Source organism: Helianthus annuus, chromosome 3 (genome assembly GCF_002127325.2).
Source record: "Helianthus annuus cultivar XRQ/B chromosome 3, HanXRQr2.0-SUNRISE, whole genome shotgun sequence".
Taxonomy (NCBI): Eukaryota; Viridiplantae; Streptophyta; class Magnoliopsida; order Asterales; family Asteraceae; genus Helianthus; species Helianthus annuus.
The window spans coordinates 99311141-99455319 of record NC_035435.2 but is presented as its reverse complement, the minus strand read 5'-3'; the positions used below and the strand labels follow the sequence as shown (position 1 = coordinate 99455319).

General features: G+C 38.3%; 4 protein-coding genes and 2 long non-coding RNA genes across 15 annotated transcripts; 3 read left to right on the top strand and 3 right to left on the bottom strand.

Annotated features, from left to right (window-relative positions):
- The first annotated feature begins 10737 nt into the window (after nt 1-10737).
- Nucleotides 10738-15693, top strand: LOC110929210 (probable polyamine transporter At3g19553). Its single transcript, XM_022172342.2, has 2 exons — nt 10738-11915; nt 14921-15693. Exons 1-2 carry the CDS (start codon nt 10933-10935, stop codon nt 15426-15428), a joined length of 1491 nt encoding a protein of 496 aa, XP_022028034.1. The 5' UTR covers nt 10738-10932; the 3' UTR covers nt 15429-15693.
- A 29851-nt stretch (nt 15694-45544) lies between these two features.
- On the top strand, nt 45545-48258 carry LOC110929211. Its single transcript, XM_022172343.2, has 2 exons — nt 45545-45719; nt 47050-48258. The coding sequence occupies exon 2, from the start codon at nt 47064-47066 to the stop codon at nt 48048-48050; it is 987 nt and encodes a 328-aa protein (XP_022028035.1). The 5' UTR covers nt 45545-45719; nt 47050-47063; the 3' UTR covers nt 48051-48258.
- Nucleotides 48259-48876: 618 nt separating this feature from the next.
- LOC110929212 (PXMP2/4 family protein 4) lies at nt 48877-51394 on the bottom strand. Its single transcript, XM_022172344.2, has 4 exons — nt 50980-51394; nt 49495-49723; nt 49258-49382; nt 48877-49185 (listed from the first exon to the last, which is right to left on the bottom strand). Exons 1-4 carry the CDS (start codon nt 51262-51264, stop codon nt 49099-49101), a joined length of 726 nt encoding a protein of 241 aa, XP_022028036.1. The 5' UTR covers nt 51265-51394; the 3' UTR covers nt 48877-49098.
- A 23386-nt stretch (nt 51395-74780) lies between these two features.
- Nucleotides 74781-84143, bottom strand: LOC110929213. Of its 3 annotated transcripts, XR_004888481.1 has the most exons (6): nt 83800-84143; nt 81455-82481; nt 77598-80101; nt 76195-76279; nt 75184-75339; nt 74781-75030 (listed from the first exon to the last, which is right to left on the bottom strand). It is a non-coding gene; the product is annotated as an uncharacterized LOC110929213 (long non-coding RNA). The 3 variants fall into 3 exon arrangements; XR_004888480.1 differs by having other exon boundaries at nt 75184-75344; nt 77598-82481; XR_004888479.1 differs by having other exon boundaries at nt 77598-82481.
- A 10897-nt stretch (nt 84144-95040) lies between these two features.
- LOC110931660 (leucine-rich repeat extensin-like protein 5) lies at nt 95041-95838 on the top strand. The gene has a single exon (XM_022175046.1). It carries the CDS (start codon nt 95041-95043, stop codon nt 95836-95838), a length of 798 nt encoding a protein of 265 aa, XP_022030738.1.
- A 38791-nt stretch (nt 95839-134629) lies between these two features.
- LOC110929214 lies at nt 134630-142860 on the bottom strand. Of its 8 annotated transcripts, none has more exons than XR_002586916.2 (11): nt 142051-142860; nt 141582-141763; nt 140950-141300; nt 140745-140875; nt 139719-139908; nt 139540-139636; nt 139298-139422; nt 139120-139213; nt 138421-138583; nt 138004-138089; nt 134630-134832 (listed from the first exon to the last, which is right to left on the bottom strand). It is a non-coding gene; the product is annotated as an uncharacterized LOC110929214 (long non-coding RNA). The 8 variants fall into 8 exon arrangements; XR_002586919.2 differs by lacking the exon at nt 134630-134832 and having other exon boundaries at nt 136404-138089; nt 140950-141004; nt 141165-141300; XR_002586915.2 differs by lacking the exon at nt 134630-134832 and adding an exon at nt 136405-137909.
- Between the last annotated feature and the right edge of the window lie 1319 nt (nt 142861-144179).

Genomic DNA, 144179 nt, shown 5'->3' with positions numbered 1-144179 from the left:
TTGGCGAAACACAGTCCTGTTTCGTCAATTACCCTTGGCGAAACACCCCTTCTGTTTCGCCGTAAATTCCGTTTCGTGAACCAGTATCAGTTACGTCAATTAATCAGTTACAGATTACTGGAAACCCTAATCAACCGTCGCAACAGGTAGCAATCATACAGGAAACGTTCAGTGTATAATCATCAACTAGTCAATACATGATTTGCAAGTTACCAAAACATAAGTAGATTCATGACAATTAACACGTATTTGATCCGTATTACATCAACCAGATTAACAAACATTAAACCGACATGAGCATCACCAAATCTAGTTCCACCCATCACATAATCATATCATTCTGATCAGTTTATTAGGATCCCCAAGTCAATCATCATGTTTCACATAAAATCACGTAACCTATCATGCCTAACGAATCAAGATTATTCTACCCATGTACACACATCCGTTCAGAAATCAAGCATACACAAACATGTATAAAGAAACCAAAGAATCAAGTAATCGCTTAAACAAGCACACAACTAACCGAGGTGGATGATACGAAGGTTTGATCATTCACAAGAGCTTGGAGGGGGGGGGGTACACAGGGCTGACGTCAAATGCAGGAGAGTTCTAGGGTTTTGTGTTTGCAAAGATTGTAACAAATAACCCGTGACATGATATAAATACTCGATATAACGTGTTGGGCCGTTATTGGGCCACGACGAATCGGGCTCGGCGAAACCCTCCCCTTTCGTCGAGATTGGGTTGACGAAACAGGTCTTGTTTCGCCGTGACGTTCTTTGGCGAATCAATTTTCTGTTTCGTCGGGGTTCGTTCACGAGTTGGTAGTTTAAGTGTTTTATAATAATTCTCATGTTATATCAACCATCACATATATGTAACAATCACAATACGTTTCATCATAATACAATATGTACAGTTACAAGTCAAACAAGTCAAACAAGTCAAACAACCAAACAGTCAAAGTCAACGTGCAATAAATGCGAAAGTGAAAGTCGGAAACTCGAGTTGTCACAAATGGCCTCTCAATCAAACATGAGCTCTTTTTCGATGCCTACTTCGACCTCTGCCACAACTGGTTTGGTGCTTCCTCCACCTCCACAAGTTCAAGCTCCTCCAAGGAGAAGTGAAAGCCAAATACCCCGAGACGCTCCTGCTGCTCAGAATGTCTACAGATCTGGTGTTCCAGGGAGAACTCCTATTATGGCTTCTAATGATGAAATTTTGTCTTTGTTTGGTAATATATAGGATCAAATGAAGAAACAACAGGAAACTAACCAGCTCATAATGAAGGAAATACAACTCTTGAAGTCTAACTCTAAGAGACCCGCTGAGGATATTGTTACCCCTTTGCAGCCCAGGATGCTGAACTTTAGTTCAGCAATATATACTGAGGATAATCAGGGCAATATCATACCAAGCGGTTCCCAGAGCAATGCTCCGGAGATCGCTCAAGGGCCAGGATGTCGACTGTAAGGGATCCAGGATATGGCCAGAATCGCCAAATCTGTAACTTGTCCATTAACACTAATTTTTCTTACTACTAATAACTTTGAATCTTCGCAGGATAAACGCCTATAGAAGCCCACATGGCCAAGGAAGCTACGGATCGACTTAAAACTCATGGGTTGGGGTAGCCTACTAATGGTATCTATTTTGGCTCGATCCACATCTATGCCATCTCGTGAGATCTTGTGGCCTAAAACTATCCCTTCCGTCACCATGAAGTGACACTTCTCCCAATTTAACATTAACTTCGTCTTCGTGCACCGCCTCACATCTCCTCTAGATTTAACAGACACTGATCAAAGGAGCATCCATAAACCAAGAAGTCATCTATGAAAACTTCCATAGAAGTCTCAGTCATGTCTTGGAATATAGCGACCATGCAACGCTGAAAGGTAGCCGGAGCGTTACACAACCCAAACGACATGCGATGGCACACACAAGTGCCATAGGGGCATGTAAATATTGTTTTATCATGATACTCCGGGGCGATGGGGATCTGGAAGTTACCCAAAAATCCGTCGAGAAAACAGTAAAATTGTTGACCCGCTAGACGCTCCAACATCTGATCGATGAACGATAGAGGAAAATGGTCTTTCTGGGTGGAGGGCATCGATGAATGGGAGGTTTATTTTAAACTGTTTGAACATATCTAGAAATTGCCCATATTCCTTAGCATATATTTGTTTCTTAAGGCGGGCGGGGTACGGGACGCATAAAAAATCTGTGATTGGTGAAGGCCTAACATCTATCGGTTTCTTTTCTACGCTCCTCTCTACTTGGGGCTCATCGGTTTGTGCGGTAATTATTGGGTCTAGCCTAGTTTTCATTTTATCGGGAGCCTCCATTTCGATCTTCTCATCAACTAACTCTTCCTCCTCTTCCTCAACTCCCTCTCTAACTACTTCTTCCCTTAAACTCCTACCACTACGGGTGGTGATGGCTTTCAATTGGGCCACCGGGTTGATTTGGGTATTGCCCGAAAATTGACTCGGTGGTTGTTCTTGTAATTGGCTGGCTATATCACCGACAAACCTTTGAAGATCTAGGAACCCGGATTGGTGATTTTTTAAAAGAACAACATGTTCCTCTAAGGTTTTCTAGGTAGTTTGATCCTTAACAACTATTTGAGACAACATGGCCCCAATCCTTTCTATACCACCACCCAAGTCTTGGTTATTTGAACCCTGACTGTTTGAACCCCCACTAGCAAACTTCCTATTTGACCCCCCACTAGTGAACTGACCATTCGAATCCCCCTTAGAAAACTGGAGCACATAGTCGGAAGTGTAGGCCCCACTCCTCCCCCAACGTTGTTTCCCTACCCTCGATCATCTGCCGGAAACCACCACTGTCTGTCTACCTGTAACTGCAAACATGTTATCTTCTTCATTATTGAGCAAACACTGATCAACAGAGTTGCTGGACTAATTGCCTACAAAGGGTTTACCAAACATCCTTGCTTGTTGACTTTTGTACTTGGCTAACAAACCAACAAATTCTTGAGCCCAATTTGTGCCACCAAACATGAACATTTGTGATGGATCAGGAACCCAAACACCATTATTCAAAAGCTCAAATTGTGTCGTCCCAGATGACTGTTTATCAAGTCTTAAAAGTAACTAATTTATGACATTTTAGATTTTTGTCAAACATTTAATTCTTGAAATTCTTGCAACTGTTTAAACATGATTTCATGATGAAAATCTAAAGAACACACAGAAACACTATAATCAAGCAAAACATTAATAATCAAACAACAAGTTCAGAATAAAGAGCACAAATTCATCGATTTGCTGGTGACAGTAGTGGCTCCGATAACAAGCGTCGTCTTCTCCATCTACGACCATTATTGTTGTCTCCACACATGCACCAACCTACTCCAGATCTGAAAGTCGAAGAGAAAGGGGGAGATGCGGCTCGAAAACGATGTACATGCAAGACTTAATGCGAGCTTGCGTTCAAATCAAGAATTCTTCGAGTCACTTGCGATGGGGGATTTGTTGCAGCAGAGGGAATTTACAGTGCCGACATACGGTTCCTTTAGAATGGCTTGCTTCTGATTTTTCATTTTCATGTGTTGAGTTTTCTTTGAGTGGTTCCTCTTTCATTGGCTCTTGAAGTTTTACCTCTTCTATTATTACCTCTTTAGTATAAATGGTCGTTTCTTTTCCACGAGATTGCTTGATAAAAAATTCTAAGTTCTTGAGACTTTGTATGTCACACCACCAAAATCCACAAGCGGAGCATTACCGCGAGGCGTGTGACTGACCAGGATCATACCACTAATCATACTGAACGATAAGTAAAATAAAGTAAAACCATTACCATCCAAACATTTAGGGTCTGTTTGGTACGGGGTAATAGAATGAACGAAGGAATGGAATGGACGAGGTAATGGAATGGACGAGAGAATGCAATGGATCATTACCATTCCATGTCTTGTTTGGTTACCATGTGTGAATGGAATGAATTATTATTGTGTATTGTTCGGTAGGCAAGAAAAACAGAGTAATAAAATCAGCGGTGAGTGGTGGTGGTGGTCGGTGGTAGTGATTGTGGGTGGTTATAGGTGGCCGTGGTGGGTGTCGACGGCGATGGGTGGTGGTGGTGGCGGCGAGTGGCGGTGCGGCGGTGACGACGAGTGGCGGCGGCGTCAAGGTGGCCGTTGGTGGTGGGTGGCAGCAGAGGTGGCAGTGGCGATGGCTGTCGGGGTGAGGTGGTGGCGGGTGGCAGTGATGGCGTTGGTGGTGGTGGTGGGTTGTGGCGAAGGTGGTGGGTTGTGGTGTTGTTGATGAATGGTGCAAGGGGGATGGAATGGAAAAAAAACATGGGGGGTGGAAGCAATGATTTTGAGGGAATGGAATGCCTTTTGGAATGGGTGATTCCATTCCGTTGACCAACCAAACACCCTTTTCTTCATTCACTCGTAATCAATCATTCTATTCCTACTCTCATTCATGCATACCAAACACTACCTTAATGTTTACGAAATACAATAATCCAAACCAAGTTTAAGTGTTAGCAGAAGCATAAAGTTTAAAACCCATTAATAGTTCAAAAGCATAATGTTTAAGCTTAGGAACCCAACAGTTGGTTCATTGCCACAACGTCCACTCCTCGTGCAATCTCCAGCCATTGGCCCGACGATTAAGTCGATATAAAATGAGTGGGGACTTTAAGATAGAGTTGTTGTCTAGTAAGCTTAAGACATGTATTATAACGGTTGTCGTCCTTCACCAGGAGGACGGTAGTACGTATTCTACCCAAGGAGAATACGCAGGTTGCATCCCACCCAAAGGGGATGGTTGTTGTTTAACCCATTCCCAACTAGTGGGAATCAAATTCTTTTAAGAAAAGTGTGAACTCACCTTGGATTAGCTCGGCAGATAATTGGTCACTTGAGCTAATGTGGTCAACCACGTCCTATTATGGTTACCATACAAGTCAGGTTCGGTTCAAGTAACACACATATTGTTGTACACGTATTATACAAGTTGCACACAAGCAAGGTTCACCACGCAACGTAATAGCATAACAGTCAACACATAAATGCACGTATACGCATAACATTCAAGTGTACGACTCAGTGTAAGGGCCTGTTAAGAGTGCGCGACTCTTATATGAGTGTGCGAGCCCACTAAGTACAGCCCAAAGGCTATTCACACAAGAAACGAAAAATGAGCATTTAGTGTAAAGATATATATTTATATGCTCGTTGAAGGCTCAAAACTCACTTTTGTGGGAAAAGGGTTTTTTATGTGATCAAGTATATATAATCAAATTTTAACTAAGCTTGTCATGCCGTTTCATAATTTTCTTATGTTGGTTCTTTTTATCACGACGCTATTGGTTGTAAATTTGTAAAAATATAACCTTTTTAGAACTTGTTATTCCCAAATTAAACCAAGACAAGTAAAAAAAATGAAAAGTTTTTGAAAAAATTTGGGGTGATTAGCGGTTCCAATATAGTTTTGTGTAAGGCTTGTTATTAGGACTTGCAAAATTCAAGGTTTTAGCATCCCCCCCACACTTAAATTACACATTGTCCTCAATGTGTTCCAAAAATAAGTTTTTCGGTTGATTAAAATGTGTAAAAGTGGGTTAAAAACAAGATTTTATGTTACTGGGTAGCTGAACACGGGGTGGTGTTGGCTGAGCACGACCCCATGTCCAGACTGCCAGTACCAAAAGTAAACAGAAGGCTGGGCATGGGGGCGTGTTCAGTGAGCACGGCCCCGTGTCCAGTTACCTGAACTGGGCATTTCTGCAGATTTTCGGGCATGGGGGCGTGTTGGGTTGAGCACGGCCCCGTGCTGAACTTGCTGTAATGAAGAAAAATTGTCGGGAGGCTCTGTTTTTGTGCATGGGGTGTTGGTTCAAGCTTCCCTTAATATCCTTCACCATCCCGAGTGTGTTTTATTTCAGAAAAGTAAAACTAAACTAGAAAATATAAAAGTTAATCTAAATTAAAACTAAGGATAGTTCCGCGGAATGCCTCCGTGGTGCGCCACGTTTATAAGGGTCCTTGGCTAGACCCTCCTTATCGGGTGGTTCTGGCTCATCTTCAATTAGGGGGTCGTCACTGCCGATTGGATATTTCATTGAACGCTCAAGATCTATGCTCCTTTTGAATGCCCCTAATTGAAGAGGTAAATTATTAAACTTCCGATTTTTCAAAGCTTCATGAGTTTTTACAAATGGTCTTCCCAACTCTAGAGGATCGTCATCAAGGATTTGAGTATTGGAATGAGAAAGACTTCGAGAGGGGAGGAGAGCTGCCGTCGGCTTCGAAGGAAGGGGGAGGGGGCTGCCGTCGAGTGAGAGAGGGAGGAGAAAGATGTTTAGGGTTTGTTGTTTATCTTGTGTTTTGATAATTATGGAGGTTTCACACAAAACCCTTGTGTGTTATGCCCATAAGGGACGAGTTGGGCTCCCTGTTGGGCTTCGTTTGGGTCATGACTCGAGATACAAAGGAATTGTGTCTGGGCCGAGGGTAAGAGCACAAAAGTGTGCGGTCACAATCGTAGTGTGCAACCAGGTTTCATATTATACATACATACACACTTAACTAAGTCAATTTATGAAAATGTAGTGTATAAACGGCTACTGATGTGCGTAAGTGTGTAAATAATTTAGGTATGTATTTTAAGCCCTTTTACACTTTTTAGCCAAGTTTTAAATTTATAAAACACGATATTTACTAACACTAAACACACATATGGGCAAGTGCACCCATCGTGGACGTAGTATAGTGTTGGTAAGATACCGAGGTCGTCCAAGGACACAAGAGCTTTTAGTACCGGTTTATCCTCAACGTCTAATCAAATCAAAATGTTAGAAAATATTTTTAAACAAAGAAAATAAAACTATCTAAAATGCTGAAAATAAAATAAAAATAAAACATATAGACAAGATGAATCACTTGGATCCGACTCGTGTGTTAGTGTAACCTTTGATTATTTTCGCACTTTTGTACTTGTTTAAGAGATTATCTTAGTTATTGTAGTAGACCCCTCTTTTGAAGGCGACGTTATCCTCAACCCAGTAGTTTGAGTCAGCAAGGATACAATCCTAAAGGGTTGGATTATTGAAAGATAATTAATTAAGTTATTAATGCATAATGTGGTAGGCCCCTCTTTTGAAGGCGACGTTACCCTCAGCTAAGTAGTCTGAGTCAGCAGGGATACAGTCCTAAGTAGCTGGGTTAAAGTTTTAATAGTAGTTTAACTTATGAGGGGATCAAAGAGTTTGGACCCCCGCCATCCAATACCTTTGGGTATTGAAAGAGGTCCTACTAAATTTGACCCAGGTCCTTTGCAGGATCTATACACTGAACAATGGCAAGACTCTTACCAAACCGTTCCCTTAACCCCCGACCAGGTAGCCAACATACCTCCATATAGACCGTGGAGATATGAATGGTGAAAATCTTTTATTTTATATAGACAGTAAAATAATGCCAAGACACCACGGACAAACGATAAGGAAGAATCACCTTCAACATAAGAAACTAGTAATTAAAGTCATTAATACAAAACCAATTAAAAAGTGCAAAAGATTAAAAATAAAAAGTATTACACTAAACACTTGTTTTCACCAAGTGATGTAAGAGACTTAGGCAAACATGGCCTTTGATTGTCAAGAACTCTTACGATCAATCTTGGATCCCGAGACGACTCACACACTCTATGATGGACAATGGATGATGGTGGTGGATGATGGTGTTATGGTGGTGGTGGGTGGTAACCGTGTCCATCTGACACTCTATCTCTCCTCATTAATTGTAATTCGCAATTACAATAAATGCGCCTGCAGCAAGTTGACCACGCCCCCGTGTCCGCTAGGCACGACCCCGTGGTGGGCAGTAGAAGCTTCTATAGGTTTGTCTTTTCTGCTGCTTCTTGGGCACGGCGCCGTGCTCGCTGAGCACGGGGCGTGTTCAGTCTTCTGCTTTCTTAGTTTTGCTTGGGAAGATGTTGTTGAGGAGTCGGACATTCCACTTTTGTCCTTTTTCTTGTATTTATGTTAGATTTTGCTGTCTTTTTGCTTCTTTTGTTAATTTGAGCTCATTTAATCCTGAAAATACAAAAGGAAGCCAAAAGCACACTTTTTCCAACATTAGTACTAAAAAAAAGGGTTAGTTTGATGCCACAATTGATATAATTTATATGTTGCATTTTGCGCATATCAGCTACCAACACTACAAGTATGATTATTTCATGGTGTAATACAAGACTTTATATATTCATATAACTTTATCCAAAATTAGATTTGCTCTAAATCAAATGCTTAGTTTTGTATATGTTATTAGACCATGGTGTGTGGTTCCCCTTCCCCCATATCTATATAAGCGCCACGTTATCTTCCTCTTCCACCTCATCATCCTCCCCCAAGTATGGGGTATGGTTCCCCCTTTTTCCCCTTCCATTTTTTAATATTTTTACTTAATATATTTTATTTTTAAACACATTTTTTATTTGTCTAATGTATTTTTTTTTTATAATGAATACAAATATTTTTATGAAAATTCAACTTTGCATAAAAATTCTAAAATATTACAACTAAAAAAAAAACACAAACAACATATGAAAATCATAAAATAAATTTTACCTAAACCTATGAACACCACTACTCGTCATCAACGTGATCGACACGGAAGTTATTCCAAATATAGTCGATTAAATCCGCACATAGGTTTCCATGCACGTGCTCACTGCGTAGCGCCCACAAATTTGATTGTTGTTGTTCATCGTCAACCGGCTCAACATTCTCATGAATGTCATTTGGATCGTATTCGCATATTGCTCACCATCGTCTTCAGTAATCAAGTTATAAAGTATTAAACAAGCATACATAATGTATCTCAATTTTTTTTGGTTCAAATGCACAAGCCGGTTGTTGTATTATCCCCCATTTGCCTTTATCACACTAAACAACCATTCGGCATCTTTCCTTGCTGATTCTTAGCATCCCAGGAAATCCATGTCTCTCTTCATGGAATGCATAAAGCTTTTCGATATCCTTTTTCGTTGGCATACGCAAATAAACCTTGCTATATAGGTTCACAATGCTTTTGGTAAATTCATACAAACACTCCCGACTCATTCTCTCGGCATCCTTAAATTTTAATCCCATGAATCACTAGTAGTGGCATACGCTAACTGACGAAGTGCCGATGTGCATTTTTAAAACTTAGTAAAACCTCTTCCCCCTCTAGCATCGTAGCGCAATGTCATCATAATTATCCAAATCATTGGCAATACGTATAAACAATCGTCGACTCATTCGAAACCGAAGACTAAATTGTTCGTCAGTGTACACACAGTTTTTGGTAAAATAGTCATCAACCAAATGTTCATGAGCACCTTAAATAAATGTTAAAAACTAAGTTTAATAAATTATTTAAAACAATCCTAAAAATAAATAACAGAACTTTCAAAATAAAAGCTGTATAGAAATAATATAACTTCGCGATCTCTATTTAACGTTACAGCCCTCGTTCTTGGTTGTAATGTTTCTTCGTCTTCACCATCTTCTTCCATCTCAGCAACAATTCTAGCCGTCTCAAGCATCATGCTAAGAAAAAAATTCCTGCAATTTTCCTTGTCCGATTAAGAACTCATGACGATTATTTTTTTAAAAGGTATAGATGAATGTTAGATAAGAAAATACAAAAAATAGAACCTCTGGCGAGTTTTTTCTAAAAAAATATAGTTGAATGGGAGAGAAGAAAATATAAAAGATGAAGAGTGTGGTGAATTTTTGAAATAAAATGAGGGTTATACAGTGTTTAGAATAATCACCCAGACGTCTTAGTGATTATTATCTAAAATCCAATACAATACAATACAAGTCACGCCTTGAAAACTGGAATATACCAAGGGTCCAAAACACATTTAGACTAAAAAAAACTTTTCGCATTGAAGCTTAAACAGGGGTGTTCAAAAAACTCATGGCTCGCAACTCGCTCAAAAAAAGTTCGAAAAAAGCTCGGCTCGAAATTGGCTCGGTTGTAAACAAGCCAACTCGGCTCGGCTCGATTTGTAAACGAGCTGAGCTCGAGCTTGGTCTGGCTCGGCTCATGAGCTCGTGAGCCGGTTCGATAAGGTTTACATCCTTCATTTTTTTGTCCTACATTGCTCAGAAAACAAAAACTAAGGGAGTATCTCCCCTATAAAAGAAGATAAAGAAAATGTACAAAGTGAGTTAACTATTTATACTTGCATATTTAGCCATTTGGTTAAATTAAATTGCAATTATGTCCCTTAGTGTATGAAAAGATCCATTTTTTAGGGCTTTTTAAGTAGTAAATTTTGCGGTTTCTTTGTTAGTTCGAGCTATATCGAGCCGAGCTGAGCTAACTCGAATTTTAATCGAGTTGAGCTCGAGCCACAAATCTCAGCTAGATTTGAAATTCGTGCTCGAGCCGAGCCAACTCGAATTCAGTTCGAGCTAAACTCGAGCTAGGTCAAACTCGACTCGTTTACAGCCCTAAGCCTAAAAGCTTCATCAACTATGTTATCATTTAAATCATCGACTAAAACATTAAATAAAAACATTAAATTGCCCTATAAGAAAATCTTGCCAAGATAGACATTTTCACGTGATTCATGGTTTTATATTTTTAAAATTTTCTTCAGAATCTAATAAAATCAAATAAAATTCACACGTCATACATTTTCAAATACAACTATGCCAGAAGATATTTTGTGTAAAATAATTTACAAGTCAAACCAAATCATGCCCATATCATTTTCAATCCCAAGAAACAGTCAGAAATATATCTCACAATTCTTTATTCCACAAACAGATTCATCTTGATTCCTTTTACCACATCCACTTGATCCCATTGATCAAGAACAACATGGTGTTTAAAAGCTAAAATACTGTTTGGATCATTCAAGATTCATTCTTTCTTGAATGGGTTCAAATAAAAATCCAATCTTGACCAATGATCCCAACACTACAGACAAGAAATCAAACCCCAAACTAACTCTGTTACCTCTAATAGCCCTAATCTTCTATGAAGTTTCTGGTGGCCCATTTGGTGTAGAAGATTCAGTCAGATCAGGAGGTGGTGCTTTACTTTCTTTACTAGGCTTCTTAATCTTCCCCCTTTTTTGGAGCATCCCAGAAGCCCTTGTTACAGCTGAACTCGCCACAAGTTTCCCTAAAAACGGCGGTTATGTTATCTGGATTTCATCAGCTTTTGGACCCTTTTGGGGTTTTCAAGAAGGGTTTTGGAAATGGTTTAGTGGGGTCATGGATAACGCACTTTACCCTGTCTTGTTTCTTGATTATCTTAAGCATTCAGTTCCGGTTTTCGATCAGTTGTATGCTAGAGTTCCGGTTCTTATAGGGCTTACTGTTTTGTTGACTTATTTGAACTATAGAGGTTTACATATTGTTGGAACATCTGCTGTTGTTCTCGCCTGTTTCTCATTGTTACCGTTTGTGGTAATGGGTATCGTTTCGATTCCGAAAATTCGGCCAAAACGATGGGTTTCGGTGGATTTCAAGAAAGTGGAATGGAGGGGGTATTTCAATAGTATGTTTTGGAACTTGAATTATTGGGATAAGGCGAGTACGCTTGCGGGTGAGGTTGAGGATCCGAGCAGGACGTTTCCGAAAGCGCTTTATGGTGCGGTTATACTTGTTGTTTGCTCGTATTTGATCCCGCTTTTGGCGGGTACGGGTTCGTTGGATTCGGATTATAGGGATTGGACTGATGGGTATTTTGCGGAAGTTGGGATGTTGATTGGGGGGTCTTGGTTGAAATGGTGGATTCAGGTTGCGTCTGCTATGTCGAATTTGGGGTTGTTTGAAGCTGAAATGAGTAGTGATGCTTTTCAACTTCTTGGTATGAGTGAAATGGGGATGCTTCCTTCTGTATTTGCTTCAAGGTATGTGTTCGTTACTACTTAATCGTTTGATTTTATATCATACTGGCATGATATGTAGCGTGATATCCATAGCCCGTTAAGCTAAAACGTCTTTCAGTGTTCAAATCTTGAATCTTTATAGTTTATGTTGACTGTAGTTTAAAAATTACCTGTACATTACTACTTAATTGTTTGATTTCAAATCATTTTGTCTTGATATATAATGTGATATCTATGGCCTGTTATCGTTTAAAGTTTAAATTTTGAATCTTTAGGTAGTGTTTGGTATGAGGTAATGAAGGACGGAATTGAATAGGCCATTCAAGGGTAATAAAAATAGGCATGTTTGGTTGGTTAAAGGAAAGAAATCGACCATTACACCTGGAATCCCTTTAACTCAAAACACCTTCCATCTATTCCTTCGCTACCCCCAGCTTTTTTTTTTCATTCCGTCCCGTAATACATTAGTAATTCTCTATTTTGCCCTCCCCTAGTAAGTGTATCTCCTGCTCTCCAAAAGTTCACGATCACTGACCACCATAAACAAACCTTCCCCTAATGATTATCCAGTTGTATATCAGCCGTCGGGAGTCCGCCCCTCATCAATTTCTCCGATTGATATCTGTATCTTATATGGATTCTGGTGATGTTTGTTATGTGATCTCCATTGACGAGGCCGAAACGGGAAGCAGACACCATTGATAAGCCAACCGGTTGGTGGTTTTTTTAGGTGCTAGATAGCAATACCATAATATGTTCTTCAAAAATTCAGGTGATTTTTGTTATGCAATCTCGTATCTTATACGAATTCCGGTGATGTTTGTTATGCAATCTACGTTGACGAGGCCGAAGCGGCGAGCAGACACCATTGATAAGTCGCTGGTTTTTGGGTGCTAGATAGCAATACAATAAGATGTTCTGCAAAAATTCAGCGGCAAGGCTTGAAATTGTTTTTACATGAAACATCATAAACCTTGTATGAACTTGAGGAGAACAAATAACCTGATACAGAAGTAGGCTCAAACGCAAATTAGCAGCCCAATTATTGAAAAAACTTTGCCTCCATAGCTGGTGTTACCGGCAACGGTTTTGTTGCTGCTAGTATAAAATATGTATAGGTCTTTATGTAACAAAGCAAGCTTACACGCAAATCAGCAGCCCAAAGATTGAATGAGGTTGATTGGATAATGTTGTGATTTTATTAGTTGAAAAAGGATTTTGTTTTTTTTTTTTTTTATAATATGAATTTATTATAAGTTTTTATTGGAAATTATATCTACTGTTAAAAACACAACTTTAGGATTAGTAATTTTGTAAATCTTGACCATTCATTTTAATTTTGATCTAGTTGTTATGAAAAATGGTAAATTTTCTTTATTTTATGGTAGGGGTATTTTTGTCTTTTTTAACAAATTGTATTCTATTACTTTTGTCTTTTTTCACCAACCAAACATCACAAAATAATGATTCACTCCATTCACATAAGACTAACGAAACATGACAATGGAATGATAATGATCCATTTCTTTCCCTTGTCCATTCCATTCCTCCGTCCATTCCATCTTACATTCCATTACCTCATACTAAACAGACACTTATAGTTTCATCTTGACTGTAGTTCAGGAATGTTGTTCATTACTACTTTAATTGTTCGATTCTTTGTCATTTTGGCATGAAATATATCGTGATATCCGTAGTGCGTTAAGCTAAAACGTTTTTTATAGTTCAAATTTTGAATCTTTATAGTTTCATCTTGACTGTAATTCAAGATTTCTTGTTCCTTACTACCAAATTGTTTGTTTTTATATCAATTTGGCATGATATATATCTGTAGCCCTTTAAGCTAAAACGACATTCAAAGTTCAAATGTTGAATCTTTATAGTTTTATCTTGACTGTAGCTCAAAATTACTTGTTCATTACCAATTAATTATTTAATTTTATATCAGTTTGACATGATATATAATGTGATATCCGTACCCTGTTAAGCTACATTGTTTTCCAAAGTTCAAATTTTAGAATCTTTATGGTTTTATTTTGACTGTAGTTCAAGATTTCTTAACCATCGCTACTTAATTGTTTGAAGCTATATCATTTTCGTATGATATATAACGTGATTTTCATAGCTCGTTAAGTCAAATCGGCTTCCAAAGTTCAAATTTTGAGCCTTTATGGTTTAATTTTGACTGTACTTCAAGATTTATTCTTCATTAATGCTTAATTGTTTGATTTTATATCATTTTCGCATGATATATAATGTGTCCATAGCTCATTAATTGAATCTTTATAGTTTTATATTGAATGTAGACATGTAGTTCTAGTTTTCTTGTTCATTACTACCAACTATTTGACTTTATATCATTTTTGGCATGATACATGCAGACACGATTTCTATAGCCCTTTAAGCTAAAAACGTCTTTCAAAGTCAAATTTTGAATCCTTACAGTTAGGGCTGTAAACGAACCAAACGTTGGGCGAACAGTTTGTGAACTATTCGGCGTGAAGTTCGTTTGTGTTCGTTCGTTTAATAAACAAACGAACACGGTTCGTTTAGTTAAATGAACAAACATGAACAAAGGTCGCGTTCGTTCATTTATGTTCGTGAACGTGTTCGTTTGTATTGGATAGTTCATTAGTGTGTTGTTTCTATATATTATTTAAATATTACAAGATCCCCACAAATAAAATATTTAATAAGCGTTAGTGTCTTATATGATCTATTCATGAACGCGTGTTTGTGTTTGTTTATTTCCATTTGTATTCATCAACGTTAGTTTTCGGTTCGTTGTCTAACATTAACAAACAAACACAAACGAACACGAACAAGTTTATTTCCTTAACAAACGAACACGAACATAAAATCTCGTTCGGTGAGCGTTCATGAACCGTTCGTGAACACATATATTCTTTAACAAACAAACACGAACAAGGTCTCGTTCGGTTCGTTTGCAGCCCTACTTACAGTTTTATCTCGAATTTACTTCAAGATTTCCTATTTTGTGGTGTTGAAACGTCTAATTTTCGTAGGTCAAAGTTTGGGACACCAACAATCAGCATATTATGCTCAGCAACCGGTGTGATCTTTCTATCATGGATGAGTTTCCAAGAAATCTTGGAACTCCTCAACTTCTTATACGCAATCGGAATGCTGTTTGAATTCGCGGCGTTTATAAAACTGAGACTAAAGAAACCCGATCTTCACAGACCGTATAAAGTTCCTCTCAAAACATTCAGCGCGACATTGCTGTGTGTACCTCCCGCTTTTCTACTCATTCTCGTTATGTGTTTGGCATCCGCAAGAACGTTTCTAGTGACCGGTGTAGTTCTTTTTGTCGGGTGCATATTGTACTCAGCCCTCATGCAAATGAAAATTAAGAAGTGGGCCCACTTTATATCCGATGACGATGATGTAAATTCTACTGATTGTGATGTTGAAGACCATGAAAGCTTGAATATGCACGCACGTGATGAAGCTGGGGTCGGTCTGCTATACGAGTCATCATCTTCTAAGGCGAAAAATGTGTCGCAAACATAACCCGACAAGGGGAATCAAAGTTGGTTTTAGATATCTCGACTCGCAGTCAGCTATATTCTTGTTGTATTTAAAAAGACAGATTAGAAGCTGTAAATTCTACTGGTTGTTTTCAATCATTTGGAAAAAAAAGGTAAGAATGTTGAAACAAATGTTGTACTATCGTACTATAAAAGCTCATGTCTTGAAACACACTTTTTGGATGTTACATTTTAAACCCCTTAAGTTGTATTAGAGGCATAACTAACCCTTTGTGTTGTTGCTTGTCTAATGTATATGTTTCATTTCTTTTTTAAATTATTTTTGTTTTTATTTTTATTTTTATTTCATTTTAGGGGTCTGATTTGTTTCCCATATGAAGTAAAGTTATAATCTTCAAGGTTCATTTGACTTCAAATTTTGTTCTAAAGACTTTGTTAAAGTACATATAACATATATAATCAAGTTTTAGAAATAAGACATTTCTTTGTGTTTTCTGGCATTGCGTTTTACAAACAAGACATTTCTTTGTGTTTTTGGTGCATTGCGTTTTAGAAAAATGTCATTTTTTAGGTTTTCTTTTTCCACTACGTTTTACGCAACTGAGTTTTTTTCCATTACGTTTTACGCAACTGGGTTTTCGAATTTTTTTTCCGAAAATATAGCAATAGTATATTCGTTTTAAAGATAAATAAACGCTCGTTTTTTTGGTGCAATTTTTGTAAAAAAAATAATGTCGTATGAAAGAGTTATTAACGTTTAAAAAATGAGGGGGAATTGGAGTAGAGAGAAACTATTGCCTTGAATTGATTAGAATGCCCCTAAATAAACTCACGCGCCTCCTTTTTTTCCTTTTTTCCCTTCAATTTCACTCATTTAATCTTAGCTCTTGATTAATGATGCGTGGTTGAAAACCGGTGTTCGTTGATGCTTAAGTTGATGTTTTTATTCGACTTTTAATCTTGAATAGCCTACTTTTAATTAGATTTGTGTTTTGCAGGTTTAATGAAGTTTAAGGAGCTTTACGGATCACTGGGTTGAAAACCGAAGCACCAGAATGCATCATGGATCAACCGGGAGAGTCGGGAGCGAAAAATGGAGGATTCACAAAAGAGAGCCCGTCGCCGACGGGGTCCAGACCGTCGGCGACGCCCTCCAGATAAGCCCGTAGGCACATGTTCCCCGTAACCAGTCAATTAAGCCGTCGGCTGCATTTGTGTTTTTGGGGACCCGTCGGCGACGGGGTCAGGCCCGTCGGCGACGGGTAGTGGATGATCAAAACGCGAATTTTGATGATTTGGGGGTGAAGCTCGAATATGATTGGCTCTCTTGTATTGAATTCGGGAGTTACACTTTGAGGGGAGTTTTGAATCTTGAGTTTGGAGCCTAATCTCACCATCTTTCACCTACCATTCAACTTATCACTACATCTCCAACCCGAATCAAGAATCAACCACCATCATTCATCACAATCTTGATTCCTAACCCTAGCCATCAATCCACTGATCCATCCATCCATCATCATCCATCACCCACCTTCATCATTCACCAATCCTCCAATCAAACTTTAAGATGACTCCATCCGCATTCCAATCATCCGGTGATCAAGTTGCATCAACCATGAGCGGCTAATCATCTCGGTTTCACCCCGGTGTAGGTAGTTGTTAATCTTAGGGTTTCGAATTGTTCTTGTTTTAATTTAGTGACAATTTGTATTTGATTTTTGAAACTCTTGATAATAGTGTTACATTTGTTGCAAATTCGTGAATTGTCGAGCGATGTTAAAAGCTATGACTTCGCGAAACGGTGATATGTAATTGTGCATTATCATTGTTAGGATTTACATGTGTTGATTACAAAGTGTCTTTTTGTCCGTTCTTCGGGGCGTTGATAGTTAGTAGCACCTAAGTCACGGTACACTAAATCCGTTAATCAAATGCATTTGAGTTGAAACTAAAACTTGTAGAAATCCTAGGTTAGCAATTACCGAAACCGGGTGTGATTCCTTTTTATTATTATTGTTCTCGTATCCAAATTTCTTGCAATCGTTAAGTAGTAGTTGTTGATTAAGTAATTCAATTTCAGTAATCCAAATTCACATCTTTCTACTAAATAAAAATACAAAAATATCTGGCAAGCTTCATAATTGTGACAATTCTTTATAATTCAGTCAAATCCATACACAAACCACATACTCTTCGTGAATCGACCCCTTACTACCACTAACACATTGTTAAGGGTAATTTGGGCTTATAAATAATATCTTTGACCGGAGCGCGACACTCCGATCAATTAATTAAATAGATGGCCAAGATTACTTCATAGGCTTCCTACCCAAATAAAGTTCCTATTATATCCTAACCCATTATTATTATTATTATTATTATTATTATTATTATTATTATTATTATTATTATTATTATTATTATTACTACTACTACTGTTACTTTTATTATTATTATACACACACAGTTAGGGTGAAGCATCTGGTACCGGGTACTGGTACCGAATTTTCCGTATGAATTATTTTCGGTACCGATTTGGTACCCACTTTTTGGCGTTTTCGGTTCGGTCCTGGTATTTTACAAAATTTTACATTTAAATACCGGTATCGTATTGGTACGTATTGTACTGAACATTTTCGGTACTGAGCTCATCCCTACACCCATATACACAGTCTCTTTCACTCCCCCTCATCACCACCACCACCATCAAACAACCGTCACCACCAGGGGTGGGCCCACGTTAAGCGGAACGGGGTCCCTGGACCCTAATCTTTTTTTAAAAAGTAGTAGAAGCGGTATATAAAATTTTCTATGGACCCCATAAAATAATTTAGTTGGACCCCGTAACAATGAAAGTGAGTCTGATGCATTGGTAAAACCCCTTGTTTACACACAAAAGGTCTTGGGTTCGATACTTGTTTGTTTCGTTTTTTTGTTTTTTTTTTTAATCTGATTTTAAAGTTGGGTATTTTAATAGCCTTTCAAAAGAATCAAAACACACAGCAAAATCAAAAGGCACGCTGTTTTCTCCCGACCCGACCCAAACGATGACGACCCGAAAATTTTAACTTCTGTTTGTCAAAAATTTGAACACCTAAAAAAGTGGACCCCATTGAAAAAAAATCCTGGGTCCGCCACTGGTCACCACCACAGCCACAACCGAACCGTATCGAGAGAGAGAGAGAGCTGTTATGATCTAACGTGGGTTTGATTTTTTTATTTTTTTTACAGGTGATGGTGGCGGCAGGGGTTGTGGTGGTGGTGGTGGTGATGTAGAGAGGGAGTGAAAGAGACTGTCTGTAAGGATGAGCTCAGTACTGGTATCGAAACTCGGCAAATATGGGTATCGGTACCTAAAATATTCGGTACGGTACCTGTATTTGAAGGTAATATTAGGTAAAATTCCGATACCGAAACCGAATGTACCGGTACCAAAAAACGCAAAAGTTGGTAACGAATAGGTACCAGAAATAATTCGGTACAGGAAATTCGATACCGGTACTCGGTACAAATAAGTCGGCGGCGGCGGCGGCGGTGGTGGTGTAAAAAATAAAAATTTATTGAAGTCATGTGGCATTTTCTTCCCTATAATTTATGTGTCATTTACGTTCTTGGAATGACTGAGTTATGAGTTTTTTTAATTGGGTTAGTTTTTTGGACTGAAATGACACATTTTCAAGAATGTCAGGGAGAAAAATGATACAATTTTGAAATTTGGCCTAAAATAGTAAAAAATAGACAAACCATAGAAACGTAAATGACAATTAACTCATTTATATATGATGGATGAATAACAATTAAGAAAAGATGATAAAATGATTAAAAAAAGAGCAAACATAACACTTTACTTACCAACTAGATTGTCGTGTCTAATTGTGCAAGAGTGATGGATATTTTCATGCTAAATAAAGTACATTTTTGTGTCGCCTTCTTGTTAGATATTAATCAAATAGTGATGTTAAGCATTACAATAATATTCAACCATTCGGTCCACACACTTCAACATTTGAAAGTTTTACTTTGGAATAATTAGCGGGAATTGAAAAGCTTATAATCTTGTGTTTTCAAGCCAATAAAAATGACGTTCAAATAAAGATTTAAGTATTATTAATGAACTACACTTATATTAGTTGCGGACTCGAGGTTTTCTGTTACAAGAGTAAAAGATATACTCCAACACATATAAGTTAGGAACAAATTAAAAAAAAGTTTAATCAAAATAGATCAAACATACATTCCCAAGTCATATATTTGTACTAAATTTGTTGTGTTTTGATAAAACAATGTTCATATAGATTAAGCTAATAATTCAAAAGAAAAAAATACTTAAAAAAGTAAAACAAAAATTCTATTATTAGCCTAACAAATCGATAATACCGAATTCGTCACTCCACTAAACTAAACACTAAAAAAGCTATAACTTTCCGTCATCTCTATATATCTATCCTATCTAATAAATAAAGAACTTGGGTTGCCATGTGACACCCTTGACAATCCAAAGTTCTGGAGGGAAAGTTTTCTACAATTTAGAATTTTATATTAAAAATTAATATAACTAACTAATTATATAAGTAACTATGGTTGTCCCGAAATATATGTTGCGTATTATGTATCTTATATTATATTGATTTTATATCAAAAAATAAATATAACTAACTAGTTATATAACAAAACTAACTATTATGGTTGTTCTGCAATATATGATGCACTATGTTAGATATTCTATATTTATTTATGTTTAAGACGTTAATTTTGAAGAAACGGGGTGTTCGATGATTAGTGATTTGTGTGAAGAAAAATGATTAATTCAAAAAACGTTAATTAATTATAAATTTTGTAGCTGCATTATTATGAGTTAAGTTAACGTACAAACAGCCTTATCGTATAAAACGTACGAAAGACATGCAAAAGCAAAAAAATGCGGTGATATTTTCGTAATTATTTGCCCGTAGGGTAATTACCAAAATTACTCCACAAAACGTTTGGTAATTTTCAATTTGTGTTTGTTATTTGTATGACTTTTGGTAATTATGAAATTATATTTGTTATTGATACAAATGGCTTTGAATTGTATTAGTTATTGGTATGATCATTAGGTTTTATTACATGTTTTCCAAGCTTGTAACCCACTCTTCTATTTCTACTATATTTTTATTTTATGATCCTTGTCACATATTTAAAAAAAATTAAAATAATACCGAGTATTAAACATTTATGTTACAATTTTATGAATTTTATCATTTTTATAGATCAATCCATGTAATACACGGGTTACTAACCTAGTCTATATATATACAGAAAAAGATAGAGCGGAGCGGTTTGTAAATATTAATAAAAAAACAATAAAACACCTATACATAAACCTCCTAACCAAAAAATCGAAACCAAAAACCAAAAACCAAAAACCAAAAACCAAAAACAAAATAACACATAGGAATAAGTAATAACTTTTCAAACTTTATTTGCAACATCAACTTAACTATAGGGGTATTTTTACAATTTTCACCATAATATTAATAAATATTGCCCAATACTTGTTCTTCATAAGTAGCAAATTAACATAATACTCGGAAAAGGGTTTTTCAATCCCCAAATTAAAATTCTAGGGTTTCGATTTCTACCGGAAACCACAACTCCAACCAAGACTTTAATCCTAACCAAAATCTCCATCCAAATCAATTCCAATCCCGAGGAACTTTTTATCCCGCTCAAAACACCCAACCTATACCTCAAGAACAACCGGGTGGTAACACCAACGCAAGACCACCTACTCCACCTTTCCGAAACCAAAATACCAACAACACCCAACGAACACCTCAACAACAACCCCTTCACCGACAAGCATCTTTACCTATCAACCTTGATGATCGGAATGTCAATTCCGATCGTAGAGGTAACCGTGATCGCGGCAATCCCGCAAATGAAGACCCGTTTTTCAACATCGACGATTTAAGGAATGCCATCCCCGATGATGAACCGTATAGTGTTCCCGGTTATCAATCGCCGGAACACGTAAGCATTCATACCGAAAATTCGGACGATGGGGGTATTACGATGATCGGGCTAATGATGATGAAGATTGGGGCTACGTGAATAGGGGAAACGTCTACAACGCTAGAAGGTATGACGATGAGGAATTTGGTAATCAAAACACCAATTATGTTGGGGATGATGAATACGGTTACGGAGGTGGAAGAAATGATGGTTATGGGAACAACCGTCAACCACGAAACAATAACCAACGGAACCGGAATGATGGGTTTTACAACAACAATAACAACAACAACAATGCAAACCCTAACCGGATTCCTCGTTTCGTGGGAGGTGGTAACCCAAGGGATAATCGAAGGGGGGATCAAAGAGACGAAAGAAGGGATAATCGAAGACCGGTCGATCAAGAAGTTAATGGTCCATAACGTCGTCAACAACCTCCACGGGGAGTAAATGACCGTTTCCGCCCGATAGTGACCGAGAATAATTCTCCGATAGTATGCGAAAGGAGGATGTTTGATTGTAAACCGCATTACATCAACATACTTCCTCACTTCAATGGGAGGTCCAATGATGAGCCGTACAGACATTTGACGGAATTCTCTTCCATTTGTGATACTATTGGGGGGCACAATTTCGCACTAGAGGAAGTTAAGCTTCGTTTATTTCAATTTTCGTTGAAAGACAAGGCAAAACAGTGGTTCCTCACACTTCCGGCCAACAGTATTCGAACTTGGGAACAAATGCAACAAGCATTTTTGGATGAATACTATTCTATGGCAAAGACCGACCATGCTAGGGATGAAATTCGGTCGTTTCGTCAACTTTCGAGTGAGCCTCTACATGAAGCATTTACCCGATTCAAAGAGCTAATGAGGAGATGCCCACATCACCAAATAGAAAAATGGGAGTTGGTGAAATGCTTTGTACGGGGTTTGGATGATGCAACTTGGAATCGGCTTGAGACAACAAGTAACGGTACACTCTTGAGCAATCATGAGGATGATGATTGGGAATTTTTGGAAAGGATGAGCAAACGATCCAAGGAAAACGAATCGGCCGATAGAGCAAAAAGACATCCAGTTTCCCGGTCACTTCCCGATCTCGATTCCAAAGACCGGATTTCCAACTTAGAACGGGAAATAGCTCAACTGAAAAAGAAGAAAGAGGTGAACGCGGTTCAGTTTGCGGTTTGTGAAGAATGTGGAGATATTGGGCATGCAACCGAGCAATGCTCAATGGGGACGAGTGGTTACACCGAAGAAGTCAATCAAGTGTATGGAGATAGAAAACAATATGACATGAACTCCAACACTTACCATCCGGGTTTGAGAAACCACCCCAACTTTCGGTATGACAATGCTTCAAATCAAATGAACCCGAATTTCCAATCGGGTAATCAAGGAGGAAGTGGGTCATCATACCAAAACCGTCAAGGTGGTAACCAAGGAGGTTACCAACGAAATTACAACCAAGGGTACCAAGGTGGGTACCAAAAGAGTTACAATAACCAAGGCGGTAACGGAAGTGGGTCAAACAATCAAACCGGTGGTGATGACTTGAGTGCCAAGATGGATGCTTTGCTAAACATGCAAAAGGAGACTCATAGTGATGTTAAAGAGATAAAGAAGGCAAACGAGATTCGAGACAAAGCACACGAGGCATTGGCGAAACAAGTGGGTCAACTAGCGGAAGAAGTGGCCCAAATAAAGGGAGGCATGGGGAAGCTTCCAAGTGACACCACCATAAACCCTAAGCATCAAGGGTCGAGCTCGAGGAACACACGTGAGGTACCAATTAATAAAATTACTTTACGTAGTGGTCGAGTTGTTGATAATGGTGTCAAAATACCACCACCCCAATTTGTTGAAGGGGTGGTGGAAGATGCTAGTGATGAGGAGCTTGAGGATGGTCAAACGAGTCAAAATAAAAATGAATTGAAAAAGAATAATGTTACTCCCGTTGTGACCATCCCCATCCCCAAGGCTAAGGAAAAGGGTGTGGAGGCTAATACCGCCCCTTATCCCGAGGCATTGAAGGGACCGACGAAAAAGGTTGTAAACAAAAGAGGTCCACAACAAGAAGAGTTGTTGGAAATTTTCAAACAAGTAAAAATCAATTTACCTCTTTTGGATGCAATTAAACAAGTACCGTCGTATGCTAAGTACTTGAAGGATTTGTGTACCCAAAAACACACTCACAAATTTCCAAAAAAGTTAGATTTAACTGAAAATGTGAGTTCGATTCTTTCGGGTGCACTTCCACCTAAGCTCCAAGATCCGGGTGCGCCTATCATTTCAATTCAAGTGGGCGATTTTAAAATCAACCGGGCACTTTTAGATCTTGGTGCTAGCGTAAGCATTCTACCGGGTAGTTTATATGACCAATACGAGTTTGGTCCACTTCAATCGTCAAACACCACTGTGGTGTTAGCCGATTTGACACCCAAACTACCCCGTGGAATTGTTTCGGATGTGATAGTGAAAATCGAGGATTTTTACTATCCGGTGGACTTTCTTGTGCTTGATTATGTGGCCAAGGACCCAACCAAACAACCTACGGTGATTTTGGGTCGACCGTTCTTAGCAACTGCAAATGCTCAAATTGATTGTAGAACGGGAACGGTTGACATGACATTTGGAAACCGGAGGTTGAGGTTGCATGTTTTTTCCGGACTTATGAGCCCTCCAGTTGAGGATAAATGCTATATGGCAGACATTGTTGACACGTGTATACCTCTTTGCGACACAGTCGTTTATGGGGAAAACACAATGGAGGATTGTTATATGTTTGACAGGTCACAGGTGGAGGTGGAACAAAGCATGGACGAGGAAGTGAGGAGTTTGGAGGTGCTTGCGGTTAGAGAAGGAAAACCGACATGGACGCACCAAGTTGAAAGCTTACCGGAGAGCATTGATACTAAATTGAAGCCGTCTTTAGTGGAGCCTCCGGAAGTAGAGTTGAAAGCATTGCTAAAGCATCTCAAGTATGCTTATGTTGGAGAGGGCAATACTCTCCCGGTTATCATCGCATCAAATTTAACCGGAGAGCAAGAGAAAAAGTTGATGGAAGTGTTGGTCACCAATCGGGCGGCGATTGGATGGACCATTGCGGATTTGAAGGGTATTAGCCCCTCGGTGGTGATGCACAAAATCATCACGGAAGAGAATGTGACTCCCGTTCGAGATGCACAAAGGCGGTTAAATCCGAACATGTGGGAGGTCGTGAAGAAAGAGGTGTTGAAGTGGCTTGATGCGGGTATCATTTACCCGATCTCGGATAGCCAATGGGTGAGCCCAACACAGACGGTTCCCAAGAAAGCCGGTATACAAGTCGTCAAAAATGACGCAGGTGAAGAGGTAGCTACCCGGCCGGTAACCGGGTGGCGAATTTGTATTGATTATAGGAAGTTGAATACCGCAACTTCCAAAGATCATTTTCCTTTACCTTTCATTGATCAAATAGTTGAGAAATTATCGGGGCAAAAATTTTATTGCTTTCTAGATGGTTATTCCGGTTATAACCAAATTGCCATCCATCCGGAAGATCAATCAAAGACTACATTTACATGTCCTTACGGTACTTTCGCATTTAGGCGGATGCCGTTTGGATTATGTAATGCTCCCGCCACCTTCCAAAGGTGCATGATGAGTATCTTCTCCGATATGGTGGGAAAGTCTTTGGAAATCTTTATGGATGATTTCTCAATTTTTGGATCATCATTTGAGACTTGTTTGGACCAATTAGATAAAGTATTAAAAAGATGTGTTGAAACTAGTTTGGTCCTAAGTTGGGAAAAGAGCCATTTTATGGTTCAAGAGGGAATTGTGTTGGGGCACGTGGTGTCGAGTCGTGGGATAGAGGTTGATCGTGCTAAGGTACAAGTCATATCTACTTTACCATATCCCACGACTGTTAAAGGTATTAGGTCATTTTTAGGTCATGCGGGGTTTTATCGGCGGTTTATTAAGGGTTTTAGTGATATAACAAAGCCTTTATGTAATCTGTTGTTAAAAGACCAACCGTTTGATTTCAACGAAAATTGCCAAAATGCTTTTAACAATTTAAAAGAGAAGTTAGTGGAGGCCCCAATCTTGCAATCGCCAAATTGGTCTTTACCTTTTGAAATCATGTGCGATGCAAGTGACTATGCGGTGGGGGCCGTGTTGGGACAACGGGTTGACAAGAAACCCGTTGCCATATACTACGCAAGTAAGACTCTTTCGGATGCACAATTGAACTACACAACTACCGAAAAAGAGCTACTTGCGGTGGTATATGCATTGGATAAATTTCGGTCTTATATATGGGGTAGTAAAGTGATTATTTACTCTGATCACACTGCAGTTAGGTACCTCATGGAGAAGAAAGATGCAAAGCCGAGGTTAATCCGATGGGTGTTGTTGCTCCAAGAGTTTGATTTGGAGATACGGGACAAGAAGGGTATTGAGAATGTGGTAGCGGACCACTTGTCCCGGTTGATGGTAGAAGATGATCCGAAAGCCTTTGAGATCAATGAGTCTTTCCCAGATGAGCATATAATGAAATTAGATAAATTGCCATGGTATGCTAACATTGTCAATTATCTTGTTACAGGTGATATGCCGGCACATTGGGATAGACGGAAAAGGCAACACTTCATGTCCCAAATCAAATACTATCGGTTGGAAGAATATAACAACCCTCGGTAAAACCGACACTTATCATAATAATTTCGACACCCTAATATATTTTTAAAATATCAATATGTCATTATATGTACCCCGTATGTGAAAACCGAGCCCCGAAAATAGATTATACTATATAAAATAAATAAAAACAAAAATTGTTAAACTGAGGCGGGCCGCGTAGGGCCTCACCTCAAGTTCATGCGGGCCGCGCGAATAGGAAAACCTGATATCGTCAAAACCATAAGCCCAAGCGGGCCGCGTACATGTTTGGTTTAGTTGATGCGGGCCGCGAGTGCCCAGAATTGTGGCACAGCCCGGTGCGGCCACGTGTCCAACGCGTGTCGAACCTAGTATGTGATCGGACCAAGCTACGCATTGACCAGAGGTCAACGCGGGCCGCGTAGACCCAGCCCAAACCCCACGCGGGCCGCGAGGAAGTCCAATTACAGCCCTATAAAAGGAGGCAACGGGCCTTCAGTCCGTTTCGCTCAAATTTCTTTCTGTCTCTCTAACTTTTAAATAGTGGGCATTATACCCGAGTCCAATACCCCCTAAATTAGCGAGGTTCTGCTCTGTTGTAAGTATTATAACCCCTGGATACGTATTAGGTACTCTGCCCGATTGATCTAGGGTTCCGTAACGGCTGTCGTGGTTCTGCCCGACGTAGTCGTTGGAATGCCGTCTCGGGGAGGGTATTACTAATGTTAAAATGGGTTATTATACTAACACATGTGCATTTGTGTAAATTATAGATATTTACCAGGAAATCATAAAGGAAAACCCTAAAATAGCAATGTGAGTAATCTCCTTTTTGTTAACAGTTTTACAAAACCTTAACCTTTTTACAATGCAATTTAGCAGTGATTGAGTCTTTGTAATTCTACAATTACTGCCGGTATGTTGGGGTTTTGTATACAAAATGTGAGTAACGTTACCATTGGACGAAGAGTTAGCCAATGTGTAATATGACCCTCAGTCAGACTTGACACTACTGAATGAGTAATTGGGTAGATATAAACATTGTAATCGCCCTCAATACTGTTTGATTAAACTGAGATTCATTCACCAGTATTTTCCACTGACAAAACCTTTTTAAAAGGCGTTTCAGGTAACAAAATGTGAAAGCCAAACTAGAAGCCAGCTGGACAGCACTGAAGGCTTGGAAAAGTGGCTATAAAAGTTACCTAAATAAAAGAAAGCGTTTATTTCAATAAAGTGGGATTTATCCCTGTAATTCAGTGTGTAATTAAAACTTGGGTTTCACCCATGTGTTTGATATTATAAAATAAGGTGGTTTACTCTGATTTAAACATTTCCTAACTACGGTCCTGATGAAATTTCCGCTGCCAGATAAATTAATAACGTGATACCACCACAACTGGCTCACGGCCGCCCGTTCCCGGGAAAAAGGGATCGGGGGTTGTGACAGGAGGTGGTATCAGAGCTATGCCACTGATTCAGCCACAGAAGTGTTCTGCTGACATTCAAAGTGTTAGGAAATAAACTATGGAAATACGTGTATAATTGTATTTCTTGCTATGTGTTATCTGACTATTTGTTAGTTTACAGTATGAGTGACCAAGGACCTTCTGACGCCTATCGTCAACTGTCTGGTTCGCCTAGGAGCGAAGGCACCTCCTCTTCTCAGCCTGCCCTCTCAGGGTATTCTGCTGACACAGAAGAAGGGATCTTTGTGTTTAAGGCTCAGTCTGAAGAGCCATTTCCTCAGAAAAAGAGGGGATGGTTCAGTAGGGGAGCGCACGAGCGTAGGAAAAGAATGAAAAAGTTGCAGGAACAGCGAGTGTTAGCCGCAGCAAAAAGAGAAACTGATGCTTATAATCAGGATATGCTCAATAGGGGTATCGCTAATATCCATATTTTAGCAACCACTGCTGCCGACCCAAACCTGGAACAAATGCTAGCACCACAACCACAAAATCCTGACCAACCCATGGAAGTAGAAGACCAGATAGAAATGCTTGATTACAACCCGGAGGAGATACCTAGGGTACCTGCACCTGATCCTCTAGACCCAAACAATTACGACCCCTGGTGGGACGATGTTAGGGACTACGTGCAACAAAACCCAATACAGGAAAATGTGCCAATGCCCAACTTAGGAGCTTACCCAGGGTTAGATCCTCAAGATCCCTACAACATTAGTGATGCATACGTTAGGGAAATTTTAGAGAATCCATACCCGTACCAGGCCCCTATGCCTCCGTATCAGGAACCCGTACCTCAGTTTCCAAACTCAGTCCTAGAACCTGCACCCCCAATGAGTGCAGAAAATGTCCAGGAACTTAGGACTTTTGGGGAGGAAATTTTAGAAAGCAGTGATCGAATGCGACAGGTGGGAGAACGTCTCGTCTGGAAGTACGACGAGCGCAATATGGATTTCTGGATGAATCCATATCAGTGAACGTGATGACAGGACGGTAGTAGTAATAATAATATAATAATATATGTGTGTATGTGTTAGAAAAAAAAAAACTACGGATGCATACTATTAGTATTGTAGCTTTACATTTCAGTCGGTACTGTAATTTTAATTTCTGTACTGGTGTGTATTGATGCATACTATATAAAAAGAGTAAAAGTCGCAATGCTCGACGCTTTTGACTAAAAAGTGCGTGTCATGTGATTGGCTATATGCAAATATTATTTGTGATATTAATATTTGGTAAATGTTTAAAATTCAGATGGCCGACGAGGAAAATCAAGAAAATCTGAATAACGATAACCAGAGTAACAATAACGTGGTTAACGAGAATCTGAACAACAATAACAACGAAAACCAAATGGATAATAGTGCCGTTCAGCATATTGTGGCACAAGGAATTATAGATGCAATGCCATTTATTATTCAAACAGTTCAAGAAGCGAATAATAAAAGTAAGCATAGCAGTAAGCGACCAACTGAACCAGAAAACAGCGTGAACAATGGACTTATACTTCAAGCGCCCGTTCCCAAAAGAAGAAGAACCATGCCACATGGTTGTTCTTACAAAGAATTCTGGTCCTGCAAACCAATAGAATTCTCGGGCAATGAAGGACCCATTGCAGCTTTACGCTGGATAGAGAAAACTGAGGCAGTTCTGAAAATAAGCAAGTGTGCTGAAGAAGATAAAATAATGTTTGCTTCAAATCTGTTTAAAAATGCAGCCTTAGAATGGTGGAACACTATCCTCCAATCCAGAGGAAGTGATAGGGTTTATAATATGGAATGGGAAGAATTTAAGAACATGGTAGAAAGGAAATTCTGCCCTCCCAATGAAAAAGAACAGATAGCAAATAAGTTCCTAAATCTTAGAATGACCGGGGTAGACAGTAAAGGTTACACTACCACATTCTTTGAATATGCTAGGATGGTACCAACCCTTGCATCACCTGAACCAGTGTTAATCTCCCGTTACATCTGGGGATTAATTGGAGAAATTAGGCATGCAGTCAAGGCAGCTAGACCTCAAACCATAGAAGAAGCTGTAGAACTAGCCAATACCTTGACAGACGAACTAATCCGTACTAGGGAAGAAGATCAGAGGAAAAATTTATCCCAAAGGCTTACCCAAGAATTCCGTTCTAAGAATTTCAACCGTAGAAATGTAGGTTCTACATCTGCACCTTATTGCAAGTATTGCAAAAGGAAGCATTCTGGAAAATGCTCCATATACTGCAATTTCTGCAAAATCTCAGGTCACAAGGAAGAAGATTGCAGGAAGAAAGCCAATAGCAGGGTATGCTTCAACTGTGGGGAACCAGGTCATATCAAGACAAACTGCCCAAAATTGACCCCAGCTGCAAATAACAAGAACCCTAGAAATGCTAGAGCATTCGTTTTGACTACAGACGAAGCCAAGATGATCCCAGACGTCATTGCTGGTACGTTTTTAGTTAATGATATTTTTGCTAAAGTATTATTTGACTCTGGTGCAAACCAAAGTTTTATTAATACTTCGTTTTGCAAACTCCTAAATCAATCATTAACTAAACTACCACAAGAATGTCTAGTGGAAACCGCAAATGGAGAAACTGTTAGGATTTCTGAAATCTTGCAGGAAGCAAGAATAGAAATTTTTAATCAAAAATTTATTGCAAACCTTTACCCAATGAATCTGGCTGGATTTGATGTTGTGTTAGGAATGGATTGGTTAATAGCCAATAAAGCCAGTATTTTATGTGATCAAAAGACAATTCAGTTAAAATCACCAAGAGGTGAAAAGATCTCAATTAAAGGAGATAAACCTTTTAGATCCACTAAATTCATCTCTGTGATGAAAACTGCAAGTTGTATAAGAAAAGGATCTATAGTATATTTGATTTCAATAATCACTAACCCTAAAGGAAAAGAATTAAAAGATATCCCAGTAGTATCCCAATTTTCAGATGTCTTTCCAGAAGAATTGCCAGGATTACCGCCAGACAGGGAAGTTGAATTCAGAATTCACCTGTTACCAGGAACAGCACCGATTGCCAAAGCACCTTACCGTTGGCACCCGCTGAAATGCAAGAACTGAAGAAACAATTAGACGAATTATTGGAAAAAGGATTTATACAGCCAAGTTCATCGCCATGGGGAGCACCAATATTATTTGTCAAAAAGAAGGACGGATCAATGCGTATGTGCATTGACTACCGTGAATTGAACAAAGTCACGATTAAGAATCGGTACCCATTACCGAGGATCGATGATTTATTTGATCAACTTCAAGGAGCTCGATTTTTCTCTAAAATCGATTTAAGATCAGGATATCATCAATTAAAGGTACAGGAAGAGGATATTCCTAAAACCGCATTCAGAACGAGGTATGGTCACTATGAATTTACTGTCATGCCATTTGGTTTAACCAATGCCCCAGCCGCATTTATGGACATGATGAACCGAATATGTAAGCCATATTTGGATAAATTCATAATTGTCTTCATAGATGATATTCTCATTTTCTCTAAAAGTAAAGAAGAGCATGCAAAGCACTTGCACTTACTTTTAGGTTTGTTAAGAAAAGAAAGGCTTTATGCTAAGTTTTCAAAATGCGAGTTTTGGTTAGAACAGGTGCAATTTCTCGGACATTTAGTGAATCATGAAGGAATTCATGTAAATCCAACAAAGATCGAAGCAATTACTAAATGGAAAACCCCTGAGTCACCAACTGAGGTTAGAAGTTTCTTAGGATTGGCCGGTTATTATAGAAGATTTATTCGAGATTTTTCTAGAATAGCCATTCCTTTAACTAAGTTAACCTGTAAATCTGTTAAGTTTGAATGGGGACCAAAACAAGAAGAAGCCTTTAGAATCCTTAAGCAAAGATTAACCCATGCACCTATATTAGCATTACCAGAAGGAAATGAAGACTTTGTAATTTACTGTGATGCTTCAAAATTAGGTTATGGATGTGTATTAATGCAACGCCAAAAGGTTATAGCTTACGCCTCTAGACAACTTAAGAGTCATGAAGGAAATTATTCAACCCATGATTTGGAATTAGGAGCCATAATTTTTGCCCTTAAGATTTGGAGACATTATCTTTATGGTAGTAAGTTTACCATATTCACTGATCATAAAAGTTTAAGATATGTTTTCGGGCAAAAAGAGTTGAATATGAGACAAAGACGTTGGATGGAATTGCTTAGTGATTATGACTGCGATATTCAGTATCATGCAGGAAAAGCCAATGTGGTGGCTGACGCTTTAAGTCGAAAATATTATGAAAAGCCAAAAAGGGTACGTTCTCTTAAATTAAATCTGCAAGTAGATTTAAACGAACAGATTAGAAAAGCACAAGAATCAGTAATCAAGGAAGATACTGAAAAATTAAAGGGAATGATTAAGGAATTAGAACAAGAAACGGATGGAATTTGGAGATTCCATAAAAAGAGAACCTGGATACCTAAGTTAGGAAACTTACGTCACCGTATATTAGAAGAAGCTCATAAATCTAAATATACGATGCATCCAGGAAATGATAAAATGTACCAGGATTTAAGAAAAAATTTCTGGTGGATAGGAATGAAAAAGGATATAGCAGCTTATGTTTCTAAATGTTTAACTTGCTCACAAGTTAAAGCTGAACACCAGAAACCCTCAGGTTTGTTACAACAATTAGAAATACCAGTTTGGAAATGGGAATTGATAACAATGGATTTTGTTACCAAATTGCCTAAAACAAGGAAAGGAAATGATACAATTTGGGTGATTGTAGATAGGTTAACCAAGTCAGCTCATTTCTTACCAATGAAGGAAACCTTTAGTATGGAACAATTAGCTAAATTCTATGTAAATGAAATCGTTTCTTTACATGGCATTCCTTTATCAATTGTTTCTGATAGAGATAGCCGTTTTACTTCTCATTTTTGGTCAAGTTTTCAAAAAGCAATGGGAACCAAGCTAAACCTAAGCACCGCTTATCATCCTCAAACGGACGGACAAAGCGAAAGAACAATTCAGACGATGGAGGACATGCTTAGAGCGTGCGTAATTGATTTCGGAGGTAATTGGGACGAACACTTACCTTTGATAGAATTTTCTTATAATAACAGTTATCACACAAGTATCAATGCTGCACCATTCGAAGCACTTTATGGACGAAAGTGCAGAACCCAAGTCTGTTGGGCAGAAATTGGAGAAAAGCAACTATCTGGACCCGAGATAGTACAAGAAACAACCGATAAAATTATTCAAGTCAAGGAACGACTGAAAGCAGCACGTGATCGATAGAAGAGTTATGCTAATAACAGACGCAAACCCTTAGAATTTCAAGAAGGAGATAAAGTATTGTTAAAAGTTTCACCCTGGAAAGGAGTAGTAAGATTCATCAAAAGAGGAAAGCTAAGTCCCAGGTATATTGGACCTTTTGAAATTATCAGAAGAATAGGACCTGTAGCTTATCAGCTACGACTGCCAGAGGAAATGGCAGGAATACATGATGTGTTTCATGTATCCAATCTTAAAAAGTGTTTAGCTGACGAATCACTCGTAGTACCTCTCAAAGATATAGAGATAAATGAGCAACTCAAGTTTGTGGAGAGGCCTCTACAAATTGAGGATAGGAAAATTAAGAATCTCAAACATAAAAGACTAGTTCTGGTCAAAGTGAAATGGGATTCCAAAAGAGGACCCGAGTACACGTGGGAACTTGAATCGGAAATGAAAAAGAAATATCCATACTTGTTCCAGTAGATCTCGAGGACGAGCTCTAAAACAAGGTGGGGAGAATATAACAACCCTCGGTAAAACCGACACTTATCATAATAATTTCGACACCCTAATATATTTTTAAAATATCAATATGTCATTATATGTACCCCGTATGTGAAAACCGAGCCCCGAAAATAGATTATACTATATAAAATAAATAAAAACAAAAATTGTTAAGCTGAGGCGGGCCGCGTAGGGACTCACCTCAAGTTCATGCGGGCCGCGCGAATAGGAAAACCTGATATCGTCAAAACCATAAGCCCAAGCGGGCCGCGTACATGTTTGGTTTAGTTGATGCGGGCCGCGAGTGCCCAGAATTGTGGCACAGCCCGGTGCGGCCATGTGTCCAACGCGTGTCGAACCTAGTATGTGATCGGACCAAGCTACGCATTGACCAGAGGTCAACGCGGGCCGCGTAGACCCGGCCCAAACCCCACGCGGGCCGCGAGGAAGTCCAATTACAGCCCTATAAAAGGAGGCAACGGGCCTTCAGTCCGTTTCGCTCAAATTTCTTTCTGTCTCTCTAACTTTTAAATAGTGGGCATTATACCCGAGTCCAATACCCCCTAAATTAGCGAGGTTCTGCTCTGTTGTAAGTATTATAACCCCTGGATACGTATTAGGTACTCTGCCCGATTGATCTAGGGTTCCGTAACGGCTGTCGTGGTTCTGCCCGACGTAGTCGTTGGAATGCCGTCTCGGGGAGGGTATTACTAATGTTAAAATGGGTTATTATACTAACACATGTGCATTTGTGTAAATTATAGATATTCACCAGGAAATCATAAAGGAAAACCCTAAAATAGCAATGTGAGTAATCTCCTTTTTGTTAACAGTTTTACAAAACCTTAACCTTTTTACAATGCAATTTAGCAGTGATTGAGTCTTTGTAATTCTACAATTACTGCCGGTATGTTGGGGTTTTGTATACAAAATGTGAGTAACGTTACCATTGGACGAAGAGTTAGCCAATGTGTAATATGACCCTCAGTCAGACTTGACACTACTGAATGAGTAATTGGGTAGATATAAACATTGTAATCGCCCTCAATACTGTTTGATTAAACTGAGATTCATTCACCAGTATTTTCCACTGACAAAACCTTTTTAAAACGCGTTTCAGGTAACAAAATGTGAAAGCCAAACTAGAAGCCAGCTGGACAGCACTGAAGGCTTGGAAAAGTGGCTATAAAAGTTACCTAAATAAAAGAAAGCGTTTATTTCAATAAAGTGGGATTTATCCCTGTAATTCAGTGTGTAATTAAAACTTGGGTTTCACCCATGTGTTTGATATTATAAAATAAGGTGGTTTACTCTGATTTAAACATTTCCTAACTACGGTCCTGATGAAATTTCCGCTGCCAAATAAATTAATAACGTGATACCACCACAACTGGCGCACGGCCGCCCGTTTCCGGGAAAAAGGGATCGGGGGTTGTGACAAAGAACCGCATTTGTGGAAGGAGTGTGCGGATCAAGTTATACGGAGATGCATTGATGACGAAGAGATTCCGAGCGTGCTGCAACATCTACACTCGTTTGCATGTGGTGGTCACTTTAGTGGTCAGAAAACGGGTCATAAAGTGTTGAATAGTGGCCTTTATTGGCCTACTATTTTCAAAGATGCAAACGAGTTTGCCAGAAATTGCATAGAGTGTCAAAGTTAGGGGGTATCTCAAAAAGGGATGAGATGCCCATGCAACCAATCCTTGTAGTCGATGTTTTCGATGTATGGGGTATTGATTTCATGGGCCCATTCCCCAATTCCTATGGCAATTTGTATATCTTGGTGGCCGTTGACTATGTGTCAAAATGGGTCGAAGCAATAGCCACCAAGACAAACGACCATTCCGTAGTATGCAACTTTGTCCAAACCAATATTTTCTCAAGGTTTGGGATTCCTCGTGTCATCATAAGTGATGGAGGATCTCATTTTAAAAATTTTCGGTTTGGCAAACTCTTAAAACGGTTTGGTGTTGACCATAGGATTGCTACCCCCTATCACCCGCAAACAAGCGGGCAAGTTGAGGTTTCAAATAGGCAAATCAAACAGATTTTGCAAAAGACCGTGCGGGCGGACCGTAAGGATTGGTCAATTAAATTGAACGGTGCTTTATGGGCCTACCGAACGGCACATAAGACACCCATAGGCACTACACCTTACCGGTTGGTTTACGGTAAAAACTGCCATTTACCGGTTGAACTTGTGCACAAATCGTTATGGGCTATTAAAGAGGTTAATGTGCAATATGATGATGCAGGTAAGGAACGGAAGCTCAAGTTGTGTGAATTGGAGGAGCTAAGGGAGATGGCATATGAATACGCATCTCAATACAAGGACGGAATGAAGAGAGCGCATGATGCCAAGTTGAGGAAGAAAGAATTTGAAGTGGGTCAAAAGGTGTGGCTCTACAATTCAAAGCTCAAATTCTTTCCCGGAAAGCTCCGAAGCAAATGGATGGGACCATATGTTGTCACCCGGGTCGGACAATTGGGTGATGTTACTATCGAGGACCCAAAGGACGGGGTACGGCAAACGGTAAATGGTCATCGGCTAAAACCGTTTCTCGAGGGTAACGAGAAAGTGGATGCAAACAAGGAGTCGGTAAGCTTCGTGGTAAGTTTCCCGGTTTACGAGGTCGAATGAAAAGGACCGATAACACTTTGTGTAAAGTTATGTATATTTGTTTAATTGTTTGGGTGTTTCGAGGATTATCGTTTTCAATTCCTACTAATCCTTCTTGATTGTGTGAAGTCCAGACATTACGAACGGGTCATGAAGATACAAGGTATGTTTTTAGACTTGTTTATGTGTATTGAGGACAATACACGATTTTTTTGGGGGGTGGTAGGACCGTTAACGACGTCCATGCCAGGTTTAAGTTTTGTTTTCAACTTATAAAAAGTCACAAAAAGATTTTTAATAATTTTTAGGATTTTTTAGTGTATATACTCCCTTTAGAAAAAGTGCACAAATTTCTTCATTAAAAATAAAAAAATAAATAAAAAAAATAAAATTGGCTACCCGTCGGCGACGGGGTGATGACCGTCCCGGACGGGCTCTCAAAAACCCCATAGGGTCTAAATTCCCGTAACCAGACGCTTAAGGCGTCGGCCACAGGACCAATTTTGGTTACCCGCCGGCGACGGGTTCATCACCGTCGGCGACGGGCTTGGGATTTGACGCCGGCACAGACTTGTTCTAGCGTTTAAAAACGGCTCTCAAGGTCCATTCACTTAACCAAACACCACGTAACTCTATCATTTACCACAAAAAATCGACCCCCAATCACCCTACCTCATTCCTTACCACAAAAACCTCTGATTTCTCTCTCCTAACATCACCTTCTTCCCTTCATCTTCTACCATAAAACCCTAGACCTTCAAGCTACCATAACTTTCTCAAATCTCCACCAAATCCACTGATTTTCGGGTCCATCTTGGGTAATTTTTCAAGAGGAACAAAACCCCCAACACGGTTTTCATCAATTCTTGCTATTGTGCGAGATTTCTGGGCGTGTTACTTAGGTTTTTTTTTGAAAGGGTGTTCATCAAGTTGCTTATTTGCCATCTTTTCTTAGTTCTTCTTGTTTAACACAAACAAAGGTATGGATTCTTCTTAAATTTATGCTTGATTATCATATGTTAGTGTTTTTCTTCCGAAATTTTAAACTTTTTGGTTTAAGAGTAGGTTGTTTAGACAATGTATGTTATGCTAGCATGATTTTGAGTAAGATTAGTTGTTTTGAATGGAATTTGGAGTATGTCATAACCATGGTGAATTGATTACACTGTTATGAACATGATTGAACATGAAGGTGATGTTGACTTTTGTTGAAATTATAAGAGATTGTAAGATTAACAAGAAAATTAATAAGTTTATGATAAAGTGAGCGACTTTCGAAGTTTAAAGAGGCGATTTTACATTCACTTGTTAATTTAAATGTCAACATCATACCTCATGTTCAAAGTTTGGGAGTTAATGAAGGTTGAATTTATATTGATGTTTGCTTCTTTGTGATTGTAGTTATGGCGGGAAGCAAGAGACAAAAGACTACAGGCCAAGCTTCATCATCCGGGGTTGGTTCTTCTTCCGGTTTAATACCGAAGAAATGGGAGCAACTAAGCTCCGTAGAGGAGAATGATGCAAGATTATTTAGACAAGATTGGGAATGGGCGAAGTTCAGGGATAGCCAAAGTGCTAAAATTTGGGATGACGAGAAGAACAAACCGTTGTCCCATTATCAAGACAGGAAGTTAGAGGCTAAGTTGTGGAAGTGGAAGATGGTGAACGGTGTGAATACCTCAGTGCCAAAAAGGGTAATATGTGAAAGGGTGGTGAACGTGGAAGAATTTCGTAACATCGGGATTGTGCAAATGTTTGAGCGTTTAGGATGGGAGAGCGTTCTTGATTGGTGCGAAGATAATACTTCCAGGATTTACTTGTCGGAAGTATGTGAATGGTTGTCTACCTTGAAGTTGGTGAACAAGAATGAATCTCCTTCACAGTGGAAGTTGGTAGGGAAGACTACTCGAGGGAGCATGACAATGTCTTTCGAGACCATGAATTGTATTGCTCGTTTCGACTCTTTGGGAGTACAAGCATATGATTACCCATCTATCGAGCAGTTTTTGGATAATCATTTGAACAACAACGATTTCGAGCAACTGTTAGATATTATCTTACCGACCCACCAAGGAGGAGAAATGAAACGAAAGCAAATGTCGCTTGAAGGAAAGATTCTTCAAGGGATCTCAGTTGAGAACATCTTGGCAAGGTTTGGTGACCGTGGAGGAGTGAGAGTGAGTGACTGTAGGGTGGTGCACGCCTTACTGTATGGGACCCCAACACTGTCGTGGAGACATATAGTGATGATGAACACATGGGCTACCAGGGAGTCATCCCAGAGGCGTTTTATTCCGTATGTACGCCTCATTAGCGCCATGATTATGCAACAAAATTGTTTACCCCCGAAATCAGTATGGGTTTCTAAGCCGGTGGAGGAGTTTAATGTGGGGTACATGCGGAAGAATTGGAAGATCGAAGTCAAGTTCTCGGGAAACAAGTACGTTGTGACCGATGACTTGGGGAACAAGTATGAGATCCGTACTGCTGGAGCACCACCCGTAGCGGAAGAAGATGAGGAAATGGGGGAAGAAGAAGAGGAAGTTGAACCCTCCGGTACACAAAGACCGAGGCAACGGTACATGCGGCCACATAGGGAAATTAACGCAGACGTGGCGGGTTTTGTGACCATGAGACGGGTGCCTTCCTACAAGAATTTTGATCGGGGGCAGCAGGAGATATATGACAATGTCTCCGCTTGTATAGGTGAAGGAAGGGAATACAGTCGAAGAAGGGAAACTTGGGAGGGGTCGCATGGATCCGCAATGCAAGAATATTGGGCAGCTCAAGAAGCCCAGAGGGAAAGAATGAACAAGTTTATGGAAGAACAAGAACTGTTCCAAGCAATGCAAAGATCACACATGGAACAGTTGGCAAAGATGCAGGAGGATGAGGCAGCCCGAAGACGGGCATGGGAAGAAGCAGAAGCAGCGCGTCGACAGGAAGAAGAAGAATTGAACCGACGCCGTTGGAGTGCCATGTACGTTTCTCAACAAATGGCGATCAATAACGCCAAAGTGCTGCATGATCAGGAGCGGCACCAGAGAGACTACCAAGCCGGCCTCCCATACGCCGAGCACTCGGGGTGGACAAATTACCCCGAGCTTCCCTACCCGTAAGGCCCATCCGACCCAACTCCACATTGGCCCGAAGCAGTAGGGTCTAGCTTCATTCCGATCCCGTACCAACCGCCACCTCAAGGGGAGCAAAGCCCCCTAGATAACTATAGGGAGATGTTCGAAGCCCTCACTGGTTATCCATACCAACCCAACCCGCCAATGGATCCAAACGAGCGATATCAGCGGTAGAGGTAGGGTATGTTTTATGTTGTTGTTGTTGTATATTTTGTTCCGTTATTTCTTTTTGGTTTTATTTAATTTATGTCTAGTTAAATGAACTTTGTGGGTGTGTTCCCTATATAACCCTCACGAGACCTCTCGTCCTCCCAAGCTATTGGGGGGTTTAAAAGGGCTTGTTGCATAAGCTAAATGCAACCGTGATTCCTACGAAAGTGAGTTAGGTTTGTTGTTGTTTTAAAATTTTTTCCACAAAAATCAAAGTAAAATAATGCATGACTTGGTAATATGTTCATAAAAAGGGTAGAACTACGTACTAACAAATTTTGATAGTTGTGAGAAGCATGCTTCTACACAAGGATTAGAATTTGTAGGTACAACATGTTTGCGGGACAACCATTTTTTATGAAGAGGCGAAGGATATGAGCATCAAGCGATAAAAATCAGGTGCATGCGTTTCTTTTTACTTTGATTGATAGTTTAGAATAAGTGGATTGTAATGTGTATTTTAATTTCCGGGGTGAAAATTTGGGAAGGTTAGTCGTGTCACATCCCTTGTGCAATTCTAAAACTCTAGTTCTTACACATTGAGGACAATATGTACTTCAAGTGTGGGGATGGGGGAGTAGTAAAAATTTTCGATTTTGACCCGTTCATTTAAACACTACACATTGAGGACAATGTTTACCTCAAGTGTGGGGATGGGGGAAAATTTCAAAATTTTTTCAAAAATGTCTTGTTTTCAAAGCAATCTCAAAAGCACAAGTAACCAAGTCAACGAGGGATGTCACAACCCATTTGGTCTTTTGTCATGGTCAAGTTCAAATTAATAAGCATAGCGGGTATTTATCGGGTGGTTATTTGGGAATAATTCGCCTAAGGAACTAGCAATTTATGCATATCACATATCATACCCTTATACGTGAGGTTTGAGCCACTTATATATCATAGATTTACATTTACATGTTTCTTGGTTTGAGTGGACCATTAGTCGCGTATTGTAGAACTTGCAACTTTTGATACGTTTGAGACTATAGACCAAATACAAGCACGAGAATGATTAAGGCATTAGGTAAACCTTTTTCTCTTAAAACCATTTTTCTATCCTTACCCGAACAAATTCCTTAGTCGCCCATTTTGAGCCTAAACCTTTCGTTTGACCACCATATAGCCCATAAACCTTAAACCTTTTCTTTTTAAACCCGTGTGATGAAAATTCGATTATAGGAGTCGTATTTGTATAGTTATTCTTGATTGTTTGCATTGTTACGAAAAAAAAAGAGAGAGAAAAACAGAAAATGTGTGAAAAAGAATTGAAAATTGTTGAAGAAAAAACACAAAAAGAAGCATTAGTAGTTGTCAAATAAAAGGGTGAAAGATTATTGCCCATAGTTGATGTTTATAGTTTACTTTTGTTTAGGATAGTCTTTTGTAATAAAAAGTCGAATTTTCATCACTTTAGCCACTTTAAAAATATCCTATTTCCTACCCTTCACCTAGCCCCGTTACAACCCTTCAAAGACCTTTTGACTTGTGCTTAGTATTTGTGTTCGATAGTGGAGAATGATTGAGTTGCAAGCCTATGCGGGTACGTGTTCTAATTGGTTTTGAGCGATTAATTGTTGAAGTGCTAATACATTATACACGTTAGCCAGTTTTAAGCCGAGTGGAGAGCACATTGTGAGGGATATGCATGAGTTATTAGTTTTACGGGCGAGTTAATCTTGGATAACCATTAGTATATGTGATTATTCACTTAACCGGTAAATATGTGAAATTTGTAAAGAGTTTGAACCTTTGTATGACAATAGACCTTAACCTCTGTCTCGGGAATGGGATGTATATTCGTTGTTCGACCCACGCGAAAGTGAAAAACAGATTTGCTTGAGGGTAAGCAAAAGACAAGTGTGGGGATGTGATGCGTGGTTGAAAACCGGTGTTCGTTGATGCTTAAGTTGATGTTTTTATTCGACTTTTAATCTTGAATAGCCTACTTTTAGTTAGATTTGTGTTTTGCAGGTTTAATGAAGTTTAAGGAGCTTTTCGGGAGCTTTACGGATCACTGGGTCGAAAACCGAAGCACCAGAATGCATCATGGATCAACCGGGAGAGTCGGGAGCGAAAAATGGAGGATTCACAAAAGAGAGCCCGTCGCCGACGGGGTCCAGACCGTCGGCGACGCCCTCCAGATAAGCCCGTAGGCACATGTTCCCCGTAACCAGTCAATTAAGCCGTCGGCTGCATTTGTGTTTTTGGGGACCCGTCGGCGACGGGGTCAGGCCCGTCGGCGACGGGTAGTGGATGATCAAAACGCGAATTTTGATGATTTGGGGGTGAAGCTCGAATATGATTGGCTCTCCTGTATTGAATTCGGGAGTTACACTTTGAGGGGAGTTTTGAATCTTGAGTTTGGAGCCTAATCTCACCATCTTTCACCTACCATTCAACTTATCACTACATCTCCAACCCGAATCAAGAATCAACCACCATCATTCATCACAATCTTGATTCCTAACCCTAGCCATCAATCCACTGATCCATCCATCCATCATCATCCATCACCCACCTTCATCATTCACCAATCCTCCAATCAAACTTTAAGATGACTCCATCCGCATTCCAATCATCCGGTGATCAAGTTGCATCAACCATGAGCGGCTAATCATCTCGGTTTCACCCCGGTGTAGGTAGTTGTTAATCTTAGGGTTTCGAATTGTTCTTGTTTTAATTTAGTGACAATTTGTATTTGATTTTTGAAACTCTTGATAATAGTGTTACATTTGTTGCGAATTCGTGAATTGTCGAGCGATGTTAAAAGCTATGACTTCGCGAAACAGTGATATGTAATTGTGCATTATCATTGTTAGGATTTACATGTGTTGATTACAAAGTGTCTTTTTGTCCGTTCTTCGGGGCGTTGATAGTTAGTAGCACCTAAGTCACGGTACACTAAATCCGTTAATCAAATGCATTTGAGTTGAAACTAAAACTTGTAGAAATCCTAGGTTAGCAATTACCGAAACCGGGTGTGATTCCTTTTTATTATTATTGTTCTCGTATCCAAATTTCTTGCCCAAATAAAGAGATGTTAGCAATTAAATAGATGGTCAAGATTACTTCATAGGCTTCCTACCCAAATAAAGTTCCTATTATATCCTAACCCATTATTATTATTATTATTATTATTATTATTATTATTATTATTATTATTATTATTATCATTATCATTATCATTATCATTATCATTATCATTATTATTATTATTATTATTATTACTACTACTGTTACTTTTATTATTATTATACACACACAGTTAGGGTGAAGCATCTGGTACCGGGTACTGGTACCGAATTTTCCGTATGAATTATTTTCGGTACCGATTTGGTACCCACTTTTTGACGTTTTCGGTTCGGTCCTGGTATTTTACAAAATTTTACATTTAAGTACCGGTATCGTATTGGTACGTATTGTACTGAACATTTTCGGTACTGAGCTCATCCCTACACCCATATACACAGTCTCTTTCACTCCCCCTCATCACCACCACCACCATCAAACAACCGTCACCACCAGGGGTGGGCCCACGTTAAGCGGAACGGGGTCCCCGGACCCTAATCTTTTTTTAAAAAGTAGTAGAAGCGGTATATAAAATTTTCTATGGACCCCATAAAATAATTTAGTTGGACCCCGTAACAATGAAAGTGAGTCTGATGCATTGGTAAAACCCCTTGTTTACACACAAAAGGTCTTGGGTTCGATACTTGTTTGTTTCGTTTTTTTTGTTTTTTTTATCTGATTTTAAAGTTGGGTATTTTAATAGCCTTTCAAAAGAATCAAAACACACAGCAAAATCAAAAGGCACGCTGTTTTCTCCCGACCCGACCCAAACGAAGACGACCCGAAAATTTTAACTTCTGTTTGTAAAAAATTTGAACACCTAAAAAAGTGGACCCCATTGAAAAAAAATCCTGGGTCCGCCACTGGTCACCACCACAGCCACAACCGAACCGTATCGAGAGAGAGAGAGAGAGAGCTGTTATGATCTAACGTGGGTTTGATTTTTTTATTTTTTTTACAGGTGATGGTGGCGGCAGGGGTTGTGGTGGTGGTGGTGGTGATGTAGAGAGGGAGTGAAAGAGACTGTCTGTAAGGATGAGCTCGGTACTGGTATCGAAACTCGGCAAATATGGGTATCGGTACCTAAAATATTCGGTACGGTACCTGTATTTGAAGGTAATATTAGGTAAATTCCGATACCGAAACCGAATGTACCGGTACCAAAAAACGCAAAAGTTGGTAACGAATAGGTACCAGAAATAATTCGATACAGGAAATTCGATACCGGGACTCGGTACAAATAAGTCGGCGGCGGCGGCGGTGGTGTAAAAAATAAAAATTTATTGAAGTCATGTGGCATTTTCTTCCCTATAATTTATGTGTCATTTACGTTCTTGGAATGACTGAGTTATGAGTTTTTTTAATTGGGTTAGTTTTTTGGACTGAAATGACACATTTTCAAGAATGTCAGGGAGAAAAATGATACAATTTTGAAATTTGGCCTGAAATAGTAAAAAATAGACAAACCATAGAAACGTAAATGACAATTAACTCATTTATATATGATGGATGAATAACAATTAAGAAAAGATGATAAAATGATTAAAAAAAGAGCAAACATAACACTTTACTTACCAACTAGATTGTCGTGTCTAATTGTGCAAGAGTGATGGATATTTTCATGCTAAATAAAGTACATTTTTGTGTCGCCTTCTTGTTAGATATTAATCAAATAGTGATGTTAAGCATTACAATAATATTCAACCATTCGGTCCACACACTTCAACATTTGAAAGTTTTACTTTGGAATAATTAGCGGGAATTGAAAAGCTTATAATCTTGTGTTTTCAAGCCAATAAAAATGACGTTCAAATAAAGATTTAAGTATTATTAATGAACTACACTTATATTAGTTGCGGACTCGAGGTTTTCTGTTACAAGAGTAAAAGATATACTCCAACACATATAAGTTAGGAACAAATTAAAAAAAAGTTTAATCAAAATAGATCAAACATACATTCCCAAGTCATATATTTGTACTAAATTTGTTGTGTTTTGATAAAACAATGTTCATATAGATTAAGCTAATAATTCAAAAGAAAAAAATACTTAAAAAAGTAAAACAAAAATTCTATTATTAGCCTAACAAATCGATAATACCGAATTCGTCACTCCACTAAACTAAACACTAAAAAAGCTATAACTTTCCGTCATCTCTATATATCTATCCTATCTAATAAATAAAGAACTTGGGTTGCCATGTGGCACCCTTGACAATCCAAAGTTCTGGAGGGAAAGTTTTCTACAATTTAGAATTTTATATTAAAAATTAATATAACTAACTAATTATATAAGTAACTATGGTTGTCCCTAAATATATGCTGCGTATTATGTATCTTATATTATATTGATTTTATATCAAAAAATAAATATAACTAACTAGTTATATAACAAAACTAAATATTATGGTTGTTCTGCAATATATGATGCACTATGTTAGATATTCTATATTTATTTATGTTTAAGACGTTAATTTTGAAGAAACGGGGTGTTCGATGATTAGTGATTTGTGTGAAGAAAAATGACTAATTCAAAAAACGTTAATTAATTATAAATTTTGTAGCTGCATTATTATGAGTTAAGTTAACGTACAAACAGCCTTATCGTATAAAACGTACGAAAGACATGCAAAAGCAAAAAAATGCGGTGATATTTTCGTAATTATTTGCCCGTAGGGTAATTACCAAAATTACTCCACAAAACGTTTGGTAATTTTCAATTTGTGTTTGTTATTTGTATGACTTTTGGTAATTATGAAATTATATTTGTTATTGATACAAATGGCTTTGAATTGTATTAGTTATTGGTATGATCATTAGGTTTTATTACATGTTTTCCAAGCTTATAACCCACTCTTCTATTTCTACTATATTTTTATTTTATGATCCTTGTCACATATTTAAAAAAATTAAAATAATACCGAGTATTAAACATTTATGTTACAATTTTATGAATTTTATCATTTTTATAGATCAATCCATGTAATACACGGGTTACTAACCTAGTCTATATATATACAGAAAAAGATAGAGCGGAGCGGTTTGTAAATATTAAAAAAAAAACAATAAAACACCTATACATAAACCTCCTAACCAAAAAATCGAAACCAAAAACCAAAAACAAAATAACACATAGGAATAAGTAATAACTTTTCAAACTTTATTTGCAACATCAACTTAACTATAGGGGTATTTTTACAATTTTCACCATAATATTAATAAATATTGCCCAATACTTGTTCTTCATAAGTAGCAAATTAACATAATACTCGGAAAAGGGTTTTTCAATTCCCAAATTAAAATTCTAGGGTTTCGATTTCTACCGGAAATTCAACACTCGATCGGAAGATAATCACCGATTCGCAACAAATCATCGAAGAATCTCCGATTCACAACAATCGGATTGCTGAAATCAGGTCGATTTTTCTCTTCCGATTGCTACTTTTGTTGCTCAATTACTGAATTGAATTGTTGAATTGAATGTTGATTTTGGATCGGATTAGTTACCGATCTTATTGTTCTGTTGAAATTGAATGATGTTTTTGAATTTTTATTTTGTTAATTTCGGTTTGTTTTTATCGGTTAATTTGGGATAAAATTGGGAACTTTATAACCAAATTCAATGTTTTTTTTTCTGAATAGATGATCTTAGGGTTGGTTGTGGATTAGTGTTCTGTAACTTTTTTTGTTGTTGAAAGTGTAGTTGATGTAGCTGGAACTTTTAAGTTGAATTTACTGTTTTTTTTTTATAAAGATTTGTGTGTGGAATTAGGGGAATTTTTTGTTTTCACTTGATTTTGATAATGTGTGGAATCAGGGGATTAGTTAAATTTACAGATTGATGGTGATGGTTGATTAGGTGTTTCAAGAACCTTTCTTGATTATTTTGTGTCTTTTGTATGGTCTATGATATGTGTTTATGTATATGGATATATATAGAGGGTCATTCGATACATAGTTTATTTTAAGCAGAGGCTGTGGTAAACTATATAAGCATTTGTATGTAGTGCTGAAAAGATATAATGGTGAGAGAAAGAAAGTTGATTGTAGCTGTTATATGTCTCATTGTTGAAGCAGTAAACTATTGTGCTTATGCAGTTTTCACGGTTTTTATTTAAAGTTGTACTGTATCACCGCATTGAACGACACTCGTGTGTGTGTCACTCATATACACTTATATGGGGAGGGATATAGATAAAACACATATTATCGCGAGAACAAAAGGAACAAAGTGATCTTTTTTTCAATTTTTCAATCATAAAAAAATGAAGTTAAAGAAAATGATATAAATGTAGTGGTTATTGTTTCTTACTTCTTTCTCCTAAAAAAATTATATACAAATTAGTTTGATTATTTATATAATATTACATTACATAATACATTTTTGTAGTTTTAATTTGTAGGCTATATAACCTACACGGCTACACATGTGTATAGGGAAATGATCCAATTATCCAAAACGAAAACATATACGAACAAGTTATTTTGATTGAATTTTTTATGTACATAGCATACAAATGTGTATGTAAGAAACACAAGATTTAAAAAATATGAATCATTGATATGACAATCAAACAAATAAACGATTTATATCTGTTCTGCAATAATTTGATGTTCTGTAATTATTTCCCGCTATATACATATGATACGTGTGTGTATATTCACATAAAAGTTCATCTTTTTCTTGAAGTGGTGATATCTTCATTACAACTATAAATTACGAATCTGACATTGTGTGGATTTTAGGTACTCAAGAGAAAATGGGTGCGAATCAGCAATATACAAGAATAGATACATTAGAGCTAAAAGCTCTTTTACATCAAAAGATCGGACAACAAAGATCAGAGAAATATTTCAACTTGCTAAACAAACTATTCAGTCTCCAGCTCAGCAAGAGCGATTTCGACAAATTCTGCATTCGTACCATCGGGCGGGAAAATCTCCCTCTTCACAATCGATTAATTTCATCGATCGTAAGAAACGCCGCACTAGCTAAAGTTCCACCACCAACAGTGAAAAAGTTAGCAAACTCTCTCAACGTCAAAGTTTCACGGGCCCCACAAAGGAACAGTCTTCAGACGCTTTACGGAGATGCATTTCCTTTATCACCTCGCAAGAGCCGATCTCCACGATCCCCGAGAGACCGCAAATTTAAGGATCGGTTTAGTCCTCTTGGGCCCAACGGGTCGAAGGTGCACCAGGAGGCCCATCAAAGCCCAACTGAACTACATTCTCTCGGTAGCAGACCGCCTGTTGAAGTTTTATCTGTTGAAGACGGTGAAGAAGTGGTTTCCGGAAGTCCCGGGATTCAAAGCAGAAGCCCGGTTACGGCTCCTCTTGGTATTACTTTGAAACTGGGCCCGGCCCGGAAAATGATACACCATAGTAGTAGTTCTCGACCCCGGTCTCATACATGTGAGAACAGCTACGAGTTACCTGATAGTAGATCTTTGAGGGGTCGTTTGAAGGAGAAACTCGACCCTGAGGGGCTAAGTATTTCAGACGACTGTGTTAATTTGTTAAACGTCGGTTTGGATGCATACTTGAAGAGATTGATGGAACCTTGTATCGGGCTGCTTGCCCGGTCGAAGATCGGTAGAGCCGCACCTGGGTCGTATAGGCAAAGGCTAAGGACACCAGCAGTGTCGGTTTTGGATTTCAACGTTGCGATGGAGTGTGATCCAAGTAAACTTGGAACAGATTGGGCAACCCGATATGAGAGGTTGTGTTTTAGCGCGTTTAAGTAATAAAATCGCCGTTGAGGTGATGTGAGGTGATTCTTAGTTTGCAGGGCGTCTTTTGATATTTGTCTCTGTTTTGTTTATGGGGACTATGAAGTTTCAATGGTTTATTAGTTTCAAGTCTTGTATAGCATTTATTCAAGTTGTCGGTTTCGTTGTGTGTTATCCTCGTGGACTTTTGTTCATTTTCGGTAATTATTTGTTCATTTGACGATTTCTGTTTCCATGAGAACCCGTTAAGGAAAAACTATGGACCTTGCTAATATCCGGCTAAACCAGTGTGACCAGGCAAAGCAAGTGGTTTAAAAAAGAAAACCAGTGGAAGCCAGGGGTTGAATGTAAGACCAGTGTTATAAGAATTGCTAGGCGCTAGTCGCAGGTGGGATGCAGGCTAGCGATTAATCGGATTTGGATTTTTATATGTAATCTTCAATTTAATATATATATGCACTTATTTTTATGTGTAAAATTTTTTTAACAAGACAAGTTTTAACTCATCGGCTCATTTTTTTTAGTTAACAAAATTAATCACCGAAATTTACAAGGTTTGACCTGAAAATGGTCAGAATTTGGCTAGTAATTGGCCAAAATTCGTGTGTCACAGTTGATTTTTGGTCGATTAGGACTGCCTAGTGTCGTCGTTGACCATCTAGCTTAACTGGTCAATTAGAGGAAAATTACTCGGTGAACCTCCGACTAACAATTAATCGGTGACTAATCAAATGCTAGTCAGGATTTTTACAACCATGTGTAAGACCTTTTCTAGCGGTTAATCACGCTTGCCACTGTGAAAGTTGAGATATAAAAAACTAAAACAATAACAAGATAAGGCTAATAATTTGACAAAACTTGAGATATAAAAAAACTATAACAATAACAAGATAAAAATGTAAAGTTGATTCTTTCAACTTATGGAATGTTAAAACATAAATCAGAAGAAATAACTTGTAAGCAAATGTATATATTTGAACCCTAGTGACTACAGTTATGATGGCTGCATCTCCATTTACATGATACTGTTGTCAGTGTGTGGGATCTTCAAGTCATGACTTGTTTAATTAGTTGGTGCCGCTTTCGATAAGCTAGCCATGTATGTGATATAAATTGTCCATACATATGAAAACGCGTTGTTCACTAGCGGCTGCATCGTTCAAAACAAACACAGAATGTCAACGATCAAAACATGAAAAGATAAATATTATAAAGTGGTTACCTGCAAATGAACAGGGATGAATCTGAATGTGACGAAATCACATAACGGCCAGTAAATAACGTTACTGGTCATTGTGGGCAACATATCTCTCTTTAATCGAGCTATAATCTCCTTACCACTTTCGCCTAAAAGATTCAACAACCGAGCAAGATTTAAAACATAAATATTAATCTGTCATACATCATGTTTGATGCACATATTACACACAAAAAAGAAAAAGAAAAAAAAAGTAAATACCTTGCAGGGCTGCATTCACAGAGAAAAATAAAGCAGTCATAATAGGTCCAAAGATAGCCTGCCCCATAAACATCTTTTTAAAAGTCGTGACGAGGTCCTGCTTAGGTAACACTCTTGACACGAAATTAAACCAGACATGTAGTGATGGACCTAATACGACCATTGCGTATCCAGCCATACGGCACGTCCTTACGAAATCGTAAGCTTCGGATGATTGCTTTGTAATTGTCTGCATATTGGATTAATCTCAACATCAGTCAAAATGAATATTTACAATTTTATTTTGCAGTTGTTTAAGAAAGCCAAACCTCATAAGATCTGACCATTAGATATATCAATTTGACGATGTAAAAAATTTTATTTGTTTTTCAAGCATAAACAAGATGACACGAACCCCAATACCCCATTATTTAACCAGGGATCAAGGTTTACTTTGTTTTTTTCTTTAACTAACCGTGAGAAGTTGAGAACCAGTCATTGGAAAACTCATGGGCCCCACCCTATACGATGCTAACTAAGGGGACCAGGTAAAATGCAATTTGTGCCGGTAAGTGACCTTCAAGGGGTTAAAGGCAGAAACCAGTGGAAGCTGGATTCGAACCTAAGACCATGGAACCATCGATCAAGTTCTATTTGAGTTAGGGATCATCGGTTACTCGTATATTCTTTTGGCCTCAAGTGATGAAGAAATTGGATTTTTCAACATTCATAAAAGACATATAGGAACCACATAATATGGTTATATGCAGGGGCGTAGCTTAGTTGATACCCGGGAGTGCACCCGCCCCCCAATGTTTTGGTTAGAAGTGTGAAATTTCCGATTTTTCGGCGAAAAATTTTAAAATTATAAAGGATCACCCCCCTAATTATTTTGCCTTAATATTTATATAATATATAAATTAGGTCCCATGAGTGAGTACCGCCTTATTATTACCCAAAATGAACCCCATGAACCCAAATCGTAAGTGGCACTCCAAAAATGAACCCGATGAACCCAAATTATAAGTGGCACTCCAAAAAATGAAACCGATGAACCCGAGGTGTAAGTGGCACTTCAAAAAAAAAAAAAAAAAAAAAAAAAAAACGCTAAAAAAAGTAACCATCCTCTCATCGGCTTCAACCTATTCTCACCCCGATTCCCATCTTGAGCCAATTGCGGCGGTGTTCCCGTCCCCAAACCATGAACCCGACAACGCCCCCTTCACCCTGATTGCCATTAATCTTACAGGATGAACACATAAAACTCATCCAGATTTTTATGAGCCCTAATATTAAACAATTAATGCAAAATGAATTGGCACAATGTTAATGTTAAACTAGACGACAAATAACCATCAATCACCCCTAAATAAATACAAAAAAATGTATCAGATCAGATCGAGTAATCAATGCATCCAAAGAAAGATCACCACATATCCATAAAAATCAACAAATATCTTTTGACAAGAAAAATTAAACATAATAATATTTAATGAAGCATCTGACCTGAGATGTCAAATCAGCAAAAGTATAAATAACAGCAGACGTAACGCTCTTAGTAAGAATAGGTCTGGCTTTAATCATGCTCAAATACCACCAGATCGGTCCGCTATTGGTCAAGGAGGCCGAAGCCTTTGCACCATTGGTCTTACTACTGAAACGACGACGTATGGGAACATTAAAGACCGGTCGCCGAAGAGGAAAGCGGGAGGAAAAAGCGTTGGAAAGTTGGAGGTTGTGTTGGACATGGATTCGCATGTGGTGGGTAATTTGGTGGAGGGTTGTGTTCATTTTGGGAAATGGGTATGGTATAAATGAGGGTTTGTTTCATCAGGGATACGGAAGTTTATTGGGGAAGGAAGAAGAGGTGTTGGTTTGTGGGGAGAGGGAGGGAGAAGAGGAGAAAGAATGGCATGCCGCATGTGGTTTGATGGCGTGGTACACGTGGATATTATTCGCTAAGGAGTTTATTTTGTAATCGTTTTCTTTATTTATTATTATTTTGATTTGATTTGATTGATTGAGATATGATAAAATGGTGATCGTAGGTCAACTATAAACATATGCATTATGCAATATCTTCACGAGTATGGGTTGTATGAAATATCAGGATTTTGTGTTTGGCGGTGAAAACCGACCGTTGTTTATGAAACCGATTAGTATAACATATAGTAATTTTCGTTAGCTTTATGGAAGTCTAACCATATGACTATTTTTACGAGTTTGGTCTGGCGGTGTAAGCCTTAACAAGGGGGCCAACAAGGGGGCTAGTGTGTATGAAACTAATATGATATAACATTTCTTCACTTATTTGTTGTAAGCTATATAGAAGTTTAATCTTACAGTTGTTTTAGAACTTTGTCTCTGTTGATGAGTTGGTGGGTTGAGCTCACTGGCGAATCTAGAAAATTATTAGAGAGGTAACGTTTAAAAAAAAAAAATCTAAAGGGGTAACGAAATCGAAAAAAAGTCAAATTTTTCCAAAATTTACATCACCGCTGAAGCGTCAAGGGACAACGGAGGTTACCTCTAGTTACTAGCTATATCTGCCCTTGATTGGGCTTTTTTTTCTAGAGCACATGAGAATGGTTACGTCTAAGTCACCCAACAATCAAAGTCAAACGTTGTCGACACGATGATAAAGATTTGGCTCATAGTGACGAACACAAGCTAACAATCACGGTTAGACATGTTGGATAGAAAAAAAAAAACGAAGGGAAAGTTTTCACTGGTAGGGACATATAAGAAAAAGATTGGTGTCTGGAAGTTATATATAACCATGATCTTGCTCAACATTTGGAGGGGCATCCTGATGTGTTGGTAACAACATGGTGAAAATGTATTAGTTTTGTATATTTTTTAGCGTTTTATCGAGTCGTTTTGAGTGTGTTTTAGTGTACTTATGTTGTATAGTGTTTTGTAGGTGTTTGTGTGGAAAAAAGGTTAAAAAAAGAGCATAAATGGAAAAGATTAATGAAGTGTAATTGAAGAGTTAAGAAGATGATATGAATGAGGATGGAGTTACGAAGACGTGGACAAAAAACGACGAAGTAAATGGAGTTGAAACGAGAAAATTATGACAAAAACAAGGAATCTGGAAAAGGGTTCCTCCCTTGACACACGGGGAGTGTTAAATCGGGAAAAAATAGGTTTTCACCTAATTAAGCTTGGGGATCAAGCTAATTCGCAATTATTCGATTAGAGATGACTCAGAGGCTGCATATAGGCGTCTCGGAAGCGCTAAGTTTTAGAATGTATAAATTTCGGAACCTATGGTGTCACAACCCCGACCCCATTCTGGGAGCGGGGGCCGCGAACCAGTCAAATGGTATCGGTGTTTATCAATTTGGCAGCGGAAATTTACATCAGGACCGTAGTTAGGAAATATTTATCAGAGTTTAAAACACCATATTTTTATAATAAACAAATGGGATAAAACCCATGTTTTATTTACAATACAATTTATAGGGATAAACCCAAATTATTGAAAACAAAGTTTCTTTTTTAATTTAGGTAACTTTTATAGCCACTTTTCTAAGCTTTCGGTGCTCTCCAGCTGGCTTCTAATTGGCTTTCACATTTTGTTACCTGAAACGCTAAAACGCGTTTAAAAACATTTTGTCAGTGGAAAATACTGGTGAGTGAATCCCAATTTAATCAAGACAGGTTTTTATCAGTTTACAGTATTGAGGGCGATCTCGCAATTACATTTGTTTATTTTTCTACTTTAATTACCACCCACGGTACTGTCAACCCGACTTGTGGTCATGTTACTACTCACAGTGTAGTAACAAATTTTGTATACAAAACCCCAACATACCGACGATAATTGTAGAATACAAATACTCAATCACTATTTAATATAATGCAAAACATTTGAGGTTTTGTAAAAATAGTTTGCAAAAAGGAGGATTACTCACATTGCTACTTTAGGTATTTCCTTTGTGATTTCCTGGTTATAATCTATTAATTAAACAATGCACAGGCGTTGTCACACCCCGACCACGTAAAACAACAAATTGTGGCGGAAACGTCGGGGAGTGTCGTAAAAGAATCATTGTTTCACTACCATTGATTAAATTGTTTTGTTTTATTGAATTACCGAACTCATTGTTTTATTGCAAATCAGATAAATACAAATATTGTCTTTCAAGTTTTAAAGTCGCTAAGGCACCAGTCCATCCTATGTATATCGTGCATCAACAATCATCACATAGCAGCACCTGAAACATGTGTGAAAATAGGTACGTCAGCATAAAAATGCCTGTGAGTAACATAGGTTTTGTTGATTTAGATTCATGGCTTTAGTTAACATAAGAAAAAGGTTTTATGTTTTACAAAAATAGCCATGAATCCTTGTAAAAGTTTTGTTTCTAAAAATGCATTGTTTTGATAAAAGGTTTGTAGTATATACAAAAATATACTTTGGTTTAGAAATAGTTTAGCGTATAGTATATCAAAATATACTTTTGTCACTAAAATAGATTTGGTAGTAGATCACAAATATACTTTGGTTTCGAAAGATAGCATATCAACTATGCTTTGGTTTTGATAATAACATATCAACTATGTTTTGGTTTTGATAATAGCATATCAACTATGCTTTGGTAAATAACAAAGTAGTATATTAAAACATATGTTGGATTTTGTACATAGTATATCAAAAATATACCTTGGATAATATCACATTTGGGAGCACATCAAACTGTACTTTGGTAATATATCAAAAAGGGTGGGCTCTATAAGAAACCCCATCTTTTTTAAGAAACCTTGGAAACCCTAGATTCACCCTTGATTTGGTTTCACTTTAATAGATCAATGGCTCTCCTTTTTTAGTGTATATATTAGATTTAAATTAATACATAAAGGGCATTTTGGGTAGTAAAAAGGACTTTTTGAGCATTGGAAGTCAAAAACCCATCTGCCATGTTGTACTGTCAAATCAAATAAGAGATTTCAAAATCATATCCCTCTTTCTCTCTCCCACTCTTTACTCACAATTATCACATCTCTTTCCTCCCCCACCCCACAAACGTGAAGAAGAACAAGAAGAAGATGGTCTCATTTCAGAATTAAAATATCTACCTTCAAGATTTCAAGAAATACTAATTCCAGATTCAGTTGCAGAAGACGATGGTGGTTGCAGATCTGGTGGTTGGTGGAAGGTGGTGACTGGTTCATTCTGGGGTGTTGGTGGTTGACAGCGGCGACAGTGGGTGGTTGTAGAAGGTGGTGGAGGGTGGGTGGTTGGTGGCGCCGGAGTTCGGAACGTCGTCGGAGTAAAGATCTAGTAATGGTTAATGTTCTCTCTCTCTCTCTCCTCTCCTCTGTCTTCAATCAAGATCTAGTAATGATTAATGTTCATGTATTTTAAATAAATCGAAAACTTTAGGATGAGATTTTGAACGGGATTTTTTGTTGGTTTGGTTGCTTGTTTGTTTGGGGATTTTGATCTTAACAATAATTGTTTTTTTTGTTGGTTTGGTTGCTGGTTTGGGCTTTTGATCTGAACAGTAAGTGTTTTTTTTTGTTGGGTTGTTTGATTTACAGAAACAGACCCATAACATGTGTTAAGCACCTGTTAGAATGATATATAACGTGTGTTGATTTACAGAAACAGATCCATAAAGATATTCAATTGACAAGCTGGATGGATGTAGGCGACGTTAATGCGGGGACATTGAATAAGTCAACTCTTTTGGGAAAGAAGTTTTCGTTCGTTTATAACATGTGTTAGTGGTTCATGCTGTAACAGATCCATAAAGAAGTTTTCATGCTGTAACAAGTTTTCGTTCGTTTCTAACATGTTTTGCACATTTTGGAATGTATAACATGTGTTAAGCCTCTGTTATAATCTTTTTGTAACCTGACATGTATTCATGTATAAGCTAGTGGTTTACAAAACACCATGATGTGTATATACTGATCTAACATGTGTTACAATGTGTTTGTTCGGAACATGTAATTGATTAACATGTGGCAAGGGTGAAAATAGTCGACGAGGGCGATGAGTTTAATGGTGAGCTTAGTTAATATCGTAATCTTGTTGTAACCCCACTTGTATACATATGATAACATGTAAGCATCCATTATAACCCGACTTGTATTCATGTATATCAAAAGTGGTTTGCAAAACACCATGATGTGCATATACTGATCGTAACACGTGTACAAGTTACTATAGAACATACAAGTTAATATTGTAACACCGTATACCTGGGATAACATGTGTTAAGCCTCTGTTATAATCTTGGTTTAACCCAACATGGTGTCATGTATAAGCTAGTGGTTTCCAAAAGACTATTAACTTGTATAATCTTGGAACATACAAGTTAATATTGTAACACCGTAACCTGACTTGTATTCATGTATATGAAAGTCACATCCTTTGGGAAAGAAGTCTTCTTTCATTTATAACATGTGTTGGTGGTTCATGCTGTAACAGAACACCATGATGTAACCTGACATGTGTTCATGTATAACATGTGTTAAGCCCATGTTATAATGATATATAACGTGGGAAAGAACTCTTCGTTCGTTTATAACATGTGTTTGTTTTGCACATTTTGGAATGTATAACATGTGTTAAGCCTCTATTATAATCTTTTTGTAACCTGACATATATTCATGTATAAGCTAGGGGTTTACAAAACACCATGATGTGTATATACTGATCTAACATGTGTTACAATTTGTCTATTCGGAACATGTAATTGCTTAACATGTGACAAAGGTGAAAACAGTCGACGGGGGCGATGAGTTTAATGGTGAGCTTAGTTAATATCGTAATCTTGTTGTAACCCCACTTGTATACATATGATAACATGTGAGCATCCATTATAACCCGACTTGTATTCATGTATATGAAAGTGGTTTGCAAGTTAATATGTGTACAAGTTAATATGGAACATACAAGTTAATATTGTAACACCGTATATGGAACATACAAGTTAATATGGAACATACAAGTTAATATTGTATAACGTGTGTTAAGACTCTATTGTAACGTGTGTTAAGACTTCCAGAATGGATGCACAAACTCCAATAGTAACTTAATAACATAGTATACCTGATATAACGTGTGTTAAGCCTCTTTTATAACGTGTGTTAAGACTTCCAGAATGGGTTAAGTCCATACCGTTTTAACATCATGTACTAGACAAAACAAAATAAGAGTCTCACATTACATATTACTAGTAAACGAAAATACATAGCACTAAGAAAATGGTGGAGCTTCCTTTGAAAGTCTGCGTTAGCTTTTCAGCGGCTACCTTTGCTGCCTTAGCTTTCCAACGGTCCCGAGAATTGGATCTTTTTTCCCTTGAATCCATCACCGTCCTAATAACAAAAAGATAAGATAACCGTTAATTCATTAACCAGACATAAATATTAACACATTCAAAGCTAGAAATTTTTTTTTTCTCAGATAACATCACAAAAACAGTTACTATTCAGATCAAAAAGCCCCAAACAAAGCAACCAAACCAACAAAAAACAGTTACTATTCAGATCAAAAGCCCAATCAAGCAACCAAACCAAGCACAACTTTTTAACACAAAAAATAAAAACCTGCAAATTAATCTTACACAACTGAAACAACAACTAACAAAGTACACAGAACTAAAAACCTGCAATTAATTTGTCATACCCTAATACATGTCTCTAATACATCGTCATACCCTAATACATGTCTCTATAACGTGTTACTATGGTTTAGCTGTGAAACAGGAGTTCAGACTATAACACGTGTTACGTTGGTTGTGCTGTAAGACAAACTTGGCTTAGCTGTGAAACAGGAGTTCAGACTATAACACGTGTTACGTTGGTTGTGCTGTAAGACAAACTTGGCTTTTCGTTTCTAAAAACAGATGTGCCGATTATTAGATGTCTAAAATTCAGCAACTAACAAAGTACACATAACTAAAAACAACAAGATTACACGTTAAATACGAAACATTAATGGTCTATAATTTGTAATCTATACGAACATTAACGGTTGTTCGTGTTTCACAATAACGGTTGGAATTATACAAACTGTAATTTGTAATCTATAAGACACATTAACGGTCTAATTACGAACATTAACATCCACACAGTCCCCAAGCTCAAAATTTCAATCATCTAACAAATATTACCCTCGCACATAAAAAAACCCCAAAATTCTTCTTCTCAAATATGTTCAAAATTTCTAATTTGGTCTAAAAATTGTATTTTATTACCTTGTTTCTTACTTTCTTTCTTATACGTTATATTGGAAGCAAAATGAAATAACCAATGCTGTTGGTCCAAAACATGCCAAGATTATAGGCAAAGGTCTACTGGTGTATGTAGAAGCAAAAATAAAACAAATTGACGTTAATAAACCAAACATCAAACAAATTCATCTTCATCTATGTATGAATTTCAACTTAGGTTTTCTAAGATGATATAAAATAATCATATTGAACTAATCCACATATTAAATAAAGAAAACATCAAACAAAAAACTTGATGAGAGTATGGATACAATACACAAAGAAATCAAACCGTACAGTTAAACTTCAAAGCAAATTGCTTGCTTGATATCAAAATCAAATATAGAAAAATAAGGGTAATAACTTGATTAAAACAAATCCAACCTTCACATAAGAAGCCGGGTACGCACATCATCTTCATCCATCGCTTCCTGCAAAATCGAGTTCCCAAATCTTCATCAACACAACATGCAATTTGACACTTCTTCAATTAAAAAAATCCAACCTTCACATAATAACTTGGTGGATTTGTCTCCATAGACATTAATGGAGGTAGGATGATATGCAGGAGAAGAGGGGTAAATGAAGATATGAGGGAAATTAATGGAGAAGATATCTTGTAATTTTTTCTTTTAAAAAAGAAATAATCGAAAAGAAATATGGGTTTGACAATGAGGTGATGTGCATTAATGATAATGTCAAATCAATTGGGGAAGATATCTTGGGGGTTGGGTGGATAGATGCACAATTACAAATATACCCTTAAAAGCAAAAACCATAATCAGAATACTATGCATACGTGGAAGGTCCTTGGCCACATGTTGAGTTTGCAAAGTTTTCTAATTTTAAGGGGTTTTTTTATAGAGCATTACCCTATACAAGGAAAATGTGATTTAGTATTCATTCAAACCTTAGTGTATCAAACTACACCTTGGAGACTATAGAAATACCACAAAGGCAATTTCTATTTGGTTAAAATTTGGTTTCTGACATTCCATACAACAGGAATGGGGTGTCTAGTCCTATAGCGCTATATCATACTACCAATCGGCTTGTTGAATGTATAAAGAAAGTACAATCCAACAATTTGTTTTAAAATCTTTGAAATTTGTATTTAAACCATAGATAATTGTTCAATTCTTCAAAAGATAAGTACTAGCATGTATAATCATATAGTTGAAATCATGAATATAACAAATAGGCACATATGTTCACCCCAAAACATTTGAAAGCAGTAAAAGAGGGGACTATGTACTCACTTGAGATTGCAAGTATCCTTGATTAAGTGTCCTAACAAAGCTCGGGAAATCAAGGAATCAAGTGGCACCGAGTATGGAATCACTATGTTAAACAATCGGCTCCTAAGTCGGAAGATTGAGTAGAATGAGGTCTCGTAAACCAAATGAGCATTGGAACTCATGTGATATGGTTTAATGAAGTCTACATTCTAAAACGGAACCTATCCTAAGTGCTTACGACCCGTTACGACCATTAAGGTAGCTTACGCTACTTTAACGCGTCATTCGCGCAAACGCGCGCTCAAGACGTCTAACTAGTCCTATGACAAGTATTATATGCCTAAACATGTTTAATTATGTTGGATAATCAGTTAAGTGATAAATGTTTATGTTACATATGCTTAAATACCAATTATACATGAAAAGGGCATTTTGGTCATTTACCTAAGGCATATAAACTACCTATCATACAACTACTTAAACTATGTGACCATAAGGTATAACCTCGGAAGGTTATTCCCTATACAACTATGGTCACTAAACATGCTTGGTCGGATCCTAATGATCGACCAAACGGGTCGAGTTCGAAAGTCTAAGCGGTGGTTTAGACTGCTTGACTTACGACTCTAAACAAGCACTAAACTAGAAGTGACAAGCTAAACATGTTAAAACATGCTTATCTAAGTTAGAAAACAGGTTTTGATATCAAAACAAAGTGTTTTGATACCAAGAGTAGTTTGGTTGCAAAATACGCATAAATGCGCATTTTGATCGAAACTACGACTCGTCACTACGCCTAGTCAACGTGGTAATCAGTAGGTATAGTCACTAGAGACTATAGCCATCGTGATCACGCTCACGTTGCGAAGTTCAAACGAACTTCGTGTTGACCAAAGACTGGTCAAAGCAGAAAGTCAAACACTGTTTGACTTTCACGCTTGAAAAGCGATAAAAGAACGAAAGAAGCTTACAAAGGGTCCAAGCTAGGGAGAACTTGATCTTAAAATTCTCAGGTATTAATAACTTCAACTTAGAGAAAATCAGATCAAGGGTGAGGAAATCAAATGAAAGGCATGGCTATTTATAGTTTTCGATAAACCGTTAGGATCGTTTCTTGCTAAAGAGGGAATGATCTTGGCCATACATGTGGGCTAATGGTTTTAGAAACCATGGGGACATGATAAACAAACTAAAACTAGCAGATGGTATCAAAACAAGTGTTTAAAACCATCAAAATCAAGTCCCAAGTCCAGATTCAATGTTTCTGACCTGCTGTTCTGTCGCGGCCCGCGTAACTTTAAGGCTAGGCTTACGCGCCCCACGTAGCTAGTTTGGCAGAATTACACTTTTAGTCCCTGCAGCTCAGAAACTTGGTTTTCGATGCATTTTTGACGCGTTTAAGCCCCGTTAACCCCATTTCAAGGCTCTAAAATGAAGCTAAAGTATAGGGAACTTAAAATACGCTCAAAAACATCTCGGATGTCGGTTCGTTTGGTCGTACGGTTGCGTTATTGGTTAATTACGACGGAAGTCGTAACGAACGCAAAAACGATCCAAATCAAGCGACGAATGGAATTTTATCATGCCAATCACTAAAATAAAATATTTTAATGATTACATAAATTTTTGGGTGTCCAGATATATTCAGAACGTAAGATATGCGCGAAAATGCAAACTTATGCGCTTTTTGACGCTTTTATTCCCTATTGATCAAATAAGTTTATTTTAGCATACCGAACCCCTTAAAGCTTATTTCTAAGCTATGTAAAGAATATTTAGGGTATGTTTAACTTCTTTTCAAGTTCCAGAATGTTCGTTACTGTAAGACCCGGCTTAATATAACAAGATTAATCATACAAAACGTTTCATTAAGTACCAGAATTTTACGAGTTTACAAAAGTTTCATGATTTTAAGACCCTACATGGTCATAGTATTCAAGTCTTCATACTACTAGTTAACTTTTAAAAGAAACATAGTTTCAAGTGTTTACACATTACTAAAACAAAATAGACAAAATGCGGAAGCTTCATTTAATGCGTTCGGTTCTTGGTATTTGCTTGATCGCCATCCGGGTTAGGTCCATCACGGTCAAAACCATGAAAATAATTACTTTTGACACTTTAACAATCAAGTATATACAAGTTCCAGGTTCAAATATATCAAAAATAAACAAAACACGTGGTGATCTGGGACGGTCGCGCTACGCAACGGATACCACCATCGGTGGTAGCGTGACGCCACCACCCGTCGCGTCGCGTGATGGGTGTTACGTTTGGCCGTGGTGTAGCGCCACAGTTTGATTTTGACAAATTGTTTGTTGGTTGGAGCTGCAATTCAGCCCAACACTCTTTTTCTCAATTCCAAACTTTAAATCGACATAACTTTTGACTTGGGTGTCCGTTTTAGCCGATTCTTTTTCCTACGCGACCGTAATTTAATTACGGACGCGTTTATCAACACGTTTTGCATAAAAATATCATTTCAAGAGCAGTTGGCTTTTAATTCATCTCTTGTTTATTTGACCCATTTGTTTACAAGTTCCATGACATGTATTGTTGTTATCACACACTTTAGACTAATGCACCCGTTTCTACGTTTACCCAATATGAACTTTTGCTCCCCTCCCGAGGGTTGCTTATGCAATACCCATCATGCTTATTTCCAAGAATTTAACCATGCCTTTCGGAATCATTTGACAAGCGAATGTTCCGAACTATAATCCCCCTACAAGGGCTCATGCTTTTGCAACGGATTTGCATGTCCGTTACACGACCTATGCTTGATATATAACCAATCAGAAGTGATGGTTATTAATTTCTACATTTGTAACATAACTTGTTTGACCTGTTTGGATGCCTAATAGGTATCTCCATTGCTAGACACAACCAAACTCTATTTCTAACTCATGTTTTGACCCGTTTTGTTTGTCTAAGGCACTTTGTCACTCCCGTGACTTAACGGTTTTCCTTGTTTACCAAATTTCAATATAACAAAGTAAGACTAACAATTAAACATAATGTAGCGAAACTATAAGTCGCGTACCTTCAAAGCACTCCCTTCAAGCGCGTATCACCACCGGCTTGTCCGCTTGACGTCCTGGTTTCCTTGCCTATAGAGTTCAATCACAATTCATTTAGAACTCCTTTCATAACACTTAAGGCATTTATTCGCTATAATACACATGTATGCATTTTAATTCAAATTTCCAACTTTTAGCTTTCTTTTGGGCATTTCTACAAACACCTAAAGGGCACATTTTCATATAGTTTTCGATTAAACTCATGACTAATTATTTAGTCGAAACTAACATCAATTAAGCATGTTCACATCAATTTTTCACATTAACAATTCTGAATTCACTTTGTAGAACCCAACTACACTAGAATAACATTCATAATCCTAGTGTTTATCGTATTTCTTCAAAACCCACTTATCACCTTCAATGGTGATTGTGAATTCTCAAGAATAAGCATAATTTCAATAAGTGATTGACTAGGGTTTATTCCTAGACACAATATCATTCTTATCTCATCCAAATAACATGCATGCAACAAGATTTCGAGATTTCTAGTATTCACTCAGAATTTTTAGATGGAACTTTTCAACAAATTTTCACATACCATACGATCCCTTCACTGAGGAGATCACTATTCTATGCTCGGATTTCGTTTTGGAACTGATTTAGGCCTTCAATTTGATGAAATTGCACAATCTAGGGTTTGGGGATTTTTCCTGGTCGCCCTCTGTGTTCTAATCGACCAGACACACACACTTAAGTGTGTGTTTGGTGTAATTTTTGTTTTAATGTTACAAGTTCCAATTTTAACAACTTTGGTCCCTCAATTATTGTTCGATTATTATTTTAGGTGTTTTAACCCACTTATAAGTCACTACAAGACTTTTTACCTAACTAGGTTAGTTTTATTCCTAGTTAGTTCATTTTGCTTATTTACCGACAACATAGTTATAATAAAAGATTTATAATCGCGGGGTGTTACAGTTACTATACAAATCGGCATAGTTTCGCAGTTTGACACAAATAGTCCCTGCGATCGAACAAACTTGATTTCAACACACCAAACCATCCAAAACTTATTTCTAAGTTATGTGAAGGTTATTTAAGGTATGTTAAGCCTATGTGTAACAACATGCACGTTCGTGCGTTGTTACTACTCGATATACTCGTTATGCATAGCACTAGAGATTCGGATCATAATGTAGCTGACGAGGTATGACCCGAATCGGCTAACCCGACCCGGTCAATACCTATTATTTTATTATAAATAAATAATCATAGACATTTATTCTAGAACATTCCATCTTGCATGGATAGGTCACGCAACCAAATCTCCAACTTTTTGGGAAGATTACGCAAATCCCTAACTTATCGGAGCCCATCCTAAGTTAGGAGAAACCCTAATGGTAAACTATAAATAGAGGTAAACATCTAAGGTATAGATCATCTTACTCTCATATAACCTTCTCTTGTACACATACTCTTTTACTCCCAAAACCGAGACTTATTCTCACGCCGGAGGGTGGTTACAGGAATAACCCCATTCCTGTAACGAGTCCTAACGGTGTTCTGTTTTGCAGCTAATAGTTTGGGTCGCCAAGAGTTGAAGTCCTAGTCGGATACTACCGCTAAGGTTAGTGTTTCTTCATTGGCGCCATCCGTGGGACTTTTGCGGTAGCAATCAGGCTGAACCCCATGGCAAGCGATCAGAACATAGCAGTTACCCCAAGCCAAGCGATGGTAGATAATAATCTGGTGGTAGGAACAGGCCCTATAACCGTCGTGCCGGCCTCGCTGGCTGTAACCAGATCGCTCAACTTGGAGTTTGAAGCAGAAGGACCTCCACCAGGTTTTACGGGCACTACCGCCGTTTCTTCTGGAACCGCGGCGACAGACTTGTTTTTCCTACACTTCTCTGCAGTTCCAGTCAGTTGAACCAGGTACAACGGGTGTTAACGTGTTCACCCCAGTAGCAACCACTGGTGCACAGCTAACACGCCTTAACTCTATGCCATTTATTACATCGGCAAGCCCAAGCACTATGATGCCCCAAGTGAGCATGTCTCAGTATTATCAACCTTCGGTTACATACGCCATGCCACCCTTGTATTCTGCAGTGTTAACAGCGGCACTGTCTACGCCGCCTCACCAACCAGTGGTCATGCCAGCATGAATTATGAACGCTCCAGTCACACCGGGAAATCAAGTTTATTTCCCCGGGTACTATTACGCACCTCCATATGGGTATTTACCCCCATATGGCAATTCAATATACACTCCCCAGGGAGCCTCACAAGGCCATACTCAGCAATCGCCATACGCGGCTTATATGCCGCCTTGGTGGACTTTTCCAACGTCGCAACCGGTTTATGCTCAGACCCCGCCGACAGCGGAACCTGCTTACGACAGAGGAAACACATCCAGACCTCGATTTTCTCTAGGTGGAGGCCCCAGCTCCATGCTGAACATCACTTCGGCTCAACCCCCTGTCACTCAGGGTACCAGCCAGAACGGGGTCACCCCTCCAGTACAACCTATCAGTGTAGAAGAAGACGAACTCACCAGACCTTACAAGCCAGTGGATGCAACTTTCAAGTCTAAGTTCACCAGAAGAATATCGGAAGCTCCTATCAAGGAGCCCAAGATGCCTCAAACCGTAGGCAAATACGATGGTCTGGGTGACCCTGACGACCACCTTAATCTATTTAAAAGCGCATGGGAGGTAGCCTGCTGGCCTATGCCCCTCTGGTGCAAAATGTTTGTGCAAACTCTGGTAGGCGCGACACGGGTCTGGTGGGACAGTCTGCCCATCGGGGAAATTAACAGTTTCGAAGATCTGGAATCCAAATTTATCCTACAATTCAACCAACAACGCAGGCACACTAAAGATCGAAACGAGCTCCTTCACATCCACCGGCGAGATAATGAAACGGTGGAAAGTTTCATTGTTAGGTTCAATAAAGAAAGCCTGGCAATCCCGGGTGTCACGAATGATCTAGCGTGTGGAGCTTTCCTACAAGGAGTAAATGATGACGAGCTATTAGGAACACTTCATGGAAGAGATGGTGTGCTTCCCACTATTGATGAAATCTTGAGAATAGCTAAGGTGTACGTGATACAAGAAAAGGCGGTAGCTGCTAGTCACGCGGCTAATAGAAAAAAGGAAGCTCAGAAAAGCCAAGAGGAGAGGGAACAGCGGGGTTCTAAAAATAAAGGCAGAGGAGACCGATACCAAAGAAGTGACAGAACGGACTCGCGGTATGATAGGTCTAGAAACACCTACTCAAGGAGTGAACCCTCTAAGCCGCGATCCGATTATCCTAACTTAAGCAAAACTCCAGCAGAGATCCTAGCCTCCAAGAACCTCAAGTTCAACCCTCCGAAGCCGCTAAAGGACAACTCCAAAAAAGACACAAGCAAGTATTGTGAATACCACAAAGGGAGTGGCCACGATACTAATGATTGTTTTCAGCTAAAGAAGCAGATTGAATACTTTGTAAAAGCGGGTAAATTGGCACACCTAGTGCGAGATATCAAACAGGGCCCGCTGCCCGAGAATGATAAGACAGCGGGTAAGAGGCCGCGGGAGTTAAACATGGTACACGCGGATAAGGGAAAAGGAGCCAAGCGGAGTTTCTCCATGCTCGAACCTTGGATGCTGGCTACCATGACAATAGAGCCCCGCGTGGAAGATTTTCACCTCACTACTGACGCCTTAATCATATCTGCCGCGGTAGGTGATTATCACATGAGAAGAATCCTGGTAGATACCGGGAGTTCAGAGGATATCATATACGAGCATTGCTTTAACAGAATGCAACCAGAAGATAGGAGACTGCTTGAGTCAGTACACGCCCCTATTAAAGGCTTCACAGCGGAAAAGGTTGATCCCATCGGCCAGATTACTTTCCCAGTCACCTTTGGACAAGCTCCCCGGGAAAGAACCATACTCCTTACATTCCTTGTGGTACGCGCTGAGTCTTATCACAAGTAATCATCGGAAGGTTCACCCTGGGGAAATTGGATGCTATCGTATCTACAACATGAGGGTTCATGAAATTTCCCACCCCGCGGGGTATTGCTACTATATGTCGGGATAAGGTGGGAGAGGTATTGGACACTAAAAGATGCCGACAGGGGCCTAATGGCGCCATCGGCCCGGAAAGGTGGGTATTAAGCACGCGCCATCCAGAGCAAACAGTAACAATAGGGGATAGTCTTTCCCCAGAAGTCAAAAATAACCTGAAACAACTACTGAGAAGAAACGCCGACATTTTTGCTTTCGAGCATTCTGACATGACCGGGATACCCCGGGAGAGGGCAGAGCACAGGCTAGCGACACTCCCGGGTATTAAACACTCCCAGTAGTCAAAGAAGTTTGAAAGCTGGTTGAAGCTGGAATACTCAGAGAAACAAAGTACCATACATGGGTGTCGAACCCAGTGATGGTCAAAAAACCAGACGACACGTGGCTGATGTGCATAGATTTCAAAGATTTGAATAAAGCATGCCCCAAAGATGCTTAGCCGCTACCTGAGATGGATTTTAAAGTTGATTCACTGGTCTTGTATAGGTACAAATGTTTCTTAGATGCCTATAAGGGTTACCACCAAATCAAAATGTCCAGAGACGATGAAGAGAAAACAGCGTTTCATACTGATGTAGGTATCTTCTGTTATACCAAGATGCCTTTTAGTTTGCGAAATGCCGGAGCTACATACCAGCGCCTCATGGACAAAGCTTTTGAGAAACAGATCGGCATAAACTTAGAAGTGTATGTCGACGATTTAGTAATCAAGAGCAGGGAAGAAAAACAAATGCTGGAAGACATCGAAGAAACCTTCCAAACGCTCAGGGAGTATAACATCAAGCTCAACCCCAAGAAGTGCTCATTTGGGGTCGAGGAAGGCAAGTTCTTGGGAGTAGTAGTTACCCGGGACGGTTTCAAAGCCAACCTAGAAAAGGTAGCCGCCATAACACGAATGCCCTCCCCAAGGAATCTGAAAGAGGCGCAAGCGTTAAACGGGCGTCTGGTGGCCATCAACAGATTTTTGGCAAGACACGCCGAAAGATCTTTGCCATTCCTAAAAACGCTGAAGGATTGCCTTAACAAGAAGAATTTTAAATGGACCAGCGAAGCGGAAGAAGCCTTACAAGACATGAAGCGTTTCATCGAGAAACTACCCATGTTAACTGCGCCATATCCAGAAGAACTACTCAAAATGTACCTGGCAGCGGCGCATAACGCGGTAAGCGCGGTACTCATGGTGGAAAGGGATGGGAAACAAACACCCATTTACTACATCAGTCGGGTCTTGGCGGGACCCGAAACGAGGTATCCAACTCTTGAAAAATTGGTGCTTGCTCTAGTTCACGCTACTCGGCGGCTACGAAGATACTTTCAAGGACACCGCGTAGAGGTTTTAACAAACTACCTGTTACAGAAAATCTTGCACAAGCCCGAGATCTCCGGAAGATTGGCTAAGTGGGCAATTGAGTTAGGAGCATTGGATATCGAATACCGAAAACGAATAGCAGTCAAAGGGCAGGTAATCGCCGACTTCCTGGCCGAAATTCCTGATGGAGAAGCCATACAGGACCCCTCTATCCGGGACATCGCGGAATCCAGCACAGCTAGACAAACATGGAAGCTTTATTCCAATGGATCATCCAGCGGGAAAGGCTCTGGAGCAGGTCTAATGTTGATAAGCCCGGATGAAATAAAACTGATGTACGCTTTACGTTTCGGCTTTGAGTACTCCAACAATGAAGCAGAACAAGAGTGGATGCGTGTGTTGATTCCTTACTGGTTAATAACCAGGTAAACGAAACATATGAAGCCAAGGATGAGTCAATGGCGAAGTATCTAGCTAAACGAAAGAACTCATAGCTTCTTTTGACAACGTCACACTCAATCACATTCACAGAGGAAAAAATCAAATAGCAGACGCTTTGAGCAAACTCGCCACTTTCGGCATGGAAAAAGAAGTAAAGGTAGAAATATTGCAAACGCCTTCCATTGAACCTCAGGATGTCTTCGCCGTTACAGCGGAAGAACTCTGTTGGTACACTCCCATGTTAAAGTTCCTCACAAAGGGAGAATTACCCTCCGCCAGGGGCGAAGCTCAAAAGATACAAACTAAAGCGTTGCAGTACGAAGTGAACGGTGGCGTCCTATATCGAAAATCATATTTAGGACCACTGCTGCGATGTGTATCCCCAACAGAAGCCAAGTATCTAATTCAAGAGATACATGCGGGTATATGTGGCATTCTGAAGGGTGGTCCATAGGACAACTCTTAAGTGCCTTAAAAAGATTAAAATCCCATGCTTTACACGTTTAATTGTTTGAACTTGGTAACTACTAGTTGTTTGGACGTGCAGGTGCAAATGGAGCTTAAAAGGGAAGTAACTTGGAGCATCATAGAAAAAAATAATTTTTGGATTTGAAGAATAAAGAGGATAGCATGATAGAGGACGAAATTACGAGAACGTAGGCGAAAACGGTGAAGAAAACGGAGTTGAAAGGAAAAAGTTATGCTGAAAACAAGTTTTCATGTTGAAGCCTGCCGTAAGCTACGCCAAGGGCCGTAGCTTACGGCGCTGACTGGCACTTTTTGTCACCATATGACAGTTTAAAGCCACCGTAAGCCATTCCAATCCACCGTAAGCTACGGTGCCCACCGTAGCTTACGGCGCCGACTGTTCTAAAATTGTAGCTCATGCATTAATGGGCCACTTGATGATGTTTTATGCTCTCCTATCATGGGTTTTCGGTTACACAACATTGGGAGATGAATTTTGGCTAACTTTTGGGAGCTTGAAGACATCTTTAATCATTGTTCTTATGTTTCTAACTTATTTTGAAGATCAAGACTTTGTTATGATGTTTGTTAAAGCCATGAGTGGCTAAACTTGTTATGATTGTCTTTAGTTGAAGGTTTGTAAGACTTTATGCTTTGATTTCCTAATTTATAGAATAACAATCTTTATCTGTATGATTTGTTTGTTATGGTGTGTGATTTCTTTGTTGTAAATTGTTGATTCTTATGTTAATCTAGTTTGAAATCATACGTTCTTGGTGCCGTTGGCAATCGAGATATCATGGGTAAAATTAGACTTGGGTAAGGGTTAATTGATCATCGGGTAACAACCTCACGTTCTAGGAATCTGAGTAGTTGGTTCCCTTTCATCACGACAAGTAATCACACATGAGCTATGTCTATGTAGTTCTTTCTAGTGGAATGATAGCATAAATGTCAAAGCAAACCGGAAACTAAAGATGATCATTTGTCTCTAAATTGTTTACAACCAACACTTTCATTTTGCAATTAGAATAGTAATTTAGTTTTTTAAAACTCAATCAATCAAACCAACTCTTGAACTTTATTTTATTGCAATTAGCTTAATTTAGTTAACTTAGATAAACCTTTCAAATAACACATATTCCACAAACTCCCTGTGTTCGATACCCACTTGCCACTATCTATTTAGTAGTAATTGGATTAAATTTGATTGTGACCACGACATCACGTCAAATTTTGGCGCCGTTGCCGGGGAGTAGTGCGCAATGTGTGTTATCTTGTGTATTAGTTAAAAAAATAAAATAAAAAAATAAAATAAAAAAAATTAAAAAATCCAAAAAAGATTTTCTTTGATGTTCGTGATTTACACTTGGTAGTTGAGTAGTGTTGTGCAGGATGACAGTGCATTACACAGATTTCAGCTTCTCTACGTGTAGACTGTGCGGGGGTCCACGTCATCCGTGTATCGGTTGCCATGAGGCCCACTACAGGAGGGCACATGGAAAACCGGTGTCTTATGTTTCACAGCTTCCACCTCCATCATACGTTGATGATTATGAATCAGAAATGGAGGATGATTTTTACTCGGATGGATATGATTGGGACGAGGATGTTTACTATGAGACAAGGACGGATAGTCTATGTTTTTGTTGCGGTCGCGATCACACTTATGATTATGATGTGTGCACGGTGTATTCAGAAAACCCAAAGTATTGGAATAAAAAAATGATGGATGCGCGCATCTTAAGACCATATCAGGGATATCGACAATATCATCCCGAAGAGTATTCTGAGCCCGAAGGTGTTTATACTTATCAGACCGAGGAGGAGAAAGAGCTTGCTATATTGGAAGTGACTTTGTCTAAACTCGAGCAATATTTAGCAACACCCAACCTGTCCGATGAAGATCGAATCAGCTGTTTAGTTTCTAAGTGTCATAATTTAAAAATGAAGATAGAGATAGAACAACGCCTCTCACCATTACCTGATGATATTAGAGATTATTCTCACATGAAGGAGGAGGTTGTGGAGGATAACACCACACCAATGAGTCCTTTATCTGATGAAGAGTCACTGGTGGATCAGATGGTGTGTGCAGATGATGAGGCAGAACAGTCTGAGGAGATGAATATGTGTACCGAACCTCTTCCCATATCAATCATTCAAAATAAAAAGTGTGGGGAAGAGGGTTCGAGGAAGAAGATGAGAAGGGTGAAACCACAAGACATCAGGGTATACATCATGAAGTGGATTAGTGAAACCCGCAGGTGCAGTCTTAACATGCCAATTATACTGACAAATCTATGGAGATGGCATGTAAATTTCCGGGCATTCGTTGGAAATGTTTTGGGTAAGTGTGCATTGAGACCACCATAACACATATCAGGTATGGTCTGGCTGAAGACCTTTAAACTTAGCGCTCTCGGGAGGCAACCCGAGGATGTAGAGTATTGTATTCGTGTTTTGTATTTTGTTTTGTTTTGTTTTGCTGTTGTGTTTGTGTTTTTGTAGGTTACTATGTTTCAATCCTCGCGGATGCAATGATTCAAGTGTGGGGATGTTTTGCAACATCCCCGTTGAGATATCAACGAATCCAAGAGATGTTTATGTTCCTGTCCGATTACTACAACTGCATCATTACCAACACTACTGATTTACAGATCAGGTCGTGTCTTTTTCTCATTGTGTGCACCTTTGTATATATTCATGTTTTTGTTCATGGTTGGGCGGATGGGTGGTGTTTTGATGTGTTTAGTTTATGGGTTGTGAAGGATTGGTGGTGTTCCTAATAATTAGAATAAAAAAGAAATAAAAAAAAGTAAAAAGAAATTTGGGATTTGAGAGTATTAGCGAAAGCTAATGTTGTTGGTTAAAAGCGATCTTTTCCTCAAAACCATACATTGGGACAATGTATCCCAAGTGTGGGGATGATGGGGGGAATTTTTGAGAATTTTAAAAATTTTTGTGAAGCCAAGCGAAAATTGTCAAAATTTGAAAACTTGATATTGTTCCACTTGACACACCGACACCCATTTCTAGTCCTTTATTGGTGAGAGTTTGAGCCACATATGATTATTAATGATGCTTTCTTTGTTTTGAGTGGCGGTGTGTGTATTGTGTTAATAGAACTTGTGTACGAAATCTTGTTAAATCCTAGAGTTAGCATGCTTGTGAAAATGATAGGGATTTTTAGGTAGCCTCGTCCGAATGTGTGAGAGTGTGGGAATTAGGGGTTGGACCTCATACGTTACATATATGAGCTTGATATTGTGAGGGGTGTGGGTTTGGTCTTTAGAAAGCCATGTTTGAGCCTTATGCCATTCGGTTGTGACCCAAACCTACTTCTTACAAAAAAAAAAAACTTTACCTATTGAGACGACCCAGTTTAGGAATTTAGTTTGTGATTGTTGATGTCCTTATATATATTGTTGAGCTTTTATGTCTTATCTTTGTTAAAAAAAAAGAGAAAAAAAAAGAGAAAAAAGAAAGAGAAAAATATGAGAAAAATACAAAAAAAAAGAAGTATTTAGTTGCAATAGTAGTTGAGAATGTTGAAGAAGTTGTGTATATAGTTAATGTTTGCTTTGTTTAGTAGTAGAAATAAAAACCGGGTCAAATCAATTAGCTACTTGCATATATATTCCACCATTTTCCTACCTTTACACATAGCCCCGTTACGACCCGAATGTCCTTTTGATTCATAAGCATGCTAGGTATTTGATAGGAGGAAACTTGATTTGTATACAAGCATATTGTCGCACAATCACACACTTGCATTGAGCGTGTTAGCATAATGTTGCTAATATTACTTGTCACCGAGAGTTGTTGTGAGGGGTGTGTCTTGTGGTATGATAAAAAGTTTGTAAAAGGACGGTACATTTTAGCTTGGTTTGCATGTTGATCGCTTGTGGTTTTGAAATGGTTGGTGAATGAGTTGCTTGGGACAAGCAACGGGTAAGTGTGGGGATGTGACGGGTGGTCCGTAGGACAACCCTTAAGTGCCTTAAAAAGATTAAAATCCCATGCTTTACACGTTTAATTGTTTGAACTTGGTAACTACTAGTTGTTTGGACGTGCAGGTGCAAATGGAGCTTAAAAGGGAACTAATTTGGAGCATCAATGAAAAAATTAATTTTTGGAATTGAAGAAGAAAGAGGATAGCATGATAGAGGACGAAATTACGAGAACGTAGGCGAAAACGGTGAAGAAAACGGAGTTGAAACGAAAAAGTTATGCCGAAAACAAGTTTTCATGTTGAAGCCTGCCGTAAGCTACGGCAAGGGCCGTAACTGACTGGCACTTTTTGTCACCGTATGACAGTTTAAAGCCACCGTAAGCCATTCCAAGCCACCGTAAGCTACGGTGGCCACCGTAGCTTACGGCGCCGACTGTTCAAAAATGTAACTCATGCATTAATGGGCCACTTGATGATGTTTTATGCTCTCCTATCATGGGTTTTCGGTTACACAACATTTGGAGACGAATTTTGGCTAACTTTTGGGAGCTTGAAGACATCTTTAATCATTGTTCTTATGTTTCTAACTTATTTTGAAGATCAAGACTTTGTTATGATGTTTGTTAAAGCCATGAGTGACTAAACTTGTTATGATTGTCTTTAGTTGAAGGTTTGTAAGACTTTATGCTTTGATTTCCTAATTTCTAGAATAACAATCTTTATCTTTATGATTTGTTTGTTATGGTGTGTGATTTCTTTGTTGTAAATTGTTGATTCTTATGTTAATCTAGTTTGAAATATACGTTCTTGGTGCCCTTGGCAATCGAGATATCATGGGTAAAATTAGACTTGGGTAAGGGTTAATTGATCATCGGGTAACAACCTCACATTCTAGGAATCTGAGTACTTAGTTCCCTTTCATCACGACAAGTAATCACAGATGAGCTATGTCTATGTAGTTCTTTCTAGTGGAATGATAGCATAAATGTCAAAGCAAACCGGAAACTAAAGATGATCATTTGTCTCTAAATTGTTTACAACCAACACTTTCATTTTGCAATTAGAATAGTAATTTAGTTTTTTAAAACTCAATCAATCAAACCAACTCTTGAACTTTATTTTATTGCAATTAGCTTAATTTAGTTAACTTAGATAAACCTTTCAAATAACACATATTCCACAAACTCCCTGTGTTCGATACCCACTTGCCACTATCTATTTAGTAGTAATTGGATTAAATTTGATTGTGACCACGACATCACGTCACATTCATGCTGGACCCCGGGCAGTGGTCGCCAAAATCCATAACGCCGGGTACTATTGGCCCGGTATGCACGAGGACGCGGTAGCAGAAATCAGAAGGTACCATAGTTGCCAGAAGTTGGCTCCCCAGACACTCCGTCCAAAGAACAACTTAATCCCGGTCACGGCTGCTTGGCCTTTCCAGAAATGGGCGGTTGATATCGTGGGGCCATTCCCGCTAGCTCCCGGAAGGCTAAAATACCTAATTATGGCAATTGATTACTCTACCAAGTGGGTTGAAGCCAAGCCTTTGGCTAAAACAACCGCAGAGAATGCCAAAAAGTTCCTTTGGGAACACATAGTATGTCGATTCGGATTGCCGCTATATTTGGTAAGCGACAATGGAACGCAGTTCACCGACAGGGTTTTGCAAGAATGGTGCGCAGAACTCCAGATTCAACAAATCTTCACATCGGTAGCGTATCCCCAAGGAAATGGCCAGGTAGAGCGGGCGAATAGGAGTTTGCTGGATGGCATAAAAAGAAGGTTAGGTTATGAGGGAAGCTCCTGGGTAGAAGAACTGTCAAATGTCCTCTGGGCACACCGAACAATGCCTAAGACAAGTAACAATGAAACCCCCTTCAGCCTAACCTACGGCGCGGAAGCAATGATACCCGCGGGAGTGGGATTGCCCTCATTACGTCGCCTCACTACCGGTGACGATAACGATAGGCTCCTAAGGGAAGGCCTGGATCTACTCGAAGAAAGGCGTAAAGCCGCCGCTATCAGCGAAGCAAAATACAAGAAGACATTAGAGAAATACTACAACAAACGCGTGGCGCAACATACTTTCAAGGAAGGCGACTATGTCATGCGTGATAACGAAGCCAGTAAGGCGGAACCCTCAGGCAAACTGGGACCCAACTGGGAGGCCCCCTACGTCATTCAAGAAGATCTGGGCAAAGGAGCATACCGCTTATCCAGGCTAGATGGTACCGCTGTACCACGTAGCTGGAACATGGCCCAATTAAAAAAAATGTTATCTGCAATGCCTTGCTCCTAACAGCGGGGTTCGACTTTTCTTTTTCTAGCAAATAAGTGTAATTCATCCATAGCGATGTCGCTTCCTTTTATCTAAGTTTTGAGTTAATAAAAGTTATTCCTTCTTGTTTTTTCTCATTACTTAAACATACAATACAATTTACCATCGCATTTTGTTACGTCCGCATTTGCGTCTAATAAAAGACGACTAAAGGACACTAGAAATATAAAAATTTTCTTAAAAGTGTCCAACTTTTCGGAATTTTAAATGAATATATCAATAACGCAGGTGCATTAATTTAACAAAAATTGGGCACGACCCGTCCATAAAACGAGCATTCCCCTGTTTTAAACATAATCAAACTAGATACAATTCTACGATTCATTCGACAAAATACTACTAAGAACCAATACAACAAATTTTGGACTAAAAGCATTTGAACAAGCTAGCGGAAGCGTTTGGTATGACATAACATGAACACGCGCTCGCTCCGATTCTCCAAGTCGCCTGAATTGAGGATTTACCTACATTCAACAACAAAGCTTTAAAAGGTTAGTCATTTACTTATTTACTTATAAAACCGTCACTTTAGTTCCATTCGTGTATGTACTTTCATTTCTCTCGCGCATTCGATTACCCAATTAAATGGGTATGACATATATTTTCAAACAACTAACCCGTTGGTAGATGATGACGACCAAACGTAAAATGTTGTATAAACTAAAACGTCCACAGCATATTCTAACCGCATAAGTTACTTCAATCCGATTATCTTTTCAAGATTCAACCGTTTCATTATTATATCAACACTTTGAGAGTCCGACATTCATAACCTGCACTTTCAAACATACTCAATAATAACTTGGTTAGCCAAACCCGTAGTCTCAACATATTCATTTACTACATCTTCATAAAAAGGACATCAACCATTTAAATGCATCCAATTAACTTATATTCCAAACCCAAGGGCATTATTAGTAACGCTAATTCTCAAATGCATCCAAATCATGCATTCGCACATACTTGCACACATACAAACTTACAATCATACACATCTACATACCTAATATACATTTAATCATACCTACAATCATGTATTCATACCTACGTGTTCCGTACGTATTTTTGTATACATTTACATGTAATACATGTCCAACTTCATTACATACATCTATCACACTCTTATATAAATTACATGAGGCTTAGACTTGGGTTTACAACTTATAATCGTCAAGGAAACACTCGAAATCATGTTTGGGAGGCCCGTCGTAGTTCACGGATAATATACCGAAGCCTACGGCGCATAAATCACATAAATAATATTTTTGACAGAACCTTCACCCGGCCGTGTCAGTTCACCACCCGGCCGTGTCAACTCTGCACTTTTCCTAGCCATTAATCCTTACCGAAACGGACATAACTCTCTCATTTTTCATCCGTTTTGCGTCACGTTACTTCCTATATGATTGTAATTTAATATTCTATCATGTGATCTTGAAGTCCAACATCCGAGTTAAGGAATTTCTTAACTTATACGTATTCGGCTTGTTATTCATCTATGAATTATTCGACCCATTCGTGCATTTATCAAAATAATCTATTGATTTGACCTCAACTTCATATGAACTTAATAATTAAAACATTATATTACTTAAACAACTAAAGAAGTGATTATAGAAATCACTTACCTTGAGTACTCCAATAAGTGTATTTGTCACCTTGCCTTATCTTGACCCGTTATCCTCCTATGCTTGAGCTCTCCTTGACACGTTCCTATTATCTCAGTCCATTACATCCATTCAATAGTTAGTATACGTAATCATACGCATCACTAATCACACTTCTATTCACGTGTCAATCGCTTAACGAGTTCAACATGTATCACAATACTACAATGCTAATCAATCTAACAATTAATCATTCCATCATCACAAAAGTCATACATGAGCTTCTAGCATGCATAATTATGTATTTACATCATGTTCATTATTCTTTCAAAATTCCATACTTAGAATGATAACATTTTCTAGGTTAGGCAACTTGTTTCATACATTAAACATTTCATACTATTTCTTAACACCTTGGTTTTTACACATCCATTCTACTATTTTCTATCAACAACCCGTTTCGACTCGTTGGTGCAATCATATGCATAGACTAGTTGGTAAGTGTTTTAGACAATTAAAACAATCAAATAACTTACTAATAATTTATTAACATCAGTAGTTCATGATTCATACAAGTGTGCATAACAATACAACTATTTTTTACTTAATATTTATACTAAAAATGTGTAGCAACTTTCTGCGCAGCAGCTGTTCACGACACATTTTAACCCATTTATCTTCTGATTCAGTTCTTCATGTTCAAATATGAAATGATCTACACTCAGAGATCTTTCTAAGCATATAAAGATCATAACAATCGGACATTCCTATGATTTTATATGATTTTTACAAAATCAGCACAGAAGCTGAAATGCTTCCAAACAGCTTGCTGTCAAAACGAATTTACTAACTTTTCTTGCTGTTTTGACCCACTAAATCTCATAACCAGCCTCTTATGACCAAATATGAAATGTAATATGCGAAACAACCTTTTCAACGATATAAGGCTCGTTGTCTAACTCCTAATAACGAATGAGATACGACCTTTACAAGATGACTATCTAAGGCTGTCAAAAGTAACTATTTTACACAAACTTTGTAGGCATTTTATCAAACACTTGGCGGGTTTCGCATTTAAAGCATAATGTACAAATATTCTCATGTTCATCTTCCTAATTCATAACATAGATTATCAATTCCAACTAGAATTATATAACTTTTATACCATTATCTAACAATTACTTCTTACAATCAACATCAAGTATCAACATCACACAAGCATTGAACATGTATAATCATCCATATCATCATCTCTACTACTACATGTAGGTTTATAAATTTTTCTTTCAATTTAACTAAAATCAAACATGATTTCCACTCTAGGGAGTAACCCTAACATCTAATCAACACAAATCATACCACAAATTTATGATTGGGTTGAAACCCTTTTTCTACAATTCACCAAATCCAGAAATTCGACTTACCACTTCACTAGGTATGCTTAGATGATCGATAAGATGGCTCATGCACTGGATTTTCTCATGATTTTAGGCTTCAATTGCTTGATTTCTTGAGTTTAGGGTTTCCCCCTCCTCCTTCCTTGTTCGATCGTTCCCCCAGACACACTCATTGTGTTTGGGGTTTAGTTTGTTTTTTTTTTAACTAATTTAAGTTTAATCACTTTGCACTTTACCCCCTTCACTTAGTTGCTAATTACAAATCTAATCTTTAAACTACATTTCACTACCATCTTGCCATAAATCCTTAATTATGTTAAGTTTGTTATTTATCCTCACTTGTTTTATTGAGTTTTCATTTTTGGGGCGTTACAAATCTACCCCCCTTAAAAGAGGTTTCGTCCCCGAAACCTTTCTCATTTCAACCGGACCAATTCTATTCCTACTTTTTCATCTTTTCATTCACGAGGCTTAACACCACATGGATGTATTCGAGATCTTGGCAAGAGTTTCATTCATTCATAAACGTCTTTGTACGTATTGTCCCTCCGTTCTTAAATCAAGTAAATTACTTTCTTAATCGCATTAAAGTCAGAATTTGATCCAGAGCTCTTATTAGTGTCGTTTTCACTTTATACTGCTAGCTCCTAGCACATACCATCTAGCGCTTCATTCATCGAATTTATTTCAATTGTATACAGTTATTAACCATACAAACTAAGTCTATGGCTTGTTTCTAACATCCTATTTAAGCATATTACATTTATATGTTTACTAATTGAAATAAGTCGATTTATTTCATTCTACTCATACATCATATGCTATCTTTCATTTTGTTCTCTATGAGCCATCCTAAACATTCCATTACTATCTTTACTTCTGATTACCCTTAAGCTCATAGGAGGGGTCGATATATTATCATACGCATATTATAATCATTCAAAGACTTATTGTTACAACCAAAATCACCTCTCTTAAACTCACGTATCCATACTTAACACGAAAACCAAGCATTATTTCCATGGTACCATTGTTATTTATGCCATGCTTATCTTTTCGACAATGTCTTGTTCAAATGAACATGACCAACAAGCCGAGCATCAAGGTTAGTATTTCTTATGATACTTGTCATCTCTTACATTCTATCAGGATTTCCACAGTTACGAGCATTCAAGTTCTATACCACTTGGCGATCACTACGAACATTTTGAAATTCATTCTACATTTTTGCATTTCGGTTTGTATATATATATATATATATATATATTCTATTACATCAGTCTCTAGTCGAGTCATAACCTCCTATTTAAGTTATAACTCTTTTTATACATACCTGACGGAAGTAGATTCCATTGATTTGTTATCCATACCTTACGTAGATCATTCCTTTCCGATTAGTGACATTGCGTGTCCATTCATCAAGCTCACCTACGAGTACAAAACTTAAAATATCAAAACATTAACTAACGAGCCCAATGGCAATCGCCATCTGACCCGCATGACCCATTTATCCTTTCGACCCTCTCGCATGCAACGCATTCACATAAATACATTCATATATATATAAATATATATATGAAAATTTAAGCATAGTTTGAATCATATCACTTAAGAAACATTTACTTGTCTGGTTCGTAATTCCTTACACCTTCGGATATTTTCACTCCTATCATACTTTTGTTCATTTGCTTTATGTTTACTTATATGACTTGTGTGACATAATTATGGTCAGACTATTGGCTTCTTCTCCAGTAGACTAGCCTTAGTCGTTTATACCTTAAGTCCATTTCACGGATTCGAACACCTTACTCATACCTTTCGTACCTTTCATGTTTTGAATCTGTCTCATGAATTCAAATATTGCATTCACCTCTTTCATTCCTTGAATTCGTCTTGTGGATTCAATCATTTCATTCGCATATTTCATTCCTTGAATCCGTCTCGCGGATTCAAGCATTGCATTCGCATATTTCATTCCTTGAATCCGTCTCGCGGATTCAAGCATTGCATTCGCATACTTCATTCCTTGAATCCGTCTCGCGGATTCAAGCATTGCATTCGCATACTTCATTCCTTGAATCCGTCTCGCGGATTCAAGCATTGCATTCGCATACTTCATTCCTTGAAGGTACTCTCAATCCCCCGAGAGTCTTACTACCCATTTCACCCGCACGCCTAGCTGCTACCAAACTCTATCGGACATACCTGTAATAATTATCACTGTCTCACGAACTTTATACGTTTCTTGTGTATTGGCCAGGTACACATTCCACGTACTAGTTTCGTGTCTTCGCGTAATTGCCACCTTATGTCCGAAGAATTCAGTTTCGGCTCGTGTAACATTTTCAAAAGTTATTTACCATGTCGTTATCATAATTTGTTCAAAATTTTTCTTTCACTTGCTTAACCATACCATTTCATACGCCCATACGTTAGGTTTACGTACCTGGGGTCAATTTGTTTCATTACTTGCCTCGATGCCGGTCCTAGACCGCATTCACAGATCATCTCTTCCAACAATTGCGCTTACCCTTCACAAAACATTTTAACACATTAGTATCATCATCATCATTAACGTTGCTTGCATCAGCCATCTACACAATGTCATGTTTACATTTAATACGGATCATAAGCTTTCAACACATCATAGTTCATTAGTCCATATTACTTATTTACATTCTTACATTTCGAGCTTCACTTCATACATTCGTCTTTTGTTTCATACCATTACGCACAACCATTCACTATCAATTTGTTCTATCCCTACACGGTTTACTTAGTCTCATAAGAACTCAATGGAATCCGTGAATCGGGCTTCCGGGATGGACGGTTAGTTAAAATTATGAAAACTTGAAATTCCAGCGGACTGAAATTATGTAAGCCGTCGGCGACGGCTAAGATGTCCGTCGGCGACGGGCTCTTAAAAAGGGCGTCGGCCAGAGTTCCCGTAAGCAGTTAGATAGGGCGTCGGCCCAAAAAGGGGCGTCGGCGACGGGTAACAACCCGTCGGCGACGGCCTCACGTTTACTAAAATCGCTGCATTCTTTGTTTTGGGCTTATTAATCGTTTTTCGGTTCGGTTCCAGCCATACGGTCCCTGAACTTCTCGTTTAACCTCCAACTTTACTTCCTGTATATATATATACATATATATAGCTTAAATATTTACATCATACTCGTATTAAACGAATACTTAAAATTTTACCTCATTGGCGACCTCGGAGCGAGCACACCTTTGCACGAGCCTTCGGTTTGAGTTCAAGCACTATTACTCTTGCTCGAATCCCTCAAACCTAGGCTCTGATACCAACTTGTTACGTCCGCATTTGCGTCTAATAAAAGACGACTAAAGGACACTAGAAATATAAAAAATTTCTTAAAAGTGTCCAACTTTTCGGAATTTTAAATGAATATATCAATAACGCAGGTGCATTAATTTAACAAAAATTGGGCATGACCCATCCATAAAACGAGCATTCCCCTGTTTTAAACATAATCAAACTAGATACAATTCTACGATTCATTCGACAAAATACTACTAAGAACCAATACAACAAATTTTGGACTAAAAGCATTTGAACAAGCTAGCGGAAGCGTTTGGTATGACATAACATGAACACGCGCTCGCTCCGATTCTCCAAGTCGCCTGAATTGAGGATTTACCTACATTCAACAACAAAGCTTTAAAAGGTTAGTCATTTACTTATTTACTTATAAAACCGTCACTTTAGTTCCATTCGTGTATGTACTTTCATTTCTCTCGCGCATTCGATTACCCAATTAAATGGGTATGACATATATTTTCAAACAACTAACCCGTTGGTAGATGATGACGACCAAACGTAAAATGTTGTATAAACTAAAACGTCCACAGCATATTCTAACCGCATAAGTTACTTCAATCCGATTATCTTTTCAAGATTCAACCGTTTCATTATTATATCAACACTTTGAGAGTCCGACATTCATAACCTGCACTTTCAAACATACTCAATAATAACTTGGTTAGCCAAACCCGTAGTCTCAACATATTCATTTACTACATCTTCATAAAAAGGACATCAACCATTTAAATGCATCCAATTAACTTATATTCCAAACCCAAGGGCATTATTAGTAACGCTAATTCTCAAATGCATCCAAATCATGCATTCGCACATACTTGCACACATACAAACTTACAATCATACACATCTACATACCTAATATACATTTAATCATACCTACAATCATGTATTCATACCTACATGTTCCGTACGTATTTTTGTATACATTTACATGTAATACATGTCCAACTTCATTACATACATCTATCACACTCTTATATAAATTACATGAGGCTTAGACTTGGGTTTACAACTTATAATCGTCAAGGAAACACTCGAAATCATGTTTGGGAGGCCCGTCGTAGTTCACGGATAATATACCGAAGCCTACGGCGCATAAATCACATAAATAATATTTTTGACAGAACCTTCACCCGGCCGTGTCAGTTCACCACCCGGCCGTGTCAACTCTGCACTTTTCCTAGCCATTAATCCTTACCGAAACGGACATAACTCTCTCATTTTTCATCCGTTTTGCGTCACGTTACTTCCTATATGATTGTAATTTAATATTCTATCATGTGATCTTGAAGTCCAACATCCGAGTTAAGGAATTTCTTAACTTATACGTATTCGGCTTGTTATTCATCTATGAATTATTCGACCCATTCGTGCATTTATCAAAATAATCTATTGATTTGACCTCAACTTCATATGAACTTAATAATTAAAACATTATATTACTTAAACAACTAAAGAAGTGATTATAGAAATCACTTACCTTGAGTACTCCAATAAGTGTATTTGTCACCTTGCCTTATCTTGACCCGTTATCCTCCTATGCTTGAGCTCTCCTTGACACGTTCCTATTATCTCAGTCCATTACATCCATTCAATAGTTAGTATACGTAATCATACGCATCACTAATCACACTTCTATTCACGTGTCAATCGCTTAACGAGTTCAACATGTATCACAATACTACAATGCTAATCAATCTAACAATTAATCATTCCATCATCACAAAAGTCATACATGAGCTTCTAGCATGCATAATTATGTATTTACATCATGTTCATTATTCTTTCAAAATTCCATACTTAGAATGATAACATTTTCTAAGTTAGGCAACTTGTTTCATACATTAAACATTTCATACTATTTCTTAACACCTTGGTTTTTACACATCCATTCTACTATTTTCTATCAACAACCCGTTTCGACTCGTTGGTGCAATCATATGCATAGACTAGTTGGTAAGTGTTTTAGACACTTAAAACAATCAAATAACTTACTAATAATTTATTAACATCAGTAGTTCATGATTCATACAAGTGTGCATAACAATACAACTATTTTTTACTTAATATTTATACTAAAAATGTGCAGCAACTTTCTGCGCAGCAGCTGTTCACGACACATTTTAACCCATTTATCTTCTGATTCAGTTCTTCATGTTCAAATATGAAATGATCTACACTCAGAGATCTTTCTAAGCATATAAAGATCATAACAATCGGACATTCCTATGATTTTATATGATTTTTACAAAATCAGCACAGAAGCTGAAATGCTTCCAAACAGCTTGCTGTCAAAACGAATTTACTAACTTTTCTTGCTGTTTTGACCCACTAAATCTCATAACCAGCCTCTTATGACCAAATATGAAATGTAATATGCGAAACAACCTTTTCAACGATATAAGGCTCGTTGTCTAACTCCTAATAACGAATGAGATACGACCTTTACAAGATGACTATCTAAGGCTGTCAAAAGTAACTATTTTACACAAACTTTGTAGGCATTTTATCAAACACTTGGCGGGTTTCGCATTTAAAGCATAATGTACAAATATTCTCATGTTCATCTTCCTAATTCATAACATAGATTATCAATTCCAACTAGAATTATATAACTTTTATACCATTATCTAACAATTACTTCTTACAATCAACATCAAGTATCAACATCACACAAGCATTGAACATGTATAATCATCCATATCATCATCTCTACTACTACATGTAGGTTTATAAATTTTTCTTTCAATTTAACTAAAATCAAACATGATTTCCACTCTAGGGAGTAACCCTAACATCTAATCAACACAAATCATACCACGAATTTATGATTGGGTTGAAACCCTTTTTCTACAATTCACCAAATCCAGAAATTCGACTTACCACTTCACTAGGTATGCTTAGATGATCGATAAGATGGCTCATGCACTGGATTTTCTCATGATTTTAGGCTTCAATTGCTTGATTTCTTGAGTTTAGGGTTTCCCCCTCCTCCTTCCTTGTTCGATCGTTCCCCCAGACACACTCATTGTGTTTGGGGTTTAGTTTGTTTTTTTTTTTTTTAACTAATTTAAGTTTAATCACTTTGCACTTTACCCCCTTCACTTAGTTGCTAATTACAAATCTAATCTTTAAACTACATTTCACTACCATCTTGCCATAAATCCTTAATTATGTTAAGTTTGTTATTTATCCTCACTTGTTTTATTGAGTTTTCATTTTTGGGGCGTTACACATTTACACTGCACTATATGGTACAAGTAATTACCATCGCACCTTAACTGCACATAACGGTAAAAAGCAAAAGTACCCTTAACACGAAATATTTTCCATACATATAAGTCAAAGGGTCAAAATATACAGCGCTAAGAGCGGGTATCTTGGTAATAGATACGATAACCGCTACAGAAAGATAGGTATTTTGGTAATAAATGCATACGACTATCTTACAAAAACCAAGTACTTGTCCTTGTTGTTAAAAAACTAACATATGGGAACCAAAAACGAACATGTTCTAATACCTATTCCGTGGAATGGGTTGCCATCACCTCTGCAGGGGTATGCAACACTTCACCACCATATCCCAGCAAACAGGGATCAACGGCCAAGTCATCGGGGTGTCCTTCAACCACCGGTAGAGCTACCATCCCCTGATCAACAGGATTCTTAAAAGAACGACCACCACGGTGACGTTCACACCAAGTGGCAGCGTTGAACATGATCAGCTGGGATGATTTTCACCAAGGTATCAGCTGATAGTGAAGCCACATTGGTGTCAGCTGGCAAAGGGTCCTCATAAATGACACTCTTGCACGACCGGCTAACCCGGGGCAAGACAGCATCAGAAGGTAACCGTTCTTCCCTGATCATCGTCTCCGTCACCGGAATTTGAAGACGGACCAGACCATTGGCGGCATCTAAATGCCAGAAAATGTCGGAAAGTCTATGTTTATAACTCCTTCGACTCATCTTTTTAAATTACCAAATCTGGAAAAAGAAGCTCATTTTATAGAGGGATAAACAGTCTTGACAGTGATGACGACAACAATATTAATGAAAAATAATCATCACACGTCAAATCGCCACATTTCAGAAGAATGGCGGCGTCATCAATCATGACATTAGCATTAAATGCATGACAAACCAATCAGATATTTGCGCAAAACCCAAGTCAAACAGTGTCATTACAAATGTTTTGAGGAAATAAAATACATGACAAACAAAATAAACTACTTATTCCTCCTCTGACTCTTCCGCGGGGTCCAGCATCAGGCGCAAGGAATCAATGCCGTCCTCATTCACCTTGTCCATCAGGTCTGCATACGTGGGCAACGGATCGTTGTACGCCGCCTCGAGTACATCAGCCATTTCACCTTGGAATTTGCCCCTCGCCGTGTGTAAATCGGGGGCAATCTTCTCCGACTGTTGACAATCAAAGTATCCTTTGTAAACACCATCATGGTGGCCAGATTGATACGCGACAGCGGAAAGGCGATCTATTAGCGCCGTAAAAGGCTCCGACTGACGAAGATATTCAAACGCCCCTACCAGTCCGTTCGTTATCAACCAATTCCTGTCACCCCGTAGGGCATCCAGTTGGCTAGTTAAGCTGTCCACTTCGGCGTTCGTTTGCTCCAGGGCACTTTCCATTTCCTTTAGGCGCGCGGTAGAGGATTGGGCAAGCGTATTCCTTTCAGAGACAAGGGAATCACAGTGGTGCTGCAGTTTCCTAATCCGCTCTTCCCGTTCCTCCAACTCCGCTTGTTTCGCCTGGGCTCTAGCATTTGATGCCTCTATCTCAACAGTCAAAGCCTGATAGCGCTCCTGCACCTGAGACACAAAGTCTGTGTCAATTCGGAATCTTTCCATCTGAGCAGACATTTCAGATCTCACCTTTTGGGCTTCGGTAATAGCTTTGCGCTCCAGCTCTTCCTGCACACCCTTAGCGTGAGCAAGGACCCGGTCCTTCTCCGCTATGTCACGAGCCCATATAAGCCGCTCCTCGGCAAGGTGGGCAGTCACCCTTTTTAAGTCATCCTCAGCCTTGTTCTTCTCTGACAGAAACTTGCTCTCCCTCAACCCAGCAGCTTGGAGCTGACTCTCCAAGCGGTACTTCTCATCCTTAAGTTCTTCGATAGTAGCCCGCACTTGGTGGAGCTCATTGTTGTCGTGCATCCACCTGCGCCGGATCTCTGCAAGCCTCTGGGGCTGACTAACAGAATCCACAATTGTGGAATTCATCAGATTCTCATTGTTTAGGCCTTCAACATATGCCGTCTCGGCCGGAGGATAAGCCCGCTCAACCCAGTGCTGAACCACTTGGGGAAAGATCAGCCTAGAAGACTCTGCAAATTTCCACTGGGGCTGGTAGCGTTTATCTTGAGCATTAGGATCCCAGTTAATAGTAGGCAAATAAAGGTCATCACCCAAGCGGGCTCCATCATCAGCAATACCACCACTGGATCCACCAGCATCGCTGGCAGCAGGACCTCCAGCACTAGTCGCTTCGTGAGTGAGGGACACGGCGGGCATCTCTTTCTCGGTAGCAGAAAAGATGCTCACTGAAGAATCAAACAAAGAGGACGGAACGACATTGGAGGTCAGTGGTGTGGAAACCGGACTAGCTGTTACAGTCACAGCAGCGGTAAGCATAGGCGGTGACATGGCACAACTAACAGCGGCGGTAATATTCACCTGAGATATGAGCTCTGAAAGGCTGCTGCCGCCAGCAGTGGGAAGCACTACCCCCATGGATGACAAGGAGGGCGTGTCACATTTTCAGCTTGAACCCCGCCAGTAGTACATGTATCAAAGACAAGCTTTAGTAACATGAAGCTCATAATTCATAATAACATTTGAAAGCATGAAATACATACCAAGCGGCAGGGCATAGACGGCTTGCACGGCCTCGAACGCGGTTAGAGTAGGAGCAACAAACGTTTTTCGTTTCTTCGCCACATGGGTGGGGCTTGTCATTTCAGCAGTAGCAGAAGCATCACCCCTGGTGAATGCCGTCCCACCAGCGGAAGAAGTGGCTGCACCAGCTGCCATATATTTCCTCCCGGTAACCTTTACCCGGGTTGGTTTCTTCTCTGGAGCAGCGACACTACTTCCCCCACTGAGGGAAAGGGGGGATACATACACAACAGGGTCCACCGGCACAACGGGTAACAAAAACTGCTCTAGGTGAACTTTCAAAACATCTGGCTCTTGTTCATCGAGCACGCGGTCCACGGCCCTCAACGCAAGATGCCGCGGAGGGTCAACAAAGTCAAACAAGCTCCATTCCCCTGCAACGTACATACATGTTATTTTTGGGATAGCAACATATATGACTGGCAAAAAATATGTATACCTTCATCATCCCTTCGAAACGAAGGATACTGCTTGATGTCGCGCCACAGCAGACTCGTCCCCGCCATTACCAAGGCCCCTTCTGGGATTACCGTGCACTCAAAAGGGTGGCCACACAACTTTGTATACAGGGCGTTGGAAATATAAGCATCTTCTGAAGGACTATCATCTTTAACCTTATCTTTCGGCCCCATATCTATCCAGTGCATCTCGCCAGGAATCACACAGACATCGATATAGAAAAATTTCTTCTTCCAATCTTTGTCTTTGGAACTGGTGGGAATATCCCTCAAGCAAGACACGTCGGTATCCCTTCGGTCGAAGGTAAAAAAGGGGGATTTCCACACAAGAACAAAGAAAGCCCTAAAAACGATAAGTTTAGGAATGTGCCCTAGGGCCGCACAAGCAAATTCGAACTGTCGGAGTTTCACCAATCCCAGTGGATGCAGTTGGGAAATGTGGATACGATAATGCTCAAGAACCAATTTGCAAAACTTGGTAATGGGCAGTCGGGAATTGCAAAATTTGAAAAAAATCACTAAACAACGTGATTTTACCCTCTTTCAATGGTAATGCCATGTTCGTTTTTGATGGTAACACCGGATTCCACTCAGCCCTGATGCCATAATCTTGCACAAGGTTGTTGTAAGACACAACTCCCCATTTGCAGAATAAGGCATCAGAGCTAGCTGGGGCAGAGGAAGAAGATTCGCCGGTCTTAGAGGCCATTTGTTCGAAATAGGAAAGTGAAAGAAAGGAAATGGAATTCAAAACTCACAAACGGGAGTACTATTTATGCAAAAAGGCAACTTTACAAATTCGAAAAGACGAACAGACGGGAACACGCGTCAAAACAGGGTAAATACAGTTGTCATCCCAATGATGACTTAACTGTCACGTCCTATCCCATCGCCACCATTTTTTCATAACACACAACGGTACTTCAATCGATAAAATTTGCCCTAAACATGGTATGCTGAATTTTCCTTCTTTTAATCCGATCTCATGAATTTCATTTAATAACTTCGGACTGGGGGGACATGACGAGGTATGACCCGAATCGGCTAACCCGACCCGGTCATTACCTATTATTTTATTATAAATAAATAATCATAGACATTTATTCTAGAACATTCCATCTTGCATGGATAGGTCACGCAACCAAATCTCCAACTTTTTGGGAAGATTACGCAAATCCCTAACTTATCGGAGCCCATCCTAAGTTAGGAGAAACCCTAATGGTAAACTATAAATAGAGGTAAACATCTAAGGTATAGATCATCTTACTCTCATATAACCTTCTCTTGTACACATACTCTTTTTCTCCCAAAACCGAGACTTATTCTCACGCCGGAGGGTGGTTACAGGAATAACCCCATTCCTGTAACGAGTCCTAACGGTGTTCTGTTTTGCAGCTAATGGTTCGGGTCGCCAAGAGTTGAAGTCCTAGAAGGATACTACCGCTAAGGTTAGTGTTTCTTCATTGGCGCCATCCGTGGGACCTTTTCGGTAGCAATCAGGCTGAACCCCATGGCAAGCGATCAGAACGTAGCAGTTTCCCCAAGCCAAGCGATGGTAGATAATAATCCGGTGGTAGGAACAGGCCCTATAACCGTCGTGCCGGCCTCGCTGGCTGTAACCAGATCGCTCGACTTGGAGTTTGAAGCAGAAGGACCTCCACCAGGTTTTACGGGCACTACCGCCGTTTCTTCTGGAACCGCGGCGGCAAACTTGTTTTCCTACACTTCTCTGCAGTTCCAGTCAGTTGAACCAGGTACAACGGGTGTTAACGTGTTCACCCCAGTAGCAACCACTGGTGCACAGATAACACGCCTTAACTCTATGCCAGTTATGACATCGGCAAGCCCAAGCACTGCGATGCCACAAGTGAGCATGTCTCAGTATTATCAACCTTCGGTTACATACGCCATTCCACCCTTGTATTTCGCAGTGTTAACAGCGGCACTGTCTACGCCGCCTCACCAACCAGTGGTCATGCCAGCATGAATTATGAACGCTCCAGTCACACCGGGAAATCAAGCTTATTTCCCCGGGTACTATTACGTACCTCCATATGGGTATTTACCCCCATACGGCAATTCAATATACACTCCCATGGGAGCCTTACAAGGCCATACTCAGCTATCGCCATACGCGGCTTATATGCCGCCTTGGTGGACTTTTCCAACGTCGCAACCGGTTTATGCTCAGACCCCGCCGACAGCGGAACCTTCTGTTGTACACATACTCTTTTTCTCCCAAAACCGAGACTTATTCTCACACCGGAGGGTGGTTAGAGGAATAACCCCATTCCTGTAACGAGTCCTAACGGTGTCCTGTTTTGCAGCTAACGGTTCGGGTCACCAAGAGTTGAAGTCCTAGTCGGATACTACCGCTAAGGTTAGTGTTTCTTCAGTAGCTATATCGCATACATCGCTATTTCGTAGTATTTTCGCATATTACGCATACTTTACCGCTATAACACATCGCATCACACACGTTAACGCTCACGATGATGTTGAGTGAGGACCTATTCTACCCTCCTCGATGGCCGTGAAGTGTCGCAAAGTAACGCATATTCGAAGCGAAACCTGGTTATTGTATCGTAACTTTGAAATATGGATATGTATACGACCCTATGTGACTAATTATAATGAATATACGAAAAGGATGATGAAAATGTGTAACCAAACTATCACAACGCTTAACGGTTGAAACGGAACGCCAAAACTCAGCTCGCCGGAGGCGTTTGATCGAATGGCACTTCGATCGGACAGCCATCCGATCGGACAGCCATCCGATCGGACAGCCATCCGATCGGACAACTATCCGATCGGACAGCCATCCGATCGAACAAGCCATCCGATCTGACTCACTGCACCGCCTTCTCTCCTCTCTTGCCTATAAATACACCCACCCTCACATCATTTTCCCTGATGTGGAGCTCTCACTCGACCAGCATGCTTTGGGGCTATTTTCTCTCGATTATCGCGATTCTTGTAAGTCTTCAACCTAAATCTTGTACTTCTATAATCTACGCACACTTCTTCATCCTTTTCACCTTTGAATCTTAACTTTAAACCGTGAAATCAAGGGATTTGGGGTGTTCTAGGATGATGTCATCATGGAGTTCTTATGAACTTCAAGCTTTGGCCTCATTCCACCAAGAACAACTCGGATCCGAAGGATTTCCACAAGTATAAACAACATTTTCACACAGATATACACATAATCACGAATAAAAGGATTGAAAGATGGTTTTCCAACTTTCTTACAACCATTTTACACTCAATGCACTCAAAACAGATAGAATCGGAGCTTATACCGACCTTCTACTCATTCTTAGTGTCGTGTTGGTTCAAGATCTGGTTTCTAACAAAGAGACGACCGATTTCGAGTAAACCAAGAACAACCATCACGAATCAGTAAACCGGTCAGATTTGGGTGATTCCTGTCCGATCGGGTCCCTTGGTTAGAGATGGGGTTTCTCTTGTTTAGCACGTCACAACACCGTCTCGATCAAAACCGCCAAAAAAACCTTCAAAGTTAGTCTAGTGCCAAGGACGACTAGATTGTTTGGACGGATTGCCGTCCGATCGGACAGTCATCCGATCAGACAGTAATCCGATAGGACAGGCATCCGATCGAACAGGCTGTCATCCGATCGGACAGGCTGTCATCCAAACGGACAGTCTGCCATCCGAACGGACAGGACAGCCATCCGAACGGACAGGACAGCCATCCGCACGGTCTGATTTCACCTTGGGTCCCATACTTGACTTTAATTTCAACAATTTAGAGTACTGTCCGATCCACTGACACCTTGCTCCGTTTAACGCACAATTCAACGCTCACGCTATCGATCTGTAATCAAGGTAATCTCAGACGTGCTCCCTTCAATCCAGCCAAGTTGTGATTACTTGCCGAACACCGACTGTGCGTATACTCGAACCCCTTTTTATCGCATTTTAGGTAAAACATACGTTCCTATTTAATCGAATTTATCAAAACGAATTATTCAATCAAACTGTTTATCACTTGCGAATAACTGTTATGCATATTTACACGTGATGCTAGTTACATATGTGTTAGGACTTATACTCACGAGGTCCCGCCTTAACTAGTATAGTACTATAGCACCCGACGGGGTCAAGTTAGGATGAATAACAATCGCAATCGCAGCTCGAGTGAGATGTAACACCACGTAAAAACGTGTCCAATTATGTATAGACACGTGTCCTAAACTCTAAATATGTGAAAGATTGAGTTTGAGGGACTGAAGCTGACAAACAGTGAAAATATGTAAGCGAAGGGACTAAAAGTGTCAACATGCCAAACTTGTGCATCTAAATGATCATACGTGAATAAAATATCCTTAAACGAGTGATTAACTGGATATAAGAAGCCGTTTGTGAAAATAATCGGAAGATTATAAAACTACAAGGGTTAAACGTGTCAACATGTTAATTCTGACCTCTGAGTGACCTTTTAAGGAAACCGAGGCTTCGAAATATTCAAATATACTCTCAAGAATAAGTGATAAAAGTTTCACGTGGTTTCGAGATCGTTAAGCATGTTTTCAAGACTTTGGGCCATAAGTGTCAACTTGATGAAACTTGCATTCATAATTATATTTAACGAATCCGAGCCTAACAAAGTTAGTTTGTACATCTTTGAGCCTCAACAAACCAACTACAAGGGCCTTACATGTCAACATTAAGGTTAAAAAGGGTTTTAAATGGCCAGGGACTAAAGCTGCCATGTTTTAAAAAGTTTAAAACTGGTTAGCAGGTCTACGAGGCCCGCGTAAGCCCCCTCTTTAGCTTACGCGGCCCGCCTGAAAACGCCCTGCGCAGAAAATGCAGGACCGGTGCAGGTTATTCAAGTTTAACCGCCTTAACTTTGATTTTATCGACTCTAGGGGCTGTATGTCGGTTTATTTCATCAACTAGGACACCTGGAGTGATCCTAGGATGTTCCTTAACATGTGTGAATGATCCTAGAACTTACAAATGTGTATATAAGGGACTTAGTTCATGAGTTCAAAGACTCACATTTGCAAACAACTCTCAAGCAATAACTTCTGGAGCTTTCAATCAATTAGGAGAAGATTCCAAGTGTAGAAAAGACACCCAGGACAATTAGTAAACTTCTAATTACTTGCTTAGTCGTTTTAATTAGCTTAATTACCGAAAAGTCAAACTTGTCTTAATTTAGATTTGACTTTCGTTTTAATCACATATGGACCAGCCACTGATCAAATTGAAAGTGGTTATGGAACCATATTAAGGTAGGTGATTAACCCTTAAACGGGCACCTCCTAATTATCTCGTTTGATTAGTTAATTGTCGGGTCAAACTAGTTTGACAAAAAGTCAAACTGGACAGAATGTTTGAAAATGAATTAAACTGATATAACAGAGGTTATAAATTATATTTTAACATTCTAATGACTTGGTAATTAATAATAGAACATGTTTTATCAGTCCTAACACGACAATTAACAGTCTAAGGTCAGTTTATAACCGAAAGTTGTAAAAGCTTGACTTTTGCTTTGAATTTCAGTTCTAACCCGTTCAAGCTTAATTCTCCCATGTTTTAAGCTTCCATTAGGATCACATTACTCAGTAGTATAACCCTCTGAAGTTATATTGCATGATTCTTAGTGGTTTGAATTATATGCTCTTGATCGTTAATATGCTTAAAAATGCCATAAACGCCCTTTTGACACACAACTGAGATTTTTAGCAATATGAATGGACAAATACCTTTGCTACTGATATTTAGACTTGTCCCAAATATTTGACATCAGTTTGAGGTCTAGATTACGAGTTATGCTCAATAGCGTAATTAGAAAGCTTTTTATTAATTAATTGGCGTAATTAGCATAAAGCCTATCTAAACCCAATTTTTGATACCAAAATTTTTATCTACTGATGTAAAATAATATTTTGGGTTTTTTGAAGATTTTTATTTATTTTTAGGCTGAGCATAACATAGGATTATAGTTAGGTTTTAGTAATTGTCGGTTTTACCCTTTTCATGCATAAAATGAGTTTTACATAACATTTTGATGTCAAACTTTTTGCTACTGATTTTATATGATAAATAAAATATTTTGAACTTTATAAACTGATCAAAAACTCAGATTTCCTATTTTAACCCGAAAATCGCTTAAAACCGGCTTTTAAGCGTTTTAAGCACCTAGTATGAGTCAAAACTATTTTTGGCATATAAAACTTATTACCTACTAATGTTTTAAGTTAATTTATGTAATTAAACAGTAAGCCAAAGTTTTAAACTCAGAATTCTAGTTTTGACCTTTAAAGCTTATGTGAAATTACCAAAATGCCCCTACGGTGCATAGTTTGGTTAAATAAGATGAATTTCACATATATGCAATACCCTACTATTATAACTTATAAAAATACATATTTTTACATATTAGATTAGACCTGAAACTCAGTTTAATATTTAAACTCTTTTATGAGCATTAAAATTATCAAAATGCCCTTATGGGACTTAACTTGGTTTAAATTACTTTTTGGGCATATATGTTAACATCTTACTGATGTATTAACATATTTTGAGCATAATAACGATTAAGACCCGTATATAATTCATTTGGTTAACCGTTACGCATTTACGCGTTCGGATCGACTTATGTGACTAGTTTACATAAAATAGTCGAAACGGGCTTAACCTTATCAATAAATCCTCAATTTCCAGAATGTGTTTAGTTTACCCATATTATACAAGTATCCAAGCTTGTCGGGTCTAAACCACATTCTATTCCGGTCTCCGCTTAATCTAGCGTTTAGAACCGTAAGGTTTCCTTCTAGCTAGCCGGTCTAAGTCCTTGACTTAATTAATGACCCGTTAGCATCCTAATAGGTAATAAACCTTCTATACAGATTAAATAGCTTTCGGTAGAAGGTGCCGTCAAAAAGCTTTAGGATTATACTGCTAGCATCAAGTAAATACTTTTAACTTATTTTCCCTTATACGGGCTTGGGATATGGTATTATAATAATACCACTTAGTCGGGTATGAAATCATTTAATCGTATTGTGATTAATAAATTGCATAACCCGTTTAATCTGTTTTGTTTGATAACATGAACATTGGGGGTCAATTCGACCGTGTCCTGGATATCGTCGGCTCATTTCATTTGAAAATGGCCACGACCTATGCACGGGGTGTAGGCATACGCCTGACAGATGCAAATGCTAAAATATAAACCCACATGTTGGGGATAACTCCTTTGTGGGTTCTATAAGTGGTGAGTCGGTTAATCACGACCGGCTTCTAACCGGCCCTAATTGTATGACAAACATATAAATCGGTATACAAGATTATCTTTAAATAATTGCCCCAAGTTATAAATTATTTGTGCCATGTGCACTTAAATCAATTTTCATAAATGTTTTCAAAAGAGTCAGTTAATTGTATTTACCAGTGTAAACTGACGTATTTTCTTAAAGACTGATTGACAGGTACCTCTCGTAATAGGCTGGAGCTATTAGGTGTCAATAGAGGATCTTGCAAATCCATAAGATACCTGAAGTCTGTTGTTTTTGTTTCTTTGTACTGTTATGATTCGCCTGTGGATCTTAAACTTGAACACTCAGACATTATGGTTTGTAATAGTTTATTCACCTAGCTTTCCGCTGTGCTATATTATTGTGTGTAATAGTTTAATCCGAATGATTATGTCAACGACTTTTTGGGCTACAACCCTTTGGGCCCTGAGGATCACTTTTCTCAGGAAATGGAGATGGACGACGACCCAGACCCGGAGATGCAGACCGGAACACCGGGCCACCCAATTAGCATCTCAAGCGGTTCCCCATTTCAGGGATCACCGTACCGTGGGCCCGATTCATACCAAGAGAGGATGGCCGCATATGATTGGTACTTTACTCCTTCGTACCATAACTCTCCTGCTCAACCACCTTTGGTTGAACCCCAACTTCAAGCAGTTTCACCTCCACCACTTCCTGTTGAGGAGCCGCCTCAACAGCCACCTCAGCCACCTCCCGAGCCTCCAAGGCGAAGGAGGAATGCACGGATATCCGTGCGAGGAGGACCTCATTTCAGTTCTCCTCAGGGTTCAAGTTCTTACCCACCTATTCCCGAGGAGCCCCAAATGGGTGGACCCTCAAACGCGGTGCCGGAGATCGATCCTCTGCTAGTTTCTTATGCACCACCGCCACCGCCAATGGGTTTCGACAACCCAATCCCGACTTACCCAGGTTCTTCTGGGTACAACCCTTTTGAAAACCCATCGGGATATCCATCGGATTATGGAACTTATGATCCGTACCTTACAGCCGCAGAATACCATCATCTTTACCCTTCTTCTTACCCTCCAGTTTATCCAACTGGACACCCGGTGCAGGGTTATCAATACTCGCCTTACCAGCAACCTCCTCCTCCCCAGCAGCAGCAAACTCAGGAGATCCTGGAAAGGTTAGATAGGGTTGAGCATGAGGCAAACAAGACCAAGAAGCAACATTGTAGCTTTATGAAAGGCCTTGCAAACCTTATTAAAGGCAAGAAGAAATAGGAAGTTGTTATTGTACTTTGTATTTCATTTTCAATCAAGTCCCTGCGAGGACATTATTTTATTTCTGTACCAAGTCCCTGCGTGGACTTATTTCCTATTTCAGTAGCCCCTGCGTGGGCATTGTGTTATTCCAAGTCCCGTTTAGGGCATCTCTGTACTAGTTTCATGGTTTAATGAAGTTTATCTTTGATTTTTAAATATGTATTTCATTACATCATGTTATATCTTTTCAATTTTAAATTGATCTGCTAAAGAAACTCTTAGAGGTATAACCTAGCCAAAATATTAATTGGCTATGATGGTACAACCTTTTTAAGACAATAAATCCCTGTTAACATCCGAAAATATATTAACATTCCTAGCTGTGCGGTACGAGAAACCACACAAGCCTCCAAATGTACTTGGGTTTTCCACCTCACTTAGCCTTTATGATCAATGCGAATCATGGCAAATAAACACCAATATGATGTATACACCGAAACATCCATCAGAGATGTATGCTTATAAGCAAAGGTGTAATGATGACAATGATAGTTTCATTTTATAAACTACTTGTCAAAAAGGCGATGAACTATGTTCAACCTTAAAAGATCAATGATCCAAGAGATTGTTGGTTATGTTTTAATCGTCCTAGTGACAAGGCCTTTTGTGCCATCTAAATGTCCTTCGAGACGAGCCTTGTGCTAAATAAAATGTCTTTTACGACATTGATAGTTGTGAATTTTAATTCCCCTGTCTAATAAATATAAAGAATATTATATTCTATTGATTATTTAATTATTACTTAAAATGGTCTAAATGGTTTAATAATACCATGATCAACTGATCATCAATACGATGATACATTATATAATTTAAATATCATCATTGTTTGATATAGTATTCAAAAATGGCTGGCTCGGATGAAGCAAACAGTCATCCTGCAGAAGGCAACAACGCCAGGATTAATATCACTGGTTCCGAACTGCAAGAAATGATCACCGCGGCAGTTACTCAGGCGGTGGATGCTAAATATAAAGAGCCCAGTATTGTTCAGTCTCAAACTTATTCGAGATCCTATTCTCAACCTCATCCTCATAAGAAAAGTGAGTCTCAGCACTCATCTAATCAGGGAAGCGAGCCGAAGAGGAAAATTATCCTTGAGTCGACTCCCAGGTACACCAAGGGTTGTACCTATAAGTACTTTGTCTCCTGTAAACCGAGGGATTTTATAGGAGAAAAGGGGGCAATTGATTGTATGAAATGGTGGGACGAAATGGAGACAGTAATAGACATCAGCAGATGTGCTAAGGAGGATATAGTGAAGTTTGTATCACAATCCTTCAAGGGCGATGCCCTCACTTGGTGGAAAGCATTGGTGCAAGCCACTGGGAAGGTTCCTTTGTACAATCTTTCATGGAACAAATTTGTTGATTTGGTTAAGGACACCTATTGCCCTCAGCATGAAGTCGAGCGGATAGAGACTGATTTCCTCACCTTAGTGATGAAGGATCTGGATTGTAGATCCTATGCGACTAGCTTCAATTCAATGTCAAGGCTTGTGCCATATTTAGTCACTCCTGAGCCCAAACGCATTGCGCGTTTCATCGGTGGTTTGGCCCCTGAAGTAAAAGGGAATGTCAAGGCCTCAAAGCCAGCCACTTATAGATCTGCTGTGGATCTATCTTTGTCCCTCACTCTAGATGTTGTGAGGAGTAGGGCGAAGAAAGTTACCGATGAAGGGAAGAGGAAAAGAGAGGAAGACAAGTCTCCACAGTCAAACAAAAAGGGCAAAGGGAACTCTGGTTCCAAAAAGGGACAGTCAAATGATAGACCCAGGTGCAAGACATGCCACAAAAAGCACTTTGGAAAGTGCAACCAAGACCCACAGGCCAAACCATGTGGGATCTGCAAAAAGAAAGGGCACAAGTCTGTTGAGTGCCGGAATATCAAGGATGCAACCTGCTATGGTTGCAATGAAAAAGGGCACATCAAAACCAATTGCCCCAAGAATGCTAAGAAGCCCGAGGAGGCGAAGAAAAACAGTGCAAGAGTTTTTCAGATGAACGCGAGGGAAGCGGTGAACAACGAGAACGTCATAACAGGTACCTTCCTCATCAATAATAACTATGCTAGAGTCTTATTTGATTACGGTGCTGATAAGTCTTTTGTAGATCATAAGTTCTGTAAGTTGTTGAATTTGCCAATTAAGACTCTAGACATAAGATATGAGGTAGAGCTTGCCGATGGTACCTTAGAAATAGCTTCCACTCTTCTTGATGGATGTTCTATATCCATTAAGAATCATTCTATCCCGCTATCCCCCTTGCCAATGAAATTGGCTGGGTTTGATATAGTTTTAGGCATGGATTGGTTGTCGCATAACCAAGCCCAAATTGCCTGTGATAAAAAGCTAGTTATTATCAAAACCCCTTCTGGCGAATCAGTCACTATTTAGGGAGATACACAATATGGATTACCTAGCAAAGTGTCTATTCTCAAGGTATCGCAGTGTTTGAAGAGCGGATGTGTCATTTACATGGCACAAGTGACTGTGAATGATCCGAAGCCTAAAATTGAAGACATTCCGATCATCTCTGAGTATCCTGATGTCTTCCCTGATGAATTACCTGGATTACCTCCTGAGAGGCAAGTAGAGTTCAGGATAGACATTCTTCCAGGATCTGCGCCTATTGCACGAGCTCCTTATCATTTAGCGCCTACTGAAATGAAAGAGCTCAGAACTCAATTGGACGATTTACTAGAAAACGGTTTTATTCAACCCAGTTCTTCGCCTTGGGGAGCTCTAATACTGTTTGTGAAAAAGAAGGATGGATCAATGCGATTATGCATTGATTATCGTGAATTAAATAAGGTAACGATCAAGAATCGTTATCCTTTGCCCAGGATCGATGATTTGTTTGATCAGCTCCAAGGGGCGAGCTATTTCTCGAAGATTGATTTGAGATCTGGGTATTATCAACTTAAGGTGAGAACTGAAGATGTGCCTAAGACAGCATTCAGGACGAGGTATGGACATTTTGAGTTTTTAGTGATGCCTTTTGGGCTCACTAATGGGCCTGCAGCATTCATGGACTTCATGAATCGAGTCTGCAAACCATACCTAGATAAGTTTGTCATTGTCTTTATAGAGGACATACTTATCTATTCTCGTAGCCAAGTTGATCACGAGAAGCACCTTAGATGTATCTTAGGATTGCTTCAACAGGAGAAGTTGTATGCTAAATTCTCCAAATGCGAGTTCTGGCTTCGCGAAGTCCAATTTCTTGGACATGTTGTTAGTGAGCGTGGCATCCAAGTTGATCCCGCCAAGATAGAAACCATTATGAATTGGGAAGCACCGAAGACACCTACAGAAATTTGCAGCTTTCTGGGTTTAGCTGGATATTATAGAAGATTCATTGAGAACTTCTCAAGCATAGCTGCACCATTAACTTCTTTGACCCGTAAGAATGTGAAATTTGACTGGGGTCCAAAGCAACAAAAATCTTTGGAGATTCTTAAACAAAAGTTGAGCAATGCTCCGGTGTTGGCCTTACCTGAAGGAATTGAAGAGTTTGTCATATATTGTGATGCTTCACACACCGGCATGGGATGTGTACTTATGCAACATGGCAAGGTGATTGCCTATGTATCACGACAACTGAAGGTGCATGAAAAGAATTACACCACCCATCATTTGGAATTAGGTGCCGTCGTATTCGCACTTAAGTTGTGGAGACATTATTTATATGGAACTAAATGTGTAATCTATTCGGATCACAAAAGTCTCCAACACTTATTCAATCAAAAGGAACTCAATATGAGACAACGCCGCTGGATGGAAACTCTAAATGACTATGATTGCGAGATACGCTACCATCCAGGTAAAGCGAACGTGGTCGCTGATGCTCTAAGCCGAAAGGAAAGAGTTAAACCGATCAGGATCAATGCCAAGAGCATTGAGCTGAAGAATAGTCTAAATGAAAGACTATTAGCTGCATAGAAAGATGTTGTTTTGGAAGTTAACCTTCCAAACGAAAAGTTGGGTGTAACTGCTGAGCAGTTAACACCTGGGAAGGATGGAATCCTCAGAATGAATGGAAGAATTTGGGTTCCTATTCAGGGAGGACTTCGAGATGTAATCCTCCAGGAAGCCCACAACTCCAAGTACTCAGTTCACCCTGGAGGTGACAAAATGTATCAAGATTTGAAGGCTAATTATTGGTGGATATGTTTGAAGAAATCTATTGCCACACATGTAGCTAAGTGCCTGACATGTGCTCAGATTAAAGCTGAACATCAAAAGCCATCAGGTCTGCTACAACAACCAGAACTTCCCACATGGAAGTGGGAAATGGTAACTATGGATTTTATAACCAAGTTACCTAAAAAAAGGCACGGAAATGACACCATATGGGTTATAGTTGATAGACTAACAAAGTCAGCACATTTCTTGCCCATCAAGGAGACTCATAGCTCCGACAAGTTAGCCCAGTTATATGTGGATAAGATTGTGTCTCTTCATGGCGTGCCGGTGTCTATTATCTCTGATAGAGATACTAGATACACCTCTCACTTTTGGAAAAGTTTCCAACAATCTTTGGGCACACGTTTGAATTTTAGTACTGCTTACCAGCCTCAGACAAATGGACAGAGTGAGCGTACGATTCAAACTTTGGAAGACATGCTTCGTGCATGTGTTATTGATTTAGGTGGTAGTTGGGATGACCACCTACCCTTGATCGAGTTCTCCAATAACAATAGCTACCATACAAGCATTCAGGTTGCGCCTTTTGAGGCATTATATGGTAGGAAATGCAGATCACCTGTTTGTTGGGCAGAGGTAGGAGAAGCTCAGTTATCAGGACCTGATATAGTCCTTGAAACGACGGACAAGATTGTCCAGATTCGTGATCACCTGAAAGCTGCCAGGGATAGGCAGAAAAGTTATGCTGATAAGAGGCGAAAACCTCTAAAGTTTGAGGTTGGCGATAAAGTCTTACTGAAAGTATCACCCTGGAAAGGTGTGATGCGTTTTGGTAAGAAAGGCAAGTTAAGCCCTAGATATATTAGACCATTCGAGATTATTGAATGTGTCGGCAGTGTAGCTTATAAGCTAAACTTGCCTGAGGAGCTGAGTGGAATTCATAATGTGTTCCACATCTGTAATCTCAAGAAATGTCTAGCTGATGAATCGCTAGATATGTCTCATAAAGACGTACAGATTGATGAAAGCCTGGGGTTTATTGAAAGACCTATATCGATCGAGGATCGACAGGTTAAAAGGCTCCGAAGAAAGCATGTGCCTATAGTAAAGGTCAAATGGGATGCTCGTAGAGGTCCCGAATATACGTGGGAAGTCGAGTCCACTATGAGACAGAAGTACCCTCACTTATTCCAGTAAATCTCGGGGTTGAGATTTCTTTTAAGGGGGTGAGGATGTAACACCACGTAAAAACGTGTCCAATTATGTATAGACACGTGTCCTAAACTCTAAATATGTGAAAGATTGAGTTTGAGGGACTGAAGCTGACAAACAGTGAAAATATGTAAGTGAAGGGACTAAAAGTGTTAACATGCCAAACTTGTGCCTCTGAATGATCATACATGAAGAAATTATCCTTAAACTAGTGATTAATTGGATATAAGAAGCCGTTTGTGAAAATAATCGGAAGATTACAAAACTACAAGGGTTAAACGTGTCAACATGTTAATTCTGACCTCTGAGTGACCCTTTAACGAAACCGAGGCTTCGAAATATTCAGATATACTCTCAAGAATAAGTGATAAAAATTTCACATGGTTTCGAGATCGTTAAGCATGTTTTCAAGACTTTGGGCCATAAGTGTCAACTTGATGAAACTTGCATTCATGATGATATTTAACGAATCCGAGCCTAACGAAGTTAGTTTGTACATTTTTGAGCCTCAACAAACCAACTACAAGGGCCTTACATGTCAACATTAAGGTTAAAAGGGGTTTTAAATGGTCAGGGACTAAATCTGCCATGTTTTAAAAAGTTTTAAATTGGTTAGTAGGTCTACGCGGCTCGCGTAAGCCCCCTCTTTGGCTTGCGCGGCCCGCCTGAAGACGCCCAGCGCAGAAAATGCAGGACAGGTGCAGGTTATTCAAGTTTAACCGCCTTAACTTTCATTGTATCGACTCTAGGGGTTGTATGTCGGTTTATTTCATCAACTAGGACACCTGGAGTGATCCTAGGATGTTCCTTAACAGGTGTGAATGATCCTAGAACTTGCAAATGTGTATATAAGGGACTTAGTTCATGAGTTCAAAGACTCACATTTGCAAACAACTCTCAAGCACTAACTTCTGGAGCTTTCAATCAATTAGGAGAAGATTCCAAGTGTAGAAAAGACAGCTAGGACCATTAGTAAGCTTCTAATTACTTGCTTAGTCGTTTTAATTAGCTTAATTACCGAAAAGTCAAACTTGTCGTAATTTAGATTTGACTTTCGTTTTAATCACATATGGACCAGCCACTGATCAAATTGAAAGTGGTTATGGAACCATATTAAGGTAGGTGATTAACCCTTAAAAGGGCACCTCCTAATTATCTCGTTTGATTAGTTAATTGTCGGGTCAAACTAGTTTGACAAAAAGTCAAACTGGACAGAATGTTTGAAAATGAATTAAACTGATATAACAGAGGTTCTAAATTATATTTTAACATTCTAATGAGTTGGTAATTAATAAAAGAACATGTTCTATCAGTCCTAACCCGACAATTAACAGTCTAAGGTCAGTTTATAACCGAAAGTAGTCGCAAAAGCTTGACTTTTGCTTTGACTTTCAGTTCTGACCCGTTCAAGCTTAATTCTCCCATCTTTTAAGCTTCCATTAGGACCACATTACTCAGTAGTATAACCCTCTTAAGTTATATTGCATGATTCTTAGTGGTTTGAATTATATGCTCTTGATCGTTAATATGCTTAAAAATGCCATAAACGCCCTTTTGACACAAAACTGAGATTTTTAGCAATATGAATGGACAAACACCTTTGCTACTGATATTTAGACTTGTCCCGAAAATTTGACATCAGTTTGAGGTCTAGATTAGGAGTTATGCTCAATAGCGTAATTAGAAAGCTTTTTATTAATTAATTGGCGTAATTAGCATAAAGCCTATCTAAACCCAATTTTTTATACCAAAATTTTTATTTACTGATGTAAAATAATATTTTGGGATTTTTGAAGATTTTTATTTATTTTTAGGCGGAGCATAACATAGGATTATAGCTTGGTTTCGGTAATTGTCGGTTTTACCCTTTTCATGCATAAAATGAGTTTTACATAACATTTTGATGTCAAACTTTTTGCTACTGATTTTATATGATAAATAAAATATTTTGAACTTTATAAACTGATCAAAAACTCAGATTTCCTATTTTAACCCGAAAATCGCTTAAAACCTGCTTTTAAGCGTTTTAAGCACCTAGTATGAGTCAAAACTATTTTTAGCATATAAAACTTATTACCTACTAATGTTTTAAGTTAATTTATGTAATTAAACAGTAAGCCAAAGTTTTAAACTCAGAATTCTAGTTTTGACCTTTAAAGCTTATGTGAAATTACCAAAATGCCCCTACGGTGCATAGTTTGGTTAAATAAGATGAATTTCACATATATGCAATACCCTACTGTTATTACTTATAAAAACACATATTTTTACTGATTAGATCAGACCTGAATCTCAGCTTAATATTTAAACTCTTTTATGAGCATTAAAATTACCAAAATGCCCTTATGGGACTTAACTTGGTTTAAATTACTTTTTGGGCATATATGTTAACAGCTTACTGATGTATTAACATATTTTGAGCATAATAACGATTAAGACCTGTATATAATTCATTTGGTTAACCGTTACGCATTTACGCGTTCGGATCGACTTATGTGACTAGTTTACATAAAATAGTTGAAACGGGCTTAACCTTATCAATAAATCCTCAATATCCAGAATGTGTTTAGTTTACCCATATTATACAAGTATCCAAGCTTGTCGGGTCTAAACCACATTCTATTCCGGTCTCCGCTTAATCTAGCGTTTAGAACCGTAAGGTTTCCTTCTAGCTAGCCGGTCTAAGTCCTTGACTTAATTAAAGACCCGTTAGCATCCTAATAGGTAATAAACCTTCTATACATATTAAATAGCTTCCAGTAGAAGGTGCCATCAAAAAGCTTTAGGATTATACTGCTAGCATCAAGTAAATACTTTTAACTTATTTTCCCTTATACGGGCTTGGGATATGGTATTATAATGATACCACTTGGTCGGGTATGAAATCATTTAATCAGATTGTGATTAATAAATTGCATAACCCGTTTAATCTGTTTTGTTTAATAACATGAACATTGGGGGTTAATTCGACCGTGTCCTGGATATCCTCGGCTCATTTCATTTGAAAATGTCCACGACCTATGCACGGGGTGTAGGCATACACCTGACAGAAGCAAATGCTAAAATATAAACCCACATGTTGGGGATAATTCCTTTGTGGTTTCTATAAGTGGTGATTCGGTTAATCACGACCGGCTTCCAACCGGCCCCAATTGTATGACAAACATATAAATCGGTATACAAGATTATTTTTAAATAATTGTCCCAAGTTATAAATGATTTATGCCATGTGCACTTAAATCAATTTTCATAAATGTTTTCAAAATAGTCAGTTAATTGTATTTACCAGTGTAAACCGGCGTATTTTCTTAAAGACTGATTAACAGGCACCTCTCGTAATAGGTTGGAGCTATTAGGTGTCAATAGAGGATCTTGCAAATCCATAAGATACATGAGTCTGTTGTTTTTGTTCCTTTGTACTGTTATGATCCGCCTATGAATCTTATTACATTCCAGTCTGTATATTCTTAAACTCGAACACTCAGACATTATGGTTTGTAATAGTTTATTCACCAAGCCTTCCACTGTGCTATATTATTGTGTGTATTGACAATGATGATATCAACTACGTCACGATATTCCCCGTCGGGCCCACTGGTAATATGTGGAAATATCGGGGTGTGACAAGTGACTTAGCTGGTAGTATCAGTCTTGTATGCATGTATGTTGAGGTATCTCGTTTATGTATTTGGTAATCCACAGCACTTTTAATTATTTACGCTACACTATCAAAACTTGTATACTCGCCAATACTTTTGTATTGACGTTGTTTTAACGTATGTTGCAGGTTAGTCGCAGTCTACATCAAATCAAGCTAGGAAGTCTAGAAACTCACCTAAAATCTAGGTTGTCGGATTTGTATTGTTCGAGAGAACATGTATTATGTGACGATTTATGTGATTGTAATTGTTTATTAGTATGGGATAATGAACACATTAATTATTGTCACAAAATAGTTGTTATGGATTCTCCTGAGCAATCTGATTCGCCGAGTGCCGCGCCCCGATGACTCCGCCATCGGTTGGGGTGTGACACTACGTTACTATTCCGGAGAGTTTATCGCGTTAAACTGATTACGTTTACACACCAGTTTGCGTATAACTTTCCAGAAAGCGATTTAAAGCTCGAAATCGAACAAGAGTTGATATGTGCAAATGATACACATATTTATACAAATCCCAAGTATGAAACACAATATTTCATTGGTTTGGTATTTGTTTGATGGTCGTAGTGACACAGGTGTCACACGCGTTAGTATAATAACCCAATTTACATTAGTTATACCCTCCCCGAGACAGAAACTCCAACGACTATGTCGGGCAGAGCCTCGACAGGCGTTACAGAGCACTAGATCAATCGAGCAGCGTATCTAATACGTAACCGAGGGTTATGATACTTACATCTAGGCAGAGCTTCGCTTATTAGGGGGTGTTTGACTATAGTTTTAGCCTATTAGAAGTTGAGAGGAAATAAAGAAAGTTGAACGATTGAAATGGCTGCTTTCTGTTCCTATTATAGCTAATCCAGGAAGTTCTCGCGCCCCGCGAGAGATACACGAGTGGCCTTCGCGGCCCGCAAGCGATATAGGGTAGGTTATAGGGTTGGCGAGTCATAAGTGTAGGGTTGCCGAGTGTTATGCCACGTGGCGGGCTGGGGTGCCACCTAGTTGTACTGGGTCGCGGCCCGCGACGGCTTACCATAAGGGAGTCGCGCCCCGCGAGAGCCTCCCATTTCTTGTTTTATTTGATTTTAAATGAAATAAAGGTATTCTGGGGCCGTTTTTCGTATAGGGGGTGTATTTTAAGACATATAGGGGTGTTTGTAAGGATTTTAGGAGGGTTGTTATATTTTGGGTATAACTCCTGAACTATTTAATAAAACACATAATGTACTTGCGTTAAGTATAGTAACCCAATCAACTTTATCAATATGTCACGAGACAGAACCCCAACGTACTTAGTCGGGCAGAACCTTGACATGCGTTGGTGGGTCCTAAATCAATCGGACAGGGTATCGACTCAGTGATCAAGGGTTAAAATCTTAAAACGGGGCAGAGCTTTGTAGGATTAGGGTGAATTAGTAAAGAAAATAGAAGTATACAGAGTAGACAAGGACGAGAGGGTAAGAAGATGGCAGAAGCCAAGCAAATTGAAAGATTGAATGGTAGCTCTATTTATACTAAATTTGCAAATCTTGTAGCTCACGTTTACTTGCACTAATTTCACAAATTCAATGTTTGACACGTATGTACGTACATATTGAATTCAAAATTGAAAGTTAGAAATTTTCTTATTATTTTATTATTATATATATTACAACTAATTTTAACTGCTTCACTCATCTGGTGCTTATAACTTCTAGAATATGACGTTTTATAAAATGATGAATATGCCTTTAGAACGAGAATATTTTTATCTACATTTTGGCCTAAGTTTCATTAAAAACGGAGTAAGGTTAATTATAACGTATTTTTATTATTATAATTATTAAACGGTTCCTGCGTTTGCCAAAATACCTCATATTTCTATCGGTCAATTTACCCATGATCTATCCGTTTAATAACATAAGTTTTTATATGCTTTATTTTAAATTTTATAAAAACTTTGGGAATGTTACATCCTCCCCACCTTGTTTTAAATCTCGTCCTCGAGATTTACTGAAATGTGGAGGAATACCTTTAGTTTGTCACTGATCCTAGTTCCTAAGTATAATCTGGTCCTTGCTTTGAATTCCGCTTTACTTTGACCAGAACTATTAGTGTAAGTTTTTAGATGTTTTTGTGTCTTCGTACAATTTTTAGTTACAGGTTTCCTAATGCATTAATAATCGCAAGGGGAATTCTTAAACTTTTGATGGCGTCCCGACTTATAGGGTTCCTGTCGTTCATCTTGTCACACGAGTTACGATACGGATGATCAAACGAAATAGTGTTTGATATCGGAATTATAGACGTATACGAGAGATTCCTGATAAACAAATCTAAAATTATCATTGACACACGTGTTCATGATTTATCCCTAATGTTCAATCATTATGGTCTTTGGATTTCCTTATAGATATACATATCTATATATATTTCACATACTGTAATATACACACCATTCATAAGGTCAATGTATTTAAGAGATTCATATTTCCAAAAACATGTCAGACATCAGGTCATGGTACTATATAGGGAATTCCATTAACATAACATATACCCCATCTATCCGGTCTCGCCGGAGAGGTACCCCCATCTTACCCGGACAAGCTGGAAAGTTTACTACACCATACCCATTCTTGCCGGAGAGGTAATTATCATTGTATTTCGCTTAAATGGAATTTCTCTCAAATCATGATTTTAAAAGTGCATCATTCATTATGTCTTATATCAAGAAACAAGGAAGTTAGTATTCTCATGATGGATCACATTCTAGAACCGAGTACTACTAATAAGCAAGAAATAGCAGTGGCCAAGTGTTATTGCTTATTTATCATACTGGCACGGTTCTAGTCATCATCCTCACGGCATACCAACAGCGATCGCATTTTATCTATGCAAGTCATTAGCTTATCTTGAAGCTTATACTAAGGCATTTTCCTTAGGTTCAAGTCTAAATAATTCTGGGTGTTACCGGTAAATATCAAAATCCTAACTCTTTTCGTTTAAGCATAGGTATTATTATGGTTGTAACTTTCTTTTGTTTGGAAAAATGAGTTTTGACAAAAATATCATTGTCTCTATTGACACTATGGCCAGGTTCGATGTGACGAGTATGCTTACAGCTAACTCTATTCATGCTTATAAAATCTTAGATTCCGTTGCAAGGAATATTTTATTGAGACAGATAGTTTTCTTTTTTTTTTCTTTTTTTAAACATTACATGTTTCATGATTTATTTTTATATGACTTCTTGTTTTTATAAGAATCACCAGTATTATTTTCTCTTATATTTATATTCAGAAGATTTTGATTATTATATTGTGTATACCATCAAGAGATTATATTATGTATATACATGTATATATTTATTATTTAGAAACAAAACAAAATTATCAAATGTCTAGTTTAATATTTAAACTTATGTAATACACACACACACACACATATATATATATATATATATATAATACAAATTTTTTTTGTAATATCTTTAAATTTTATATATATATATATATATATATATATATATATCTGATGGTACCAATTATCAAGCTTATTCCCCTAGCTTTATTTACCCTTTTATAAAAGTAATATATTGAAATGAACTTTTTTAAATGTATTGAATATAATATTTTGGAATTAAAAGATGGATAAATAAAAGTTTAAAGAAATTAATCAAAATATAAGCTTTCTGGATTTATGGGAACAATTTCATTTTTAACTAGTGGGTTGAACCATATTGGTTTTAAAATATTAAAACTTAACTATTAATTTATTGTATATTATATTATTTATTCAAAGAAGTATTAGGTAATACAAATTTTGGCGTTTCTAAAATTTCTAAATATATTAGGTAATTGAGTAGTATACATGTATTAGAATATGTATATAAACAATAATAATAATATTTGTTTAAATATTATAATATAAAATTTATAATTTGATTTTTAAAGAAAGCTATATAAAGGACAAATGTATTAAATACACATGTGAGTTTATTATTTTTATGTGGGGTATTCATTTTAATTCTAGCTTGGAAATGCAACAATAACTAGAACGTTTAGGAAAATTTAACGTGCCAGGTAGAAAAGAAAAATAATAAAATATTAAATTATTGATTTAAGTCGGGTAAGAAAAGATATTTTCATTTTGTAATATCTTTACTAAAAAAATTAATTATCTAATTTCTTTTATATATACCGATTATACAAATCACTAGACGATTGTACAACCCATCAGACCCATCTTTTCTCTTTTTTTTATAATACAGTAAAAATTATTATTTTTATTAAATATAATATTCTAAACGATAGAAAATAAAACATGATTATTTTTATATATATGATTATAAAAAAATATTTTGAACATACACTTTCTTTGAATTATGTTATAGTTTTAAATGTATAAAATTTTACATATGTCTTATGTAAAATAAATTTTAGTTTACATTATATACACGTATAAACATATAAATTATATAATCATTATTTAAATGTATATATATATTTTAAATAAAATAGAAAGGCAGCTTTATACTAAAAATAAAGGTAATATTCATTTACATCATTCAAAAGATGTTACCTTTTCCATTCAAGTTAAACCACGTGACTCACGACAACCACCAAATTTCCATTTTCTTAAATTTATTTATTTTTCTACATGTATGTTAATCCAATGACAGTACGATACAATTACTTTGTTCAAAAAGTCAAATTTTATGCCACCACAGTGCAAGTTTATGTTATTCTAGTTTCAGAATATTCATTAAAAAAATTGTGAGTCTAAACATACACCCTGTATACTTAGCGTATCCTATACAGGATAATTTAATATACTAATATAGAGATGTGATATTACTGATTTAGAAGACGGGGACGGGTACATAAGGTAAAAAGTAAAAACATAGGAAAGGGGATCTGTTTAGGACAAAAAAACTTTATACGTCACCTCCGTGCATAGCTATGGTTTAACCATTGTATATATGATATACTAGTATGGTGTTTAACTGAAATGAATAAAGAATTATGTGCTAAAATTTTAAAATAATGAAAACTACTTACCTTCAAAAATAATAGTAAATATATCTATATGTATCTTGAAGAGGAACTTGATATAAATAAAATAAAACTAACGATGTAACTAATAATTTATATAGTATCAATTTAGAACATTTGTATGCTTTTTTTGTTGTAATTTGTGTTAAAGTAGTTGTACCTTATTTATACTATTAATTTGGAAAATTTTATTTGAAATATTTGTATGCTTTTTTTTGTTGTAATTTATGCTAAAGTGGTCGTACCTTACTTATACTATTAATTTGGAAAATTTGTATGCATGTTTGGTTGTAATTTGTGCTTAAGTGGTTGTACCTTAATCAAATAATGGTTTCATGACCTTACCAAATTCAATATGTTTTGTATGCATATATGATTGTAAATTATGCTTACGTGATTGTACCCTAATTAAATAATGGTTTCAATATCTTACCATATTCAATCGGTTTGATCCATTCAAAGTTGTGTTATTTTATTTGTAAATTATTATTATTATTTATAATAATATAATTAATTTAGCCAAAATCTTGTATAAATATAATTTGCAACATATTGACGCAATGGTTGTTGTAATGTATGAATTATGGTTTGTATAGTGGTAATGATATATTTTATATATAGATTACGATGAACCTGTCAAACGGGAAAAAATAGACGCGGTTCATCGTAACGCGCGAGTCCTAAATCAACTTAGTTATTTTATTCTATGTTTTACGTTTCGGTTTAATTTCTTCGCATTAACACGCCGCAATTTCAGTGTCGATGGTCGCTGGCAGTAGTGTGGTATTAGTGCTCGGCCCCGCCGCAACGCGGGGGTGCTCAATACTAGTTATTAATAGTATTTGAATTTTAAAATCATTTGATTTAAAACAAAAGTGATAAAAAAAATCTAACGAAATTCAAAATATATAAAAGAAACTTTCTTGAGAGTGTGTAACTTATTGTATTTTATTAGTTATTAAACTAAAACAAAAATGATTATGAATACATAAAGCATAATCTTTAAAATAAAAGTGAGTTTTACAATTATACCTTAATATTGATGACACTTTAAGTCACCGGTACAATTCTTTTTTTTTATGTGCGTATTATACATAACGTAGTTATAGTTCAATAATATTTATATCAGGGGAATTCTTATATTTTTCTTGGGAGTTATTATAATTACTACGTTAAGGAAATTAGATAATGAATATTTAAAACAAGTCTATCGACATATGATAATATAGACAATTTCCTTAAAGTGGGCTACTGGGGCACGTTTTAGATATAAGGTATAAGGGTGTACGGGGCGTTCTCGGGGAAGGGGAGCGGTGACCCTTGTCCCCGATCGGGAACACCGTCGCCATCAACGCGGGGACCCGAATCAGGGGGTCATCCGGTGTAGACTCACCGCTGTTTTGTGCACGAGAATTGAGGAACGGTCATGAGGCAACGGTCCGATTTAAAAAAAAAAAATTCACTTTTCTAAAACATATATAAATAACTATCTCATTCACTCCATTTTTTTATACTCAAACCATATCATTCTCACACATTTTTTATACTCTCCAACCACACCCACTTCACTTTTTATTTTTTATACTCTCAAACCACACCCCCTTCACACCGAGCAATGGAGAACCAACCCCGCGAGGCCAAGAAAAAAACTAATGGACGGGTCTCGAAACCGTCTCGTGGTGGTTCAAGCGGTGCAAGTGCTCAACCACAACCCCCTTTCGGATACACTTCTCAACCATAACTCCAATATGGTCTTTAATATAATTATTGAACCTATTCAATAACTACTGTGACCACTTTTTATAGTTTACTATGGAATATGGAATATGGAATATAGTAAGTAATGTTTTAGAGTTTATAAATACTTTTAAAATTTTAAAGTATTCTTTAATATAAAATGACTGAGAGGTGGTATATTTATAGTATAATAAAATATTAAATGTAACCCTATGTAATCTATGGAATGAATATAGGGCTATGTTTTATAATATATAACCTTACGTTAATATAAATCTATGCTATAAAACTATAGACCATAAAGTGTAATTCTAAACAGAGAAGTGTTGCCTAGTTTAAAATATAACGCATGTGCTATATTTTACTAGAAATATAATATATCTACCTAGGTAGCTTATGGGTATATTTAATCATATTGATCACTCATACTGTGGACTCAAAACATAAAAATCATAATATGAATACTAAGATTTATCTACACAGAATAACACATAATTTATTAAATTAATTTCCTAACATAATGTTTAAGTTTTAGGTATTAAAAGAACACCTAAATGGCTTAAACCAGTGGCTCTGATACCACCTTCTGTCACAACCCCCGACCCCATCCTGAGAGCGGGAGCCGCGAACCAGTCAGATGGTATCGGTGTTTATCAATTTGGCAGCGTAAATTTTCATCAGGACCGTAGTTAGGAAATATTTATCAGAGTTTAAAACACCATATTTTTATAATAAACAAATGGGATAAAACCCATGTTTTATTTTCAATACAATTTATAGGGATAAACCCCAATTATTGAAAACAGAGTCTCCTTTTTAATTTAGGTAACTTTTATAGCCACTTTTCTAAACTTTCGGTGCTCTCTAGCTGGCTTCTAATTGGCTTTCACATTTTGTTACCTGAAACGCGTTTAAAAGCATTTTGTCAGTGGGAAATACTGGTGAGTGAATCCCAATTTAATCAAGACAGATTTTTATCATTTTACAGTATTGAGGGCGATCTCACAATTACATTTGTTTATTTTTATACTTTAATTACCACCCACGGTACTGTCAACCCGACTTGTGGTTATGTTACTACTCACAGTGTAGTAACAAATTTTGATGTTGAGCAAGCATTTAATGGAAATGTGAAAAAGATTTTAGGAAAAATGGTTGAGGGTAAGGTCAAAGGGGTAAAGGACTTTTATGAAACAAAGAAAGCAACTTTTTACCCAAGTGAAGTTGAGGAGGAAACATCCAAGTTTGGTCAGGCTTGGATGGAAGTTTTTCACAAGTAAAATCCTGACTTGCCGGAGCTCCCAGGTTTGTAAGAGTGGAGCAGGAATCGGCATCATTATTTGTATCAGGTTTATTCTACATGTGGTAAATCAGGGACATTAAGTTGTACTTGATTTTCTACAAATGATATGTTTGGTTTGTGAACCTACAAGTAGTTGAAAACAAAGTGATGAAATGATCCCCAACCTACAAGTGGTAAAATCAACAAAACTTATTTTCTAGAAAAACCATTTTGATTTAAACAAACTTAAGTGTTTTGAAATCATAATGGGAAAATAGTTTGTTGTAAGGGGAGTTCTGATTGTTTATGCCAAGTGGATGGCGATTTGAAGCTTGAAACAACAGTTGTCATTTCTTGTACAGTTTATTTTCAAAGTTTTCTTTAAAGTTTTTGAATTTTAGGGGGTGTAATTCAGAAAATCCAAAAACATTAGAAAATTTGAAAAATCCAAAAACATGATAAAATTCAAAACAAGTTTTGTTGTGAAAAGAGGAAATGGCAGTACATCAGTAGACTATCACAACACGCTAAAGAATTGTAAAGTCAAAGATGTGATAAACAATCTCACTGTGGATGTGCCAGTAGGTTTTTACACATTCAGTAGATTGTATTCGAGATATAAACATAAATTTCAAACTTGCTTACATAATGGGGAACATTTCTTGGATATATGGGTAACCCCCGAAATCTTGTTTGAAAGGTCCATTTTACTGAGATACTAGGTCTTTATACTCAGTGATATCTGGGGTATTATTCCGGGACTTCTGATTTTGCGGAAGCAATGGCCTAGTCCCCGTATAATACTTTGCATTTGCTTGAAATATAGCGCTACCCTCAGTACAAAAAATGATGAAACATTGAAAAATACTAATCATGTGCTGTTGAAGAAAAGATTCTCTAAAGGGAACACACCAAAAGACGAGCCGTCATCTCTCTGCTGAACGGAAGTTCTGACCTGAGCTCTCACAGTTTCGCATTTAACCCTTTAACAGATATCATCTAGGTATACTCACCTGTAAGACTGAATATTGGGATCTGGATACGGGAGTATATTCAAGTGGTGGGACACGCGAATAAGTTTAAGTTTCTAAAACACTAATCTCGTATCTCGAAACAGTCGAACTTTGTGTGAAATTTTAAGTGGACCAGTATACTGACACTCTAGGTGAATTGTTTAGAACTTAAAATGTCTAAAGCTTAACGGTGTTGGTGATTTGTCTCAAAAACTGATATGATTCTCTTACACAAACTCACAAAAATATTGTCTGTAAATAGTTCTTTACTGCATTTCATTAAAATCAAAAATTCAAAAAGATTTTGAGTGTGTTTTAGCATAAATTTTTGAAAAATACAAAAAGATTTTCGACAACTGATGTTGAAAGAGCTGATTTTCAAAATTCCAAGTGCTAAGCATGATGATCTATTTTGTGAGGAGGAGTTTGTGTTTTTAAATGATAATATCTTGAATAATTGTTTTCAAGTGGTTCATCAGATCTTAGCATTGTTCAAACATTCTAGATAAGTTTAAGGGGAAGTTTTGATGTATAAATTTGTCAAATGTTAAAATTTGTGAAATTTATTGTGAGGTAGAGGATGTGCAGGATAGTCTGGATTCTGAGTTTGAGTATAAAGCCAGTTCACGATCCTGATCTTGTGAAAGCTTCTAGCATTTCGAAAGGGGGAGTCTGAAGATACCTGAGTAGAATGTGAGCCAGATTAAGATCCTGGAACTGACGAACTTAAAGAATCAAGAGATCTGATCAAGAGAATTGGAGAGAAGAGATAGCAATCAGACTGATAAAGAGTGAAGGCGTTGAAGACTCGACACTTAAGATTCGTCAACATCCGAGGGGGAGTCTGTTGGTGAATACGTTTGTCGACTTCGTCTTGTATCGAGTCTTGCATTGTTCATGGCACGAAGATCGAGAAATCAAGTCAAACAGTTAATTCCGCTTGAAGCTGATAATTCCGCTTGAAGAGTCAACATGTAATTCCGAACGGAATTACAAGTTAATACCGTTTGAATATGTAATTTTGTTTCTATGTAATTCCGGTTGAGCATGTTTGGAGCGGAATTAGACTGGCTATATATATGTGTCATTTCGTTTCATATGAAACGGAATTAGCAAGGTTGTTTCCGAAGGCGAAGCTCTGTCGAAGTGTCTCAGTGTTGTAATTTGTTAGCAGATCAATAAACAAGACAGTTTAAGTGAATATCTTGCTGAATCACACACAATATATCTGTTTCCGCCTTTCATATTGTGTAGAACGCCTCTGAACGACTCGTTTCGGGTCCATAAATGACCCTACAGAAATGGACAAAATCCTTAAGTGAGGATATTGTCCATTTCATTGAGTAAAATCTTATTGACTTATCCTCAACTTCCATCCAATTTATAACGCCAAAACATACAAAAACATTATTGAAGTTTGTTGTCAATAAAGTTTAGCTGTATGAGGTGGACAACTGTCACACCCCCAAAATACCACTTGCGGAAACACCGCGGGGCGTGTGATGTACCAGGATCCAAGCCACCAATCACATTGAACTATAATATATATTTGAATAAAACTTTCATTCATTATCGTAAAGTGTTACAAAATATTAAATATAAACCATTGTATACAGCGGAAGCATAAATCACTTATTAAGCGTTTCATAAACCACGTGTTCAAAACCGTTAAATTTGTGTTGCGATTCCGTATATCTCGACCCATGACCACTCCAGCCTTCCAGACAGCAAGTTCCATGATATAAACCTACAGACCTGCAAGCATGCAGACAAGTGTGTCAGACGACGCTGGTGAGTTCAAAGTTTTGTTAACGCGTTTCGATACCAGATATGTGTATAAAACAGTTCAACAGTTCAATAATTTGATTTGATGTTGTTATTAACTCGATTACCGCATGTGGCGACTAGATGTGAATGCCCAACCCCAATGCCTCCAATTAGGCATTGGTCATGTTGCCAAGGTATCAAACAACCTTGAATAGATGTAAGGGGTCTTATATGTACACGATGTGAATGCCCAACCCCAATGCCTCTAACTAGGCATTGGTCATGAAGTCCAGGTAATTAGTTCACGCCCGTCCTTTCGGCCCGGTGTGAGGGTGCCAAACCTAATAGCGCTATCAACTAAATACCTCGTTGCTTCTTCAGCAACACGGTAGATGTATGGGGTCTTACATGATTTATACTGTGTTCAATAACCAACATCCCAAATAAACAATTTACCCAGTATTCCCTTTAGAAACGTTTACCAGATGTCCCAAACCACCGGGACGCATGCTTAGAAAAGTGCAGTGAACTCACCTTAGATTGCTCGGTATGTTATGTTATATTACTCGTTCCCCGTAGGTCACCCAAACCCTAGCGTGGTTACCAGTTATAATCAGTTCCACATTCATTAAACATGCCACGCTAATAGTGCTTTAACATTGAACAAGTGGTACAAATTGTAGCAACCAATCAGCATAATCCATGTCTTACAAAAGCATTTGTCATTTCACGTCACTTAAACTATTGCATGTATCTAATCATGAACATCATTAACACATAGTAACTCATTTATCACATAATTATCACATTACACATAACAAATTCTAACAAGTCTTAGCAGTTAATTACCCTACATACAATTTACCAACATTAAACACCTAACATGACTTTCTGTTCACAATGTACGGCCCAAGAAACATAACATAATTTATTAGTTTACTTATAACAGCCCACTTAATATGCACATATATTATCGGCCCACAAGGACTGTGTAATTGGACTCACTTTTTATGCGATTTGAGCTGAACTCGTGGCCTAGATGAGTCCTAGGCCCACTCGACCTGGCTTGATGTTGCAGCCCAATTCGTGAAAGAGAGAGGCCCAGTCAATGATTGTATGGGGCCTCTAATTATGCAACCAGTTGTGTTTACCCAGCCCACTAGTTTACGGCCCAGTAATTTTTAGCAAACACATTATCATGTTTCATAATCAGATCAGGCAGCCTTTTTATTCTATTTTTTTTCCACCTATTCAGTCGGTTACCAATGACTTTTAACATGAGGATCAATATTTCAATTAATTCAAACAACACCATTATTCTAACAATCATTGGTCCCCGTGTAATTCTAGGGTATAGGTTAAATACCATTCATACATCTGGATCGTCCATTAACAGCGAGTAGCAACCAACAACATTCAAATTGAGTCTATGCTTATTATCGACATTATCAGATTCACATGCATACACCATCGACATCATCAATCAATCATATAATCAACCAGTAAATTTCATAAGTTCATGCATAATATCACGTATAAGCATATGTTCATGTCATCATCAATACAACATATAGATGTAACCCTAATTATTACAATTAATCAACACATGAATAAACGCATAAATATAGCTGAGATATCTTGACTAACCCGCTGATGATTGAAACTACGCACAAGAGATGAGTTCCAAGAAAGGAAAATGGATTTCGTAGGGAGGGGCTGATCGACAACTTCAAGGGAGGGTGATTAGGGTTTGAGATCGTATGATTTGATAACATATAAATCCACCGCACAATTTTATTCATGTGCCTATGTATTTATTTGCTAGCCCCAAACTAGCCTGCCCACAACAACTTTACTCGGCCCACCATCATAGTAACCGGCCCCCAACTTGTTCTTGTTTGGGCTTATATATTTTCGGTACACTATAATGAATTTGTGAGTGTTTGATTAGAAGATAACTCATCTAATTATTTACGTGAACAAGTAAGTATGGACTCAAGATAGCCGGCCCATCCTCTAATCCATGATTGGGCCTAAGATTAATGTGTGTGCGAGCCGAAGGGTTTATAACAAGTGCGGCCCAATTGTACTCTAAGATCACGAAACAAAACGTTACTAGCCTTGGGAGTTTGGGTTGTCATATCATCCCCAACTTGAAAGAAATTTCGTCCCGAAATTTGACAATAAGCACAAGGAAGTGAAGTGATAAATCAAGATTGTTGCAGGTTTTCCTCAGGTGTCACATCATCCCCAACTTGAAATGGAATTTCGTCCCGAAATTCGCCAATGATATCAGAAGTTGATACAACCGTTTGAACAACTGAGGATACTAGAGCTTACTCCGGTTATTGCGCTCCCACCTGAACTCCTGTGTCCGGTCCACATCTTGAGTTCCAACGAACTCTCATGATTGGACATTGGACTATACTAACGAACCTTACCTCCTCGTTTATGTCTTTGATTGGCTCCTCGACAACTGCAACTTGCCTAATAAAGGCATCACAAATGTTTCATCAAGCACTGCCTTAGATTTGAGACATAAATGACATTGTGCACGTTACCCACTTCGTCGGGTAACTCGGGTTTGTGAGCCATGTCACCGATTCGTTCCAGAAATCCGAATGTCCCCACACATCGTAAACTAAGCTTGCCACGTTTCCTAAGGCGTACCGCACCCTCCCAGGGTGAGACTTCCAACATGATATGTTCGCCTGCAACGAGCTTCCAGTATTTCCTAAGTTATCAGGTTTCCTGACGATTACGCGTTGTCGCCACACGATTTCCAATCTAAACAATTTTCCCAATAGTTTCGAGTGCAAGTCCTAGACCCGTGATTAGGTTGTCACCCACCTCAGTCCAACAAAGAGACTAGAGTTACTGTCCATGCAATGCCTCAAACGGAGCTGTATGTATAGTAGAACAGTGTTAGAACTCACCCAAAGATAAAATGTCCTTCCAAATGTTTACTAAAGTCAATCACGCACATGCTCGCAGCGTGTCTTCGTGTGTCAGGAGGGTTCGGTACTCGGTCCGGTTGTCCTACAGTGATAAGTAATGCTCATGTCTAAACGTGTGCCAAGGGTGTTGTGTAGTGCCTATCATGAATCAGGTACATGTCGAAACCAAAGGTTACAGGAGTTGGCACATCGTGCCTAAAAGCCGCCTCTCTCATAGGAACATTCTCAGCTGTGAAGATTCACCAGTTTCCTTGATTGCAAGAAAACATGCTGGTAACGTGAGACAACCAACGATCACCCAGGTGATATTGTTTCTGTTTCATTTTCTAGGTAACCCAGTGACAAAATTCATGGCAGTCTGTTCTCATTCCCATTTGGGTGTTTCTGGTTGCTGATACTTCTCCTTGACTTTCCCTCAAGTCAAACATCATTCGCATACCTAGCTAGGTGGGCCTTCATGCCCGATCACCAGTACAAGGTTTATAAATCTTAAAGTCTCTCATCAAACCCAGACGACTAGAATATCGAGGCCGGTGTGCTTTGCTCAACACAAATTTCCTACAGTTACTGCATAATGAGATCCACATTCGTTCCATGAGGTAGCGAATATCGTCTGACCTGCCAAGGTGGCTTCTCCATGCCCCGTATGGGTTCAACTTGAAAATTCTCTTCCTTCAGTTCCCCAGTTTGAACATAACGAGTCGGATCAGGTAAGTTAGAGTTGGTAGTGAGCTGCAAAGCTCATGCACATTCAAGTTCCACAGTCGTAATCATCCAAAAGTTCCATCCAGCGATGCCATTAACCGATTTAGCTCTTCCGAAACCAGGGTACATGGGAGGCCCTTGTGATCGGTCTAAGTAGCGCATTCGGTACCGTCCAAGTAATGCCTCCAAGTAAATCCAAAGACCACGGTTTCCACCGCCGGTTGTGTGTCGTGCAGTTCCTCTTTGTAACTCCCTTAGGTAAGTCATCACTCTCTCGTGTTGCGTCGACGTGTAACTGGGACTCTGATTCAAAACATAATGATATACCACTGTATTACCCATGCCCTTGGGTAAAAATGAGGCTCAGTACCTTACTGAATTAGGATTCGAAAGCTGAAGAGACGTCCTCATGTTCTGTCTTTCACGAACACGGCACCCCGCTGTGCTAAAGGGATCTAAGCTATGCGGCCTTCGAAATTCCTGTGATAAATCAAGCGGAACCAAGAAATCGTTGTATCCTCGAAGGGCTTTTAGTGTCGATCAATTTCCAAAGAAAACGGGTCTTAGCGAGATTCACGTGCATTCCCACTTTGTTGATTACATTACCCAAAAGGTACCTCTCGAATTCAGAAGCTACGTTTATCAAGACTTCGCGTGATGTGGCTCCTCCATCAGGACCTCCCAAATAGGATAAAAAGTTGTCCATGTTGTTGCTTTCCCCCCGAAAAGGGTTCAAAATGTCACCCAATAGCACGGTCGGTTCACATGATCTATGAGGCTGCTGGTGTGATGATCGCTCTAAAGGTCTTGCAGTGCAAAGTTGTATGGCCGAATTGCGTCTGGTAAGCTTCTTTAAGAACTTTCTTCCCTTGAATTTCCATTTGATAATAATGCGCTCGCAATTTAACCCTCGAATGAAAGCTCGTCTCTTGTAACTAGTCGATCGGTTTTCGATACATGGCCGCGGCAAACGATTCTCAACTGTCGTCTCGACGGGTGTTCGATAATTGGTACGTACACACAAAAAGGCTTATCTTCACGGATATAACTGGGGCTTCCCAAAGTGAGAATTAGGTCCAACAAACTCTTGTGCAACAATTCTCGTAGTAGATTACACGGTTCTTGCAACCCTTCTGGTGTAAGGCGGTAAGAGTATGAGTATTCGGAGCTCCCTCTAATCGTGAGATCACTGAGTTTCTGACTAATAGTTGTGGTAGTAGACCTGAAAGCTCCTCCAATTGCACCTTGAGATGAGTCACAACAATCGGTGGGTCCTCGATCCTATCTTACTTAGTCTGATCATTAGATATAGTTGCTAATACAGTGAGGTCCTCCTTCCATAGGCGCTTTCGAGGCTGTCATTACTGACATGATACTAATCTTTTCTCCACTCTGGTACTTTAGAGCATATAGTGACGCTAAATTTCTTCTCACAGGGTACGTCCGGGCGATATGTCCTAATAACCCACCAACACTAACTATTGTGCCGTAACTACCAAGGATAGCAGAGGTAACACCGGTGTCGAATGTCTATCCCTTGCAATATCGAGTTTGCATCCCAACTAACATATGCGGTTTCTGCTGACCTGCCATCAGCCGGTTTCATAACAGGTTTGGTTTCAAGAAGCATCAGGGTTAAATGGAATCGAGCCGAAGCGATTTGCTATCCATCCAAACTACCATGTTGTTATTGTCCTGTCGTCGCCCACGTCAATCCTAAATACCCTTTCGCGAGCACCACTGCCGGTGTTATTGTTACAATCACACGGATTTCTACCATACTGTCATCGCTCCCTTGGTTGTTGTCGTCTTGAATTATCAACTGCCATTACATGCCGTAGGCACCTTCATTTCCATACTGTAAGCTACTATTACAAGTACCTTGATGTCACGATAGTTGTTGCTTCTAATGTTGTTGCTCGAAACAGAACTCTACAATCCTTTACCAACGATGTCCATCTCTTCATATTTCGTGCTAAGTTCCGGGGTGCTACTCGTTGTGTTGGAAGTTACACAGTCCACATCCTGGTCGATTGTCATCGTTTACGTTTCGATTGATTCATAAAAGTCGGCTCCCATAAGTTGCTGACTAGAATTACGGATTCGTTTGGAGTCAAATCGTTGATGTTCATTGTCAATAATTGGAGTCGTTCAAATGCTGAAGTCGGTAGAGTACTAAATTTACCCTTATGCCCATCGTTCTTACAAGTTGACTGGGTAAAACACGGTAGGTTTCCAGAGTGTTGCAGGTGTGACCGCCCTTCAGGGTCTGAGATGTGAGTATATTGAGTTCCAACAACAAAGAGGAGTGAGGGGGAAAGAAAAGGGGTATAAACCAATCATGGACGCTGCAACATCCACTCAGGGACGTTCGTACAAGCACCTAGCATTCTACTTAGTTCGCTAGGCGTTCAAAGGGACGTTCAAGTAATACTCGATAGCATTGCGATTTCAAAAGGATTCAAAGAGAGGTGAGAAAGTCACATTTGAGTAGGAGACGATCACTGTTATGACTCCTATTAGTTTGTTACGTTTCACACTGATCAATTAACAGAGCGGAACCCCTCCTTCACTTGTTAAGCCTCACTGGGACTCGCATGCACCCCACATTATTATTATGTGTGCACCCACAATAATATTGTGATTTGCATGCTTATCTCAGCTCCTCCAAACTCATGTCGAATGGTTCCCCCAACTCGAATAGTAAACAAAGAGCATCACATAACATAAGTCACGAATGGTTAGGGAATTACCACCCTATTAGTCATATAACACGTGCAAGGGATACGTAAGTTCATACTATCGTGTTTAACGTGCACTAGCATGCAATATCATATGTAAGTGTCCACTAGTTACATAGTACAATGAGTATACGAAAGACGAACCTTGCAATCTGGAGCTGAGTGTCATGATCGATTTTCGAAGGTGTTCGGTTATAGTCTGATTTTACAAAAACGTTTTAAAACCTAGTTCACTATAACCAGTGGCTCTGATACCAAACTGTCACACCCCCAAAATACCACTTGCGGAAACACCGCGGGGCGTGTGATGTACCAGGATCCAAGCCACCAATCACATTGAACTATAATATATATTTGAATAAAACTTTCATTCATTATCGTAAAGTGTTACAAAATATTAAATATAAACCATTGTATACAGCGGAAGCATAAATCACTTATTAAGCGTTTCATAAACCACGTGTTCAAAACCGTTAAATTTGTGTTGCGATTCCGTATATCTCGACCCATGACCACTCCAGCCTTCCAGACAGCAAGTTCCATGATATAAACCTACAGACCTGCAAGCATGCAGACAAGTGTGTCAGACGACGCTGGTGAGTTCAAAGTTTTGTTAACGCGTTTCGTTACCAGATATGTGTATAAAACAGTTCAACAGTTCAATAATTTGATTTGATGTTGTTATTAACTCGATTACCGCATGTGGCGACTAGATGTGAATGCCCAACCCCAATGCCTCCAATTAGGCATTGGTCATGTTGCCAAGGTATCAAACAACCTTGAATAGATGTAAGGGGTCTTATATGTACACGATGTGAATGCCCAACCCCAATGCCTCTAACTAGGCATTGGTCATGAAGTCCAGGTAATTAGTTCACGCCCATCCTTTCGGCCCGGTGTGAGGGTGCCAAACCTAATAGCGCTATCAACTAAATACCTCGTTGCTTCTTCAGCAACACGGTAGATGTATGGGGTCTTACATGATTTATACTGTGTTCAATAACCAACATCCCAAATAAACAGTTTACCCAGTATTCCCTTTAGAAACGTTTACCAGATGTCCCAAACCACCGGGACGCATGCTTAGAAAAGTGCAGTGAACTCATCTTAGATTGCTCGGTATGTTATGTTATATTACTCGTTCCCCGTAGGTCACCCAAACCCTAGCGTGGTTACCAGTTATAATCAGTTCCACATTCATTAAACATGCCACGCTAATAGTGCTTTAACATTGAACAAGTGGTACAAATTGTAGCAACCAATCAGCATAATCCATGTCTTACAAAAGCATTTGTCGTTTCACGTCACTTAAACTATTGCATGTATCTAATCATGAACATCATTAACACATAGTAACTCATTTATCACATAATTATCACATTACACATAACAAATTCTAACAAGTCTTAGCAGTTAATTACCCTACATACAATTTACCAACATTAAACACCTAACATGACTTTCTGTTCACAATGTACGGCCCAAGAAACATAACATAATTTATTAGTTTACTTATAACAGCCCACTTAATATGCACATATATTATCGGCCCACAAGGACTGTGTAATTGGACTCACTTTTTATGCGATTTGAGCTGAACTCGTGGCCTAGATGAGTCCTAGGCCCACTCGACCTGGCTTGATGTTGCAGCCCAATTCGTGAAAGAGAGAGGCCCAGTCAATGATTGTATGGGGCCTCTAATTATGCAACCAGTTGTGTTTACCCAGCCCACTAGTTTACGGCCCAGTAATTTTTAGCAAACACATTATCATGTTTCATAATCAGATCAGGCAGCCTTTTTATTCTATTTTTTTTCCACCTATTCAGTCGGTTACCAATGACTTTTAACATGAGGATCAATATTTCAATTAATTCAAACAACACCATTATTCTAACAATCATTGGTCCCCGTGTAATTCTAGGGTATAGGTTAAATACCATTCATACATCTGGATCGTCCATTAACAGCGAGTAGCACCCAACAACATTCAAATTGAGTCTATGCTTATTATCGACATTATCAGATTCACATGCATACACCATCGACATCATCAATCAATCATATAATCAACCAGTAAATTTCATAAGTTCATGCATAATATCACGTATAAGCATATGTTCATGTCATCATCAATACAACATATAGATGTAACCCTAATTATTACAATTAATCAACACATGAATAAACGCATAAATATAGCTGAGATATCTTGACTAACCCGCTGATGATTGAAACTACGCACAAGAGATGAGTTCCAAGAAAGGAAAATGGATTTCGTAGGGAGGGGCTGATCGACAACTTCAAGGGAGGGTGATTAGGGTTTGAGATCGTATGATTTGATAACATATAAATCCACCGCACAATTTTATTCATGTGCCTATGTATTTATTTGCTAGCCCCAAACTAGCCTGCCCACAACAACTTTACTCGGCCCACCATCATAGTAACCGGCCCCCAACTAGTTCTTGTTTGGGCTTATATATTTTCGGTACACTATAATGAATTTGTGAGTGTTTGATTAGAAGATAACTCATCTAATTATTTACGTGAACAAGTAAGTATGGACTCAAGATAGCCGGCCCATCCTCTAATCCATGATTGGGCCTAAGATTAATGTGTGTGCGAGCCGAAGGGTTTATAACAAGTGCGGCCCAATTGTACTCTAAGATCACGAAACAAAACGTTACTAGCCTTGGGAGTTTGGGTTGTCATATCATCCCCAACTTGAAAGAAATTTCGTCCCGAAATTTGACAATAAGCACAAGGAAGTGAAGTGATAAATCAAGATTGTTGCAGGTTTTCCTCAGGTGTCACATCATCCCCAACTTGAAATGGAATTTCGTCCCGAAATTCGCCAATGATATCAGAAGTTGATACAACCGTTTGAACAACTGAGGATACTAGAGCTTACTCCGGTTATTGCGCTCCCACCTGAACTCCTGTGTCCGGTCCACATCTTGAGTTCCAACGAACTCTCATGATTGGACATTGGACTATACTAACGAACCTTACCTCCTCGTTTATGTCTTTGATTGGCTCCTCGACAACTGCAACTTGCCTAATAAAGGCATCACAAATGTTTCATCAAGCACTGCCTTAGATTTGAGACATAAATGACATTGTGCACGTTACCCACTTCGTCGGGTAACTCGGGTTTGTGAGCCATGTCACCGATTCGTTCCAGAAATCCGAATGTCCCCACACATCGTAAACTAAGCTTGCCACGTTTCCTAAGGCGTACCGCACCCTCCCAGGGTGAGACTTCCAACATGATATGTTCGCCTGCAACGAGCTTCCAGTATTTCCTAAGTTATCAGGTTTCCTGACGATTACGCGTTGTCGCCACACGATTTCCAATCTAAACAATTTTCCCAATAGTTTCGAGTGCAAGTCCTAGACCCGTGATTAGGTTGTCACCCACCTCAGTCCAACAAAGAGACTAGAGTTACTGTCCATGCAATGCCTCAAACGGAGCTGTATGTATAGTAGAACAGTGTTAGAACTCACCCAAAGATAAAATGTCCTTCCAAATGTTTACTAAAGTCAATCACGCACATGCTCGCAGCGTGTCTTCGTGTGTCAGGAGGGTTCGGTACTCGGTCCGGTTGTCCTACAGTGATAAGTAATGCTCATGTCTAAACGTGTGCCAAGGGTGTTGTGTAGTGCCTATCAAGAATCAGGTACATGTCGAAACCAAAGGTTACAGGAGTTGGCACATCGTGCCTAAAAGCCGCCTCTCTCATAGGAACATTCTCAGCTGTGAAGATTCACCAGTTTCCTTGATTGCAAGAAAACATGTTGGTAACGTGAGACAACCAACGATCACCCAGGTGATATTGTTTCTGTTTCATGTTCTAGGTAACCCAGTGACAAAATTCATGGCAGTCTGTTCTCATTCCCATTTGGGTGTTTCTGGTTGCTGATACTTCTCCTTGACTTTCCCTCAAGTCAAACATCATTCGCATACCTAGCTAGGTGGGCCTTCATGCCCGATCACCAGTACAAGGTTTATAAATCTTAAAGTCTCTCATCAAACCCAGACGACTAGAATATCGAGGCCGGTGTGCTTTGCTCAACACAAATTTCCTACAGTTACTGCATAATGAGATCCACATTCGTTCCATGAGGTAGCGAATATCGTCTGACCTGCCAAGGTGGCTTCTCCATGCCCCGTATGGGTTCAACTTGAAAATTCTCTTCCTTCAGTTCCCCAGTTTGAACATAACGAGTCGGATCAGGTAAGTTAGAGTTGGTAGTGAGCTGCAAAGCTCATGCACATTCAAGTTCCACAGTCGTAATCATCCAAAAGTTCCATCCAGCGATGCCATTAACCGATTTAGCTCTTCCGAAACCAGGGTACATGGGAGGCCCTTGTGATCGGTCTAAGTAGCGCATTCGGTACCGTCCAAGTAATGCCTCCAAGTAAATCCAAAGATCACGGTTTCCACCGCCGGTTGTGTGTCGTGCAGTTCCTCTTTGTAACTCCCTTAGGTAAGTCATCACTCTCTCGTGTTGCGTCGACGTGTAACTGGGACTCTGATTCAAAACATAATGATATACCACTGTATTACCCATGCCCTTGGGTAAAAATGAGGCTCAGTACCTTACTGAATTAGGATTCGAAAGCTGAAGAGACGTCCTCATGTTCTGTCTTTCACGAACACGGCACCCCGCTGTGCTAAAGGGATCTAAGCTATGCGGCCTTCGAAATTCCTGTGATAAATCAAGCGGAACCAAGAAATCGTTGTATCCTCGAAGGGCTTTTAGTGTCGATCAATTTCCAAAGAAAACGGGTCTTAGCGAGATTCACGTGCATTCCCACTTTGTTGATTACATTACCCAAAAGGTACCTCTCGAATTCAGAAGCTACGTTTATCAAGACTTCGCGTGATGTGGCTCCTCCATCAGGACCTCCCAAATAGGATAAAAAGTTGTCCATGTTGTTGCTTTCCCCCCGAAAAGGGTTCAAAATGTCACCCAATAGCACGATCGGTTCACATGATCTATGAGGCTACTGGTGTGATGATCGCTCTAAAGGTCTTGGAGTGCAAAGTTGTATGGCCGAATTGCGTCTGGTAAGCTTCTTTAAGAACTTTCTTCCCTTGAATTTCCATTTGATAATAATGCGCTCGCAATTTAACCCTCGAATGAAAGCTCGTCTCTTGTAACTAGTCGATCGGTTTTCGATACATGGCCGCGGCAAACGATTCTCAACTGTCGTCTCGACGGGTGTTCGATAATTGGTACGTACACACAAAAAGGCTTATCTTCACGGATATAACTGGGGCTTCCCAAAGTGAGAATTAGGTCCAACAAACTCTTGTGCAACAATTCTCGTAGTAGATTACACGGTTCTTGCAACCCTTCTGGTGTAAGGCGGTAAGAGTATGAGTATTCGGAGCTCCCTCTAATCGTGAGATCACTGAGTTTCTGACTAATAGTTGTGGTAGTAGACCTGAAAGCTCCTCCAATTGCACCTTGAGATGAGTCACAACAATCGGTGGGTCCTCGATCCTATCTTACTTAGTCTGATCATTAGATATAGTTGCTAATACAGTGAGGTCCTCCTTCCATAGGCGCTTTCGAGGCTGTCATTACTGACATGATACTAATCTTTTCTCCACTCTGGTACTTTAGAGCATATAGTGACGCTAAATTTCTTCTCACAGGGTACGTCCGGGCGATATGTCCTAATAACCCACCAACACTAACTATTGTGCCGTAACTACCAAGGATAGCAGAGGTAACACCGGTGTCGAATGTCTGTCCCTTACAATATCGAGTTTGCATCCCAACTAACATATGCGGTTTCTGCTGACCTGCCATCAGCCGGTTTCATAACAGGTTTGGTTTCAAGAAGCATCAGGGTTAAATGGAATCGAGCCGAAGCGATTTGCTATCCATCCAAACTACCATGTTGTTATTGTCCTGTCGTCGCCCACGTCAATCCTAAATACCCTTTCGCGAGCACCACTGCCGGTGTTATTGTTACAATCACACGGATTTCTACCATACTGTCATCGCTCCCTTGGTTGTTGTCGTCTTGAATTATCAACTGCCATTACATGCCGTAGGCACCTTCATTTCCATACTGTAAGCTACTATTACAAGTACCTTGATGTCACGATAGTTGTTGCTTCTAATGTTGTTGCTCGAAACAGAACTCTACAATCCTTTACCAACGATGTCCATCTCTTCATATTTCGTGCTAAGTTCCGGGGTGCTACTCGTTGTGTTGGAAGTTACACAGTCCACATCCTGGTCGATTGTCATCGTTTACGTTTCGATTGATTCATAAAAGTCGGCTCCCATAAGTTGCTGACTAGAATTAAGGATTCGTTTGGAGTCAAATCGTTGATGTTCATTGTCAATAATTGAAGTCGTTCAAATGCTGAAGTCGTTCAAATGCTGAAGTCGTTCAAATGCTGAAGTCGGTAGGTTTCCAGAGTGTTGCAGGTGTGACCGCCCTTCAGGGTCTGAGATGTGAGTATATTGAGTTCCAACAACAAAGAGGAGTGAGGGGGAAAGAAAAGGGGTATAAACCAATCATGGACGCTGCAACATCCACTCAGGGACGTTCGTACAAGCACCTAGCATTCTACTTAGTTCGCTAGGCGTTCAAAGGGACGTTCAAGTAATACTCGATAGCATTGCGATTTCAAAAGGATTCAAAGAGAGGTGAGAAAGTCACATTTGAGTAGGAGACGATCACTGTTATGACTCCTATTAGTTTGTTACGTTTCACACTGATCAATTAACAGAGCGGAACCCCTCCTTCACTTGTTAAGCCTCACTGGGACTCGCATGCACCCCACATTATTATTATGTGTGCACCCACAATAATATTGTGATTTGCATGCTTATCTCAGCTCCTCCAAACTCATGTCGAATGGTTCCCCCAACTCGAATAGTAAACAAAGAGCATCACATAACATAAGTCACGAATGGTTAGGGAATTACCACCCTATTAGTCATATAACACGTGCAAGGGATACGTAAGTTCATACTATCGTGTTTAACGTGCACTAGCATGCAATATCATATGTAAGTGTCCACTAGTTACATAGTACAATGAGTATACGAAAGACGAACCTTGCAATCTGGAGCTGAGTGTCATGATCGATTTTCGAAGGTGTTCGGTTATAGTCTGGTTTTACAAAAACGTTTTAAAACCTAGTTCACTATAACCAGTGGCTCTGATACCAAACTGTCACACCCCCAAAATACCACTTGCGGAAACACCGCGGGGCGTGTGATGTACCAGGATCCAAGCCACCAATCACATTGAACTATAATATATATTTGAATAAAACTTTCATTCATTATCGTAAAGTGTTACAAAATATTAAATATAAACCATTGTATACAGCGGAAGCATAAATCACTTATTAAGCGTTTCATAAACCACGTGTTCAAAACCGTTAAATTTGTGTTGCGATTCCGTATATCTCGACCCATGACCACTCCAGCCTTCCAGACAGCAAGTTCCATGATATAAACCTACAGACCTGCAAGCATGCAGACAAGTGTGTCAGACGACGCTGGTGAGTTCAAAGTTTTGTTAACGCGTTTCGTTACCAGATATGTGTATAAAACAGTTCAACAGTTCAATAATTTGATTTGATGTTGTTATTAACTCGATTACCGCATGTGGCGACTAGATGTGAATGCCCAACCCCAATGCCTCCAATTAGGCATTGGTCATGTTGCCAAGGTATCAAACAACCTTGAATAGATGTAAGGGGTCTTATATGTACACGATGTGAATGCCCAACCCCAATGCCTCTAACTAGGCATTGGTCATGAAGTCCAGGTAATTAGTTCACGCCCATCCTTTCGGCCCGGTGTGAGGGTGCCAAACCTAATAGCGCTATCAACTAAATACCTCGTTGCTTCTTCAGCAACACGGTAGATGTATGGGGTCTTACATGATTTATACTGTGTTCAATAACCAACATCCCAAATAAACAGTTTACCCAGTATTCCCTTTAGAAACGTTTACCAGATGTCCCAAACCACCGGGACGCATGCTTAGAAAAGTGCAGTGAACTCATCTTAGATTGCTCGGTATGTTATGTTATATTACTCGTTCCCCGTAGGTCACCCAAACCCTAGCGTGGTTACCAGTTATAATCAGTTCCACATTCATTAAACATGCCACGCTAATAGTGCTTTAACATTGAACAAGTGGTACAAATTGTAGCAACCAATCAGCATAATCCATGTCTTACAAAAGCATTTGTCGTTTCACGTCACTTAAACTATTGCATGTATCTAATCATGAACATCATTAACACATAGTAACTCATTTATCACATAATTATCACATTACACATAACAAATTCTAACAAGTCTTAGCAGTTAATTACCCTACATACAATTTACCAACATTAAACACCTAACATGACTTTCTGTTCACAATGTACGGCCCAAGAAACATAACATAATTTATTAGTTTACTTATAACAGCCCACTTAATATGCACATATATTATCGGCCCACAAGGACTGTGTAATTGGACTCACTTTTTATGCGATTTGAGCTGAACTCGTGGCCTAGATGAGTCCTAGGCCCACTCGACCTGGCTTGATGTTGCAGCCCAATTCGTGAAAGAGAGAGGCCCAGTCAATGATTGTATGGGGCCTCTAATTATGCAACCAGTTGTGTTTACCCAGCCCACTAGTTTACGGCCCAGTAATTTTTAGCAAACACATTATCATGTTTCATAATCAGATCAGGCAGCCTTTTTATTCTATTTTTTTTCCCACCTATTCAGTCGGTTACCAATGACTTTTAACATGAGGATCAATATTTCAATTAATTCAAACAACACCATTATTCTAACAATCATTGGTCCCCGTGTAATTCTAGGGTATAGGTTAAATACCATTCATACATCTGGATCGTCCATTAACAGCGAGTAGCACCCAACAACATTCAAATTGAGTCTATGCTTATTATCGACATTATCAGATTCACATGCATACACCATCGACATCATCAATCAATCATATAATCAACCAGTAAATTTCATAAGTTCATGCATAATATCACGTATAAGCATATGTTCATGTCATCATCAATACAACATATAGATGTAACCCTAATTATTACAATTAATCAACACATGAATAAACGCATAAATATAGCTGAGATATCTTGACTAACCCGCTGATGATTGAAACTACGCACAAGAGATGAGTTCCAAGAAAGGAAAATGGATTTCGTAGGGAGGGGCTGATCGACAACTTCAAGGGAGGGTGATTAGGGTTTGAGATCGTATGATTTGATAACATATAAATCCACCGCACAATTTTATTCATGTGCCTATGTATTTATTTGCTAGCCCCAAACTAGCCTGCCCACAACAACTTTACTCGGCCCACCATCATAGTAACCGGCCCCCAACTAATTCTTGTTTGGGCTTATATATTTTCGGTACACTATAATGAATTTGTGAGTGTTTGATTAGAAGATAACTCATCTAATTATTTACGTGAACAAGTAAGTATGGACTCAAGATAGCCGGCCCATCCTCTAATCCATGATTGGGCCTAAGATTAATGTGTGTGCGAGCCGAAGGGTTTATAACAAGTGCGGCCCATTTGTACTCTAAGATCACGAAACAAAACGTTACTAGCCTTGGGAGTTTGGGTTGTCATAACAACATTGTCAGTTATCTTTCTTAACCGAGGATTAACAATGTTGTCCATCACATGCAACAAAACATTATTGATTTTAGCATGATCAAATTTTGAGGTTTAAGGTGATTTTATTTGGTGGCGTTCTTTTAATCGGTAAAACGCCAAAAAAGTTAAAAAATTAAACATCTTTCATTGGAAAATTCAAGATTGTTGGCTGAAAGGGTCTAAACTCAATAATATTTTGCTGCATGAGATGGACAAATCTTCAAGAAAAAGATGCTGATGTCAGACTTTGTGCTTCCAAACAGCAACACAAAAAACTACTTGAAAAACAAAAAACAAAATGAATCATACGAAAGTCGAACCAGCCAGTTAAGATGATTCAAAAAAGAAGAAAGAGACTGGTGACAGTGAAGAATTGGAAGATCAATTGTTTATATATTCTATTTTTTATTTTCTTTTTCAGTTGATTGTTATATAATAAAAACGTCATATATAATAAAAACGCCAAAACAGCCAAAAATGCTTGTTTAAACGCTATGATCCTGTAAAACGCCCCCAAAAACTCCCAAACTATAATAAAATTACCTTGAAAAAGTATTATAAAAAACCCAAAAATAAAAAAAGAATAAAAAGCAAACTTGAAAATGTAACTAGAAACAGTAATTACAAAACGGTAAAAATGAAGAGACGGAAATTTATTGATTAGAATCTAAAATGCCAAACTTGAAAGACGGGACGTGTTACAGACTTCAGAGAAAAAAGCTTATCAAAAACAATAATTACAAACAGTAACTGAAACGACGAATACTTTATTATAAAAATGCACCGCCTAACCTACACCGCAAAAAAAAATCCTATAAAATAATAACTCTCAGCAACTACCATTTAATCAAACCAAAAAAAAAACAAACAAACGCCAAAATACTACTAAATATCTCTCACTGTAAAACGCCAAAAAATTAAAAAAATCAAAGATGGCTAATATGCTATCTTGGATATTCAGTATTGTTCTTCGTGAAGTTTCAATGAATGGATTGTTAGCTGAGAGGAGTAACTCAGAAAGATTTTGCTGCATAAGATGGACAAATCTTCAAGAGAAAGATACTGATGACAGTCATATGTCATTTTATATTCTTTGTTCTTGAAGAAGGCTTGGATGAGGAGAAGCGATCAATGACACTGAAGAGTGAGATGATTATAAAGATGAAGATCAAGATGAAGAAAAAACGAAAAACCCACTCACACATCATAGATCTATGTACCCAAACATCCACAAAAAGCCACTTCAATAGACCAGCAGTCAAAAAAATCAAACCGATGGGTTTGTTAAGTTTTACATAAAACGTCATATATTTGGTGACAGTTCTTGTACTATTAAAGAAGAGAGAGGCTGATGACAGTGAAAATTGTGAAGAGAGATCCGATCATGATTTTTAATTTATTTTCTTCGCTTCTATTATTTTCCCTGTGGTTGCAATATATTCTTTCAATTGTAAACGCCAAGATACCACAAACGCCAAAATGTATATATAAAATAATAGAACAATGGGTCATCTAGTTTAAAACGCCTTGAAAAAACGCCATTCAGATAGATTTCATGACCCCCTGGGGTTCCAATGGCATACGATTTGAAAAACACCATAAACGCCAAAAATTTAATACAATGAAACCATTAAACGCCATTAATTATTGAATTTGGCTAACGCCAAAAATTTTAAACACCAAAAAATAAAACAATATTGGGAAAAGCGGAACTGAAAAAGCAGAAGATAAAAGGACAAAAAGCCCATTCGCCCTTCTCTATGCCGCGTGACACATGTTGGGCCAGGATGCGTTCTCACCGGTCTCACACTTTTGAGCATTTTCTCCCGAACCCGTTTCTCTCTCTCTCTCTCTCTCTATATATATATATAGGGAAAGAAAAAGCAACGAGCTTCCGTTCTTAATTTGAATGATTACCCGATCTAATTAGATGTTAAAAAAATATTAGTGCCCAATACGGGAAGGCTTTCTCCCAGGAATGTATATATATATATATATATATATATATATATATATATATATATATATATATTTTTAACGAGTGCTGATGAATAGTAACTTTATTTTTATAATAATATAGTTTTTATTATTTAATATATTATAATAATTTATTATTATATTTACCGTTAATAACATATTTTTCTTTTTTTTAAACATATATTTCCTTTACCTTTTTTTAATAATTGGTTTTTTTTCTTTTGTTGAACATATATTAATTTATCTATTAATTTGATACTTCTTTAATAATTTACACTAGGTTATATGCCCGTGAGCTTCATGGGTTATAGGTTATGTTAAAAAATCTATATCTATAAAAGTATTTTTTTATATGATTCTATATAGACATGTCGAGGGAGAGACGTAACCTGTGCTTGAGTAACAACAGTCAACTTTGATCATAGCTTCAACTCATTTGGGTTGCGAAATATATTCATATGTCATTTATTTTAAAATAAAATTAAAGATAAAACAATATGAAAATGATTTCGTCATCAAATAGACCCAACCGACAACATTATATATGTAACAAAAAAACAATAGCAAATAAAATTCAATTTAAAAGGGTATAAATATCACGCAATGAATTTTCGTTACATAATCCAAATGTATGATCTCAAGTGTGTTTATAGACCCGTGAGCTTCATGGGTTATGAGTTATGTTAAAAAAAAAACAGAAATTGAATCACTTATGGCATTACTTCACAATAAAATATCTTATTTAGTAGTGTTTGTCACACCCCAACCGATGGCGGAATCATCGGGGCGTGGCACTGAGCGAAACAGATTGTCCAGAAGTTTCCATAAGAACTACGTTTACCAATTATTTAAGCATCACGTCCCATACCATGACATAACAAGTAGCATAGTTATTACAGACAATAATCAAGACAAATAGTTCTGTTCCGACAACTCAGATTTCAAATAAAAATAAATTGTCTTTGTTTCTAGACTCTTTCCTAGCCTCGATTTCATAGCAAGCCAAGCATTTTAACATCTTAAGCACCTGCCACATACGTTAAAGTAAAAGTCAATACACATAGTGTAAAGGTGAGCATACAAGTTTAATAGATATAATAGAGTTCGAAATCGTTTACGCATAACCAGCACGTACAATGTGTGAAATGAAGCACGTAAGTTATCGACATGATCCTATCAATACCAATGACTGCACAAGGCAGTTCGTAATACATATTCACCACTGTGAACCATGTGTTTAATTGTCCTTAACAACCCCTGAGTGAACAGGTGCTGAGTCCAAACTATAGTACTATCGTTGCTAAGGCAGGTAGACAACAATCCATGTGTAAACATAACAAACAAGCATTCATTGAGTCACGTATAACATGCAGTAGCGGTTAGCGTTAAAGTATTGCGTAGTGTGTTCTATGTGATTTAGAATATGTAACGTATGTAACACCCAAAAGTGCATAAAGCAAAAAGGGTTCGAGTATACTCACAGCGATGATGGATTGAAGGGAGCGCTAGAGTGAGTTTAGCCTGATCAGAACGATAGCATAAATGATAAATGGCGCGTAAAACGGTGCAAAGTATCAATGGATCAGACGGTAATCCGATCGGATGGCAATCCGATCGGATGGCCAGTCGATCGGGTGACAATCCGTTCGGATGGTCATCCGATCGGGTGACCATGCGATTGGATTGTTACCTCGTTTGGGATGGATGTGTTTGTGTATGATGGTTTGTACTTTGAAGTTTTCGTTGTAGCATTTTGAAAACAGAGAAGTATCTCTACCCTTCAGGTCGGTTGATCGAACGGCGGTTTGATCGGACGACGATCCGATTAGTATGACGCTTTAGTGAGAACAAGTTCACATCAGTTTGTCACTCGATCGGATTGCAATCCGATTGGGTGGCAATCCGTTGGAACTGGAAATGCATTGAACATGTTGAAAATTCTTTAAGTGTTGAAGTTCTAAACATCACATGATTCGGGTGGTCGCTCGATCGGATGGCAATCCGATCGGACGGCAATCCATTCGATGTTTCAAACCTCCAAAGTTGAAATAGAAGTTAAGTGTGGGAACAAGGTGTAAGCCGATCGGGTGGTTGTCCGGTCGGGTGGCAATATGATCGGACGGCAATCCGTCCTAGTCTACCTGATCGTCTTTACACTTGGTTGTTTTGGATAGTTTTGCGGTTTTCTCGAGATGGTATGATAACGTGTCAAACAACAGAAACCTCGTCAAGACTTAGTGACCCGATCGGACAGGAATCACCCAGATCCGACCCGTTCACAGGTTCGTGACGGTTGTTCATGTTCAACCCGGAATCGGTAGTCTCTTGGATAGAATTCAGATCTTGGACCAACACATCAACAAGAAGGAGTAAAAGATCAGAACAAGCTCCGATTCTATCGGTTTGAGTGCATTGAGTGTAAAAGAGTTGAAAGAAAGTTAGAAACCATCTTTCAATCCCTTTCACCTTGAATATGTTCAGATTCATGAAAGATCTTTGTTTATTCATGTGGAAATCGTTCGGATCCAAGTTGTTCTTGGTGGATTGAAGCCAAAACATGAAGTTCATAAGAACCTTATGATGACATCATCCTAAAACACCTCAAATCTAGTGATTTCACGGTTAAAAGTTAAGATTCAAAAGAGAGAAAGGTGTAGCAGTGCGTGTAGATCAAGAAAGTAGAGGCTGAAGCGGGCTGGTCGAGTGAGAGGCTGTCACATCAAGTGATGTGATAGTTTAAGGGTATTTATAGGGTTTCCCAAAAAGGAAAGTGGGGAAAGTGGCTGGTCGATCGGGTGGCAGCCCGATCAGGTGGCAACTCGATCGAGTGGCGACTCGATCGGTTGGCCACTCGATCGGTCAGCCACTCGATTCGAGTGTTCGACGCGACGGGTTTTGATGTTTCGATTCGCGTGTTGGGTTTTGCGATGCGATAGAGTTTCTCATTAATCCCAACTACTATATCTAACATACAATCATCCTAAATATCTTGCATTTAGCGTTTGCGAATCGATTGCGATAGCGTTGCGATTGCGTTTTGATTAATTACCACAACATAACATAATAAATATGCACAAGTAACAAATAAGTAGCACACACACGTAAAACAATATCCAGAACGCATAATTCGAGTTGCAAATGTGATAGCGATGCGGTAAGCGATAAAGCATGCGACAAATAGCGATTAAACCTCGATTATTAATAAGTACTCCACATAATACAACTAATGCAATAAAATAAATAGATTATCTACAAGTCAAAGAAGTCAAAACAGTAGTTGAGCAAGGAGTGACAGATCGCAATTAGCAATCTTTTCTTCCTTTTACTTCAATCTTGACTTTGACTTTGACTTTCGAAACACGAAGTGTTACAGTGTTGACATAAACCATTTAATGAAAGACACATTCAAGTGCTAACGTAAATAAAATTACACTGAATTGAATTATCTTATTGAAATAAATAACTTAATGTGAACATCTATGCTTACAAAAGGGTTCAAGTATTGTGCACGTCAAATCAAGTTGGGGTGGCATCCCGTATGGCATCTTGAATACACCCGACATTTCACTTCCTAGAGCAGTGACCACACTCGGTGAAATATTCGAGAGTCTTGGGGTCACAAGTTAATACTTGAAATCATACAAACAAATTATGTTCATACTTTCACAGTCATTAATTAAATGCATAATATAGCATCAGAAACTATATTATAATTTTATGATTAACATCTTAATTAAAATCATAAAAAAAGTAATACATAATACATGTGTTATCTATAAAAGAGTTATACAGATTTAGTAATACTTAAACATGGGTAAATACTTCCTTGAGTCTATTGAAAAATTAAAACCAATCGTACATGGGTAAATAACAAATTCATGCATTAAAATACGAATTGGACCCCGTTTTAACTCAATTATATGTTTGATAGAAAACATGGCCCGAATCGATAGTATTGAGTAAATAAGTTGTAAAATCAAACACTCGACACTTGTATGAACTACTAATTAAGAAAAGAAGTCTTAAAAGAAACCTTACAGATACGTGAGCAGGACGTTGTCTAAAAAAATCAAGTGCATGGGATAGAATTGGCCTCTTTATTATCTAATTTTTATTTGACGCAAAACAAAACCCAAATTAACCGAGCCTCGACACTTCTATAAACTACTAATTAAAAAAGGGTTTAAAAAAAACTTACATATATGTGAATACAATCCTCTTTGAAAAAATCAAGTGCATGAGGATAATGAAGATCAACTGATTGAGATACATGTACATGTGACCCTACAAGAAAGAAATACTAATCAATTAATAATCACAAACAGATTCATTCACAAATAAATGGGTCAAAATTGCCACATCGAATATTTGTAAAACAATCTCCACGTACATCAACACAACGCTCCCGTAACTTATAAAGAGACAATGCGATATCTCTAAGTCGAGGTGCGGCCCATCCGGTGGTCCCCGAAAATAAAAATATATATAAATATTAATTAATAACCTAATACTCAACACAAGTAGGCCCCACTAAAACAATTACATGAACAAAGCAAACCAATAGGTCTAGCTTAAAATGATAACAATACACTTCCAATGCAAAAAATGGTCTGACCTGAGTATTATACGCATTGAAAAGTGGGCACACAAGCTACTTCTCTAAATTTTAACCATGGATGCATCGAGTAAACCCAAAATGACGTTTTCTTGAATAATTGTCGCAAATCACTTCGAGATATTACTTGTTCCTCAATAACGTGATCGGCTAGTGATAAGACCTGTAGTCGAGTTCCGCAAGAGTATTAGCAATACATAAAAAAAAAGGGATCAGCGAGACACCACAAGAGTACATACAAAATATAACTGGCATCATAACATTTATATATAAAAAGAGTACATACAGAATATAAGTGGCATCATAACATTTAGATATATTTTTTACATCACATAATATAATTGGCTCGACTATAGGTCCTATCACATACCTATTTTTACCGTCCAGATTTATATGTCCGAACCGGTTAAGTCAAACCACTTACGACAAAAATCTAGAACTTATTCATAACTTCATCAGGTGATCGTATAAAGATCTCTCATCTCTTTACATATCGAGCTTTTATCAAGTAAACGTTTAAACCATTCATAATTTTTCATCAATTTGGCTGTTTTTACATATCAGCCTCCTACAGACCCAATATGTAACCCAAAAGTGCATGAGGGGCCGCTTCAAGGCCCTGAGGCGTTTTCCAGACTGCCTCACACCTTAGGCACACTTTTAAAAACCAAGATAAAAATGCACGAGAAAGATAAAAACCTTTATAAGAGGGACACAAATTAAGCCCTCCTTTTTCCTTTGGAGAACCTATGACAAGTGCCCAGTACCTTTGATAACATGCATCATTCCCTGCCTAAAGTTGTGATTACGGATAAGATTAGCATGATAAACTAATAAATTATGTGACGTCAATCATCAGACATGTGGTTCGGTATACCTTAAATGAAAATTTTCTTCTATTGATGTCACTAAACGACCAATGCAGATGAGATATGCCCTCTTTTGATCAGCCCATTAGAATAATCCCGCATTCCCGCTTCATTCTCTATCAAGAAGATGGACCTAAGTAGCAGTCACATATTGAAAATAAGAAGAGGGATTTGACCCGCAATCACATAATTACCATTACAAAAATTACATTATGCTAGTAATACTCTTGAATAAAACCATTTAGACGACCTTATTCCTTATAGATACGCATTGAGTGACTCTGACCCGTTTGACCCGTTAAATACATGGCCGAAGAAAATGTGTAAGAAACCTCAATGTACCACATCTATAAAAATAAAAGTAGATAAATATTATTTTTTGAATGAAAAAGAAAAACATGAAAAGAATGCATAAATGGGCCAACTTACAGGAACGTAGGTAACATCTCCAATTGCAAAAATATTAGCAAAAACCCTGACCTATAAATTCTCATCAACCATTAATCGTTCATGATCATCCAAACAATGAACCATCTACTGATATTGTATTAGAATATTGGATTCTTTTCACAATCTGCAACTTCATCCGCGAGTTCCACAACAGTGGGCCCTCCTCCAACTATTAATATTGTATCAGAATATTGGATCTTTTCATAATATGCTAAAAAAATATATATATTTTTAACTCTAAAAAAGTCATTTAGTGTAAATTCTAATGTAGTCAAGCGTGGTAAAAATAAATATTCTTTTCAACCACAATAGAATACAACCCTGACTTTAGGTAAGTCTATGACTTGAGCATTATCAATTAAGGAGGTTGTATGAAGCAAAATTACCTCACGGTTTCATGCCAATTAATAATTAAGTAAACTGATTGCATGTATAACAACCACACATAAATTGCCCACTCCAAAGTAACATGAGGTTAAACAAATTTGAGAATCACATGTCTAAACTTGTGATTCCATTTCAAATTAATATATTATCGTGCTTGCTGTTTGTTTTCAAAGAGAATGTCTAGACATGTAGCTAACAGATAATGTATGACAAACTAAAAATCAAACTAATTAATTAAGCCCTTAAATAAATATAATTTAATGATTAAAATACTTATATACTGACTAAAATGGAGAGAGCTATACATGTAGCTACAAAATAAATAATAACTGAGAGAACCAAGAAGAATGTTTTGAAGAAATGGAAGTAAAGATGGTACTTCTACTTAGTTTTGTAAGAATATGATATATTAGAATCCAATTGAACTGGTGTGCTTGGATCCATAATTCTGAAAATTTGCAGAATCATTTTTCTTAAAAATGGATAATTCTTTATACATTTGATATCTTTTAGGTCTTTATTGATGGGTTGCTTTCATATGGGAAAGTCAAAACTGGCAAAAGCAAAGATGAAAGTTGCAAGATTTGTTGATTTGAAGGCATGATAAAGTGATTATACCTGCTACCAAAATTAGCATACAAACTGCAGATCATCTTGTCTTCATCAGCAGTGAATTGACCATGTTTAATATTGGGTCTCAGATAGTTTAGCCATCTCAATCTGCAACTCTTTCCTCATATTTTTTAGACCTGCAAATATAAATCCATCTTGAGTTATAAGAATTAAAACACAACCATCAGTGAAACACCACCCACAATATTACTTGAGTTGTCAGCAAATTCGGATTGAACCCTGAGTTTAGTTGGCGCCAGCATCACCTGTTCATCGGATCAAGTCATTAGGTCCTTTATATCTGTTTGTTCACCGGATCGAGTAATTTGGTCCTTTATATTTGTCGGAGAAACGAAACAGAACACTAATATGCATGAAGCCATCTTCGTTGCCATGAATTAAAACCAGCAAAATCACATTTGTTACCACTGCATGCCTTGCAATCGCCGTTAGAGTTCGGATTAAAACTTCTCTTCCCTCGCCAGTTATAGTTCTACGTTGTTAGATCCATGGTCTGTCTCCACGACCGCCATTCAATACACGGTCCGTTTTGAGTCGTGCCCTGAGCAAAATACCTTTTAGCTACAAAACTACAATATAAAATATATTGAATAAAGCAACCCAGAACCCTAATCATATAAATCTTCAAGATTTCCGCTACCTGTTCACCCCCCCCCCCCCCCCCCCCAAAAAAAAAAAAAGAAAAAGATACTTGTGTTCATCAGCAGCACAACCCATAATTTCACAAATCTTTCAAGATCACCAAATCACAATCACAAAACTTGCAAAACCAGTCCGCATGATCAACGAACTTAAAAAAACAAAATCAAGACTTTAACCAACCTGTATTCTGCTATGTCTCTCTCCACCCTCCAGATTTGAAGTGTGTGTCAAATGAAGATGGAAAGGAGAACCCACATGTAAAGGGAAAGATAGAAGGAGAACGTGATGCAATGCGTGACATCATCAAAATCATCAACCTTGACGATTGCCGGAAAATTATCAACCTCACCTGATACTACCACCTGCAAGAACAACATATGAACAGATTTTTATGTTTTGTAATTATGAAAACGTGTTTGTATGAATATATGATATCCCAATATATGTGTATATGTATGAATACATGAAATCCAACAGCCAACATTCCATATCTAAAAGACACAAGAACTTATTGAAATCCAGCACTTAATAATATCAACTATTGCTCATTATGATTCATATTTTTCAATAACTTCAAGCATGATATTAATAATATCAACCTCACCAATTTCTGCTGAAAAAATGTGAAACAAAACCAAATCAAGATTACCGATTTCTGTTGAAAAAGCATCAGACAATTCTTCTCTTGCCGGAACCGGAGCTTGCGACGTCAACCACAGTCGCCACCGTCGTTGTGTTTGCGGCGGAACCCTAAACGCCGCCGCCGTATCTCTTTCGTGCCTCTCTCTCTCTACCGTAATTTCTTTAGAGCCAATAAGCAAAAGAACACTCAAAAACTTACCCTTGAAACTCCTATCAAAACCCAGTTCATCACTGCCCCTTCATCCTTCTTTCGATTATGACAAAACCAATACCTCTCAGCCTCTTGTTCATTTGATTGTAGCCCCCTAAAAGTGATTTCAGCTCCAAAATCCTTCAAGATCTGACTAATTTTGCGTTTTAGAGCATTCACATACTGAGAATCAAAATTTGTGTGTGGGGTTTTTAAAATATAAAGAGTATAAAAAGTGGTGAGTTGAGGAGAGAGAAAATGTTATTGTTCATCTGATCTGTATATTTGGGGGACACTGTTCACCCACTATAATTTTTAATATATATTGAAAGTGGTTGTGAGTGAAGTACAGAGAAAAATGTAATGATGAAGGTATAAAAATATTATTTAATTGAAAAGGAGAGAGAAAAAATATTTGTTTCTACTGGATATATATTGATATAGGAGTTGTTTTTTAGTGGAATGTATATATATTTTTAGAGAGCTGGATATGAATGCTCTTAGGTCAGTAGATGAAAGAATAGTGAAAGAAAAGTTGATAATGAGAAAACAATGTAATGGGTGTCTTGGGATGAGTAATTGGGATGAGCAAAGGGAATTCAAAAATTGAATGCACAAAGGCCGCTCAAAAATTCGTTTGGCCGCCCAAAAGTCTATTGATAAAGGTATGTTTACAAAAAAAAAAAAAAATTAATGAGGGGGAGGCTTGTGAAGGTGACACGTGTTATGGCGATGTTTTGCTTTATTATAGAAGAGATTTATAACTTTTTTTTCTAAAAACTTAAGTACGTAGTTATGCTTGATTTCTTTCCCTAACATTCCGTTATGAGTTTTGTTAAAAACGAATTTGTACTCAAAATAAAGTATTTATTTGGTATCATAAAATGGTACGATGATAAACTAAATCGTTCTAATGGGTTGACTTTCTAAACAACATGCTTTATTTTCAAATCACATTTGTTTTACATTATCATTTGCTCGCTTTCATTGCAACGCGCGATATAAAAACTAGTTTACAAAACTATACACATATCTAATAAAAGCCTTATAGAAATTCAGCCTTTTTTTCGAAGACATAATATGAACTAAAACTGATCACGTGTAAAATAATTAGAAAATCAACATCCTGAAGCAAATTTTCGTAGACATAATATGAACTAAAACTGATCACGTGTAAAATAATTAGAAAATCAACATCCTGAAGCAAATACTAACATTATAAATTTTCTATCCATTCATTTTTTTTCTTAAGTCCAAAATTTCCATTAATATTATGATCTAAATTTGTATAGAGTGTGAGATCATTAATTTGTATTGAACTACTACATGATGTTAAAATATTACATTCATTTAGACCGTGGGTATGGTGGGGTGTGGGTTGGGGGCATGGTGCGACATGTGGAGTATGGGGCACCAAGACCAAAAGCCAATTTCAAAGGGGTATGGTGGGGCGTGACTGGGGTGGCATGAAAAAAAAAAGACAATTTCAAAGGGCTAGTGCTCTTGGCTAACGAGGTTCCGCCATGTCATGTTCGTAGCCCCGCCCAACACCCGGGCTGAAACCCCCGCCCAAGGGGCCACACCGAAACCCAAGCCCACCCGGGGTAGTGACGTGGGCGTTTGTACCCAACCCACGCCCCAACCCCGCCCGATACCCCATAGTCTTATTTTGAAAATAGCTTTATAGAATTTTGGTTTCACATGAACTAATACAGATTTAAAATTTTAAATTCACTTGTTTTTAAGTTTATACACAACGTATCATCGTTAATGTTATCTGTTATGCATTAGTAACATAGTTAAGATTGGTTAGTATATGGGGCAGATTAATTCACTAGTTTATTATAATTTAACGTTATTTTACTAATTTCGGGAAAATAACGTTAAAAGAGGGGGATGGTTAATCATGCATCATGTGATGACGTTGATAGCCGAAAGACAAGGGG

Excerpts from the sequence above, each read along its gene's own strand:
- LOC110929210 (XM_022172342.2), top strand. The coding sequence starts at position 10,933 with ATGGGTTCAAATAAAAATCCAATCTTGACCAATGATCCCAACACTACA. Across the intron at positions 11,916-14,920 it reads CCTTCTGTATTTGCTTCAAG|GTCAAAGTTTGGGACACCAA; the intron begins GTATGTGTTCGT and ends TAATTTTCGTAG.
- LOC110929211 (XM_022172343.2), top strand. The coding sequence starts at position 47,064 with ATGGGTGCGAATCAGCAATATACAAGAATAGATACATTAGAGCTAAAA.
- LOC110929212 (XM_022172344.2), bottom strand. The coding sequence starts at position 51,264 with ATGAACACAACCCTCCACCAAATTACCCACCACATGCGAATCCATGTC. Across the intron at positions 49,383-49,494 it reads TGTGAATGCAGCCCTGCAAG|GCGAAAGTGGTAAGGAGATT; the intron begins GTATTTACTTTT and ends TGAATCTTTTAG. Across the intron at positions 49,186-49,257 it reads TCATCCCTGTTCATTTGCAG|CCGCTAGTGAACAACGCGTT; the intron begins GTAACCACTTTA and ends TGAACGATGCAG.
- LOC110931660 (XM_022175046.1), top strand. The coding sequence starts at position 95,041 with ATGGAGATGGACGACGACCCAGACCCGGAGATGCAGACCGGAACACCG.